The sequence below is a fragment of the Bufo bufo genome, chromosome 8, assembly GCF_905171765.1.
Source record: "Bufo bufo chromosome 8, aBufBuf1.1, whole genome shotgun sequence".
Taxonomy (NCBI): domain Eukaryota; kingdom Metazoa; phylum Chordata; class Amphibia; order Anura; family Bufonidae; genus Bufo; species Bufo bufo.
Genome location: NC_053396.1, coordinates 177,115,314 through 177,259,492, shown reverse-complemented (window position 1 = coordinate 177,259,492; position 144,179 = coordinate 177,115,314). Strand labels below are relative to the sequence as shown.

Sequence of the window (144,179 nt, the reverse complement as noted above, 5' to 3'; positions counted from 1 at the left end):
GAATGCTCTCTGCAACATCTGGACATAGCCAGCGGCCGTTTGACACCCTGCACTTCCTGAAGCTCAATTGTTCCACTGAAGGAAAAAGCACCCCAGACCATTATGGCGCCCCCTCCACTGTGGCATGTAGAAAACATCTCAGGTGGGATCTACTTGTCATGCCAGTAACGTTGGAAACCATCAGGACCATCAAGGTAAAAAAAAATCTCATCAGAGAATAAAACTTTCTTCCACCTTTGAATGTCCCATGTTTGGTGCTCTCTTGCAAAGTCCAAACGAGCAGTTCTGTGGCGTTCAAGGAGACGAGGTCTTTGAAGATGTTTTTGAAGCCATTCAGTCTCAGATGCCGTCTGATGGTTATGGGGCTGCAGTCAGCACCAGTAAGGGCCTTAATTTGGGTCGAGGATCGTCCAGTGTCCTGACGGACAGCCAATTGGATCCCCTGGCTCAGTGCTGATGAAATTTTTTGGGGTCTTCCACTTGACTTTTTTGTTCCATAACCCTTCAGGATCATTTAAAGAGGACCTTTCACTACAATAAAAACCTTTTTTTTTTGCTTACTTATAATCCCCACACTGCGATTTATGCCTACATAATCAAATTAATCATTTTGGTCCTGTAGATTTTGTTTAAAACATGCTTTTAAAATATGAAAATTACCATGCTACCAGCAAGTAGGGCGGCTACTTGCTGGTAGCAGCCGCATCCTCCGATCCTAAAGACGCCCCCTCCGCATTGTGATTGACAGGGCCAGGGAACGGAATCGTTCTCTGCTGGCTTTGCCTGTTAGCATTCAAAATCTGGCGCCTGCGCCGCGGCCGTACCTGTCTTCATTCGGCGCAGGCGCACTGAGAGGCGGTCGCTTGCTCGGCCGCTCCATCCTCAATGCGCCTGCGCCGATGACGTCACATCTACACCCGGCGGAGGATGCGGATCGGAGGATGCGGCTGCTACCAGCAAGTAGCCGCCCTACTTGCTGGTAGCAAGGTAATTTGCATATTTTAAAAGCATGTTTTAAACAAAATCTACAGGACCAAAATGATTAATTTGATTATGTAGGCATAAATCGCAGTGTGGGGATTATAAGTAAGCAAAAAAAAAAAAAAGGTTTAGTGGGGTGACAGAAGCCCTTTAAGAAATTCCAAATGACTGTCTTACTGCGTCCCACCTCAGCAGCGATGGCGTGCTGTGAGAGACCCTGCTTATGCAGTTCAACAACCCGACCACGTTCAAAAAGGGAGAGTTTTTTTGCCTTTGCCATCACGTGTGACTACCTGACAGAAAATGACAATGAATCCACATCTTTGCACAGATTTGGCCTTTTAAAGGCATGTGGTCCTAAAATTTGGATCAGCTGAAAAACAGCCTGTTTTAGTTTAATCGTTATTTTCAATTAATTGAATGCTCAAAATTTTTGGGGTTTCACTCTCATTTCTTCTTGTTGCATGTTGAAGCTCTACTTGGAACCTTGTTAAGATCCAACAATGTAAAATATGATTTTTTGCCATTTTTCAAGTGGTCTTAAACTTTTGATCAGGACTGTACTTTCACTGTATATAATGTCATTGTATAATACTGTTAAGGGGGCCCTGACAATAAAACCTCAGTCCCCCTCATGTAGCAGCTGCTTCCACTATAGCTACACCCATGGACGCAAGGTTCATGAAAAGGAAGATGCCCAGGAGAGGCTAGATGGTCCTATCAGGGATCCTGCTAACCGTGACTTTGCGGAAGAAAAAGCATGGCTTGATTGGGGATTAGAAGTATGGAAAACTCTGTACTCCTGTATTCCTGTAAATTGGGAGTTAGGACTGTGCTACAAAGTCCTGAGATATCGTAGGCCTAGGGTAAGAACTCAGTCAAGCTAAGGACCCCGGTTCAGAATCTCTGCAGCCCACAATGGGGCAACTGCTGGTCTGCCAGCTAATGCCGTTTATGACAAATGGTCAAGAAAAAACACACTTATCACCACGGAATGCGACTGTTGCAAGGAGGGTTTTTATTCAGCGGTATTGAAGTAGTCTCCTAGAAGGGAATCAGGCAGACTGTCGAAGAAGACCTGGAAGAGGGGACCTATGAAGCAGACAGAGCCAGATACACAAATTATGCCCCGACCGATTCAAAGATGGGAAACGGAAGCGAGTGAATGGTATCCTAGGATTAGATAGTAAATACAGTATCAAAGGGGCGTGGCCTGCACGCTGATGGCGCTGGCCGCATAACTTGCCAGCTCTGCTCCTGACATCCATGAAGCGGCTCACATAAGACACCCAAGGGAATTTTGAACACCCGGTGGAGATACAAAGACTCCTGAGATGGGCAAGCTAAGAAAAAGGCAGGCGCCAAAGAAGCTCACAGAGTTTTTTGCCAGACCGGCGACATCCAGCCCAGCTCATTCCGGTTCACCGTCGTCACAGCTTATGGCGGCGATCTCCCGGCTTCATCATCCGGTTCTTCTTTAGCTCCAGTGGATCCCACACCCACGGGCTCACCTTCCCTCCCTCTAACGGAAGGCGCCATGCTGGAATCTCTCCTCCCTCAAAGACGAAATTACAGCCATGCTGAAAGAGTTTCGGCACGAACTCCAGAGTCTAGGTGAGCGTACCACCCATGTGGAAGGTAAAATGGCGGTGTTTGCCACGTCTCACAATGCTCTGATCGATGCTCATGAGGTGCTTGAAGATGACATAGCAGCGCTCAAGAACAAGCTACAAGACCTAGGACCGCCACAGACGGAACAACTGAGTCAGTCGAGCCTGAGGCTTTGGAGACACTTCTTAAAGGCTTAATAAAAGACGCCAATCCTTCAGTGTCAGACATGGATTTAATTATTGATCGCATTCACCGTATCCCTAAACCTTAAGGGTTAGACCCTTCGCTACCACACAACATTGTGGCGCGCATCCATTTCTACCACATAAAAAACTGGTTCCTGAGGGCCTTAAGGCAAAACTCTGCCCCGTCAGCTTCTTCCAAAGGCATCTCTGTGTTTCCTGACCTGTCTGCCGCCACCTTGGCTAAGAGAAGGGAGTAAATTCAAGTCACCAAAATACTTTGAGAGCAACATATTCACTACCGGTGGGGCTTTCCTGTCAAGCTTCTGATTCTGCAGGAAGGAAGGAAAACAATATGTCTGCAGCTCCCCTCAGGAGGCGCCACTCAATTTGCACAAATGGGGTCTACTACCTGATTTACCCCAACCGGGCAAGACGTCTGGACCTAAACCTGACAAGCTGACTCCTGATTGGGAGACTGTGTGAGTCTCTTGAACTTTCCCTACAGTTTGTTTGGATGTCTGGAGGACAGTATGTGTAAGTGACTTCCATCTGCTATACCTCCCCCCATCCGGGCTGCTTCTTTCTGACCTGGAGGTGATCTCTTTCCCTCTAAGCAGACATCCTAATATGTTTGAAATGTTAGATCTGGACTTTTTGTTTCTCTTTTTTTGGTCTTCTTTTTTTTATGTTTATCCTTTTTAGCAGGTGTCCTCGGACTTCATTTACCAAAACGTTATTGTATTCACTGCTATATATGTTACCAGGATGCTTTACAGACATGCAGGTGCTGGTGCATAATATATTACCTATCATCTCACCATGGGGTTAAAGTTTTATTCCAATAATATGAGAGGCCTGAACTCTCCGTTTAGGCACTCTCAGCTTTGGTCTGATATCATGCAGTCCAGATGTGATACAGGAATCTCATTTATTGGAATCGGATCTGCATAGATGCGTACATCACTGCTTTCCATTTATTTTTCATTCCCCATCTGTTAAAAAGAGGAAAGCTGGTACTTTTATTTGCATTAAATCCTCAGTGGCATTTACACTACACCAATGTATTACCGATTCTGTAGGTCAGATATATTATTCTAATATGTTCAATAGAGGGAACTCAGTATACCATTGTGTCTGTGTATGCACCCAATGTACGACAGAAAGCCTTCCTTCATAGGCTTTTTAAGAAAATCCAGAAGGTAGCGAGAGGGGCTGTGATAATGAGTGGCGACTTTAATATCCCAATTAATGCGGACTTAGACTTTCACACAAGAGCAGGCGTCAGGCGAGAAGAATTACAAAACTCGCATAAAACTACCTCGCTACATGACATTTGGAGGTACCATCACGGTGATGAGCGTGACTACACACATATCTCGTCATCCCATTCCTCACAGTCTCGCATTGACTTTTTTCTAATCTCGAGAGATCTATTGCATAAGGCAGTAGGGTCGGGCATTGGGTGCACCACATGGTACTAGATACCGGTCTCCCTAACCCACCCCCACCATCATGGAGACTTAATCCATATCTGCTTAAAAATTATAAAAGAATGGAGGAATATCGCACTCACCTACAGGAATTCTTCCGCCTCAATAAATCACCAGAGATATCTATTTCGACCTTGTGACTTTCTCATAAGGTGTGTATATATATATATATATATATATATATATACAGTACAGACTAAAAGTTTGGACACACCTTCTCATTCAAAGAGTTTTCTTTATTTTAATGACTATGAAAATTGTAGATTCACACTGAAGGCATCAAAACTATGAATTAACACATGTGGAATTATATACATAACAAACAAGTGTGAAACAACTGAAAATATGTCATATTATAGGTTCTTCAAAGTAGCCACCTTTTGCTTTGATTACTGCTCTTGGCATTCTCTTGATGAGCTTCAAGAGGTAGTCCCCTGAAATGGTTTTCACTTCACAGGTGTGCCCTGTCAGGTTTAATAAGTGGGATTTCTTGCCTTATTAATGGGGTTGGGACCATCAGTTGCGTTGAGGAGAAGTCAGGTGGATACACAGCTGATAGTCCTACTGAATAGACTGTTCGCATTGGTATTATGGCAAGAAAAAAGCAGCTAAGTAAAGAAAAACGAGTGGCCATCATTACTTTAAGAAATGAAGGTCAGTCAGTCAGCCGAAAAATTGGGAAAACTTTGAAAGTAAGGGCTATTTGACCATGAAGGAGAGTGATAAGGTGCTGCGCCAGATGACCTGGCCTCCACACTCACTGGACCTGAACCCAATCGAGATGGTTTGGGGTGAGCTGGGCCGCAGAGTGAAGGCAAAAGGGCCAACAAGTGCTAAGCATCTCTGGGAACTCCTTCAAGACTGTTGGAAGACCATTTCAGGGGACTACCTCTTGAAGCTCATCAAGAGAATGCCAAGAGTGTGCAAAGCAGTAATCAAAGCAAAAGGTGGCTACTTTGAAGAACCTAGAATATGACATATTTTCAGTTGTTTCACACTTGTTTGTTATGTCATGTTATGTCATGTGTTAATTCATAGTTTTGATGCCTTCATAGTCATGAAAATAAAGAAAACTCTTTGAATGAGAAGGTGTGTCCAAACTTTTGGTCTGTACTGTATATATCAGCATATTATAAAAGTTAGGTTTCTGGCGTAACGGGGGCATAGATAAAAGTAGGAATAGGCTAGTTAGGTTTAGCTGACATTAGCACATCGCTAATGTCAGCTAGCTCAATAGTGTTATATCTGGTGACAGAAACCCTTTAAGATCCCTCCTCCTGTATAATCATGAAAGAGTGTTGCGTTGTTTGAAAACCTCTTTTCATCACATGGGTGATAGGGCAGGGTCTTTACTCGCACACAGGCTTAAACGCAGAGCTGCAAACTCTAAAATAGAGAAAATACATTATGGTGGGTCCATGATCACACATCCGCAAGAGATAACCAATGCGTTTGCATCATATTATGCACGTCTGTATAATCTCAGGGATGATACTTCCACCCCCCAACCTACTGAGGAGGGTATAAGATCTTTCTTAGACCCACTAAACCTTCCTTCCCTCTTGGCTGAACAACTTTTGGCACTTAATAAGCCGATCTCTGTTGAAGAGATCCTTCTAGCACTTAAAGCCACACCTCTAGGCAAAGCCCCAGGCCCAGACGGCTTTATTTCCGATTACTATAAATCCTTCCAAGCGCAATTGGCTCCCTATTTGGCCACACTGTACAAAGGTTTCCTCTGCACAGGTGTAATACCCTCGGATATGCTGGTGGCCACAGTAGTCAAACTCCCAAAACCGGGAAAGCTCCCGGATAATCCCGCAAATTTCCGCCCCATATCCCTGTTGAATGCGGATCTAAAGCTGCACGCAGAAATTTTGGCTTCTCGTTTTAATACTTTTCTTCCCTCCTTAGTTGGTCCTGATCAGGTAGGATTTGTCCCTGGGAGACAGTGTAGGGATGGCACTAGACGTATGGTCAATCTTATTCAGGTGGCGGGGGGACCAGAATCCCCACGATGTTTGTATCTCTCGACGCTAAAAAAGCGTTTGATGGGTACATTAGGGGTTCCTGGAACAGGTCCTGCGGAAGTTTGGGTTTCATGTTCCCATACTCTCGCCCATAATGGGGCTGTATACCAAGCCATCTGCTAGGGTGTTGGCATCCGGTTATCTATCTGACCCCTTTCAAATGACAAATGGCACCCGACAAGGCTGTCCGCTGTGTCCACTAATTTTTGCATTAGCCATAGAACCTTTGGCCATGATCATAAGAACCTGTCCACAGATTATGGGAATCCAGGTGGGAGACTTTTGTCATGTAATCGGTCTCTATGCCGATGATGTAATCCTCACTCTGACAGAACCTGAAAACTCTTTAGCTGCCCTGTCCCGCATGGTTACCTCCTACTCACAATGTTCCTATTACAAATTAAATGAAAAGAAAACCAAGGTCTTAGATTTTCATGTCCCGGGAGACATTAGAGGGCGTCTTCAGCAGATGTACTCTTTCCAATGGGTTGATCAGTCCATTACTTACCTAGGTGTGGAACTAGCTCGCTCTGTAGCGGAGACCATGTCCATTAATTTGGGTAATCTAAAAAGGGATTACGCCAAAATGTCACAAATTCATCTGTCTTAGATTGCTCGCATTAATGCTGCTAAAATGCTATCTCCCTAAAATTCTGTACTGTCTTAGATGCCTTCCCCATCACATACCTAAGGTTCTGATTGCACGGTTTCAACAAGATTTAATGAACTCCATATGGGGTAATAAACGCCCCAGAATATCTGAGTCAACGCTGCATCCCCCAATAAGGTGTGGATGAATAGGTGTTCCTGATCTTTATAAATATTATCTAGCTAACTTGGCAGTACAGGCGCTTGAATGGTGGTCCCCGTCCTCTCCGCAACAATGGCTTCAAATTGAGGAGACCTATATCAGATGTCGGTCCCTGCCAGCTATACTTGCAGCTTACAGTCTGAAGCATTTTCAACACAATCTGCCCTTCCATCAAACTCTTCCGCATTCCAATGGATAGCCTTCCTATTGTTGCGCTGGAATATCATATCCCAAACGTTTCCCTGGCAGACTGGGTGGCCCGGGGAATTCAGCGTCTTGGGTGCCTATACGATAGATCTTTGCCAGTAGACTTAGCTTTTTTGCACAACAAGTACCTACTCCCAAATAATCTGTTTTACTAGTTTCTTCAGATAAGGCACCTGTTGGGTTCTCTACCGCCACGGCAGCACTGTCAGGAAAACAATCCTTACCTTGCCTTCTTTGCCGACCGCAACTCCCCAAGACCTAAGCTATCTTCTCTTTATGCTAGTATTTTACCCTGTGTAAGGCCTCATGCACACGACCGTGCCATTTTTTGCGGTCCGCAAAACACGGATCAACGCAAAAAACGGAAGCCGCCCGTGTGCCTTCTGCAATTTGCGGAATGGAACGGGCGGCCCATTGTAGAAATGCGGAGTGCTGTCCGCATCTTTTGCGGCCCCATTGAAGTGAATGGGTCCGCGGCTCGGATGCGGATCCGAACTACGGTTGTGTGCATGAGGCCTAACTGAGAGTAAACAGCCATTCATGCTGAGATGGGAACAAGAGTTGGGTAGGGCGTTCTCTATGTGTCAATGGAGGGAGTCTCTTTACTGGACCTTCAAAAGCTCCAAATATATCAATCACGTGGAACAGGCGAGAAAGATCCAGTTAAGATCGTACCTAACCCCTAATAGATTGGCACATTTGGTTTCCGGTTATTGCCCCCTTTGCTGGAGAGGATGCGGGGAAATTGGGACCCCACTCCATATGTGGTGGGCCTGCCCATTGGTTAGAGCCTTTTGGTCTGATATAGGGGATACTATTAAAGAAGTCACAACAGTCAATCTTTCCCTCTCTCCCGAGCTTTCAATTCTGGGTTTAGGACTATCAGAATTCACTTCTGAATTTCGTTGGTCGGTTGCCCATATACGCTGCTCGTAACATTATTGCCCGTCAGTGGAAGCTGGCACAACCTCCTTCGTTAATTGAGGTCATGCAATCAGTTAACACACATATGCACTGGGAAAAGATCTTTGCGCCCACTTTACGCTCCAAAATTCGTGCTCATAATCAGTGGTTTCCCTGGTTATCCAGCCGCTTCACTTCGGCTCTGCCTGACTGTCTCATGTAACCTGTACCATGTATTTCTTTGTATCAAATGAGATTAGTTTAGATGCTTTCAAGTTGCACCAGTGTCAACTAGCACACGCACCTTGCTGTATCATCTCCTTGGTATTCTGCCTCTAATGTTGTGCACTCTGATGGATGATATATAGTATGTTATATAATATGTGTTGTATGATACAGTCCTGATCAAAAGTTTAAGACCTCTTGAAAAATGGCAAAAAATCATATTTAGCATGGCTGGATCTTAACAAGGTTCCAAGTAGAGCTTCAACATGCAACAAGAAGAAATGAGAGTGAGACAAAACATTTTTTGAGCATTCAATTTAATGAAAACAACGAAAAAACTGAAACAGGTTGTTTTTCAGCTGATCAAAAGTTTAGGACGACACCTCCAAAAAAAAACTAAAACCCCCAAAACAGAAATCCAACTTCCAAACATGAACTCCGTAATGAGTAGCTCCGACGTTATTGTTTATCACTTCAAAAATTTGTTTCGGCATGCTTGATGCAAGCGTTTCCATGAGGTGAGTGGGAACATTTCTCCAAGTGGTGAAGACGGCCGCACAAAGGCCATCTACTGTCTGGAACTGTTGTCTATTTTTGTAAACTTCCCTTGCCATCCATCCCCAAAGGTTCTCAATTGGATTTAGATCAGGGGAACACGCAGGATGGGCCAAAAGAGTGATGTTATTCTCCTGGAAGAAGTCCCTTGTCCTGCGGGCATTGTGTACTGTAGCGTTGTCCTGTTAAAAAACCCAGTCGTTACCACACAGACGAGGGCCCTCAGTCATGAGGAATGCTCTCAGCAACATCTGGACATAACCAGCGGCCGTTTGACGCCCCTGCACTTCCTGAAGCTCCATTGTTCCACTGAAGGAAAAAGCACCCCAGACCATTATGGCGCCCCCTCCACTGTGGCGCGTAGAAAACATCTCAGGTGGGATCTGCTTGTCATGCCAGTAACGTTGGAAACCATCAAGACCATCAAGGTTACATTTTTTCTCATCAGAGAATAAAACTTTCTTCCACCTTTGAATGTCCCATGTTTGGTGCTCTCTTGCAAAGTCCAAACGAGCAGTTCTGTGGCGTTCAAGGAGACGAGGTCTTTGAAGACGTTTTTTGTTTCTGGAGCCCTTCAGTCTCAGATGCCGTCTGATGGTTATGGGGCTGCAGTCAGCACCAGTAAGGGCCTTAATTTGGGTCGAGGATCGTCCAGTGTCTTGACGGACAGCCAATTGGATCCTCCGGCTCAGTGCTGATGAAATTTTTTTGGGTCTTCCACTTGACTTTTTTGTTCCATAACCCTCAGGATCATTTAAGAAATTCCAAATGACTGTCTTACTGCGTCCCACCTCAGCAGCGATGGCGCGCTGTGAGAGACCCTGCTTATGCAGTTCGACTACCTGACCACGTTCAAAAAGGGAGAGTTTTTTTGCCTTTGCCATCACAACGTGTGACTACCTGACAGAAAATGACAATGAATCCACATCTTTGCACAGATTTGGCCTTTTAAAGGCATGTGGTCCTAAAATTTTGATCAGCTGAAAAACAGCCTGTTTCAGTTTATTTGTTGTTTTCATTAAATTGAATGCTCAAAAAATGTTTTGTCTCACTCCCATTTCTTCTTGTTGCATGTTGAAGCTCTACTTGGAACCTTGTTAAGATCCAATAATGTAAAATATTTTTTTTTGCCATTTTTCAAGTGGTGTTAAACTTTTGATCAGGACTGCTTAAGGACATTCTATCCTGCTACCTTGCTGTTATATTTCTTGTTGAAATATTAATAAAAATGTATTAAACATGAGTAAATACAGTATTAAGTATATTAGCTAATAAAGGAAAATACTCTGCAACAGCATAATTACTGTGTCATAGGAGGCGATAATAGTAATAAGACCCGCAGTTCCTACTGAGTGCAGGCATGTGACCACACATCCGGGTCAGAACCTGGTTCAAGCCACCTGGCTGGTGTGCCACCTTGACTGTGTTTTGTGGTTCGAACTCGCATATCTGCAAAACACAGGTATCGGCTATGTGCACGCCGCATCACGGTGCGTACCCGTTGACTTCAATCGGTCCATGGTCTGCATGTTGCTGCAAATATCCGTGTCTTGCGGATCCACAGTTTGCGGACCGGAAAACACTTCTGATTGTGTGAATGCAACCTTAGACAAGGAAAACACCATCCCTTGCTAGCCACAGCCATGGTGGATACATAGACTAGCATGGTACAGGGAAACGCGTCATGTCCTGGACTAAGCAGTGGTCTGGAGACTGGATACCCCGATGACTGAAACTATATAACACAATGGATGAGCTGTCGGACCATTACCTTGCATATGGAGAGGTGAAGGAGGCGGCAAGGTGTATGCAATAAAGACGTCAATGCGCAAGACTTCATCCATACAATTGAGTAGTGTGACTGATTGGCGTATGAAGCCTTTGCAAAGCCATGACAGAGGCAACGGTTAGCGGCAGACCCAGTACCCCACGTATGTAAAAGGGATTGTTTGCCGACAAAGAGGTCGTCCAGCAGTGAGTCCAAAACTGTACTGTGGCGATTGCAAGGCTGAGGCATCAACGATCGCAACAACTGCGCAGTGAAGCCATACCTATGAAAGGGGTAATGCCATTAAGAGATGCAAAAGAGAAGTGCATATGCTCAACGAACATGACCTTTATTAACTGTACGACTAGGCCACATTGAAGAGGATCTATGTGAAGAGGGCGCTCCGATAGCACAGGATCACCAAGATACAGTGAGTAAGTGGGCAGAGAGTTACCTCAATTAGTTGTGCCAGCCAAGCATAACTCTGGGAGACAGTGTATCAAAGATGACGTGATGGCCGCTGCCGGCTCCGAAAAGGTAAGTAGAGACTTCCATACAGGTACTAGGAGACAATGTAGAAACAGCTCGAGCAGAGGAGTTTGCCAAGTGAGAAATCAATGCCAGTGGTACAGGTGGTAGTAGGTAGTTGGCAACGTGTATCGTCACTGGGAGAGTGACTTTGTCAGGCCATGAAAAAGTCACTTTTTCCAGTGATGAAACGCGTTGCCAATAGAGTCAAAACTCTACCTACTACCACCCTTTACCACTGGCATTTTACCTACTGCCACCTGGCATTGATTTTTGACCTGGCAAGCTCCCTGCCTGGTGCATGACAGAACTGTGTAGGTCTGTCGGATGCCACTTCTAGGTATAGTGCAATTACTCCTCTAATAGAAGTGCGCAAAGCAGCTGTCAGATACCTTCTGCAGGAAGTAATGCAGCTGTCTGGTGCACATCAGGACGGCATAGACATGTTAGATACAGCCACATGGCAATTATTTCATCCCGTAAACGGACTAAGGCCGCTGTTTGGAACGCATCAAAACTGCGTTTGCTATCCAGTACCGCGGCAAGCGACAGTGCAAGTAGTCCATCTCATGAAGGGAGAGATAGAGCTGTCTGAGATACATCAGCACTGCTGAGGGCTGACGTTCACCATGCACCTCGCCTGATGAGGGGAGTCATCCAGCTGTCTGGCACATAACTAAATTGTGTAGGCTTATTATCTAAGGAATCTACCGACAGTACAGTTATTCTACCTAGAGAAGGGAGTAATGTGGTTGCCTGGAGCATATCAGAACGGGTTAGATTCGGCAGGTGCCACAGTGCAATTACTCCGCCTATTGAAGTGCGTAACGTGGTCGTCTGATACATATTGAGATGCATAGGCCTGTAGTAACAGTTTAAGGCCTCCTGCACACGACCGTAGGTGTCATTTGCCGTATTGACTGCATTTGCGGATCCGCAATACACGGGCACCGTTCCGTGTGCATTCCGCATCACGAATGCGGACGCATTCACTTGAACGGGTCCGCAAATCCGGAGATGAGGAACGGAACCCTACGGAAGCACTACAGAATGCTTCCTTGGGGTTTCGTCCCGTACTTCCGTTCCACAAAAAGATAGAACATGTCCTATCTTTTTGCGGAACGGCCGGATCGCGGACCCATTAAAGTGAATGGGTCCGCGATCCGCTGCGGCTGCCCCACGGTCAGTGTTCGTGCATTGCGGCCCGCAGCACGGTCACGGAGGCCTAACTAATGGGTAACGCTGATGCCTGGTGCACGCTGGTATTAAGTAGGGTTGTCAGCCTCGGCATCTAGTGATAATGCAATTACTCTGCCAAAGTAAGTGACGGAGGTAATGTGGTTGTCTCATGCACTGGCAAACTACGTAGGCTTGTAAAGGGTAGTGGCTACTGACAGCACAATTACTCCACCAATGAACAGGGTAATGCTGAAGTGCTGGTTCTAAGTAGGCTTGTCAGACACGGCATCTAGTAATACCGCAATTCCTCTGCTCTTAAATGGGGGTAATGTGGCTCTCTGGTGTACCTGAGAATTACTAAGGCCACTATGTTGCGGAACACGCATGTTTTTTTCACACGATTCCTGTGCTGCAAATCCGCAGCATTTTACAGTACCAGCAAAGTGTACGAGAGTACACACATCTCATGTACACTTTGCAGATTTTTTCTGTGCATAAATTTACCTGCATTGCGGATTTCCAAATTTATAGCATGTCAAGTAGGTTTTCGGTTTTAGCTGTGGATTTCACCCTTTTCAATGGAACGCTGAGACCTGGAAATCTAATCCGGATTAGATGCGGTTTTGGTGCGGATATGTGCGTTCACCCGCTCTCGTGTGCAGGTGGCCTTAGACTTGTCAGTGTGCGACTTGTCTACAATTTGCTGTAGCACGACTATTTTAATTTATTATTTATTTATTATACTCGCTTATATAGCGCTGACATATTCCGCAGCGCTTTACAGACATTATCATCTCTCATTGTCCCCATTGGGGCTCACAATCTAAGGTCCCTATCAGTATGACTTTGGAGTGTGAGAGGAAAGAACATACAAACTCCCTGCAAATGTCCACGGTTGGATTCCAACCCAGGACCCCAGCGCTGCAAGGCACCAGTGCTAACCACTGAGCCACCGTGCTGCTAAAACTATGAGTTGGCTGTAAAACACAGCAAATCACAAGCAAGTCGCAGGTGAGTCGTCTGTTGCATGCGACTTAAAGGGAACCTGTCACCAGTTTTATGGTGTCCTAACTAAGGGCAACATAAATAAGTGACTGATTCTCTGAGCAAAATGCTGGCTCACTTTCTTTAATTGACCCAGTCAATCTGCCAACATCTTGTATTGAAAAGCTCCAGCTGATAATGATGAGTCATGAATATTCATGAGCTCCTGACTCTCCCCGCCTACCTGCTGCTGATTGACAGTTTTTTCCCATATGAATCAGCAGCAGGTGGGCAGGGGAGTGGCTACAGCTCTGAATTAAAAAAACGCTGGACTCACTGACATCACGCTGGACTCAAATCAGCTCATTATCATGCGGCATGTGGCATCTTTGTGTGTATATTATGAGGTAACCATCTGTCACACCAGTAAGTGAATACATCTAAGGCACTTTTTAGTAGTTAATGATTGTATAGAATTAGTTAGATTATAATCAAATATCCACATGACAGGTTCCCTTTAAGCCTCATTCACACGTCAGTGTTTTGGTCAGTGACTTCAATCAGTGAGATCGGATGCACATGGCCATTGCCCGGCCGTCTCTGTATTACAGCCAGCAAACAGCGGGTCCGCAATATGCGGGCACCGGCCGTGTGCTCCCCACATCACTTGAATAGCTCTGCAATCCAGAGCTGCGGTGCGGAACAGAGGCATGGAACCCCACGGAAGCACTTATGTATGGATTGTTAACCATGAATTATGTTAATAAAATGTACTTATACTTCATGGGGTCTGGTAGTTTTTGATGGGCAACTTTATATATAGGCACAACGGGGGGTCATTATAAATACAGGGGGTACTATGGGGATGGCATAATATATGTATATTGAGGGCACTGCAGGGGTTGGGGTTTTTTACTTAAAACCCTATGAAACTGCATCCGTTTTTAATGACCGTTTTTCACAGCCATTAAAAATGGATGCAAAAACGGCTGTTAAAAACGGGTAGATGGACAGAAAATGGATGCACAAATGTAGCCTTAGTGTCTCCCCCTAGTGGCAGCAGCTAAATCCACAGTCTTCTATGTTCCCCAATGACACGAGGTAGAAATACAAATTATAGGGGAGATTTATCAAACTGGTGTAAAGTAGAGCTGGCTTAGTTGCTCATAACAACCAATCAGATTCCACCTTTTATTTTCCAATTGAGCTGTGAAAAATCAAAGGTGGAATCTGATTGGTTGCCATGGGCAACTAAGCCAGTTCTACTTTTCAATAGTGTTGGGCGAGCATGCTCTGCCAAACACTAATTTTACTCAAGCATCGCGATGCTCAGCACATCGCGGTGTTCGGCCGAACACCGAGTGTGCTCGAGCGCGATGCTCGAGTCTCCTCCCCGCACGTTTGTTGGCTGCTATTCAGCCAATAAATGTGCACGGAGGTACTGGCACTCACTGTAATGCTGTAGCCATGTTGGCTACTGGCATTACAGTGATTGGCTGGCCGGAACGCGTCATCGGGTGCTATATAACACTTGATGACACGTGTTCGGCGCAGTCTTAATCAGGGAGAGCTGTGCTGAAGAAGGGACAGATAGTGTAGGGAGCGAAATAGTAATATTTTAGTGAAAAAACTTGTTAGAGACCTAAAAGTCCTTTTAAGGACTATTGTTGTATCTGGCAGCAATATACACTCACCTAAAGAATTATTAGGAACACCTGTTCTATTTCTCATTAATGCAATTATCTAGTCAACCAATCACATGGCAGTTGCTTCAATGCATTTAGGGGGGTGGTCCTGGTCCAGACAATCTCCTGAACTCCAAACTGAATGTCAGAATGGGAAAGAAAGGGGATTTAAGCAATTTTGAGCGTGGCATGGTTGTTGGTGCCAGACGGGCCGGTCTGAGTATTTCACAATCTGCTCAGTTACTGGGATTTTCACGCACAACCATTTCTAGGGTTTACAAAGAATGGTGTGAAAAGGGAAAAACATCCAGTATGCGGCAGTCCTGTGGGCAAAAATGCCTTGTGGATGCTAGAGGTCAGAGGAGAATGGGCCGACTGGTTCAAGCTGATAGAAGAGCAACGTTGACTGAAATAACCACTCGTTACAACCGAGATATGCAGCAAAGCATTTGTGAAGCCACAACACGCACAACCTTGAGGCGGATGGGCTACAACAGCAGAAGACCCCACCGGGTACCACTCATCTCCACTACAAATAGGAAAAAGAGGCTACAATTTGCACGAGCTCACCAAAATTGGACTGTTGAAGACTGGAAAAATGTTGCCTGGTCTGATGAGTCTCGATTTCTGTTGAGACATTCAAATGGTAGAGTCCGAATTTGGCGTAAACAGAATGAGAACATGTATCCATCCTCTGATGGCTACTTCCAGCAGGATAATGCACCATGTCACAAAGCTCGAATCATTTCAAATTGGTTTCTTGAACATGACAATGAGTTCACTGTACTAAAATGGCCCCCACAGTCACCAGATCTCAACCCAATAGAGCATCTTTGGGATGTGGTGGAACGGGAGCTTCATGCCCTGGATGTGCATCCCTCAAATCTCCATCAACTGCAAGATGCTATCCTATCAATATGGGCCAACATTTCTAAAGAATGCTATCAGCACCTTGTGGAATCAATGCCACGTAGAATTAAGGCAGTTCTGAAGGCAAAAGGGGGTCCAACACCGTATTAGTATGGTGTTCCTAATAATTCTTTAGGTGAGTGTATATTATTAGCGCAAAATATATATATCCACGGCACACTCATAAGTATTTGTAAATTAGATTTATTGTTGTATCCAACACCAACTTTGTATTACATAACAAGAAGGCAGGGCCAACGTTTCGGTCCAAACAGGACCTTAATCACAGCCTATGAAGAACATAAAAATATATATATAGCATCAATGAGTTGTTGGGTCACAATAATCAAGTAAAGTATACAGAAGCAGACAGTCTACATTTATATAGAAAAACTCATGTTCAATGAGAAGCCGCTAAGTAGGGATCGGTCTAACCAGTAATAAGATAAAGAAAAAGAAAATAGAGACAACAAGTGAACTCTGGTCTAATCCATGTCAAATACCAACATAGTAACAGAAGTTGCCAACCACATAGGGGATTATATAAAGATCTACGCACCACATTCTAGATATGGTATAGAAAACATAGATGGCCAGATATCACTTGTATAGTTATGATTAATTTCAATAGAAGTAGCAGGCAGTCCATAGATGCATTATTCTATCATAAGTACAAGAAGAAAAATATTATGGAACAAAAGATCAAGCGATATCGGTATCAAATACAAATCACGGAAGATAAATCAAAATCTAACTAAGAAAATGCTCATATTGTTACCTAGTGCTGTGGAGACAATGTGCACTCGGGATTCATATTCCCTTCTCTTGGACGGAGTGCCTTTCAATTTCTTTGATTTATATTATTAGCGCAACCTGCGCTAAATTGCATGGAATTGTTAGTGCCGCTTCTGACAGTGACACAACCTCTGCTACATCTTTTATTTTACATTTGCGCAGCCTAAATATCTGTGACATTCAGCGCAATTGTTTGGCCGCTGGTGACAGCGACATTACTTGCTCTATACCTACTGTATAACGTTTCCGCATCCTAAAATTATCTGTGACATTCAGTGCACTTTTTTCGTAGACGCTGTGGATAGCGACATTATCTGTGCTACATCTCCTGTATAACGTGTGCGCATACTAAAAATATCTGAGACATTCTGTGTACTTTATTTGCGCATACACTTACAAAACCTGCGCTACTGTACATGTGACATACTTGCAAGCATATATACCATTTAATACGAAGAAGGCGAGCAGTAAGGGACAGGGAAGTGGCCGTGCTGCTGATGGTGCACGCAGAGGCCGTGGCCCTAGGTGCGGTGAAACTGTGCCTGCTGCCAGAGCACAAGAAACACACTCATCCACGATATCTAGCTTCATTTCCCAGTTTGCAGGGCGGTGCAGGACACCACTCTCGAAGTCAGACCAGTGCGACCAGGTGGTCGGTTGGATTGCAGCAGATAATGCTTCCAGTCGGTTAAGCGCCACCCTGTCTTCCACAAAGTCCAGTCTCAGTAGCCAAGAGTTTGGTCAACAGAATCCTCACCCTGATCCTCCTTCCTCCCACCATGGAGAGTCTTAGCAAACAAGTGATCCCACACTGGGATATTCCGAGGTGCTCTTTTCATCGCCATTCCTTGATTTGGGCCTCTCGACAAGCCCGCTTGAAGAGGGACATAAGGAGATCTTGTGCCCTGATTCCCAAACTCTTGAGCATTCACAGTCACAAGAAGATGATGGTGGGGAATGGCAATTAGTGTTTCACAAGGTGGATGATGATGATGAGACAAAGTGGCCAAAAGGTCAACTGCAATTAGTGTCTCAAGAGGTTCATGATGAGGATGAGACACAGTAGTCAATAACTGAGGTTGTTGTTAGGTCAACAAGTCAGGAGGATGACCAGAGTGAGGAAGTGGAAGAGGAGGTGGTGGACGATGAAGTCACTGAACCAACCTGGGAAGGTGGCAAGCCGAGCGAGGATAGCAGTACAGAGGGGGAGGGATCCGCAGCAACGCAACAGGCTGGAAGAGGCAGTGGGGTGGCAAAAGGGAGAAGGCGGGCCACACCATACAGGCCCGCAACTGTTCCCTGGAGCACCCCCTTGAGGAAATCTCCCTTGCCATGGGTTAGGTGTTCCGCAGTCTAGACCTTTTTTAAAGAAAGTGCGGACGATAAAAGAATTGTCATTTGCGCAACCTGTGCCGTACCAAAATGAGCAGGGGCGCGAACACTAGCAATCTCACCACCACCAACATGATCCGCCACATGGCATCAAAGCACCCTAATCGGTGGGCCGAACGCCTGGGTCCACAATCAGTGTCTGCGGGTCACACCACTGCCTCCTCTTCCCTTGTGTTACATGCTGGCAAATTCCCTGTCCAAGTTGCAGGCCCGGATGACTCCCGCCATGCACCTGGTCTGGACCTTCGCAAGCACCATCAGCTAGCACATCCACTTCTGTGTCCCAGCGCAGCGTACATATGTCTATACCCCAGGGCTTTGAGCGAAAGCGCAAATACCCAGGCCATAGCACTAAATGCGCACTTTTCCAAATTGCTGGCCCTGGAAATGTTGCCATTTAAGCTTGTGGACACTGAAGCTTTCCGCAGCCTGATGGCGGTGGTCGCCCCGCGTTACTCTGTCTCCAGCCACCAATATTTTTCACGGTGTGCAGTCCCAGCCTTACACCAGCAGGTGTCCCGTAACATCACCCGTGCCCTGACCAACGCAGTTATTGGGAAGGTTCACTTAACACATGAACAAGTGCTTTTGGCCAGGGACGCTACATTTCCCTGACGGCACACTGGGTGAACCTTGTGGAGGCCGGGAGTGAGTCGTACGCTGGGATGGCACAGGTGCTACCGATGCTAAGGATTGCGGGCCCAACTTCCATCAGGGTTTCCGCCACCACCTACGTTAGTGGCTGCAACCCCCCTTCTCCTCCTCCGTCTCCTCCTCCGCCTCCTCCTCCACTTCCACCTCTGAATTATCATATTGCAGCACCAGTCAGACATTAGTTGGTAGCTGGAAGCAGTGTAGCACTGCAGTGGGGAAGCATCAACAGGCCGTGCTTAAACTGATCTGCTTAGGTGGCAAAAAGCACACCGCCGCAGAGCTGTGGCAGGGGATAAAAAGACCACACTGAGCTGTGGCTCTCGCCACTTAACCTAGAACCAGGTATGGTTGTGTCTGATAATGGCCGTAACTTGGTGGCGGCTTTGGAGCTCGGCAAGCTCACACACATCCCATGCCTAGCCAATTTGTTCAATCTAGTGGTTCTCAAAACCTATCCCAATTTGCCTGAGCTACTGGTAAAGGTGCGCCGCGTGTGTGCCCATTTCCGCAAGTCATCGACAGCTTCTGCCGGTCTGGCAACGCTGCAACAGCGCTTGCAATTGCCAGCTCACTGACTGTTGTGCGACGTTAGCACGTGCTGGAACTCGACGTTCCACATGTTGGCCAGGCTTTGTGAGCAGCAGAGGGCAGTAGTGGAATACCAGCTGCAACATGGTCGTCGTCTTTCCAGTCAGCTTCCGCTCTTCACAAGCGACGAGTGGGCATGGATGTCTGAGGAACTTTGAGGAATCAACACAGATGGTGAGCGGCGATAACGCTATTATCAGCGTAACCATCCCACTTCTGTGTCTACTGAAACACTCGCTGCTCACAATTAAGGCGGACGCTTTGCATGTAGAAGAGGTGGAAATGGGGGAAGACGTTACACATGGTGATAGACAGACCACCCTAAGTTCGGCTTCTGAGCACGAATTGGTTGATGAGGAGGAGGAGGAGGAGGAGACGGTTGCCTCCGCTACAGAGGGTAGTACCCATGGAAGTTTTATTCCATCTGTTCAGCATGGATGGGTAGAAGAGGAGGAAGAGGATGAGGAGATTGAGAGTCAGTGGACAGTGAAGTCTTGCCTGTTGTGACTCTGGCATACATGGCTGACTTTATGTTAGGCTGCCTTTCCCGTGACCCTCGCGTTGTACGCATTTTGGCCAACACGGATTACTGGTTGTTCACCCTTCTCGACCCCCGCTACAAAGAAATTTCCAGCTGACAACGCTGGCGGCAGAGTCCGTAGTTTCTTGGGCAACCGAGGAGGGAAGACAAGGGGAACACACAGCAGTTCCAACAGAGGCAGGGTACCACTCTCCAAGGCCTGGGACAGTTTCATGACACCCCGCCAGCACCCTCACCCTGATGCGCAGCCTAGTGTCACAAAGAGGGAAAAATTTTAGAAGATGGTGAAGGAGTTCGTAGCAGACTGTGTCAGCATCCTCAGTGATCCCTCTGTGCCTTATAACTATTGGGTGTCCAAGCTGGACACGTGGCACGAACTGGCTCTACGCCTTGGAGGTGCTGGCCTGCCCTGCTGCCAGCGTTTTGTCAGAGCGTGTGTTTAGTGCTGCTGGGGGCATAATAACTGATAAGCTCATCCGAATGTCAACTGAAAATGCTGACCGGTTGACTCTTAGGGCTCGTTCATATGACCGTTCCGTTTTTTGCGGTCCGCGTGGCTTCCGCAATTTGCAGAACGGAACAGGAGGCCTATTAAAGAAATGCCTAGTCTTGTCCGCAAAACGGACAAGAATAGGACAGGACTCATAATTTTTGAGGGGCCAAGGAATGGAGCAATGGATGCGGACAGCACACAGAGTGCTGTCTGCATCTTTTGCGGACCCATTGAAATGAATGGTTCTGTATACGGACCGTATGCGGAACGCAGAAAACGGCCTGTTTACGGAACGCAAAGTACGTTCGTGTGAACGAGCCCTTAAAAAAATGAACAAGGCCTGGATTGCCTCTGACTTCTCTACTCCACCAGAGGAAAGCGGCTGAACAAAAAGGCACTCTAAATGTGGCTTTTATGGTGTATTGAATACACTGCATTCCCATCCACCCCTTCCACCACTAAAAAGGTTATATGGTTCAATCTCCCTTTTCTCGTCCTCCTCCTTCATATCAACATGCTTTTTAGGCTGCCCTTGCTCCTAATGTTTTAGAGGGTCAGCTCAGCAGCAGGCCCTCGCCCATAATGTTTTTGAGGGTCACCAGCAGGCCCCCGCCCATAATGTTTTAGATGGTCAGATCAGCAGCAGGCCCTCGCCCCTAATATTTTAGATGGTCAGATCAGCAGCAGACCCTCGCCCCTAATGTTTTAGATGGTCAGATCAGCAGCAGACCCTCGCCCCTAATGTTTTAGATGGTCAGATCGGCAGCAGACCCTCGCCCCTAATGTTTTAGAGGGCCAGCTCAGCGGAAGACCCTCACACCTCATGTTTTAGAGGGTCACCAGCAGGCCCTTGCTCCAATAGTTTTTGAGGGTCAACAGCAGGCCATCAATCATAATTTTTCAAGGGTGTAAGATGCCCTCCTTTATGTGTAATAAAGGGTGTATTGGAGTGCCGCTTCCTTGTAATTTTTGGCAGCCCTTTCACTTAGTGCATAGGCTTTATAAGTGTAGAAGTCCCACTACATGAACAATTGTACCACAATGTGAACGAGGCCCTCCTTTATGTGATATACAGGTTGTATCGGAGTGCCTCTTCCTTGTAATTTTTGGCAGCACTTTATATACAAGTAAATATACAGGAAAGAAGGTTTCCTAACAATTTTTGCTCTAAAATCGATTTTATCTTCGGTTTTGTGCGTATTATTGTCAGTCTGTGAAATTGGTGTACTACTCGAACAACATCGTTCCCAGCAGCAGCCTGGGAGTCCAAGATGCATCCAGACATCCTCCCCATGCTGTTCCTGAACCATTTCAGTGGTGTTTCCATCAATTTCTGACCTTTTCATGTGAACCAGACACCCTCCCCTCTTCAGAGCAGGGGGTGCTTAGTTTAATGCTCGGGTTCTCCCATTGACTTCCATTGTGCTCAGGTGCTCGGTAGAGGTGTTCTACTCGAGCACCCCAGCACTTTGGTGCTCGACCAACACTACTTTACAACAGTTTGATAAATCTCCCCCTATGTGACTAAAAAACTGGCCGAATAAGAAACCAACTTCAGCTTTGTATCAATATTGAACTTCCAGAAAACCCCTTTAAGTTATGGCGTATCCTCAGGAAAGGAGCCAATGGAGCTGTGTAGTTCAGGCACCGGGGGGCCACACTTTAACCTCTTATCATTGGGGTATCAGATTCCCCGACGATCAGCTAGTAATTGCTTATCCTGATGACAACCCCTTTAAAAAGGTTGGCTCTCTTCTGGAACCCGCTCCTATGTCCAGAACAGGGCCCCTGAAGTAAAAAAGAGAGCAGCAGCTCCGGCTCGGCTATTTCTGGCAGTCCAATGGAAGTGAATGGCGCTGTGCGGTCTCCGTTCACCACTATGGGACTTTGGAAAATATCCGAGCTTGCTTGACTTGACTTCTGAACTCCCACAGTGATGAATGGAGCTGCACATGCCAGTTGCTCTCTTTCACTTTGGGGTCCCTGTTTTGGAGATAGGAGTGGGTCCTAAAGGTGGGACTGGCACTTATCTGACATTGATGGCCTATCCTAGCAATATACCATCATTGTCTGAGATGAGACAACCCCGTCAAGCTATAAATGACCAATCAGTGCTCGAGGATGTGTCCTTCCCAATCATCTATTGATATGAATGCCACATGCAGACTGTACAGTTCTGCCCTCATGAAGTATGGAAACCCAGAAGCCTGCGTCTCCCTTCACAAATATGGCCGCCCCGTTCCGTGCCTACTGACGCACGCGTACAGAGGCGGAGTCTCCTCAGCCTACCATTATGTATGGACGTGCCCTTTACAAACATGGCGTCCCTTCAAACGGCCGCTAGCCCTGCCCTTTTCAAACATGTCGCCTGCCGCTTCAAGCGCCGGAAGAGACCAACAAGGTGACCCAAAAGCCGTCGCGGCACGTCTCTTTCTGGTGACGCCGGGTGCTGCCATTGGTGGAGATTGCGGTAGTGTGTGTGTCTGTGTTCCCGGCGGCTTCTCCCGAGATCCGGCGAGTGCAGTGACAGAGCAAAGAGCAAGATGGCGGCGCCGGGAGGGGAGATTCAGGTGAGTGAATGTATCCTGCGGCCCGAAGCCATAGTCGTCCAGGTGATGGGGCACGACCCGGCACTGCAGCCTCCATCCCCCAATTTCCTAATTCCAGCGTCAGGTGATTGCTGGGCAGTGATGTGGAGCTGGCATCTAGATGGTTAACCCAGCGCCATAGACGGGCAGTGGTGGTGGAGCCCAGTGAGCCCCAACCTGTGGCTGGGGAACTACAACTCCCAGCATCCAAAGCCTGCCTGCACGTGCTCATAAATGGTAGCCCTTAAAGGGGATGTCCTGTTAGGAGCCGGCATGGCAGCGCTCGCCCCGGGTCTGTATGCCTTCCCTCAAATTTCACAGGGCCTGATGAAATGGGTGACAGGGCTGTGCCAGCTCCTGCCGAACGGGGACCCATGTCGTCAGTGTAGCACGCGCCTCTTAAAGGGGTCCTCCAGACTAAAAAAAATCAGGCTGTGTGGGGGGTAGGTGGTCGACTCTGTACTTACCTCCCCGCTGCCCCCAACTGGATGTGGTCCTGACTCTTCCTGCATATAATGTGAATGCGGCTGAACAGCAGGGCTCAGGACCGCAGCGGTATGACGGAGGGGTAAGTACGGAGCAGGCTCTTCCCTCCATCGGTCAGTGCACGATTTCCAAGAAATACCAGAGAACCCCTTTAATAAATGACGTCCCATCTTTCTCCGGCAGCCATTTTGATAGGACTGACGGGTGAAATGTGTCCACTAATAAAGGAGGGTCTGCACCACCCGACCTTCAAACCCCTTTAACTTCAGTGAATCTCTTTTATTTTTAGGAAACTGCATAAATAGCAATTCCCTAGTACGTTCCTGTTATCGGCTTAAAGAGCGGGGGTGCCACGGGGTTGTCTCTGCTGCTGACAAACACTGGCTTAAAGGGGTTGTCCTATTGCAGCTACTTACCCCCCAATCTATGTGTAAGTAATACGTGTCTTTTTGCCGGGTATCCGTCAACTGCCTATAACGAGAACGGACCCCAGAGCAGCCCACCACTCCTTGTAACTCTGTGGCACTGACAGAGTCCGGGCTTTCTCCAGAAGACCCTTGAAGCTGAATGCAGCGGCAGCGTGCATATGTGACCCCCCCCGTATGTCTGTACTCGATGAGGAGAGAGCCGCTGCCAGACACTTCTGATAACGCCTTCGCTCCTAGGACAGGGATGCCCAACCTGTGGCCCTCCAGCTGTTGCAAAACTACAACTCTCGGTATGCCTGGACTGCCTACAGCTACTAGGGCATGCTGGGAGTTGTAGTTTTGCCGCAGGTTGAGCATCCCTGTCCTAGGGTAAAAGGATCGGGCAAAAAAAAGTCGTTGGTCTGATCCTTCTCTTTCTCGACATCATCTGTTGGGAGCCCCCACCCATTGGGTAGTCAGCCGGACCCGCCTTTCGGCCCCCAATACACTGTGTAGGGGGGCTTTTAGGGTACATTCACACGGGCAGGTTTTTGAAGGCAAAACTAGGAGTGGATTAAAAAAAAAAAAACAGAAGTAGAATCGTCCGTCTTTATGAGTCAGACATGATTTTTGCACGTGTGATTATACCCTTATGGGATGTTGCACCCACGGCAGGGGAACCCAGACTGCTAGAAATGGCGCCCTACATCCTGCCACGTCCTGCACTCGCCACGTCTGTCTGACGCCTCTTTTAGATGTCTTTGTGTCATAGGCGCGTGCCGTCCATGTTCTTCAGACCGCACAAGTAACCCAGTGATTTTTTTAATGTGCATAGTCACACGTCTGTGATTTGCCAGGGGTTCGGGGTTACTCTAAGGGAGCGCGCCCTATTTTTGTCCTTGATTATGGGTCTATCCCGCCCAAAACGCAGGCACAACATGGGTGACATCCGTGTTTCATCTGCATTTCACGGATCGTCGCTAGGAAATGCTCTTGAGCAATGTCCGTGGAATGCTGATGACACACGGATCCTTCACCGACCAGGTCGTGGACGTCCTCATGGACAGGGACGTGTGAATGAGGCCTTACTATCAGGCAGTTTCCACTATTGCCGACTCGTCTCTGCTCTCCCGTCCCATTAACCCCTGCAGACAGCGCTTTGTTAATAAAACATCTGTGCGCTGCTTGGACTTCACTCGGGAATTTTTACGGGTGAGAAAAGCTTCACTCATTAACCAGATCACTCAGTTTCACGCTTCCACGGCTGATCTGTGCCACTAATATATGTAGCAGAGGCGTGAACGTGCTCCAGGTTTGCGCAGCAGAGCAGGACCACCATTGAGGACAGAATGAGCAGACTGGACTGTACTCTGGCCGTATCCTGCAGCTGGGGTAGTTTAGTATTTTGCCATAGTAGTTCCTTCGGCCGTGCCCAAATAGCCAGGGTGGCATCGGAGTGCCACAGTCACCAGTCAGGTACCACCGCCTTGGTCGTCTCCTCGCCGTGCCCCTGCAGGTTGGATTGGCTGCATGGTGACGATGGAAGTTATTTTATTCAATCTGACCTCATCGGCAGCCGGTGAATAATCCTGACCGCGCGGTCTAGTGCTGTGCCCGACACAGGGCCCATTGTTCTGCCGCAAACATCACACAGAAGGGCAAAGGCCTATAGGGTATAAAAAGGAGGAAACAAAAAACAGCGCCACCCGTGGAAATGGGCTGTGTCTGGTATTGCAGTCTGTTCATAGAAGCCCTTAAATAGGTTTTTCCATCTCAGACAATGGGAACGGAGCGGGGAAATGAACGGAGGGCGCATGCGCAGCCGCCCTCCATTCATTTCTATGAGGCTGCCGAAAATAGCTGAGCACTTGCTTGGCTATTGCCGCCTGCCCTATAGAAATGAATGGGAGCGTGGGCCGCGCATGTGCGGTGCACTCCCATTCACTTCTATGGGAGCAGCGCATGGTGGTGGCCGGACCCCGGAAAATCCGAGGTCCTCCAGCCACAGCGCTCTCCGCTTTGTTCTCGTTGTAGGTGCAGGTCCGCACCTATCGGACAATGGGTGCATATCCTAGAGATGGGAATACCCCTTTAACCTCTCCTGACACGTATGTTTTAGTAACGAATTGCATTTCCCATGTAATAACAAATCTGCTCTTTGGACTCTGCCATGCAGTTCCTCTTTTATTCCTGCTGGAAGTCTGACTAAAGCTCCCTCTGGGGGTAACCGCTTGGCGTGTGTCCATGCACAGTCTGGCACTGGTTGGATGCATGGACAAGCCCCCGAGGGGTAGCACCCAGTTGTACTGTTACTCACAAGCTTCCAGTAGGAATACAAGAGGAACTGCATGACAAGAATAAATGCTCCAGAATTATTTACTAAGCTGACATGTTGGGCTGACAGGCGCTCCTTAAAATCAGTGCTGTCGTCTGATGAGGACCTTTAGACCGCTCCCCGGGACACAAATTGTGTTGTATTTTATTTTATTTGCGTTGCTGATACTTTTTAGACCCGTTTTATAAGAAATAGAAGGATTTCCTGATTCTCAGATAACTGGTTACCACCTCTGCCGTGGCCGCCTTAAAGGACTGTTCCAGTTGTGAGTAGAGCTCATTCACTGTGCAGTGAAACACAATATCCAGTCTGTATCGATTCTTCATGGTTTGCAGCATCTCTGCTTGCTGTCATTGAGTTGAAACGGTCATTGTTTATGTCTTGATCATGTGACAGGCGGGTGGCTAGTTACAGTACAGAGCCTGTCTGTCCATCTCGCCACCAGAACCAATAAATATCCCCTGGACATACAGTGAAGGTTTCTATTGTATGACAGCAAGCAGGCATCGGCAACATTCACAGAAATTGTCACTTTTCATTGGTGACGGTGAATCCGCTTTGGATGCTGGAAACAGAGTACTTCTTAAAGTTTGTGTGGCACACGAGCGTCTGATGGACTACAAGTACGTGCACGCCGAGGTGAGATAGCGGGGGCCCCTGCTGACTTCAGGGCGGTATTGTTATGACATCAGGTCTGGCTCTGTTATTGGGAAATCAGAAAACAGGAATCGCTGGTTTTTATTTTGATGATGTTGAAACTACCAACAAACTAGAGGCGCTGCGGGGATCCTTCATGTACCTGGAGGACTGTCCCTTTAAGAGGATGCCCAGGGTTAGAAAATTATCTTCGCTCCAAAAACAGCGCCACTCTTGTCCATAGGCTGTTTCTGGTATTGCAGTTCACAGACACAGCCAGTGAATGAGAGCGGCACTGTCTGTGGGGACGAAAGCATCTCGGACAAGGCAAAATGACTGATTGTGTAAAGGGGTTCTCCGGCCTGCAGAGATTGACCTATCCTCGTGGGGGTCCGACACGCAGACCGTATCCGTCCATATAAACTGGAAATTCTGCTGATTACTGGGTGTCCCCTTGTGATTGTCTGCGGAGGTGGCCTTAGGGTGCCATGCTGAGAGTTGTAGTGGAATCACACGTTGGAGACCATTGCCATGGAGGAATCTATACAGGGGAACTCCCATTATGTGGTCGCAGGCAGAGGTCGCAATAACGCCTGTACAAGCGTCAGACGCCTGGAAAAAGTCTAAGGCCCCTTTCACACGGGCGAGTATTCCGCGCGGGTGCAATGCGGGAGGTGAACGCATTGCACCCGCACTGAATCCCGACCCATTCATTTCTATGGGGCTGTGCACATGAGCGGTGATTTTCACGCATCACTTGTGCGTTGCGTGAAAATCGCAGCATGCTCCTCTTTGTGCGTTTTAGAAATTAACTGGGGTTGCGTAAAAATCGCAAGCATCCGCAAGCAAGTGTGGATGCGGTGCGATTTTCGCGCACGGTTGCTAGACTATCGGGATGGAGACCCGATCATTATTATTTCCCCTTATAACATGGTTATAAGGTAAAATAATAGCATTCTGAATACAGAATGCATAGTAAAACAGCGCTGGAGGGGTTAAAAAATAATAATATTATTTAACTCGCCTTAATCCACTTGATCGTGCAGCCGCCATCTCTTCTGTCTTCATCTGTGAGCAACAGGACCTTTGACGTCACTGCGTTCATCACATGGTCCATCACATGGTTCATCACCATGGTAATGGATCATGTGATGAGCGTAGTGACGTCATCAAAAGGTCCTATTGCTCACAGATGAAGACAGAAGAGATGCCGGCTGCGCGAACAAGTGGATTAAGGCGAGTTAAATTTTATTCATTTTTTTAACCCCTCCAGCGCTATTGTACTATGCATTCTGTATTCAGAATGCTATTATTTTCCCTTATAACCATGTTATAAGGGGAAATAACACCGATCCCAAGCCCGAACTTCTGTGAAGAAGTTCGGGTTTGGGTACCAAACATGCGCGATTTTTCTCACGCGAGTGCAAAACGCATTACAATGTTTTGCACTTGCGCGGAAAAATCGCGCATGTTCCCGCAATGCACCTGCACCTTTTCCCGCAACACCCGTGTGAAAGAGGCCTAAAGTGCACCAGTACTCCCTAGACTTTTCCCTGCCATTCATCAGTGGAGCGATGCTGCCTGAAACAACCAATCACAAAGCTCCTTACAGTAATGAGCTTAGTGATTGGTCAGTTTGAGCTTATGGCACACCGCTGTGAAGTGAGGAAGAAGGCGCGCGGTCGTCACTGGCGGGCTAAGTGAAATTTAATGGGGGTCCCAGATCTGAGCGCCTTGTTTTCCTCTATAATGATGAGTCTGAAGCCTCAGCCGAGCGCAGTCTCTCCTCCCTGCTGAGCGCGGTACTGAAGACGGCCTCAATAGGAGGTCTATGGGATACGTCTTCACTACCGCGCTCAGCAGTGAGGGAAAGTGGCTGAGCGCTTCTAGAAGTCAGCGAGGGTCTCAGCGCTGGACACGCCAACAGGAGACCAGCAGCAAGCAACACCAACCTCAGACTTGGGTCTGACCGCCAGCTGCAAGACAGCGAGGACACGGGAGGGAGACCCTCAGGGCAGGTCAGTCTATTGTCCCGTAGCCAGAAAAATCAAGGAGGAGCAGCTTAGATACAGCAGACTGTGATGTGTACCCGGTGCGGGGCCCAGCACAAGCCCCCTGGCTGATACACCGATGTCACAGCATGACTGACTTACAGATGCCCCTCCTCTCATTGCCAATGCAAGTCCTGGAGATAGCAGGCGGCACAGGAGGAGGCTGCATGAGGGGCAGGGTCGGGTTCACACACAGACGACAGACCGTAGTGGCCAAGGAAATGTATCGCTGTCCCACTATATACTGTACACTATTAAACTGTGTGCACTATAGTCCAGGACACTATCACACTGTATACCGTATACTGTCTCACTGTACACTATAACAGTATATACAGTACATGATCACACTATGTAAAGTATAATAGTATAACCGTACACAATCGCACTACACACAGTACATTACCACACTGTGCTACCCTAAGCCTACCACCCTGACCCTGCAGAGCTCTGTGCCACCCTAAGCCTACATAGCCCCATACTGTGCCACCCTGACCCTGCAGAGCTCTGTGCCACCCTAAGCCTACATAGCCCCATACTGTGCCACCCTGACCCTGCAGAGCTCTGTGCCACCCTAAGCCTACATAGCCCCATACTGTGCCACCCTGACCCGGCAGAGCTCTTTGTGCCACCCTAAGACTTCATAGCCTCATACTGTGCCAACCTGACCCTGCAGAGCTCTTTGCCACCCTAATACTACATGGCATTAGCATCCAATCTAAGACCGCTGCAGAGGGGAAGCTCTCATGTGCGCGGTGGGTGCTTTGTACCAAGTTGCCCCTAAACTTAATTTCCGCTGAGTGTAACGGTGTCCCCAGCTTTAGGCGTTGGAGGAATGACTGTAATAAGGAGTCTACTGTTCACATCTATAAAGACAAGAACTGGTGGCACTGTTTAGGTGGCAGTGGTCTTATGTTTAGTGTATGATGTCGGCTAAATTTAAAATGGTCTAAATGTGCTATTTATGCATGTAAGATAGTTCTAGATACTAGTAATGGTTTCCCTGCATAAATAGCAGCCCCTTAATGTTACATAGGCCTTCGTATTAACTATTTGAATTACTGTAACTTTCGTACTGCTCATCGGCTCAAAATACTCCTCAAAAATGGTAAGAGGAGCGAGTATTTTTACTCTTCCAGAAAAAATGTAGCGCTACCTCTTGTTGCAGGAGACCTTCGCCTGGAAAGTCACTATAAATTTCCCCAGTCGTCTCCATGACAGCCAATCCTGAGACTGACTTCCTCTGATGGGACAGGACAAAACACAGAGAAGTTAAATACCCCAGCCCTTCCCCCTCATCGCCAGTATTTTTTCCTGTCCTGGTAGGGAAGGAAGACCGGAGAGGTGCTGGGAGCTCTATGGAGTTCCTGGCAGTATCGTTCTTTGCGCATCTTCTATACAGACCAGAGGTCGGTTCCGGCGGCTCGGCTTTCCCTCCTCCTGAAAAGGTCTGTGCCCAGGCCCCTGCTGGTGTTGTTGGTGGCCCCGGCGAAGTTCCCTCCTGCGGCGGTCCAGGTGGGCTGTATGCGGAGTGGTATGGCCTTCCCTCCAGCCGCCGGGTGATGGCGTCAGATGCCGCGGGGGCGTGGCTTAGCGTTATGACGTCACGCCGGCGCTCGTCCCGGTATATGCCCAGTGGAATAAAAAGGGTAAAATGCCGGCTGAGGATGGTGCCCAGCGTTTTCACCCCTGCTTCTGCCTCTGGCGATTTTGGTGGACTGCTGAACATGCGTGCCCCTACCACACCTGGCTCAGGATCGGAGCCTCCTTCTACCCAGGGTCCAGTGAGTATCCTGTGTCAGGCACCCTCCTTTGTGATGTTTGCCCTGTGGTGGCTGACCCTTCTCTCCCTTATATGTTTCAGGGAGAAAAGGAGTCTTCCTCCTCGGTTAAGGTTAGGACCAGGAAGTGCGGCGTGTGTTTTAAACGTCTGCCCTCTTTTGGTTCTAAACCGCTGTGCAAGGAATGTTGTGAACTCCGAGTCCTCTGGCCTGTTAGAAGACATCAAGGCCATGGTTAGAGAAGAGGTTCAATCTGCCCTGGCATCCAAAAAAAGAGATGTCTCAGTGCTTTCCTGCCCCTACAGGGGCCAACATGTAGAGAGAGCCCTCCTTCCTGGAGGGTAGTAAGCTTTATTCTTTTACAGGAATCTCCTGCTGGCCTCCCACGGCAGGGGCTAAGGCTGGCCAGCTTGGAGCAACGAGGACCCTCGTCTTAGCTTATGCTGAGGCTTGCGGTCCTTTCCTACCTCAGACTTCCTTCCCTCTTCTGGGTAATAGTCGGGGGTGCCGGCTTCACAAGGCGCCTCGCGCGCGGCGCTTGGCGTCCTTCCTTACAGGTGACCGGCAGCAGGAGTGGTGCGGCGCATGAAGCACATTAAGGGCGGGCGGGGCGGCGCACGTACCTTTTTTCTACAAGCTGGCGCGGCGCAGGCTTACGCTGTCAGTCGGGGCGCTGCTTGATGACGTCAGACGCTTGGACAGAATTTAAAAAGAGCGCGGTGTCAGCCTTTGACTGCTGCACCGCGATGTCTGAAGCACCTACTCCTCGCCAGGAAGGCTCTGACCCTTCGGCCATCAGTACAGTGAGTCCCCTCTGGGGGGAAATTGTATTTTTAATTTCACTTCTGTTACAATTCTGAATACGGTATATCTGGTTGCTTCCTCCAGGGCAGCAAAGAATCTAAAACTAAAGCAAAGCTCTCAAAGTGCTGTGCATGCTCAAGAAGGTTACCTGAAAATTACAAAAAGAGGCTGTGCAAGCCTTGCACTGCCGAAATATGGAAGGAAGAGCAACCAGATATTCTGTCCGAAATGAAAACTTTTATTACGGACGAAATCAGATCTTCTTTGGCCACTATGTCTGTTCCTGCTAGTGTCCCTAACCCTCCCAAGAAACGCAAACTGTCGGTCGTCTCCTCATCTGAGGGCGAGGATGTAGAGGAAGCTTCCGTCACATCCAGACAGATTCCTGCTGAGGACCCCTTGTCCGAGGGGGAAATTTTGGAGGAGGACAAAAAATATTTTTTTATCCACAGACGAGATGGAAGATTTACTCAGAGCAGTCAGGTCCACAATGGGAATCGAGGATACCCCTAGACCCCGGACCGTTCAAGATGAAATGTTTGGCGGCCTTAGATCCAAGACTTCCATCGTCTTCCCTATAAACGAGAATATACGGGAAATGATAATGGAGGAGTGGGCAGATCCTGAGAAGAGATTAGGTGTCCCCAAGGAGTTCAGGAACCGACTCTGCTTTGACCCAGCAGAAAGCAAAATATATAATCAGACCCCCAAAGTCGACATACAGGTTGCGAAGGTTGTAAAGAAAACCGCTCTTCCTTTTGAGGATTCCTCCCAATTGGGTGATCCAATGGCGGATGCCTCCGCGGAATCCATCCGCTTCTCAGCCAAAGACGCTGCTCTCTCTAACGCATCCAGGCGAGCATTATGGATGAAAGCATGGTCAGGGGACAAGGCATCCAAAGCCAAACTCTGTTCTATCCCATTTTCTGGGGAGTTTGTCTTTGGGCCCACTCTAGATAAAATTCTAGAGGGAGCGGCGGATAAGAAAAAGGGATTTCCGGAGGACAAGGAGTCTACAAAGAAGCCCTTTCGTCAGTTCCAGCCCCAGCAAAGATCCTACAGGGGGAAAGGAAAAACGGGCAGATGGAGCTATCCCAAATCCCTGGGTTCTAAACGTAGTCTCTCAAGGCTACAAAATAGAATTCACATCAATCCCTCCAAGAAGATTCTGCATCTCATCCCAGAACAAAACAGAGCTTCCAAAAATATGGCAGGGCGTCCGAGACCTCTTAGATCTAGGGGTAATTCAGAGGGTCCCGCAACTAGAACAAAGGAAAGGCTTCTACTCCACCCTCTTCCTAGTAAAGAAACCAGACCAATCCCTGCGAACCATCATAAACCTAAAACCTCTAAACAGATCCATCTTATACAGGAAATTCAGGATGGAAACCATCACATCCACTATTCCCCTAATACAGAAAGGAGCGTTTATGTCGTCAATCGACCTCAAAGACACATACTACCATATCCCTATCCATCATCTTTCTCAAAAGTACTTAAGATTCTCCCTAAAAGGGCCGGACGGCTTGATCCACCATTTTCAGTATGTCGCCCTCCCTTTCGGCATCTCCTCGGCCCCCAGGGTCTTCACAAAGGTGGTAGTGGAAATGGTGGCCTATCTTGGTCAGGAAGGCATAACAATTATCCCATACCTAGACGACTTCCTTATTCTTGGCAATACAGAAGCCGAAAATCTGTCTGCAACTCGGAGATTCTCAGAGTTCCTAGAAAGTCTGGGTTGGATCATAAATATAAAAAAATCCACGCTGATCTCATCCAGAAGAATAAGATTCCTAGGCGTAGAACTGGACTCAGCCCTGTTAAAGACCTTTCTCCCCCAGGACAAAACAGTAGCATTAATAGAGAAGATCCGAATATTTCAGAGTTCTCACAGATGCTCCATCAGACGGTCCATGAGTCTTCTCGGAAGTCTAACTGCCTGCATCCCCCTCGGTTGCCTGGTGCCAAAGCCACACAAGGGTAATCCAGAATTGGATCCTAAGTGTATGGGATGGAAGACAGATAAACCTAGACAAAGATGTATGGATTCCTCAGTCCGTAAAATCAGATCTAAACTGGTGGAAAGAAAGAAGACTGCTTGGAGGTCTACAGTGGCGAAACTACCCGGCCGTTCAGGTAATAACAGACGCAAGTCTCGAAGGCTGGGGAGCAAAAATAGGAGACCACCTTCTTCAGGGTACTTGGCCAGAAGACATAAGAAAAAGATCCTCCAAATACAGAGAGCTGTACGCTGTCCTCGAAGCTTTAATAAAAGGAGAGGACCTACTGAGGGGTCATCATTTAAAAATTCTATCCGACAATACCACAGCTGTGGCATACCTACGACACCAAGGAGGGACAAGGTCACGCCTGTTGGGTGCTGTAGCAATGAGAATCTTCTCCTGGGCAGAAGAGAACACCCTGTCGCTCTCCGCCATCCATTTAAAGGGCTGCGAAAACACAGTAGCAGACTACCTGAGCAGGGAAAAAATAGATCCAGGGGAATGGTCCCTGAACCGAAAGATCTTCCAGAGGATCTCAAAAAGATGGGGTCATCCGGAAGTAGACTTATTCGCTTCAAGAAAGAATACGCAGGTAGAATGCTTTTGCTCCCTAAACCAGGAGGACGGTCCGTGGGCAATAGACGCCCTATCAATTCAGTGGAGTTGGAGACTAGCTTATGCATTTCCCCCGATACCACTATTACCGTGAGTCATCCAGAAGCTTCTAGGAGAACCAACTACTCTCATCCTAATAGCCCCCCTATGGCCAAAGAGGAGCTGGTTCTCTGCTCTAAAACAGCTATCGCTGGAGGATCCCTGGGAAATTCCTTTTCAGAGAGACATCTTAGTCCAGGGCCCACTTCTGCATCCAGACCCAGGAATCTTCAGACTGGCAGCCTGGATCCTGAGAGCGAAACCTTAAAGAACAGAGGCCTGTCAGATAAGGTGATTCTCATGCTCAAGGCCAGTAGAAAAAAAGTGACATCTTCCATCTATTTAAAGATATGGAAAAGATACTGTTCTTGGTTAGGAATTGATCACCCGGACACCTCCTCTCCCCCCATAAACAAGATTCTGGACTTCCTCCAGAGCGGACTGGAATTAGGTCTGAGACCTAGTACTCTGAAAGTACAAATATCAGCCCTCAGTACCTTCTACGACTGCAGCTTAGCCAATCACAGATGGGTCAGGAGATTTATTAGAGCAGCTTCAAGGTTAAGACCCACCCTTAAATCTAGAGCTCCAACTTGGGACTTGAACATTGTCCTAGAAGGCCTAACAAAGCCTCCGTTCGTACCGTTATCAGAGATCTCCTTAAAACACCTTTCTCTAAAGACTGCTTTCCTGATAGCAATTACTTCAGGCCCTATCCTGCAGGGAACCATATCTCCAAATTTGTAATGATCACATCCGCCTAACGCTCGACCCTGGTTTCCTCCCTAAAGTAGTCTCCTCCTTCCACCAGGAACAGGAAATTTTTCTACCTTCTATCACTAGGTCCGAAGTTGCAGGGTTTGATGATAACATGTATCTCTTAGATGTTAAGGATACAGTAATTCAATACCTGGAGGCTACCAGGGCTCTTAGGATAGATGATAATCTACTAGTTCAATTCTCGGGAAAAAATAAAGGGAAGAAGCTAGCCAAATCCTCCATAGCTAGATGGATCAGGTCCACCATCGAGTGTTGCAACAGGATACAGGGCAAGCCCAGTCCCGGCAATATTAAAGCCCACTCCACTAGGGCCACTGCCTCTTCTTGGGCTGAAAAAAGAGGCGTCTCACTAGACCAGATTTGTAGGGCTGCAACCTGGGCTAGCACAAACACCTTTGTAAGACACTATCGCCTTAATCTTCCGGACTCGAATGAGTCTCTTTTTGGTCGGAAGATTATACAGGCCATATCCCCACCCATGTAGTCATTTGATACATCTCAATGTGGGCCGTCATGGTGGATGAAATGGAAAAACCGCAATTAGACTTACCGGTAATTCCGTTTCCTTGAATCCACCATGACGGCCCACATTGAGATTGACCCTTGACCTCTGTAGGGGCAGGAACACATAGAGTTTAAATTCCCCCCACCCCTCCACCTCCTCAGTGCTTTACAAATTATCCGAAAGGTGGAAAAGAGTAAAAGATATTGATTCATACCCTTAAACTCGTATTCTAATATATATATATATATATATATATATATATATATATATATATAAAATATATATTAGAATACGAGTTTAAGGGTATGAATCAATATCTTTTACTCTTTTCCACCTTTCGGATAATTTGTAAAGCACTGAGGAGGTGGAGGGGTGGGGGGAATTTAAACTCTCTATGTGTTCCTGCCCCTACAGAGGTCAAGGGTCAATCTCAATGTGGGCCGTCATGGTGGATTCAAGGAAACGGAATTACCGGTAAGTCTAATTGCGGTTTTTTCGGAATAGACCACAACATCAGGATTCCAAAACAGATAAAGGGGAATCAGGAAGGTGGAGCTATACAAAAGGGGGAAAGGAAGGAATTACCTTTTCAATCCCAATAAGGGGGATCCTTCCTCCTCCAAACAATGACGCCATCCAGTTGGAGGAAGACTCCGCTCTTTTATACACACACCTGGGAGCAGATTATCACAGACCCCTTTATTGTCAAAATTATAAGAGAGGGTTACGTGATAGAATTGTAATCTCTTCCTCCACAAATATTCACCTTAACCCGGCTCCCCTTATCTCAAATTTCCGTTCTCTCCGACGGCATAAGAGAGTTATTATGCTTGGGAGCAGTGGAATGCGTTCCCAACCGAGAGATGGGAAGGGGAAATTCAGGGCTATAATAAACCTGAAGCCACTAAACAAATGTATCACTTATCGCAGATTCAAGATGGAGACAGTAAGATCCACCGTGAATCTCATCAAGAAGGGGGCTATGATGGCCACAATAGACCTCAAGGATGCTTACTTCCACATCCCAATCCACCCAAAATCAAGGAAATATCTAATTCGCAGTTCAGCTGGAGGGAAAGATCCATCATTACCAGTTCAATTGCCTTCCTTTCGGAATATCTTCTGCCCCTCGCATCTTCTCCAAAGTCATGACAGAAGTAGTGGCCTCCCTAAGCCAGAAAGGAATACTAATAATTCCATACTTGGACGACCTTTTAATTATAGCAGAAAATGCGGATCTCCTTCATTCCCATCTTCAGGCCCTGAGCTGCATAGTCAACTGGGAAAAGTCCAACCTCCTTCCTTCTAGATTCCATCCTACAGAAATCCTTTCTACCTCTTCCAAAAGTCCAGGACCTGAAGCTCAGAATCCAACAATTGAAGAGTCCCATTTGTTCCATCAGAGAAGGCATGAAGATGCTAGGACGCCTCTCATGCTGCGTTCCTGCGGTTGCCTGGGCACAATATTGCATGAGACCTCTACAGGACCTTATCCTCCGGAATTGGAACAGGTCATAATTCACCCTGGACCAGAAAATAGCATTGAACAGGGAGGTAAGAAGCTTTTTACAGTGGTGGCTAAGAGACAAGAATCTACAGACTGGGTTCTTCTGGAATCAGGAAGAAGTTTTCTCGCTGACGACAGACGCCGGTTCCTGGGGCTTGGGCGCTCTTACAGCCACAAGCTCCTTTCAGGGGACTTGGCCCAAACCTCTGAGGAGGCTGTCTTCCAATTACAGGGAACTTCAGGTGATATGGGAAGGTCTAAAAGCATCACAGACCCAGTCACGAAACTGTCATGTACTGGTCCACTCGGACAACTCCACAGCAGTGGCTTTCATCCGTCATCAGGGAGGAACAAGGCACAGTCATCTTCAGGGTCTCTCAAGACAGATATTCTCGTGGGCAGAGAAGAATTTAAAGGGCTTCTGTCACCCCCCAAAACACATTTTTTATTTTTGGGCTTGTTAAAATCCTTATTGAACGACTATTCCCTACATAGGGCTCTTACCTTGGTCTGTGGCTTCGTTTAATTAAAAATCGATCTTTTAAAATATGCAAATGACTTCACTACCAGCAAGTAGGGCGTCTACTTGCTGGTAGCTTCTGCATCCTCCTTTTAAAAAAACGCCCCCTCCTCCTGTTGATTGACAGGGCCAGCGAGCGCTCTTCTCCTCAGCACTGCCTCAGTGTAGGGTGTTTTTTTAAAAGGAGGATGCGGCGGCTACTAGCAAGTAGACGCCCTACTTGCTGGTAGTGAAGTCATTTGCATATTTTAAAAGATCGATTTTTAATGAAACGAAGCCACAGACCAAGGTAAGAGCCCTATATAGGGAATAGTCGTTCAATAAGGATTTTAACAAGCCCAAAAATGAAAAATGTGTTTTAGGGGTGACAGAAGCCCTTTAAGATCGCTTTCAGCAGTGTACCTAAAAGGCTCTCTCAACCTAAGAGCAGATTTTCTCAGTCGACAGATTGGATCCAGGCGAGTGGTCTCTTTCTCAAACTGCCTTTCAGAGGATCCAGTTTCATTGGGGCAGCCCGCATCTGGATCTGTTCGCCTCAAACAAAAATCACAAGGTGCCCCATTACTTCTCCCTGAATCCAAGGGATCCCTGTGTAGCGGTAGACGCCTTCGTCCAGAATTGGACGTTGGGCCTCTGTTATGCTTTTCCACCAATTCCGATGATCCCGAAGGTTCTACAGAAATTCCAGACCGAGGGATGTACCCTGATCCTGGTGGTTCCCTTCTGGCCCAGAAGAGGCTGGTTTGGTCTCCTGTGATCCCTCAGTCGGGAAGATCCAATCCTGTTTTCCCCAATGGAAGACCTCCTAACGCAGGGTCCAATCTACCAATCCGAACCCCAAGCTTCTCAAACTGTCAGCTTGGTTACTGAACAATCCATCCTCCTAGGTAGAGGTCTATCCCAGAGGGCGGTGGATCACTTAATGCTCAGCAGAAAGTCCAATACCTCTATAGCATATCTTAAGGTCTGGAAGAAGTTTTCCTTGTGGAGTGGTGACCGGTTTAACCAGTCTTTCCCCAATATTCCTGTCATTCTGGATTTTCTCCAGGATGGGTTGGATATGGATCTCTCCCCAAACAGGCTAAGAGTACAGGTGTCTGCCCTGGGTGCCCTCTATAATACTAGTCTTTGAGGTTCTTTGACGCTTTCAGGAATCTAGAAATCCAGACAGGTTGAAGCCTAGAATTAAGAATATGGTGGCTCCATGAAACCTAAATACAGTTCTTTTAGGGTTGTCAAATTCTCTGTTCAAACCCCTTATTACCCTGTCTATCAAATGGCTTACTCTCAAAACCATTTTCTTAGTAGCAATATCCTCTGCTAGGAGAGTATGTGAGCTCCAGGCCCTGTCCATCCAGGAACCTTTCCTTAGGGTCTTAGAAGATGAGCTAATTTTTAAACTAGACCCTAATTTCCTACCTAAGATACCAAGATATAGTCATTCCCTCATTCTGTGCCAATCCTAGGAATGAACAAGAAGAGAAATTTCATAATCTAGACGTGAGAAGGGCCGTTCTTAATTATATTGAAGTTACTAAAGAATGGAGGATTGACAAGAACCTGTTTTATACAGTTTTTTTTTTTTTTTGGCCCTAACGAAGGCAAAAAAAAGCTGCTAAGAGCTCTATTTTGCGTTGGATAAGAAGTGCAATTACAGATGCATATTCTGCCTCCGGTAAAAAAAAAAACCTCCCCCTTCTCTTAGAGCCCATTCAGTGAGAGCAGTGTCCACCTCCTGGGCCGAAAGGGCCTCTGCCTCCCTAGAACAGATTTGCAGGGCGGCCACTTGGAAGAGGGCCCATACCTTTACCAAACATTATAGGCTGGACGTTTTCGCCAATGAGGATATGGCCTTTGGACGCAAGGTCCTGGGTGCTGTAGTCCCTCCCTGAGTTGTTCACTTTGTTAGTTCTCACAATGTGCTGTCATGGAGACGACTGGGGAAATGAGTATTACACTCACCGGTAATCCAGTTTCCTGGAAGTCTCCATGACAGTACACGATTATCCCGCCCATTTTATTATTTTCAAAATTCTTAAGCTCTACCCCTTATCCTGGTTTCTGTTAAAATGCACTGGCGTTGAGCGGAAGGGGTGGGGTTTTTAACCTCAGATTATTTTTTTTTTTTCCTGTCCCATCAGAGGTAGTCAGTCTCAGGATGTGCTGTCATGTAGAGACTTCCAGGGAACCGGATTACCGGTGAGTGTAATACTCATGTCTTCCATCTTTTGTACATTTTTCATTCGTTCCTGGTCACGCCCGGTTGCCATTACACTTAGAAGCTCTGCTCTTTCTGTAACTGCTGCGTCCCCTGCACTTTGACAGGACCAGGCAGTGAAGATGTCATTACACCTGGCCCTGTCAGTGCAGAGGGTGCAGCAGTTGCAGAGAGAGCTGAGCCTCTAGGTGTAATGACAACGCCCCCGTTGCTCCTAGAGGTCCATTTGCATATATTAAGTTTAATTTTTCTCAGCAATGCCGGCAAATATATGAACATGGGACCAACACTGATGCCTTCAGCTGCCAAGTGCACATGTAACAGGTCAGCCAGTGTCATAGGTACAAAACTGCTGACAGATGGGGTCCTTGTGCTCCCTCCCAGTTGTAACAAAGCCTATACTTGTCTGCAGTAAGGATAAGAATAGGACATGTTCTATTATTTTTATTTTTTTACGGGACCACGGAACGGACATACAGATATTACAGTACACGTCGTGCTTTCCACATTTTTTGTGGCTCCATTGAAAATGAACGGGTTCGCATCTGATCTGCAAACATGCAGGACCAAAAATACAGTTGTGTGAATGGGGCCTAATGGGGTCTTTTTTCACGCTGGATGTCAGATGGGGTAGGAGAGTGTGCGGGGCCTGGGCTACCCCTGTACCTACCTCTGCTCTTACTAATAAGTATTATGGATTATCAGATTGATGTCGTATTAAGATATATTTAGCGGTACGGCTTATAATGTGTAGTAGGCATACGAGGAGAACCCTTCTGTATGTATTTCCCTTCTCGGCGTCAGTCCTTTAGGGACCTTTTTCCTTTTAGGTGCCGGCTGTTCTTGCTGAAGTATTGCAGCATACAGCCCCTTAACCCCTTCACCACTGGAGCTCAGTGCTGCTGCTGCACAGCACCTAATCAAACAAATGTCATTTTAAGGGTGGATTTATTTCAGCGGACGCACCCCTGCAGGAGTACAAAGCAATTATTATTATTTTTTATTTTTTTTATTTTTTACCGTTGCCAAGCGTGCATGTGTATGGGGGGTGGAGAGGAGCGGCTGACGGCTGACCATTATTGACGGTGTATGGACGCTTTCTGCTGTGGAATCCGTGTGGAAAACGCCTCATTGTTGATGTTGGTGGGAATCCGCTCCGTAATTAATTGGGGTGGAAGCAGCACCTGAAATTCCTTATGAAACGAATGCCAAAAAATCCATGTCCGGAATCGTATTTGAAATCGCACGGATTTTGGAGGCAGACATTTAGTGACTGACTGATTCCGGTTGGGACAAGTTCTCCCACACTGCTAGGTCCGCCATACTTCACGAGAATGGGGACCCCTGAAATGGACAGAGGGGCAGGTTGGGCACTGGTGCCCTATTCATCTCTACGGCAAGAACTGTGCTCAACCGCTTCCGGAACTCCCCTAGAGATGAATGGAGCGCAGGGCACCCCCATAACCTGCCACGGGACGCCCATTATTGTGATAGTTGGGGGTCCACACTAATCTAATAGTTATCCCCTATCCTGTACCACCATCCGCCTATGTTATCCCCTATCTTTAACGCTGTGAACATACACTTGCCTCTCTACATTCTGTTCTACTTGCCATCCCTCATCTTGCTTGACCAGATTCCTGAATATCTGCTGTTTTTATCACAGGCCAGCCTCAATGGCTCTGTCGGGACTGAAGCAGCCATCGCTCCTGACCAACAGAATGCACCGCAGCAGCCGCCACCCCCCAACGCATGGCAGGTGATTAAAGGGGTCCTCTTCAGGTAAGTGCTCTCTTCATACCTGCCATTAAGGCTCCTTCACACAGCATTATTTACTGGCATTTTAAAATTTGTGGGAAAAAATGCCTGATTTTAAAACTCCTGCTTTTTTTTATTTATTTATTTTTTTGCAGCAACTATGTTTAATAGCCTTTTTTATATAGTATAATTTTTCCATTCATTTGTTTCCTGTGGAAAAATTGTTGAAAATACCATATCTGGACTGTGCTTTGTTTGTGCGCATTGTAGATGGTGCTTTTTATATTGCTCTAAACTTGGAAGTAATTCCGGCCACAAAGCTAAACTGCTGTTAAAAAATTCTGTGTGCAAAACCATCTTAAAGGGGTTTTCTCATCTCAGACAATGGGGGCATATTGCTAGGATATGCCACCGCTGGGACCCACACCTATATCGAGAAAGGAGCCCCGAAAGTGAAGTAGAGCGCGCTGCGGGGATTAGCGTTTGGTGGTGGACGGACCCTGGGAAATCTGGGGTCCTCCAGCCACAGCGCTCCCTGCTCCGTTCTCGATTTAGGTGTGGGTTCCTTCGGTGGGACCCGCACCTATCAGACAATGGGGGCATATCCTAGCGATGTGCCCCCATTGTCTAAGATGGGACAACCCCTTTAAAGTAGCATTCCTACAAAAAACTATTATTCTCTGACCTGTTAGAAAGGTACATGATGTAATCTGTAGTGAAGGTAATCTTCTTACCAGTGTCTGTATTTGTGAGTTATAACCTCCCTTCTGATCCTCAGCTGTGTCATGTGACCAGCACTCTCATCTCCAACTGACACAGGACAGTAAGTCAGCTACTTCTCTAGTCCTTCCTGTGAGACTGACCGTGACGCTCCCATAGGAATACGTAGAGAAACTGGCTTCCAGTCCACACATAAGATGCTGTGTTATTTGGAGAGTCAAAATGCTGGTCACATGACACAGCTGAGGATCAGAAGGGAGGTTATAACTAACAAATACACAGCGCCACATTGTACAGTGGCCATGTTTGGTATTGCAGCTTCTCACTTGAATGGGACTGAACTCTACAAGGTCTTCTCGGCTGAGGTGTAGGGAGTCAGACCCCACCGATCTGATATTGACCACCCACACTAAATTCCTGGAGAACCCCTTTAATGGCAATAGTGGCAAAGTGTGGCATCAGGAATGCATGCTGTGAGTGTCCAAACCATTGAGGCCTCCTTCTGTAGTAACAGGATATAACAAACCCCCCCCCCCATCATGCCTAAATGACTGGTTTGATATTGGTGCTATATTTTAGTATTACCACCCCCTTCTGTACAATGATCTTCAAGGATCTGCCCCCTGTCAGAACTCTCTATATGACAGTATTAATGATTCTTTGGGATCTGGCTGGAAGCAAGCACTGCGTTCAGACTAGCGCCTCCCTAGGGCTCATTGCCCAAGAGATCACCTAGATTAGAAAAAATGTGCCAGATGACTTTTCCCAATTAGTAGTAGAAATGCACTTTGAGTACAGTGCAGGCTTCATGTCGGACCCTCAGGTGGTATGAGGTGGTGGGTTGTCCACTGGCGTAGACCTAATGAGGCATGTTATAGAGGACCCTGTGTTTCCTCCAATATGAAATCTATAAGAGCGTATGCACACGATGTGTATTACATGCAGAAAATCCACAGCATGGTACAGTAGCAACTAAGTTTGTGAAATTTTCAAAAATCTCATCCACATGGTGCAGAAATTGAGCTGCTGTGCTGTTTTGGAAGCATGTCAATTGTTTGTGCAGATTACACCCTTTGCAATACACCGGGTAAGATCCAGGGCAAATCCGCATCAAAATCCGCAAGTAGCACATGTGTTTTTTGGTGCGGAATCCGCATATACTGCACGGCTGTGTTCAGATACCCTTACTGCATATACCGGTCAGAGTACACCTTGGTGCATTACCATGTGTGACCAGTAGGTGGAAGCATTTTCAGTATAAATGCTTGTTCTCGCTGAACAAAAAGAGCATAGAGCATCCTGCACCCAAAGTGGTGAATGGTTTAATATAATTATATAATACTAAGGTGTAAGTTGTAATAGCTTCGAAACTAAAGGAAAGGTTCATGGTACATACACGAAACAGTGTCAAAGCTTAAAAGGGTGTTCCAAGATTTATATATTGAAGACCTGTCCTCTGGATAGGTCCTCAGTATCTGATCGGTGGGGGTCTGACACCCTGGACCCCTGCCGATCAGCTGAGAAGACAGTGGCTCTCGTGGTGGCACCACGGCCTTCTCTCAGCTTTTCCTAGGCCATTGACAACACATTCATGTGGCCTAGGAGCAGCTCAGTTCAAGTGAATGGTGCTGAGCGCGCTACTAAGCACAGCCGCTATACAACGTACAGCGATGTGCTTGGCGAGCTGCAAGAGGAGAGCCGGTGCCTTCTCAAAACAGCTGATCGGCGGGGGTCCCTAGTGTCGGACCCCCACCGATCAGATACTGATCTATCCTGAGGATAGGTCATCAGTAAAAAATAAAAAATCTCAGAAAACCCTCTTAAGTGACAGGAATGTGTTTTGACAGATTCTCTCATATTTTTTTCTTTTACAGGATCTTTATCATATGGGCCATCAGCAGCTGGTTCCGCAGAGGCTCCGCTCCCCAGGACCAAACCACATCTGCTGGGATTCCACGACCCCCCAGCCGCAACCTTTTCCCTAAAGAGACATTAATGGTATGATTTTATATAGTTTATATTCTACTGCAGGGAGCGGCACCAGTACTACAGTGTACTGCGCTACTACTGCAGGGAGCGGCACCAGAACTACAGTGTACTGCGCTACTACTGCAGGGAGCGGCACCAGTACTACAGTGTACTGCGCTACTACTGCAGGGAGCGGCACCAGTACTACAGTGTACTGCGCTACTACTGCAGGGAGCGGCACCAGTACTACAATCTACTACGCTACTACTGCAGGGAGCGGCACCAGTACTACAATGTACTGCGCTACTACTTCAGGGAGCAGCATCACCACTACAGTGTACCGCTCTACTACTGCAGGGAGCGGCACCAGTACTACAATCTACTATGCTACTACTGCAGGGAGCGGCACCAGTACTACAGTGTACTGCGCTACTACTTCAGGGAGCAGCATCACCACTACTACAGTGTACCGCTTTACTACTGCAGGGAGCGGCACCAGTACTACAATCTACTACGCTGCTACTACAGGGAGCGGCACCAGTACTACAGTGTACTGCGCTACTACTGCAGGGAGCGGCACTAGTACTACAATCTACTACGCTACTACTGCAGGGAGCGGCACCAGTACTACAGTGTACTGTGCTGCTACAGAAGGGAGCGGCACCACTACTACAGTGTACCGCTTTATTACTGCAGGGAGCAGCATCACCACTACAGTGTACCGCTTTACTACTGCAGGGAGCGGCACCACCACCACTACAGTGTACCGCTTTACTACTGCAGGGAGCGGCACCACCACCACTACAGTGTACTGCACTACTACTGCAGGGAGCGGCACCAGTACTACAGTGTACTGTGCTGCTACAGAAGGGAGCGGCACCACTACTACAGTGTACCGCTTTACTACTGCAGGGAGCGGCACCACCACCACTACAGTGTACCGCTTTACTACTGCAGGGAGCGGCACCACCACCACTACAGTGTACTGCACTACTACTGCAGGGAGCGGCACCAGTACTACAGTGTACCGCTCTACTACTGCAGGGAGCGGCACCAGTACTACAGTGTACCGCTCTACTACTGCAGGGAGCGGCACCACTACTACAGTGTACCGCTTTACTACTGCAGGGAGCGGCACCACCACTACAGTGTACCGCTCTACTACTGCAGGGAGCGGCACCACTACTACAGTGTACCGCTCTACTACTGCAGGGAGCGGCACCACTACTACAGTGTACCGCTCTACTACAGAAGGGAGCGGCACCACTACTACAGTGTACCGCTCTACTACTGCAGGGAGCGGCACCACCACTACAGTGTACCGCTCTACTACTGCAGGGAGCGGCACCACCACTACAGTGTACCGCTTTACTACTGCAGGGAGCGGCACCACCACTACAGTGTACCGCCCTGCTACTGCAGGGAGCGGCACCACCACTACAGTGTACCGCCCTGCTACTGCAGGGAGCGGCACCACCACTACAGTGTACCGCTCTGCTACTGCAGGGAGCGGCACCACCACTACTACAGTGTACCGCTCTGCTACTGCAGGGAGCGGCACCACTACTACAGTGTACCGCCCTGCTACTGCAGGGAGCGGCACCACCACTACAGTGTACCGCTCTGCTACTGCAGGGAGCGGCACCAGTACTACAGTGTACCGCTCTACTACTGCAGGGAGCGGCACCAGTACTACAGTGTACCGCTCTACTACTGCAGGGAGCGGCACCACTACTACAGTGTACCGCTCTACTACTGCAGGGAGCGGCACCACTACTACAGTGTACCGCTCTACTACTGCAGGGAGCGGCACCACCACTACAGTGTACCGCTCTACTACTGCAGGGAGCGGCACCACCACTACAGTGTACCGCTCTACTACTGCAGGGAGCGGCACCACCACTACAGTGTACCGCTCTACTACTGCAGGGAGCGGCACCAGTACTACAGTGTACCGCTCTACTACTGCAGGGAGCGGCACCACCACTACAGTGTACCGCTCTACTACTGCAGGGAGCGGCACCACCACTACAGTGTACCGCTCTACTACTGCAGGGAGCGGCACCACCACTACAGTGTACCGCTCTACTACTGCAGGGAGCGGCACCACCACTACAGTGTACCGCTCTACTACTGCAGGGAGCGGCACCACCACTACAGTGTACCGCTCTACTACTGCAGGGAGCGGCACCACTACTACAGTGTACCGCTCTACTACTGCAGGGAGCGGCACCACTACTACATTGTACTGGCGATTCTACAGCAGCACCATCCTGAGGATAGGTCATCTGTAAAAAAATCTTTTAAAAACCCTTTTGAAGTGGTTGTCTCTTGACTCCTTTTTTAAAATTGCATTATACACTGCTCGTTTCCAGGAGTTACGACCACCCTGCAATCCAGCAACGGTGGTCGTGCTTGCACACTATAGGAAAAAGCAGCGGCCTCCCCGGTGGCCAGGACTGTGGGAGCTCACAGTCATGCATACACAGTAGCTCCCATCCCGGCCACCTCATATCTGTGCTACAGCGGTGGTCGTAACCCGTGAATATAAGCAGTGTATAATGTGATGGAAAAATGAATGAAGCCAGCAATGGAGGCAATATGGACAATCACAATACATTAGTAAGTGCCTTTTAGTAACTTTCTCTACATGATAAATGCCATTTGCGGAAGTGAGACAACCCCTTTAAATGCACCACAACATCTTGCAACATTTAATAACTTGGTGCAAATTTTGGCAACACAGGTTCCTGCAAAAACTGTCTTTACAACTTCTCCTGATGATATATCTCCCCCATTGTGTTTTCGGCAGGACCTCTATGTGTTCCTTTCAGAGAAGGAACATTTCACAGATTTTAACACCTCTACTGCCCTGTTCTGGGAGCAGCGAGATCTGGTGTATGGGGACTGGAGCAGCGGTGAAAATGGAGATGGCTGCTATGAACACTACTCCGAAATCAATATTCCAGAGGTAAGGAATTTTTGTTGCACTTACCGAATATGTAAGCTTCATTGGGTCCTGACTAAATCTACATTGCAGCTTTTGGATATTTCCCAAAACCCTCCACTGGTTACTCTTAAAAGGGCTGTATGAGAAGAAGGTGGTGGTCAGATCCGCCGCCTCTTTTGACCATAGACAGTGTGTGTTGTAACAGCTACACCCCTTGGATTGAGCTGAATCGCAATACTGCTCACAACCATGGGAGAAGAGTGGCGCTGTTTCTAGATGGAATTTACTTTTTGTTTAAGCTTCATTAAAAGGTGTTCTCCTGGATTAATATTTTCCTCAGGATCGGACATAAGTATCAGATAGGAAGGGGTCTACACGGCTGCATCCGTTTTGTAGTGGGCGACGCTTGTTACCTCTGTGCTGTTTACATTCACTTCGGTGGAAGCAGCGGTGCAGTAACCAGCCCCGTCCACTACACGATGGACCGAGATGTGTAGTTCAGGCTCTGGAGCTACTCCTGATCTGTCCTACCATCAATATAAAAATCTCAGAAAACCACCTAAAACTGATGACCTAACACCCGGATTGGTCATTGGTATCCGATTGGTGGGGGTCTGACACCCAGGACCCCCGCCAATCAACTGTTCGAGAAGGTGCCATTGCTCACAGTAGCGTCACTGCCTTCGCTCAGCTTACCAAGCACAGCTCCTTTTGGTATCGCACTCAGGCCCATTCACTTTTATGGGGCTCAGCTGCACCTAGATCATATGACCATGACGTCACTGGCCTAGGAAAAGCCGGGAGGAGGCCACGGCTCCACTCCCTTCTCAAACAGCTGATCAGCGGGGGTCCCGGGTGTCGGACACCCACTGATCAGATACTGATGACCTACCCAGAGGCTAGGTCATCAGTTCAAAAATTTCGGAGGACCTCTTTAAGCTAATTTGAGTCTGCAGATTTTTAACCTCTTACAAATGACCCAGTCTGGCTTTCACTTAAGTAATGCAAAGAACATAAGGAATGCGTTGTGTAATCGCCCGGCTGTTATAGGCCTGTGCCCCTTGTATCACGGGTTGAAGCAGAGGCTCCAGCTGTGCATTAATACGCTTCTCTTAGGAACGTGCATTGTAAGCACATTCTAAGCAATATGAAGCCCTAACCAGATACGTGAGTACCCCTGCCGCATATGCGGAGACTGCCAGTGGAGTCCAAGTCCCTGATGGTGAAGGGCAGGTCACAGCCCTCGCAGCGAGGATGAAGAGCGGGTCCAGCCTTGCTTTTGGACATCTGAAATATAGAATCATTTATCGCTTCCTAGTTCTATAATGCCAGCGCAATACACTGCGAAGAACGGGCAACTTTTATCAAAACTGTCTAATAGAAAAACTGGCCTTGGTGCCCATAGCAACAAATCATCGTGCCTAATCCTATTGTGCCCCCCTGAGATAAGTGGCACCAAACATGTCTGGCAGCTGCTTATCCTGACTAGCATGTCAGGGCTGTAGAAAAGCTGGACGACAACTTGTGGCATCTGAATCTTACATAGTGTTCGTCATCCACCAGTACTAGTTTTTAACTTTTTTTAATTTGACCATTAGTATTGTTGATGACCACACTCCATGGGTGCAGGGCAGCGTCCCGCCTCCTCTTGACCAATATAAGTAGAGCACAGTCATGACAAAATGTATTTTTTATTTAAAGGTGATGTCTATATGTTTACCTCCAATACATCTAGAACTGTTTTGTGTCTTCCATGGCTATACAGACCTGTTCATCTCCATGGTAACAGACTACAAACAAACCCTGTGTAGTCTGATCCTGTAGTATTCCTCTCTTGTATCTGTCCACTGCTGATATACCAGTTGTGTGTTAGAAATAAGTAGGGAGCAAACAGAAGGGAGTATGACTGCAGTATCAGACTATACATGGATTGTTGTCTGTTACCATGGAGACGCATTCGTTTGCATAGCAACTGCAGACATGAAATCGTATGGCATTCTTAATGAAGAATACATGCAGAGTTGCTGCTTTTTAAGATGGCAGCAAATAGTCTGTAGGCCAGATTCAAACAAAGCCTTATGGTTTGGGAACAAATTAAAGGAAGGTTGGCATCTTGTATAGCATCAACTGCTACCATAATGGCAGACCATGCAACTGCTATGGGGCCCAGGGCAAGAGGGGGCCCAGTCTTAGTTGGGATCATCTCCTCCTCTTCTACTGGGGGTGAAAACTTGGTCAGGACTCTGCCCTCTAAAGGAACAACTTTTAGCAATTGAGGCAGTGGAAAAATGGCCCAAGGGTCATTGAAAGGGGTTTAGATGTAAACCCTTCTGTCCTGTGTGGGGGGGGGGGCATGGTTTGATCCGTGCTATGGGGCCCTTCTATATGTACGCCACTGATCATCACCAACCTGTGTTGGAGGAGAGATATCCCAATGCTCAAACTAATGCTTAATGTACGCGACCGTGTGCTGGCCGTGCCCATTCTGCGGTCCGCAGTGTATGGGCACCGACCCTGTGCCCGCCGTCTGACCCATTCACTTGAATGGGGTCTGCGATCCGCATCAGACTATCCACATGTGCATGAGGCCTATCCACGGTTGTGTGCATGAGGCCTAACAGTGGTGCAATTGCCCATGACAATCATTTACCTTCCACCTGTCGTTTTCCAAAGGGTGGGTGCCAAGGGCAACTAATCCACTTAGTTTTGATAACTTATGTTGATTTTTGTTGAATGTTTTGTGATAACGGAATTGTATTTGGTTATAGGCAGTCCAGAACAACGGCTCCTTCTACATCCATGTATACCTGACTAAGAGTGGCTTCCACCCAGATCCCACCCGGAAGAGTGTACATCGGCGGCTGGCCACAGTCTACACATCCCGTAGTAAGGATTCATTTTTCTGTCTCGCTCGTCTTGTTCCGTCCCTTTCCCGGTCTGTACATTTCTCTGTTCAACCCTTTCTTGACTGATTTTTCTGGACGCTCACGAGCCCTCTCTCTCTTTCAGTGCTTAATAAATTCAAACGCAAACGATTCCTCAAGACCAAGAACCTCTTGACGGGAGAAACCGAAGTTGATCCGGAGATAATTAAGGTGGGCGGCACTCAGATGGCGGTCTCTTTGTGGCTTTTATGGAGAGACACTTACTCTGTCTTCTTGTTTCAGAGAGCCGAGGATTTTGGTCCTATAGAGATCATCTCTCACTGGCATCCAAATTTGACCATTAATATTGTTGATGACCACACTCCATGGGTGCAGGGCAGCGTCCCGCCTCCTCTTGACCAATGTAAGTAGAGTACAGTCATCTCCCATTGACTTTAATGGCGAGTGCCCACTGGTCCCGTATGCCCCCCGTAATCTAGTTAAGATAATGGTGGCCATCCTGTCTATAATAGCTTGGGTACGCTACATGCACAAAAAAACAGTTTTGTCTCCTCCGCAGATGTGAAGTTTGATGCCGCCAGCGGTGATTACTATCCTATAGTGTACTTCAATGACTACTGGAACCTACAGAAGGACTACATGCCGGTGAACATCAGCGTAACCAGCTTGCCCTTACGGCTGACGTTTTGTCCTCTGTCCTTGTGGCGGTGGCAGCTTTATGCAGCTCAGAGCTCACGTAGCCCCTGGAGCTTCCTTGGAGAAGACTTGTATGAGCAGTCCGATGAGGAGCAGGATTCCATTAAGGTGAGTATCCTTTCTCTGTTAAGTTCCCTGCAACCAAAAATAAGATGTGCATCACTGCAAGGTCCCTGATCTTAAAGTGATAGTCTGGAATACGGAAATTTGCAGAGGAAGTACAGTCAGGGTTGTCCAGTTGCTGCCCAAAGCTATCTCTACAGGAGCGTCCATCGTATGATCTGCATGTGTGACAGAGGACTTCCTATGGTTGCCTTTGCAACTGGACCACTCAATATGGGAACTCCGCCGGGGCAGTTTAGGGCATACCATGGTTTACTCAGGTACCCGAATACTGCATTTCCCGCCTGCAGATTTCCACAATCGAGCAGTGTTCATGAATATCCTTTTGTACTCGTTTTTTTGCTATAAGTGGCAGATTTGATTTTTATTTTTTCTCCCTACTCATTCATTTTCAGGGCTTTCTGTCCCTTTAACTGTTTAAGGACCAGGTCCCTAAAGTCCATGCCATATTATATTTTCAGATCCGGATTTAAGCAGTTTACTGATGATTGGTCCCCTGCAGCCATAAGCTGCTCTGGTCCTTAAAGAGGACCTTTCACCGATTCTTACCCTATGAACTAACTATACAGATATGTAGAGCGGCGCCCGGGGATCTCACTGCACTTACTATTATCCCCGGGCGCCGCTCCGTTCTCCCGCTATGCCCTCCGGTATCTCCGCTCACTAAGTTATAGTAGGCGGAGATACCAGTCCCTAAGTTATGGTAGGCGGAGTCTGCCCTAGCGCTGGCCAATCGCAGCGCAGAGCTCACAGCCTGGGAGGTTATTTTCTCCCAGGCTGTGAGCTCTGCAATGCGATTGGCCAGCGCTAGGGCAGACTCCGCCTACCATAACTTAGGGAACGGAAATACCGGAGGACATAGCAGGAGAACGGAGCGGCGCCCGGGGATAATAGTAAGTGCAGTGAGATCCCCGGGTGCCGCTCCACATGTCTGTATAGTTAGTTCATAGGGTAAGATTCGGTGAAAGGTCCTCTTTAAGGATACCTGCACAAAGGCGCAGGTAATCGGGCAGAAGATCTGCACGACTTTCCGTGTGGTTTGGATGCCATTTCTAATAGCGGTATTTTCTGCAGATTTGAAGCAGCATATCTCACCCTTCATTAGAAAACGACAAATGTAATTGACATGCTGCGGATTTCTAAATCCGAGCGGTGTACATAAGATTTGTTCAATCTCATACACTTTGCTGGTACTGTACCACGATGCGGCTTTTCCGCGCACAAAAACAATTCATATTCTGCAGCATGTGTAGGTACCCTAAATGGAAGACAACAGGGATTTTCACCACTTCCCTGTCTTTTCTGTTGTCTCATACACACCAGTCAATAAGCGCTATATAGAATAGGGACAGCAGCGCTTGCCTCTACTGGTCCCAGTGGTCCTGTAACTGGTCGCATGATTGCAGGGATGCCGATGCCAGGAGGCTGATCCTGGGTCTAACAGTGACGACTGTTGCTGTAACTTGTCAGATTTCCCCTGTAACTGGAGCTGGAGTGCCTTAGACAGACAGGGTGTAAAAAAAAATAAAAAATTAAAAGCAATACACAAAAAATAACTAGGGATGAGCGAACCTGGTAAAGTTCGGGACCCGGACACTTAACCTGAACCCGGACGCCATTAAAATCAATGGGGACCCGAACTTCACTTTATTATTTTCCGTTATAACGGAAAATAATAGCATTCTTAAGACAGAAGACTAAATAAAATGGCCATTGAGGGTTAAAAATAATAAAAACTCACCTCATCCACTTGATCGCGCAGCCGGTATCCTCTTCTTTCTTCAGGACCTGCTAAATGAAGATAGAAGATCCTTCTATCTTCATTCAGCAGGACCTGCGATGATGTCACCGTGCCATCAAGTGGATGAGGTGAGTTTTTTTTTGTTTGTTTTTTAACCCCTCAATGGCCATTTTATTTAGCATTCTGTATTAATGCTAATTTTTTTCCGTTATAATGGAAAATAATAAAAACACCGAAACCAAACTTCAGTTAAAAAGTTCAGGTCCGGGTACCCGAACTCGCAAAGTTCGGTACGAACCTGAACTTTGCAGTTCGGGTTCACTCAACCCTAAAAATAACCCATCCTAAAAAAAAAATGAAAAAAAGTTCCCAGTTATAATTGCGGTTGTACTGTCTTATGTGAACCCCTATCCGACACCATAGTATAACTTCTGAGAGCATCTTTCCATTTCTCTTCCGTAAAAGACTGAAGTTCTTTTTCCCATTTTCCTCTAGCAAGTATTGTAATCCGTTTTTTTTCCATCAAAATCCCGTATCTTTTTGCGGCTATTCCTCTTTGTTCTCCTCCGTTGGTAAATTTATCTATTCTATCTGATGGTTCCTTTCTGTATTGATCTACATGCACCGCTGTCGTCAAAGCATTCTTAAGCTGGAAATATTTATAGATATCCTTTTGGGGGATCCCAAACTCCCTAACCAGTGTATTGAAATCCTTCAGCTTCTCTTCCTCAAAGACTTGACCTAAATATTTCATCCCCTTTTTTCCCCCCAGTCTATATAAATCCTAATCAATTGCACTTCCTTTAAATTAAAATTTTTCCAAATAGGTGTGTGCTGCAAAAAACCTTTTAATCTCTAATATTTTTTTAACTTCCACCCATATGTACTCCATTGAATTCAATATTCTATTTCCTATAATATTTTTCCCTAGTGTACCTGACTCCAATACCTCGAAGTGATTCCATTCCACTCTCCAACCCAATTTCTAAAAATTAAAATTGTTGGAAGTCCAACAAAGAAGGTTGGAACCATTAAACTAATGTGTGTGAAAAATGGTTTAAAATGTGTCCGGTCCTGAAGACTGAAATTATTCTAGTTGTGCTCTGGTTAAAAGGAAAATCTACCATCTGCAGTAATCCTCTGTCTTTTTCCAGGTGGCCCTTATAGAGACAAACCCCTACCTCCTAGCCCTGACCATCACAGTGTCCATCGTACACAGTATCTTTGAGTTTCTGGCTTTTAAGAATGGTACGTGACCTTATCCGAGGAGACGCGGCCTTCATCTTCCCACTTGTAGCCTGACTTCATGTGTTTCCCTCAGATATCCAGTTCTGGAACAGCCGTCAGTCTCTGGAGGGTCTTTCTGTCCGGTCTGTCATCTTCGGTGTATTTCAGTCCCTTGTGGTCTTGCTTTATATCCTGGACAACGAAACCAACTTTGTGGTGCAGGTCAGCGTGGGCATTGGTTTGCTGATTGATTTCTGGAAGATTACTAAAGTCATGGATGTCAAGGTAAGACGTCACTTCTATGGTTTATAGTCAATGTACAGCAGATGCATGGACTGTCCCATAATTCACAGGTCTGTTTTAAAGGACGGTCATTATCACAGTACCACTGATTCCCGTCAGACCTCTGTATAAACTAGGCCTCAGGGTCATTGGAAACAAAATTCCAGAACGTCGCATGGTTGAGTTATCCAATCACTGCACACTGTTCCCCAGCAAGGTTTCAGATCTTGGGTTTTCCGAGATTTTCCTACTCGTGGCCTTTTCTCAGGATACGTCCTCAGTATCTGGTCGGTGGGGGTCCAACACCCGGGACCCCTGCCGATCGGATGTTTGAGAAGGCACTGGCGTTCCGGTGAGCGTCGTGGTCTTCGCTTTTCCTAGGCCAGCGACGACACATTCATCGGTCACATGGCCTGGGAGCAGCTCAGCCCCATAGAAGTGAATGGGGCTGGCTGAGCACAGTACCAAGCACAACCGCTGTACAATGTACAGCGCTGTGCTATGGCAGCAGCAGCCTTCTCAAAGCAGCTGATTGGCGGGGGTCCCGGGTGTCTGAGCCCTACTGATCAGATACTGATGACCTATCCAGAGGTCAACAGTAAAAAAATAAATAAAAAAAAATACTGGAAACTCCTTTTAAGCCTTAGGACTCGTTCACCTATAAGGGATCCCTCAGGGGGTTATTACAGTTGCAGGATCATAAAGTCCAGCTTGTAGTCAAGTGACCATTGTATAGACACAACTATAGACGATCTCTTCCTTTTACTGCCATAAGGCCTGATTGTTTCTATAGTAAGGTCACTATACCATTCAAGTGTCCTCCCCTGGGTTTTCTGTTTCATTCCCTTCACGCAATTTTTGTGCTTCAATATTATGACCTTAGTCCACTGTATGCTGTGTGCAAATGGCCCTTTAACATTTTAACCCTTTGCTTTTCTTATGCAGTTGGACAGAGAGAATAAAGTGGCTGGTATCTTCCCCAGAGTGACCGTGAAGGATAAGTCCACGTATGTAGAGTCGGCCACAAAGGTGTATGACGATGTAAGTGGTGGTTTCTTTTGGTTTATCTTTATGTGGTGTTTTTTTTATTATAAAGAAGACTCGGACGGCAAGGGGTTGTCCAGCTTGGAAACCTGTTTTCATAAATCCTATGTTAAAAAAAGGAGATTTTTTGTGAAACTCACCTGTAAAATCTTTTTCTCGTCTTTTCCATTGGGGGACACAGACCATGGGTATAGCTTAGGCCATTACTAGGAGGAGACACTATGCAAATAAGAAAAAACAGCTCCTCCTCCACTGGCTATACCCCCATGATCCAACAGGAGGACCTCAGTGCGTGCAAAAGCAGTAGGAGAAGGAGACCAAAGAACAACAGAACCTAGGAATACCGCCGTTAACCATAAGGTCCCAATAGAATAGAACCAACCCCTCCTGTAACAGACAAGAATGGGTGGGAGCTGTGTCCCCAATGGAAAAGACGAGAAAAAGATTTTACAGGCGAGTTTCACAAAAAATCTCCTTTTCTCGCCCATTCCATTGGGGGAAACAGACAATGGGACGTCCTAGAGCAGGGTGGGAAGACCAGCACCTCCAGAGGGAAAACGTCTAACGGTTAAACAGGAACCACAGCCTGCAATACCTTGCGCCCTAGCCGACACCAAAGAGTGCAGCTGGTAGAACTTTGTAAAGGTATGTAAGGACGACCTTACAAAGTTGTGATGTAGAGGCTCGATTGCGCCTAGCCCAGGAGGCCCCCAGTGACCTTTGAGGCCGCCAGACCCTTACGAGGCCCCTCGGGAACCACAAAAAGGGAGTCCGAGCGGTGAAATGGGGCAGTAACCGACAGGTACACCCGTAAAGCACGGACAACATCCAGAGAATGGAGAGCGCGCTCCTTGGGGTTCGCCGGAGCGGGGCAAAAGGATGGCAGGACTATGTCCTCATTAAGGTGGAAGGCAGAAACCACCTTGGGCAAAAAGGAAGGGACAGGGCGCAGTACCACCTTGTCCTTGTGGAAGACCAAAAAGGGCTCTTTAGAGGAAAGGGCGGCCAGCTCCGATACCCTCCTGATAGGGGGGGGGGGGGCGAGGAGGTGGATGATCCTGTACCATGGCAAGAGTCACAGGAGCCTGTAACCGATAGTGGCAAGCAGCAGACCTTACAGGATCCCAGTGGGACCTGAGGTGTGGCTTTAGATTTTTGGGGGGCCCCAGGTCTTGGCAAAATGGCGGCAATTCCGGAGTCAGGGCCTCCTACAGCTTTGCGGAACACTATCTGACCTACCGTGACCTGTGAGGAGCTGGAGTAGCAGTCAAGCGTGGAGAGGAGCTGAGGCAAAGCGGAAGCGCCGGAGCTGACGCGATAGGCTCCACCCCCAGTCACTTCACAGATCGCGCAAAAAAAACTTGCGGTAAAAATCGCCATGAAAAAAGGCAGACCCCGGCTCTGAAAATGGCGCCCACCGACAGAGTGCAGGGGACAAGAAGGAATCCCTCCTCCCTCTCAACCAGCCGGCCCTCCAAGATCCCCAGGTAAGCCCTAAAGAACCGTGTCAGTGTGAGCACGGGGGGAAGGGGAGCTTGCAGGAGAGCCGGTGTACTTATCTTAGTCCTGCAGCCTTCACCCTCTGTTCCGGACCAGCAGGGGGTCACCTCTTCAGTCGTCTGGCACAAGGAGTGGCAGTGCACTGGATAGAGGGCAGGACTAGGTGACCCCGGATTTGGTAGGCCACCGGAGCTGCAGGTAGAGCCCGGTTCCACTTATCTTCTGGGGGGAAAGGGAGGTAGCCGGGGACGGCCATGCGACCCCGGCGCTCACTCCACTGAGAGACCAGGGACAACCCTGCAGGAGTGTCACCTCCTTATCCGACACTAAGCTAAAACGGAGGTCCTCCTGTTGGATCATGGGGGTATAGCCAGTGGGGGAGGAGCTGTTCTTTCTTATTTGCATAGTGTCTCCTCCTAGTAATGGCCTAAGCTATACCCATGGAATGGGCGAGAGACAATATTTAACGGGAAACAAATGATAAAACGATTAGTGTTACGAATTAGTGTTTGTGAATTTGTAACAGCCCCTATCCCACACTGTTAGCATCATAAAAGAAAAAAACCTAGCGATATGCCCCCATTGTCTGAGATGAGACAACCCTGTAATGTACCATAACTTCCCGGACTTCAGCGGGTTTACGCTGTGTGTACTGTAATAGTACGTCACAGCGATGGCTCAGGAGCTGTGCCTGCACCACCTGTCGTGGGCGTGCTGGCTGTATTATAAAGCTGGCACTGAGATAACAGAGTGTAGATGCCCCTTGCTGCCATGAACACTCTGCCATTTGGAGGACAGAGGGACTTCCCTCCCCATCTAACCGCTTGGATGTCGCGATCGCTTTTGACCATGGCACCTGAGGGGTTAAACTGAGCTGCTGAGCCCCGAGGACCATTTTAATTAAATGCTTATGGTAGGTATGTGTTATAGTGGCTTGATGGGAACTAGCAAAATGTACCATTGGGGACGCATCGAAGATAAAGGCCTCAATCACGTCACATATTTCTTGTATATATTCACTTTGTTTGGAAAAACGTATTGAGCCTGGTGCTGTGACTGCACTCTAATGTGATCATGGGTATTAATGGCTTTTACGATTCCTGTGTTCAGATGGCGTTCCGATACCTGTCCTGGCTCCTCTTCCCATTGCTGGGATGCTATGCAGTATACAGCTTGCTGTACATGGAGCACAAGAGCTGGTATTCCTGGGTACTGAGCATGTTATATGGCTTCCTACTCACATTTGGTAAGTAACGGGGAGATTGCTTGGAAACTGCTGTCCTGTAAGGCTACTTTCACACCTGCGTTAGGAGCGGATCCGTCTGGTATCTGCACAGACGGATCCGCACCTATAATGCAAACGCTGGTATCCGTTCAGAACGGATCTGTTTGCATTACCATGAAAAAAAATAAAAATTCTATTTTTTTTTTATTCATGATAATGCAAACGGATCTGTTTTGACTTACACTGACAGTCAATGGGAGTGGCGGATCTGTTTTCAATTGCACCATATTGTGTCAGTGAAAACGGATCTGTCCCCATTGATTTACATTGTGTGTCAGGACGGATCAGTTTGTCTCCGCATCGTCAGGCGGACACCAAAACGCTGCAAGCCTCCAGGGCGGAATGGAGGCAAACTGATGCATTCTGAGCAGATCCTTATCCATTCAGAATGCATTGGGGCTGAACTGATCCGTTTTGGGCCGCTTGTGAGAGCCCTGATCGGATCTCACAAGCGGACCCAGAAACGCCAGTGTGAAAGTAGCCTTAACTGGTCCCTTTTTTGTCACTGAACATCATGGCCAGAAAAGATACATAAACAGCAACACCATTTACAGTTTATTAATTTTAATTTTTTTTCAGGATTTATCACGATGACTCCTCAGCTGTTCATTAACTATAAAATGAAGTCAGTTGCCCACCTCCCATGGAGGATGTTGACCTACAAAGCCCTGAACACCTTCATCGATGACCTGTTTGCTTTTGTCATCAAGATGCCCATGATGTATAGGATCGGGTGTCTGCGAGATGGTAAGACCTCCGTTATCTTCTGTATAGGCTGTCACTATATGCATAGAGGGGGCACGCTGATCAGGACCTCCTTTTGCAAGCACGAGTTGCCCTCTCTGTTAGATCCAGACTGTCCATGTATTAGACAGACATTCAAATTAATGTCCACCGTGTAGTACTACATTTCCCCTGCAGCGCCAAGGGAAACATGCCTAGCCTCCCCAGATATAACATCTGAGAGTCGGGGTATTCAGACGCCATCCCGCAGGTCCAGCTGCTTTTTATCCCTTTACGCAATCTATTAAAGAACCACCAGACCGCATGCTAAATGAATTCACTTTATTAACAAATAGAATAACATAGAATAATGCATACAAAGAAAATACTGCAGGGAAAGGCGGCATCCACAGGGGAATTGGGTGTAAGTTACAATGCCCACATATAATGCCCATGTGTAAACAGTTTAAAGTGCAAAGAATACCCATACAATACATTACCCATACTGTGCTTCCTAAGGGATGGCGCAGTCCTGGAGGAGGTAATGTTTTTTTTCCTGCCGTAATTGTGAGGTATTCTTTGCACTTTAAACTGTTTACACATGGGCATTGTAGCTTACACCCATTTCCCCTGTGGATGCCGCCTTTCCCTGCAGTATTTTCTTTGTATGCATTATTCTATGTTGTTCTATTTGTTAATAAAGTGAATTCATTTAGCATGCGGTCTGGTGGTTCTTTATTGGATTGCGTTTATTATTTTACGCAATTTTATACTATATGGTGCCTGTATGTACGAGCATTGGTGCTCATTATATATGTAGCTTTGTTGGTTTACATTATTGGGAGATTTTTATCCCTTTTAGTCTATGGGCCCTCTGACTGTCACATTTGGTGAGGTTGGGGGTCTTTTTTTTTTTCTCTTGTTAAAGGGTTCGGAAAATGATCCTTTGCATGTCAAATCAGCACATATTTTTGGTGTCATCACTTTTGTTGAATATGTGAAGGTACGTGCATGTAGACGGAAGCGACGTGCGACCTCTGTCTATCCTAAAGGTTTGTGCATCTCGGGCTCTGCTCAGGTCAGACTTTTTGCCGCAGACTTTTTTTTTACAAAACATTACACATGATGCTAAATTGCATGAGGGGCGCGCCAGTGGTATTTTCACAATGTGGAATATAGAAGAGTATTATTTTATAATTAAGTGTTTTATTGGATAAATGGACCTGCCAGCGAATGGTTAACGGGTCTCTTGGTCACCTTCCATGAACTTCCTCACGGAGTAGGTCAATGACGGGCCTCTGTGGTGGTATGTCCCTATGCCGCACATCGCTGCTGGGTGACCCCTTCCATTTGTAAGTTGACAGGGTCAGGAAGACCTGTAAAAAGAATGGCTCAGCGGGGAAAAAAGGGGAGTATACGTGGATTTTATTTTCCACTGATATTCCAGGCAGGGATCGAGCTCAACGAGAATAAAAAGCTATTCAACCCCATTAATGGCTGGTGAAATGAAATTGTTGGGTTTAAACTAGATACTGGCCCAGATGTACTCATTTCTCTGCTCCACCTCGTAAAGATAGGCTTGACAAGGGAACAGCGCCTAAAATTAACCATTTCGTGTCGCATTTCTGGTGTAAAAATCTGTCTCAAAGTAAGCCAATAGTTGGTAGAGTCAGAGAAAAGTGTCCGTCCCTGCACCACATGGATCATCCAGCCTGAGCCCCTGTGATAGATCTGGTGCCATCTACCAACGATCACTGAGAGGTCTTATTGGGGGTCCATTCACACGTCTGCATCCGTTCTGTAATTTTGCGTAACAGGTGCGGACCCGTTCATTTTCAATGGGGCGGGAATGTGCTGTCCGCATTTGCGGGATACGCACTTCCGTTTCGCAAAAAAAAAAGAACATGTCCTATTCTTGCCCCAATTGCGGACTAGAAAAATTGGATTTTTTGTACTCACCGTAAAATCCTTTTCTCGTAGTAGGCATTGGGGGACACAGCACCATGGGTATATGTCCAACTACCACTAGGAGGCGACACTAGACATAAAAAGTGTTGGCTCCTCCCCGTTGGGCTATACCCTCTCCACAGACACTAGGAAGCTCAGTTTGTACCAAAAGCAGTAGGAGAGAGAAGAAAGGCAAGGAACCAACAACTCCCGTACCGGGAAAGATCAAGAGACCAGCCCGGAGAAGCGGAAGTAAAACAACATAGGGTGGGATCTGTGTCCCCCAATGCCTACTACGAGAAAAGGATTTTACGGTGAGTACAAAAAATCCAATTTTCTCGTGCATGGCATTGGGGGACACAGCACCATGGGACGTCCCAAAGCAGTCCCCGAGGGTGGGAAAAGGACAGCCATGCCACCGGTTGGGCATACAGGTGCGGGAGAACCATGTGACCCAACAGGGGGAAAGCACAGAATAGGCAAGAAGCCTCATAATAAGGTAGAAACCCCAATGAAGCAACAGCGAAGACTGCCCGCACCCCAGGACAAATGCCTGGGAGAAGGACCCAAATGCAAGAAGGCGGCAAAAGGGAAACACCGAGCTCAGCCAAGGCTGGAGAGAGAAAGTAGGACAGCACCACGTAGTGGAGCTACCCAACATTCTAATTGACTCAGGCAAAAGCACAAACACCCTGAGGTCAACCCCTGACAGGCCAGGGGAACAAGGGAACATGGACTCATAGAAGGCCAAACGAGTGAGGGAAGCCATAGCAAGACTCACATGTGAAGGGAGCAGGTCTCCCCTCAGCGCAAAACAGGTGATGAAGATAAGCACCCTATTGAAAGGAAAAAACCCCAAAGACGATAACGGAAACTGACAACCCTTGTAAAGGGAAGGGGTTGTTGTAAGTAAATGCTAGGAAAAGAGAAAAGATGAGGCCGGCATCACAAAATCAGGAGACGAGGAACGAGCCCCTGAAAACAAAATATCGCTGAGAAGCGCAAGACCAAAGAAACTCTGGCCAAAAGAAGTATCAGGGAAAAAAGGGGACCAGATGCAGGCCCCGGAAATCTCAGCAGGGACACCCCTGGAGTGAGAGAAGCCATAGCAAGGCTCACATGAAGTGAGCAGGACTCCCCCCACCGCAAGGCAGGTGATGAAGATAAGCGCCCTATTGAAAGATTGAAACCCCAAAGGCGCCAAGGGAAACCGCCAACCCTTGGAAAGGGAGGGGGTTGCAAGTAAAGGCCAGGAAAAAAGATAAGATAAGACCTGCATCCCACAACCAGGAGACGAGGAACGAGCCTCTGAAAACAAAATATCGCTGAAAAGCGCAAGACCAGAGAACTCCGGCCAAATGAAGTATCATGGAGATGCAGGCCCAGGAAATCTCAGCAGGGACACACTGGACTGAGAGGCGTGGGAGGAGAAGGAGAGTACTCCCAACAATCTAAGGAGGAAGATTCTACAAACAACGATCATACAGAATCTGCGTGGTCCATGAACGGGGACAGGGACTCCAGAAAGGAGTACCCGGTATGGGCTCACAAGGAACCAGGAACTGAACCACTAGAGGACAACGAAAGGCAGAATAACCAAGAAAAAAATTAAAAGAACCGCTACATGGGAAGGGATTGGTCATGGACAACTAACCATTCTGAGAATAGCGGCTAGCAATCTATATACATTGTCCCGGAGAGGACAAGTACAGCGGCTTGGATTGTACCACAAAATCGACAAACACCCATACGCATAAGGAATGGCGAAGTCGTTATAAAGAAACTGGGAGCGACTACACGAAATGTAGAAACCAGCTGCGACCGACACACAGAAGACTCCCAGGGGGAGAAAGTACCAGACAGGCGCAGACAATAGCAAGGTCCAAGGGAACTGCCCTCTGTCATATAGTACAACTAAGCAGAGAATATAAGGGAACACCCGGGACCCAGAAGGAACTACGGAACCCTGTCCGATGCCAGAGCAATCAGCAGAAAAATTCACCTACCAGGCAGGTGTGTGGCGCTCAGTGTTTCCGTCCCTGACCATTTGGAAGGACGTCCAACGAGGAAAAAACGGTGACCCCAGAAGGATTCCGTGTGGCGGAGGACATCCAGTGATGGCCGAAAACCGCTGCAGCGGCCGGAGCTCACCAAGCTCGTACCCCAACAAGGAAAAAGATCCAGTGGAGATGACTGTACTCCACCAGGAGTGGTCCGCCCTGTAACAGAAAACAACGCGGGTACTCCTTATGAAATGGGGTAACGCGGAGTGCCGCAGACAGAAGTACTTTATAGGGATGACAAGAGCAACCCTAGCACGAAAGCCAACAACCACCTGGCCATGGTGTAGGGAGCATGGTTGTATGTGGACCACCCACCAGATCAGAACAGATCAGCCATATACTGGGTACACCAGAAGTAGCAGTAGACCGACAAGGTGGAGGTGGGGGTTGGGCTGGCCCACTCCTGCCAGATATGGTTACCGTGTACATGCTGAACCAGGATGGCCTATTGTAGACAGTGCCTTGAGAAAACACAAGAAGACCATAGAGCACGACAGTAGATGTCTGGAGTATAGAATAGAGTCCAAGGAAGAAAGCACCCCGTAATACAGAAACTGTATGGGCCACAGATTGCACCCTAGGGCCCAGCACGTGGGCTAAAAATACACGCCTAAAAACCGAGCTAAAGTGGCAGCATGTTGCACACTAAGAGTGGAAACAAAGCCACAGCATCCGGAAATGCAACCGCATTTGGAGGGTACAGGTCTACAACCTGGTAAAGTAGCATATGGCTGTGTAGTGCAGAGATACAACCAGACAGGTGCAATGGGTACAGCAACTGGAGATGGTAGAGGTACTAGATTTAAAATTAGAGCAATGTGGCCGCTTGGTGCCCCCTAGGACCAGAGAAGTCCAGCGGCTACCGCGTTAGCAATGCTACCTATATTCCGCTCGGGAGGGGGAAAATAGGGCACACGGTACCACAAAGAACGACAGGTGTACACCACAATTAAGTAAGTGCAATGGCAACTGAAGGAGGCCCTCTATTTCCCCAGAGGGAAACAGGGCCGCATAGTACTCCCTAGAGCAAGACAGGTGTAACGGTTGCAGGAATCTACCTAAGAAGAGAGTAAGATGGCTGTTTGGTGCACACTATGATGAGGTAGGTGCAATGGCCACGGCAATTGGAGGAGGCCTCAATATCTCGTCCGGTAAGGGAGAGAAAATGCCACATGGTAAACCATAAAGCCAGACAGGAGTAACGGCTACAGCATCCGGAGATGGTGCAGGTACTCTACCTATGAAGGGATCGAGGTGGCAACTTGGTGCCCACTAGACCCAGAGAGGGGCAATTCTATGGCAATTGAAAGTGGCCTCTATATCTCGCCCGTAGGGAGAAATGTTGCCGCATGGAACACAATAGAACCCGCCAGGGGTATTGGCTACAGCATCTGGAGATGGTGCAGGTACTCTACCTATGAAGGGAGCAAGGTGGCTGGAAACAGACAGGGGCAATTGCTACGGCAATTGAAGGCGGCCTGTATATCTCACCCGGCAGGGGGAAATAGTGCCACGTGGAACACCATAGAGCCAACCAGGGGTAATGGCTACAGCATCTGGAGTAAGTGTAGGAACTAATCGCCACGGCAATAAAAGCCTGCCTGTATTCTCTGATACAGGCTACTACAAAAGAACCTTTAGAGGCCGGGGAGGGTTACCAACCCTACAAGAGGCGTTTGCCTGATTTATCAGCTTGCCTGGAACATAGCCCCTGGTGAGGGGAACCAGGAAGGTCTGTCGTGTACAGCCTACGAGGGCGCACGTACCAGAGACACCACGTAGGTGTCCCAGTTGCTAAGCACGGAGACGGCTGGCTTACCAGTGCGGTAATTACCTGTGCAGGTAGGAGAGCGCCATCCGAAAGTCCACTAGAGGGACACCGAAACCTGGGTAGGGTAGGTTCCTCCGTGCACGTTTGTCTTGACCTCACAGAGGGTTTCTGTATGGTGGAAGACCGCCTGATGCTCTGTTCCGAGAGAATCGGTGCAGAGGTGTCCCCAGAGGCAACTGACAGAGAAGGCTTCGTCACCAGCCTCAGGCCTGTCCTGGGGGGACCCAAGGATGCCGAGGAGGGGTGGAAGCTAGTTAAGACCACCAGAGGTTGGTCCGTGGGCTACTCCTTGCGTGACCCTGTATCGACGTGAGCCTAGGGGGGAGAGGAGACCGCAATTCGTGGGTAGCGCTCCAGCGACTCCGCCGGGGATTGGGCGAGTCAGGCCAGGTTCCCATGGTTCGACAAGGAGGGAGCCCATTCAGGGGGGACCTACACAAAAGGGTGGAAAAGGGGGGGACGACGACAAGGCGACCACATGGAAACCTCCGTAAGACAACGGACGCACGTGAAATACGTGGCGATCCGATGAGGAGGCTGGGAGAGGAAGCCCTCATAGAGCAGCAGGGCTGACCTAACTGTCCCCGGAGCCACTGTTCCAAGAGGTGCAGCAGCAGCAATAGATCAGGTGGCAGGGCTGCAGGAGAATGCAGCAATTGAGAGGAAGGAGAGGGGGGGGGGGGGGGGGGGGAGCCTGCAGAGCAAATTAGCCAGAGGCTGCCTACCCGACCCCAGGAGCTGTGTCAGCGCGCCCCATGCAGGAGAAGATGGACCCGGTGAAGAGAAAGAAGCCGGCAGCCGGAGGAAGAACCGCCCCTCTGACAGAGCAGGGCAGCTGGAGCCGGATTGGGTAAGGAGCAGAGGCCCCTCCCACGGAGGGAGGGAGAATGAGAGAGCCCGGGAAGCCAGGAGTGGGCGGAGAGAAGGCTCCGCCCCACGAGACGCTGGATTGGGCAAGGAGCAGAGGCCCCTCCCAGGCTCCTCCCACGGAGGGAGGGAGAATGAGAGAGCCCGGGAAACCAGGAGTGGGCGGAGAGAAGGCTCCGCCCCACGTGACCTGCGGCCTAGTCGGCCGAAAAGCCGGGGCCTAGATTAGGGAAGTGCAGCCGGAAAACGGACGCTTGCGATCGCGGGGGCGTCCTGAAGCCGGGAGGAACACAGGGCCGAGGGGAATTGAGGAAGCCCTCAGGAAAAACACCCGAAAATGACCCCCATTAATGCTGCGGCTTCTATGAAAGTGCCGGACCCTGAAGAGACAGGGGCCTCTCTGCAGGTATTTTGGCCCCCAAATAACCCCCCCTTCATGGGGATAGAGGAGATAAAGTGGGTGGACCACCCAGCAAAGTGCCCCAGACCCTAAGAGGCCATGGGAGGGAGTTGGGGAAGGAGGGAGGGAGAAGGGGACTACAGGGCCCCCACAATGGATCCGGATCTCTACTTACCTTCCGATGTCTTCAGGCGCAGCAATGACCACCCCCTCGGCGGACTCAACACGGGAGCCGTGGGTCTACCGGAATTCCACTGCGGAAGCAGTTACAAGTGGGGACTGGGTGGCTGCCAGGTACCTGAGTACGCGCCCGCAGGGGGGCAACTAAAGTGGAACACGATGGAGCCACCCCTGCCGCAGGCTGAAACCTGCAGAGAAAGAAAAAATGATTGAAGAAAAAATAAAATAAAAAAGTAGCAGGATGACCTGCACAAAAAAGCAGGTCAGGTCTGCCTCCTATGGACACTAGAACAAGACTGAGCTTCCTAGTGTCTGTGGAGAGGGTATAGCCCAACGGGGAGGAGCCAACACTTTTTATGTCTAGTGTCGCCTCCTAGTGGTAGTTGGACATATACCCATGGTGCTGTGTCCCCCAATGCCATGCACGAGAAAGGCATTTTTTAATGAGAGTGCCGGCGATGTGCGGTCTGCAAAATGCGGAACGCACATTGCAGGTGTCCGTGTTTTGCAGATCCGTAAAACACATACGGACGTGTGAATGGACCCTAAAAGTGGAAAAATACAGGCACAGGGCAATGAACCAAAGGGGAAGGGAGTGGTGTCACATAATACAATATTATATTAACTCAAAGGTCACTGGCCTATCGCAGGTGGAGATTGTCCGCTCAGATTAGCAGATCCAGGCAACTCGCATTGAATGTTGGAACGTTTCCTGGTTTCAGTGCCACATGGACATTGTGATTCCCAAATAGTTAGTCCAGACCTAATCTCCAGATTTCTGTTTCCGTTGGTGTAATGATAAATGGCAAGGGCAGGCAACCTCCGGCGCTCCAGCTGTTGTGAAACTACAACTCCCAGCATGCATACTTCCTCTGCTCTTCTCAGAAGGCTCTTAGAAATGAATGGAGCATGCTGGGAATTGTAGTTTCACAACAGCTGCAGTGCCGAAAGTTGCTCCCTAAGTCCACCACTTTGCAGGGCTTCTGCCCCAAACAGGTTGACCCTGGGGTCCTCTAGCCTTTTTGAACTCGGGAGCTAATCCCCATCACGTCCCAGTTGTGTTTGCTGGCAGACGTACTAGCTCGGCTCAATCACTGGGATTACTAGAATCCGGGTTCAGGATGAAATGTGTAGCTGGTGGTCAGACTTCATGGTGTAGACCCCTATGCTGTGTAGTTTCATTTGTCCCCCTTTTCTTTCCAGATGTGGTCTTCTTCATCTACTTGTATCAGCGCTGGATTTATAGAGTGGACCCCAAGCGGATGAATGAATTTGGAACCAGTGGGGAGACTCCCGCTCCTCTCCCTGTTCAGGATCAGCCAGCACTCACTTACCCCGACCCTGAGGACACATCCCCACCAAAACCAGCAGAAGACAAAAAGAAAGACTGATTATTTTATTTTTCTTGTTCCCATTCTACATGAACTGTTAAACCCCCACAGGGGGGGTAAATCAGCTGCTGTTTTATATATAAATCCCCTCTGTCCCCCTGACCCCCTTTGTTGAGACGGCGCCCCCCCCCCCCCCCCCCCCCATCTGTTAATATGTATATGGGACTGGTGAAGTTTGTCTTTCTCTGCCCGCCCTTTCAGTCATCCCGTCCGTCTTTCTGTCCGGTCTGTTCTCTCTCTCGCCCCTCGGTCTCTCCCACTCAAGCTCCTTCCTCTCTTCTAGAATTCCATTGTGCTGTGTCTTTCCTTCTGCCTCTCAGTCATGACTCCTCCATGGGATCAACGTGCTCCAATTGGGTTTAATAAATATGGCCGCTCTCTATCCTACTGCAGTTTGTGCGGCAGCGTAGCTCAAGATGTTTCACGCTTGTTTTACACCAAAGGAGCTATAGTGGATGATAAAGCTGCAGGTTATGGGGTCAGGGTCCGTCTCTGGCCTGTTATCTGCCCCCATGTGGTATATTAACTACATTCGGGGGGTCCTGTTAAAGCTCAAGTCTAAAGAGCATTTCCCCCAAAATAAAAGATCGCCAGACGTCCCACTTTGTGCAATGAAAATGTTGCCGTGATTGATAGAGATATAGTTTTCCTAAAACCCTGAATGACCAAGTTATCCGGATTTAACCCTTGTTTGAGCGGCCATATTGGTTGTTACCCCTGCTTTCTAGGGATTTCCAGCTCTTGGGCTTTTGTATTTGTATTTCCTTCTTTTAGGGGAAATGCTCATCACCATTAGAAATTCAGATACATAATATACTCGGACAGTAAGGGCGGGCTCACACGTGGCATAAAAATACGTGGTGCATTTTCAGTGCAAAATTTCACATGGTATTGAAGTCTTAAGATGAAATTCCACGCTCTGAATTCACAACATGTGGAAAATGCTGGAAAAAGCATCTCTGCAGCGGGGAAATTTAAAGGGGTTATCCAGCCCCTATGACACCCGAATGCCCGGGCCTCTCGTCTACATTATACTTAGCCGGCACCCGCGTCCCTGGCGGCTGCAGCATCTCCCAGTTGCGCAGATCAAAACATCCAGCGACAGGAGGAGCAGCCAATAGCAGGCCGCGATGGGGATGAGCCTCCCTAACGTCATCCGCAATGCTAGGGAGGCTGGCAGCTGCCTTATTTCCGTGGGAAGCCATGCAGCCGACAGTTTAAAGCCGCGACTGTGCCAAGAAAGGGCATGTCTAGAGATTAATACTGTATGGAGATCCGTCTCCGTACAGTATTAAAATGTACGGGCTCCGATGAGCCAAAGTCAGTTATTTGCGAGTGACTTTGTTGAATAATCAATTCCTGAAGTTATTCAACAAAGTCTTGCGCCACTTTGCAAATAACTAACTTTGGCTCATCGGAGCCCATACATTTTAAGTTTTGAACAAAGCGACTTCGGATGTAACATCCGAAGCTCGCTTTGCTCATCTTTAGACATGTCCTTTTTTTTTGTCGCGGTGTCCGTTGGCTGTTTAGCTCCATTCAGTGGAGTCGGCAGCATTGAAAGAAAGGAAAAAAAAAAAAAAAACTGGCACAAACCGTGGTGGTTTCTGATGCAGATTTTGATGGTGTGAACATAGCCTTGGGTATACAGGGTGTAGGTCGCCACAACAGATTTTTATGAAACAAAAAAAAGGCACGTGTGAATTCACCCTAAAGCAGGGATCGGCAACCTTCGGCATGCCAGCTGCTATGAAACTACAACTCCCAGCGTGCAATCGTACTCTGGTATACTTGTAACTCCCACAGCAGTAGAAGGAGCATTCTGGGAGTTGTAGTTTCAGAACAGCTGGAGTGCTGGAGGTTCAAAGTGGGTCCTTGTCCTACTAGACAATAGAACGGCTTCTCTGATCCTTTCATTGCCTGTTTTACTGACAACTTTCCCGCTGTAAAAAGATGGAGGAAGCCCATGTATCTTTCCTGTTGTAAAATATGGTTTTCCGCGGTGTTCAGGTTTTACCGGTAATCTCTTTTGTATTAGGTTCTGGACAGCGCTGCTGTAGAGGCGTAACATGCAGAGGTACACAGCTGTTTTAATTGGACACAATTGTTTTATTTTGTTTTTTGGGTGGGTTGTTAACTTTGAACGCTGCTGGCCTATTTTTCACCTGGTGGTACTCCCATCATCTGAGGTCTCTATTACCCTGAGAGTACGAGTTGCCTCTGTAATAACCCTGGTAATCCGCAATAGCAGAGAACACGATTGCTTTGGTACTTGTCTGTGTCGTTGCCCCTCGATTTAGATTTGTAATTCTGTTCTGATCAAGGATTTAATTTAGCTTTGTCATGTTTGGATCCAGAGGTCCGAATCCCCTCCATAAACATTAAAGAAGTAGTTCACCCCGAGGACCTTTTCTACAGACCCGCACTAGTACGCCTACTTACATGATCCCCGCTGCTGGTTTCTGGCTCCATTCCTGCCTACTCTGCAGGTTCGGCGTCTCCCCTAGTCGTCATCCTGTTTGACCCGGGTCACGTGACTGCTGCCAGACATGGGTGCAGTCATGTGACCCACATCAAACAGGATGCTGACGAGGGGAGACCCGGGACCTGCATAGCTAGTGAGGCAGCCATGGAGCCAGCAGCGAGGATCAGGCAAGTATAATTACCATCACGGGTCCGGCCACCCTGGAGGGTCTGTAGAAAAGGTCCCCCTTTTTAAAAAAAAATTCTGTCTGCCTGCTGCCACCACTAGAGAGAGATTACTGCATACAGTTTATACCTTGAACACGAAGTATGCAGTAAGCTCGCTCTTGCAGCTATCTATGCAGGAGATTTGGAGCTCTGTGTAAGGAAAAACGAGCTCTGACCTCTATAAAAATATCTTATGGAATGAATCAGCATCGTGTTTTCTGGCTGTTATTTTCTAGAGATAAGGGCTGCTCCCCTCTCTCTAAGTGTGTATGGGACAGTTGGTAGGAATAGCTGATAACCTAAAAGTTAATGATATACTTCAATTTGAATTTTTTAAAATTTGCGGTGCCAGCTTGTTGTGCCCCAGACGCCCTCTCACAGTACTAGAATCCTCCAAATAACAGAACGTACCATCAGGTGAAGGAAAACCACAAAAATAGGCTCTCCAAAAAGTGAACAACCCCTTAAAGGGAATCCGTCACCGTGATTCTGGGCTATCTGCTGTAATACATGAGTAGTACTATAAATACGGAGTCCAGGATCGCCATCTCGTATTTTCCTACTGCTCCCCCCCCCCACACTGTCAGCTCTCAAAGCTGTGCTGAAATGCGCATGAACAGCAGTCTGGTCAATATATTTCAGCGCAGCTTTAAACACGGACAGTGAGGGAACGGAGGGCAGTAGGGAAGTGAAACCTAGCGATCTGGACCTCAGATCTGCAGAACTACTCGTGTGTTACTGCAGATAAGGGTCCAAACTCGCGGTATCAGATTCCCTTAAATATTTAAAATGAACTGGAACGGACAAGCTGAAATAATATTAAAAATGTCCTTAGAACTGATTCCAATGACGTCGCACAGGTTATATCATATCATATGCTGTGTTTTTAGTATTATTATAATTTTTTTTAACCTGGACATGTTTGATTCATTTGTGAAATGTTTATAGAGAAAATGTCAGATTTGATGTCACACTGGGTTTGTGGACTTTGAAGCCAACACATAATATATTTGGCAACTGTGTATATGTGCTATTTGTCACAGTATATGTATGCTGGGTTCTTGACTTAAAGGGCTGTTCCAGTTCTAGGTCATTAATTTCAGATCTATGGGGGTCCGACCCCCTGTCGATCAGCTGTTTGAAGGGGCTGCGTCCTCTACATTGTAGTGGTGCAGGGTAATTACAGCTTTTCGTCCCATTCACTTGAGTGAGAGAGGCTGGAATTACTGTACACTGTGGAGGGCGAGCAGGTAAAGACTGACGAGGACGCACGGGGGCCAGACCTCCACAGATCTGAAATTGAGGAAAGGTCAATTTAATGAAACCGGGATACCCCTTTAATCTTTGTGCTACATCTTAAATGATATGTGCTGCTGTTTTGTAGGGTTACTTGAAATAAGGTGCCGTATAAAGCAGCAGTAAACTTTGTATGAGGGAGGAAGTGGCATTTTTCTTACCACTCCAGCAGCCTGTAAGTTCCTGTTTCTCTGCTTTTTCAGAAGGAACCTCCTCAGCCCTCCCAAAAAAAAAAAGAGCGACCCAACCCAAAAAATTAACCGGGAGAAATGTCAATAGGAACATATATGCTGCGGTGTTTCTAGGGTCAACCGCACTCATGGCGGGAAAAACCCTACACATTATTTACTCTGCAGAATGTAAATTCTGGACCATTTTCAGTCTCCTAGGATAACATGGGTTGGGGAGAGTCTTGCTGATGTGGATTTTCTGACGGAAAATTCCGCCACGTGTAAGGGCCCCCTGACCAATCTCTTCTATACACTGTGCAGAAATCTAGGTTTGGTGCCCATTTTTTAATTTGCTTCCTGTCAGTGATTCTAACTGCAGATTTAAAGGGGTTTTCCAAGACTTAAATATTGATGACCTATCCTCTGATTGGTGGGGGGCCTGACACTTGGGACCCCCGCCAATCAGCTTGTTTGAGAAGGTGCCAACGCTCGCAGTAGCGCCACAGTCTTCTTGCCAGTGCTGACACGTTTGTTTTTCATGTGGCCTCGGGGCACCTCAGTCCCATTGAAGTGAATGGAGCTGAGCTGCAATACCAAGTCCAGCCTCTATACAATGTACAGCGCTGTTCTTGGTAAGCATGGAAAAGGCTGTGGCTCTCACAGGAGCCCCGGTGCATTCTCAAAACAGTTGATCAATACGGGTTCCGGGGCGTCGGAACCCCACCAATCAGATACTGATGACCTTTCCAGAGGATCGTTCTGGAATGTATTAGATAACACTGACCGCATCATAGAAGCAATATGTGCTGGAAGATCCGGACAAGTGCTGCCCTGTGAGTCCAAAGCGTGACACTCGCTCGTCTGAAACCAGAGGAAACCCACGCAAACACAGGGAGAACATAAAAAAACTCCATGCAAATGTTGCCCTTGGTCGCATTTGAACCTATCAGTGAAAAATGCATTGCCGGATTCCTTCCGTTTGTCAGCAAAGCCCCATTCACTTCTATGGAGCCAGAGTTGTGTGAAAAATGCAGAATATAGAACATGCTACGATTTTTCCTGAACGCAGAAATGATGCATGAAAAACCAAGCGCGTGTGCACAGACCCATTCATACGAATGGGTCAGGATTCAGTGCGAGTGCTATGCGTTCACGTCGCGCTTTGCACCCATACGGAAAACTCACTCGTGTGAAAGAGGCCTGAGGCTACTTTCACAATGGCAGTGTATGGGGCTATTCACACCACAGTTTTATTTAACAGCCAGTGAAAAGTGGATGTCAAAAAAATAGAACATCTTGTTTTTACGGACCAACAGCCCCCATACAATTAAAGGGGAATGTCCGTTTCTTAGAAAGGCATCAGTAAAAAAAAAAAAAAAATACCTTTTTCCATTTTAGCAGTTGTGTGAATGTAGCCTAAGGGTGTAGCTGCATTTTATTTTATTTATTTTTTAATCTTATGTTTCCCGTTGAGTTTCTTTGGACCAAGACTCCCATGGTCAGATGTCACGTTAGCCAATAGAAAATGATAAAACTCCTTACAAACCTTGGGGCAGATTTCTGATAACTAGCCACAATTAGGTGCGGCATCCAGCACTGATATCCGGCAAAGAATGTGTTGTTTCTTTTTAATGCTAAAAAGGCGTAAAAGATGATTAAATGTGACGGGCACTGCTCTCGCCCCTGGCATGTATTTATGATAAATTAGGCCCAATGTGTTTTATGTAGTAGCGTTTTAAGTCCGTTTCCTAGCAGTCTGGTCTCTTAGTGAGTCTTTTTATTTTTCCAAATGCAGCATGCTCTGGGTGCCATGTTTTTTTCCTTGTCATTTTCTCGGACTTCTTTAGAAGTAGAAAAAAAAAAAGGAAAAAGTGTGACTAAGGCTACTTTCACACTAGCGTCGGGGTTCCGCTTGTGAGTTCCGTTTGAAGACTCACAAGCGGCCCCGAAGGCATCCGTCCAGCTACCAATGCATTCTGAGTGGAGGCGGATCCGCTCAGAATGCATCAGTCTGGCGGCGTTCAACCTCCGCTCCGCTCAGCAGGCGGACACCTGAACGCTGCTTGCAGTGTTCGGGTGTCCACCTGGCCGTGAGGAGGCAAGCGGATCCGTCCAGACTTACAATGTAAGTCAATGGGGACGGATCCGTTTGAAGTTGACACAGTATGGCTCAATTTTCAAACGGATCCGTCCCCCATTGACTTTCAATGTAAAGTCTGGACGGATCCGTCTGAGCAACTTTCACACTTAGAATATTTTTTAAACTATAATGCAGACTGATCCGTTCTGAACGGATCCAAACATCTGCATTATAGGAGCGGATCCGTCTGTGCAGACATCAGACGGACCCTCTCTGAACGAAAGTGTGAAAGTAGCCTAAAACGCTACTTTCTAAAAAAAAATGACTAAAGAAATAAAGCATGGAATCTAATGGGCAACGTGCTGCTGTATGCCTATAGCATATACACTCACCTAAAGAATTATTAGGAACACCATACTAATACGGTGTTGGACCCCCTTTTGCCTTCAGAACTGCCTTAATTCTATGTGGCATTGATTCAACAAGGTGCTGATAGCATTCTTTAGAAATGTTGGCCCATATTGATAGGATAGCATCTTGCAGTTGATGGAGATTTGAGGGATGCACATCCAGGGCACGAAGCTCCCGTTCCACCACATCCCAAAGATGCTCTATTGGGTTGAGATCTGGTGACTGTGGGGCCATTTTAGTACAGTGAACTCATTGTCATGTTCAAGAAACCAATTTGAAATGATTCGAGCTTTGTGACATGGTGCATTATCCTGCTGGAAGTAGCCATCAGTTGATGGATACATGTTCTCATTCTGTTTACGCCAAATTCGGACTCTACCATTTGAATGTCTCAACAGAAATCGAGACTCATCAGACCAGGCAACATTTTTCCAGTCTTCGACAGTCCAATTTTGGTGAGCTCGTGCAAATTGAAGCCTCTTTTTCCTATTTGTAGTGGAGATGAGTGGTACCCGGTGGGGTCTTCTGCTGTTGTAGCCCATCCGCCTCAAGGTTGTGCGTGTTGTGACTTCACAAATGCTTTGCTGCATACCTCGGTTGTAACGAGTGGTTATTTCAGTCAACGTTGCTCTTCTATCAGCTTGAATCAGTCGGCCCATTCTCCTCTGACCTCTAGCATCCACATTTTTGCCCACAGGACTGCCGCATACTGGATGTTTTTCCCTTTTCACACCATTCTTTGTAAACCCTAGAAATGGTTGTGCGTGAAAATCCCAGTAACTGAGCAGATTGTGAAATACTCAGACCGGCCCGTCTGGCACCAACAACCATGCCACGCTCAAAATTGCTTAAATCACCTTTCTTTCCCATTCTGACATTCAGTTTGGAGTTCAGGAGATTGTCTTGACCAGGACCACCCCCCTAAATGCATTGAAGCAACTGCCATGTGATTGGTTGACTAGATAATTGCATTAATGAGAAATAGAACAGGTGTTCCTAATAATTCTTTAGGTGAGTGTGTGTGTGTGTGTATATATATATATATATATATATATATATATATATATATATAATACATAAACCTCCAAACGTACACACTAACATTGCATGTTGTGAGAAGGGTGGCGGAGTTTTGTGTTCAGAATATCCACAGGAAATTTGCACAAAAACGCACATTAATCCGCACTATTTATGGTGGTTTGTTGTGCATTTCTATGCTGATTTTATGTCATTTAATTCTGTGTTATACACCATTTTTTAGCGTATTTAGTTCACAGATTATGTCACAAAGAGGTTTTTAACAAAAAAAAAAAAATCTGTGAGTTTACCCCGCTTTTGTGAAGTGGTGGAAAAAGGAGGGGAGGGGGCGTGGGATGGGTGGGGAACCACCTGTCCCGTTTAAATCATCATTCTCCATGTCAGTTTATGGCGCGGAAAATCTACGCCAGCAAGGGAGCTGGCGTAGAGTAAAAGATGGCGCACGGCCTGCGACAGCTTGTGCTGAAGTTATGTAGAGGCCTGCGCCAGGCAGCACACACAGATTTAGACCGGCGCATCAATCGCTGGTCTTAATAAATGTCCCCCTTTCTGCTCATCAAACAGTGAAGCCGGCAGTGTTCAGCTAAGAAAACACAGAATGGCGCACCATTGGGTAATGGCGTACGTGCAGATTAAAAAGGTCTCAAATGAGGAGGCTCCCCTTGTGTGGTTGTGCTATACATAGGCACAACTCTAGGGAAAGCGCATCAGGGGTTACTTCGATCCCCCTTTTTAGAAGGATGGTGTGCTGCCAGGGATGCAGGTGCTTCAAATCAGGGATGCCTGGGGTCCCTCAGAAGATAAGTCGATAAACGGAGAAAGTATCCCACGGCGCAAGAAACCGTCCGATAGTTTGAATCAAATTCAGAGCTTTTATTCAGCAAGTGGTACAACGCGTTTCGGGGGCTGCAAGTAATTTGTACCTGATGAAGGGGACTACAGCCCCCGAAACGCATTGTACCACTTGCTGAATAAAAGCTCTGAATTCCTTTCTGTTTGTCATCAATATCCGATCTGTGGGGGTCTAAATCCTGGCACTAATACTCAGTGCTCCTAGACACCCAGATTTTGTCTGCCTTCTATTGATAGGAACATGTTGTTGTTTTTTGTGCAAACAATGCAGGTGCTCAAAAAAAACAACAACCACACACTAGGAGGCATTTGTTATGCTCCTGTATAGCAGGAACTGGTGTAAAAAAAACACTGCGCCTAGAATTGGGCACAAGTCGCGTTTCTACACTGTCCTCCCCACTTTCTAGAAAGGGAGCGTGGTGTGGATGGCGCTGGCACGTGTACCATCATTTACACCAGTGCTGGAGAAGATTTCATTCTAGATGCACGGACTGCTGGAGGATGTGTCCGCGCTTCATCATAAATGAAGCACATCTTCTGGTGGCGCAGGGGCTATCAAAGGACCGGTTTTTAATAAATGTCCCCCAGTGTGTCTTACCATTAGTGTCTTCTTTATGGTGTTTTTCCCCTATCCAGAAGATGTCAAAACGCCAAGAGCACCAGCATGCTGTATTTTTTTCATAAGCTAGAATGAGTTTAAAAAAAAAACCCTAACGAACAAAAACACCAGTAGCAAAATGTGTGTTCTGCATTTCCTATAGACAGTCCGCTAACATCTGGCGGTGGCATGTTTACCGCAAAAAACTGCAGGCGCAAGAAAACCGCTAGCATAAACCTATATCGGAGAACAGACAAATACGGCGGAATTTGCCACAGATTTTACCCTTTGCAAAAAGTTTAAGGGAACACAGTCCGTTCAAGCGAGTCGTGGTCGGCCTGGGAGATATGGCAGACACATGGACTGTGTTTCCTGAACCGGCCATAGCCGTGCGCTAAATAGACATGCTGTGGATTTAAAGGATTCACTGGGTTTTGGTAAAACTTCTCAGATACGGTAGAGACGCATCAAAACTTTTGATGGGTGGGGGTCTGAGCGCTGAGACCCTCACCGATCGATAAAGAAGTGCTTGCTCTCTCTCTTCATTGCAGGAGACGTATCAATTCCATCTCCTGCCGTGCGAAGGGTGCGCTATGTCAGCACTTCTCTCCTTGTTCTAGCAATTAGACCCCCACCCAACAAAGGTTTCCCCAAAACTCAGTGACTCTTTAAGGCTAGGTCTACACGACGACATTTGTCGCACAACAGTTTTTATAATGATAGTCTATGGTGTCGCACTGCGATATGCTGTGACGCGACAGTCGCAAAAAATCCATTCGAAATTGATTTTTCTGCAACTGTTGCGTCGCAGCGCGACGCCATAGACTATCATTATAAAAATTATCGCGCAACAGTGGTGTGACAAAATGTTGCGCGACAAGTGTTACAGTGTAGTTGTGCGCTATCTGTCGCACGACACATGTCGTCGTGTAGACCTAGCCTAAAATCCCCACCATAGGTTACTTATCGCTGTGGATTTTTACACGGCGCGTGGATGAGATTTCTTTAAAGGGAACCTGTCACAGGGATTTTGTGTATAGAGCTGAGGACATGGGTTGCTAGATGGCCGCTAGCACATCCGCAATACCCAGTCCCCATAGCTCTGTGTGCTTTTATTGTGTAAAAAAAAACCATTTGATACATATGCAAATTAACCTGAGATGAGTCCTGTCCCTGACTCATCTCATGTACAGGACTCATCTCAGGTTCATTTGCATATGTATAACATAGTTTTTTTTTACACAATAAAAGCACACAGAGCTATGGGGACTGGGTATTACGGATGTGCTAGCGGCCATCTAGCAACCCATGTCCTCAGCTCTATACACAAAATCCCGGTGACAGGTTCCCTTTAAATCTCCTCCCCTTTCTGCTGGTGGAAAACGCTGTGGATTTCCTGGCCATGCTTTCCCAGGGACAGCTTCTACGCCTGGAAAATTCTAAAGTGGGTTTCCAGTTTGATCCACTGTGTGGTAGACAAAGATGGACTGGCCATAGACCCTACAGGGAAATGTAATTAATGCTGGGAGCATCCGCTTCTGCTGGGGCGGTATTTTGTGCAGGCTCCGCCTTCTGTCAATTTGGACCCACCTACAAAATGGGGCCATTTAAGGTTCCTAGTCCGCCCTGGTGTTAGCCCTCAGTGGGGAATTTGCCACTTACCGTGGCGGGATCCAGATCTGCACTGTATGAACGGCAACACCGATTCTCAATGCCCTCTGTGACTTCTGCACCAAAATCAGCATGAAAACATCACTGTGTGAACGTCCCCTTACGGAACCTGCACCCAGGACCACCCAGAGTTTGGTGAGAATTTCCTCTGCTTTTCCGTCCCAAAATCTGCATTGTGTTGCTTGCGGATTTTGATGCGGTTTTGCTCCGAGCTCACCCTGTGCAGTGCAAAGTATCAAATCTGCACAAAACCACTGACGTGCTGCAGATTTCCAAATCTGAAAAAAAGCAAAGTGCACCTGAGATTTGTGTACTCTCCGCATGCTGGTTTATTATTTTTTTGCATCAAATAAAATGTAATCCACGTGTGCATGTACCCTTAGGGTACTTTCACACTAGCGGTTTTGTGTTCTGGTATTGAGTTCCGTCACAGGAGCTCAAAACCGGAAAAAAACTGAGCAGTTTTAGGCTACGTGCACACGAACGTTGTTTGTTTCTGGTCGTTTTTTTTTGCGCATAGGATGCATACCCATTTATTTCAATGGGTCCGCAAAAAATGCGGACAGCACACCGTGTGCTGTCCGCATCAGTATGTCTGTTCCGTAGGCCCGCAAAAAAAATAGAAAATGTCCTATTCTTGTCCGTTTTAGGCATTGTTACAATGGATCCACACAAAAAAACAGATGGCATACGGATGTCATTTGCGGACCACAAAACACATACGGTCGTGTGCATGTAGCCTTATCCTAATGCATTTTGAATGGAAAGCAATCCGTTCAGGATGCATCAATTCAGTCCCTCTTACGTTTTTTGGACGGAGAAAATACCACAGCATGCTGCAGTTTTATCTCTGGCCAAAAATACTGAACACTTTCCGGAATGCCGGATCCGGCATTAATTTACATTGAAGTGTGTTAGTGCCGGATCCGGCATGAAGTGTTCTGGCAAAACGGATCCGGCTTTCCAGTCTGTGCATGCGCAGACCTTTAAAAATGGAGAGACGGATCTGCATCCGGTGACAAATGCCATCAGTTTGTGTCTGGATTTCCTGCCGGAATCCTCTGCCGCAAGTGTGAAAGTACCCTTAACCACCTCAGCCCCCAGTGCTTAAACACCCTGAAAGACCAGGCCACTTTTTACACTTCTGACCTACACTACTTTCACCATTTATTGCTCGGTCATGCAACTTACCACCCAAATGAATTTTACCTCCTTTTCTTCTCACTAATAGAGCTTTCATTTGGTGGTATTTCATTGCTGCTGACATTTTTACTTTTTTTGTTATTAATCGAAATTTAACGATTTTTTTGCAAAAAAATGACATTTTTCACTTTCAGTTGTAAAATTTTGCAAAAAAAATGACATCCATATATAAATTTTGCTCTAAATTTATTGTTCTACATGTCTTTGATAAAAAAAAAATGTTTGGGTAAAAAAAAAATGGTTTGGGTAAAAGTTATAGCGTTTACAAACTATGGTACAAAAATGTGAATTTCCGCTTTTTGAAGCAGCTCTGACTTTCTGAGCACCTGTCATGTTTCCTGAGGTTCTACAATGCCCAGACAGTACAAACACCCCACAAATGACCCCATTTCGGAAAGTACACACCCTAAGGTATTCGCTGATGGGCATAGTGAGTTCATAGAACTTTTTATTTTTTGTCACAAGTTAGCGGAAAATGATGATTTTTTATTTTTATTTTTTTTTTCTTACAAAGTCTCATATTCCACTAACTTGTGACAAAAAATAAAAACTTCCATGAACTCACTATGCCCATCACGAAATACCTTGGGGTCTCTTCTTTCCAAAATGGGGTCACTTGTGGGGTAGTTATACTGCCCTGGCATTCTAGGGGCCCAAATGTGTGGTAAGGAGTTTGAAATCAAATTCTGTAAAAACTGACCAGTGAAATCCGAAAGGTGCTCTTTGGAATGTGGGCCCCTTTGCCCACCTAGGCTGCAAAAAAGTGTCACACATCTGGTATCTCCGTATTCAGTAGAAGTTGGGGAATGTGTTTTGGGGTGTCATTTTACATATACCCATGCTGGGTGAGATAAATATCTTGGTCAAATGCCAACTTTGTATAAAAAAATGGGAAAAGTTGTCTTTTGCCAAGATATTTCTCTCACCCAGCATGGGTATATGTAAAATGACACCGCAAAACACATTCCCCAACTTCTCCTGAATACGGAGATACCAGATGTGTGACACTTTTTTGCAGCCTAGGTGGGCAAAGGGGCCCATATTCCAAAGAGCACCTTTCGGATTTCACTCGTCATTTTTTACAGAATTTGATTTCAAACTCCTTACCACACATTTGGGCCCCTAGAATGCCAGGGCAGTATAACTACCCCACAAGTGACCCCATTTTGGAAAGAAGAGACCCCAAGGTATTCGCTGATGGGCATAGTGAGTTCATGGAAGTTTTTATTTTTTGTCACAAGTTAGTGGAATATGAGACTTTGTATGAAAAAAAAAAAAAAAAAAAAAAATCATCATTTTCCACTAACTTGTGACAAAAAATAAAAAATTCTAGGAACTCGCCATGCCCCTCACGGAATACCTTGGGGTGTCTTCTTTCCAAAATGGGGTCACTTGTGGGGTAGTTATACTGCCCTGGCATTTTCCAGGGGCCCTAATGTGTGGTAAGTAGGTAAATGACCAGTGAAATCCGAAAGGTGCTCTTTGGAATATGGGCCCCTTTGCCCACCTAGGCTGCAAAAAAGTGTCACACATCTGGTATCTCCGTACTCGGGAGAAGTTGGGGAATGTGTTTTGGGGTGTCTTTTTACATATACCCATGCTGGGTGAGAGAAATATCTTGGCAAAAGACAACTTTTCCCATTTTTTTATACAAAGTTGGCATTTGACCAAGATATTTCTCTCACCCAGCATGGGTATATGTAAAATGACACCCCAAAACACATTCCCCACCTTCTCCTGAGTACGGAGATACCAGATGTGTGACACTTTTTTGCAGCCTAGGTGGGCAAAGGGGCCCATATTCCAAAGAGCACCTTTCGGATTTCACTCGTCATTTTTTACAGAATTTGATTTCAAACTCCTTACCACACATTTGGGCCCCTAAAATACCAGGGCATTATACCTACCCCACAAGTGACCCCATTTTGGAAAGAATAGACCCCAAGGTATTCGCTGATGGGCATAGTGAGTTCATGGAAGTTTTTATTTTTTGTCACAAGTTAGTGGAATATGAGACTTTGTATGAAAAAAAAAAAAAAAAAAAAATCATCATTTTCCACTAACTTGTGACAAAAAATAAAAAATTCTAGGAACTCGCCATGCCCCTCACGGAATACCTTGGGGTGTCTTCTTTCCAAAATGGGGTCACTTGTGGGGTAGTTATACTGCCCTGGCATTTTCCAGGGGCCCTAATGTGTGGTAAGTAGGTAAATGACCAGTGAAATCAGAAAGGTGCTCTTTGGAATATGGGCCCCTTTGCCCACCTAGGCTGCAAAAAAGTGTCACACATCTGGTATCTCCGTACTCGGGAGAAGTTGGGGAATGTGTTTTGGGGTGTCTTTTTACATATACCCATGCTGGGTGAGAGAAATATCTTGGCAAAAGACAACTTTTCCCATTTTTTTATACAAAGTTGGCATTTGACCAAGATATTTATCTCACCCAGCATGGGTATATGTAAAATGACACCCCAAAACACATTCCCCAACTTCTCCTGAGTACGGCGATACCAGATGTGTGACACTTTTTTGCAGCCTAGATGCGCAAAGGGGCCCAAATTCCTTTTAGGAGGGCATTTTTAGACATTTGGATACCAGACTTCTTCTCACGCTTTGGGGCCCCTAGAATGCCAGGGCAGTATAAATACCCCACATGTGACCCCATTTTGGAAAGAAGACACCCCAAGGTATTCAATGAGGGGCATGGCGAGTTCATAGAAATTTTTTTTTTTTGGCACAAGTTAGCGGAAATTGATATTTTTTATTTTTTTCTCACAAAGTCTCCCGTTCCGCTAACTTGGGACAAAAATTTCAATCTTTCATGGACTCAATATGCCCCTCACTGAATACCTGGGGGTGTCTTCTTTCCGAAATGGGGTCACATGTGGGGTATTTATACTGCCCTGGCATTCTAGGGGCCCTAAAGCGTGAGAAGAAGTCTGGAATATAAATGTCTAAAAAATTTTACGCATTTGGATTCCGTGAGGGGTATGGTGAGTTCATGTCAAATTTTATTTTTTGTCACAAGTTAGTGGAATATGAGACTTTGTAAGAAAAAAAAATAATAATTCCGCTAACTTGGGCCAAAAAAATGTCTGAATGGAGCCTTACAGGGGGGTGATCAATGACAGGGGGGGTGATCAATGACAGGGGGGGTGATCAATGACAGGGGGGGTGATCAATGACAGGGGGGGTGATCAATGACAGGGGGGGTGATCAATGACAGGGGTGGTGATCAATGACAGGGGGGTGATCAGGGAGTCTATATGGGGTGATAACCACAGTCATTGATCACGCCCGTGTAAGGCTTCATTCAGACGTCCGGATGCGTTTTGCGGATCCGATCCATCTATCAGTGGATCCGTAAAAATCATGCGGACGTCTGAATGGAGCTTTACAGGGGGGTGATCAATGACAGGGGGGTAATCAATGACAGGGGGGTGATCAGGGAGTCTATATGGGGTGATCACCACAGTCATTGATCATGCCCCTGTAAGGCTTCATTCAGACGTCCGGATGCGTTTTGCGGATCCGATCCATCTATCAGTGGATCCGTAAAAATCATGCGGACATCTGAATGGAGCTTTACAGGGGGGTGATCAATGACAGGGGGGTAATCAATGACAGGGGGGTGATCAGGGAGTCTATATGGGGTGATCACCACAGTCATTGATCATGCCCCTGTAAGGCTTCATTCAGACGTCCGGATGCGTTTTGCGGATCCGATCCATCTATCAGTGGATCCGTAAAAATCATGCGGACGTCTGAATGGAGCTTTACAGGGGGGTAATCAATGACAGGGGGGTGATCAATGACAGGGGGGTGATCAGGGAGTCTATATGGGGTGATAACCACAGTCATTGATCATGCCCCTGTAAGGCTTCATTCAGACGTCCGGATGCGTTTTGCGGATCCGATCCATCTATCAGTGGATCCGTAAAAATCATGCGGACATCTGAATGGAGCTTTACAGGGGGGTGATCAGGGAGTCTATATGGGGTGATCACCACAGTCATTGATCATGCCCCTGTAAGGCTTCATTCAGACGTCCGGATGCGTTTTGCGGATCCGATCCATCTATCAGTGGATCCGTAAAAATCATGCGGACGTCTGAATGGAGCTTTACAGGGGGGTAATCAATGACAGGGGGGTGATCAATGACAGGGGGGTGATCAGGGAGTCTATATGGGGTGATAACCACAGTCATTGATCATGCCCCTGTAAGGCTTCATTCAGACGTCCGGATGCGTTTTGCGGATCCGATCCATCTATCAGTGGATCCGTAAAAATCATGCGGACATCTGAATGGAGCTTTACAGGGGGTTGATCAATGACAGGGGGGTAATCAATGACAGGGGGGTGATCAGGGAGTCTATATGGGGTGATCAGGGGTGATCAGGGGCTAATAAGGGGTTAATAAGTGACGGGGGGGGGGGTGTAGTGTAGTGTAGTGGTGCTTGGTGGGACTTTACTGAGCTACCTGTGTCCTCTGGTGGTCGATCCAAACAAATGGGACCACCAGAGGACCAGGTAGCAGGTATATTAGACGCTGTTATCAAAACAGCGTCTAATATACCTGTTAGGGGTTAAAAAAAACACATCTCCAGCCTGCCAGCGAACGATCGCCGCTGGCAGGCTGGAGATCAACTCTCTTACCTTCCGTTCCTGTGAGCGCGCGCGCCTGTGTGCGCGCGTTCACAGGAAATCTCGCGTCTCGCGAGAGGACGCGTATATGCGTCCAGGAGGAATGAATCAACCACCTCCAGGACGCGTCTGTGCGTACAGCGGTCCGGAGGTGGTTAAAGGGGTTGTGTTTTTTTTTTTTTTTTTTGTGGTGGTGGTGTGTTGTTAAGGACTCGACCGGAAGAACGGGTGCAGACCTATTCATTTCAATGGGGCACAAAAGTTGTGCGCTGTCTGCAACCGTTGTTCCGTTACGTGGCCCTGAAAAAAAATATAGAGCATGTCCTATTCTTATCTGTTTTGCGGACAAGAATAGGCACTTCCATAATAGGCCGCACAAGGGCAGCATGCGTGTACTGCAGACTGCAAAACTCGTCAGTCATTTGAATAAGCCCTAATGTAAATTGTCGCCCCAGATAAATTACCCCTCACTTTTCCAGCCCCCTCTGATCCAGCTGTATAGCGGCTCCTGCCTTTTTTCTGAGCTGCAGCCAATCGGCGGTCTCAGCTGTTCACCACTGAGGCCAGTAATTGGCTGCAGCCCCGGAAGCACTTTTATCAATGTATTTTCTTCACAGGGTGGGTTCACACTAGCATCAGGGATTCCGTTATAGAAGTCTATGGGAATCAAAACGGATCCGTCTGGGTCCCGTTATCCTGTCAACAGGACTTTGTTTAATGTCTTGCGTAACGGGACCCAGACGGATCCGTTTTGATTCCCATAGACTTCTATTAGGGAGGAAAGCAAATGAAATGCCTTTTAGGCCTCATGCACACGACCGTTGTGTGCATCCGTGGCCGTTGTGCCGAAAAATCGGAAAATGCACCGTTTTGCATCTGTGATCCGTGTTTCCTGTCCGTCAAAAAAATATGACCTGTCCTATTTTTTGACGGACAATGGTTCACGGACCCATTCAAGTCAATAGGTCCGTGAAAGAACACGGATGCACACAAGATTGGCGTCCGTGTCCGTAGGCTACTTTCATACAGACGGATTCGATGATCCGTCTGCATAAAAGCTTTTTCAGAGATCCGACAGTATATTCTAACACAGAGGCGTTCCCATAGTGATGGGGACGCTTCTAGTTAGAATATACTACGAACTATGTACATGACTGCCCCCTGCTGCCTGGCAGCACCCGATCTCTTACAGGGGGCTGTGATCCGCACAATTAACCTCTCAGGTACTGCACCTGAGGGGTTAATTGTGCATATCATAGCCCCCTGTAAGAGATCAGGGGCTGCCAGGCAGCAGGGGGCATACCCCCCTCCCTCCCCAGTTTGAATATCATTGGTGGCCAGTGTGCGCCCCCCCCCCCCCATTGTAATATCACCCCCGCCCCCCCTATTGTAATATCATTGGTGGCCAGTGTGCGGCCTCCGTCGCCCCCCCTCTATTGTAATTTCATTGGTGGCCAGTGTGCGGCCTCCCCTCATCATACTTGGCTGCTGCGCTGTCTGTGACGGGCTGGGAGCTCCTCCTACTGGTAAGTGACAGGTCTGTGTGGCGCATTGCTTAATGATCTGTCACTTACCAGTAGGAGGAGCTCCCAGCCGGACACAGACAGCGCAGCAGCCAGCAGGTAAGTATGATGCTTCTAATATTGTAATATTGCTAAGTAACCATGGCAACCAGGCCTGCAGTAGCGTCCTGGTTGCCATGGTTACCGATCGGAGCCCCAGAGCGATTAAACTGGGACTCCGATCGGAATCTCCGCTGCCACCAATGATCGGGGAGGCCGCACACTGGCCACCAATTAAATTACAATAGAGGGGGGGCCGCACACTGGCCACCAATGATATTCAAACTGGGGAGGGAGGGGGGTCTGCTGCCTGGCAGCCCCTGATCTCTTACAGGGGGCTATGATATGCACAATTAACCCCTTCAGGTGCGGCACCTGAAGGGTTAATTATGCGTATCACAGCCCCCTGTAAGAGATCGGGTGCTGCCAGGCAGCAGTCATGTACATAGTTCGTAGTATATTCTAACTAGAAGCGTCCCCATCACCATGGGAACGCCTCTGTGTTAGAATATACTGTCGGATCTGAGTTTCACGATGTAACTCAAATCCGATGGTATATTCTAACATAGAGGCGTTCCCATGGTGATGGGGACGCTTCAAGTTAAAATATACCATCGGATTGGAGAAAACTCCGATCCGATGGTATATTAACTCCTAACTTTACATTGAAAGTCAATGGTGGACGGATCCGTTTGAAATTGCACCATATTGTGTCAACGTCAAACGGATCCGTCCCCATTGACTTGCATTGTAATTCAGGACGGATCCGTTTGGCTCCGCACGGCCAGGCGGACACCAAAACAACTTTTTTTTTCATGTCTGTGGATCCTCCAAAAATCAATGAAGACCCACGGATGAAAAAACGGTCACGGAAAAAACTGAACCCCTTTTTGCGGACCGCAAAAAAATACGGTCGTGTGCATGAGGCCTTAAAGGTTTCCGTTTTGTATTCCGTCATAATACAAGCCTATGGGCAGAAGAACGGATCCGTCCTTCCGTTGTTATAACGGAATCCCTAACGCTAGTGTGAAGCCACCCTTACCAGGGCTCACGCTATTTGCATTAACTGAAAATAATAATAATGTGGACAACCTCTACATATACGCCCCATATCTCTGGGCAGCTCTGCTTGAGGACCCCTGGGTGCCAACCCTTGTGGTAGCTGTAATGCCAGCTGCGAGGCGTCTATCTTCCGCCCGGTACAGGAGACATGGGCGCCGCCAGCCGTGTACTCCGCGCCGTACACACAGCCACCCTTATCCCACGTGGTGCCAAATACGGGAAGTCACGTGCTCTCCGGCATTCAGCGGGGGATTTCCTGGCCACGCCTCACCCGCCCCTTTCAATGACGACACCGGGATCCTCCACCAATCAGCGCGTAGCCTACAGAACGGGGGAATTCCAGGCTTCGGAGAGGAAGAAATCCAGCGAAGTTTAGATCTGCGGAGCAGTGAGGGCTCAGCCCGTGACCGCACGTATCCGGCAGCATGAGGGATCAGGGCAGGACAGGTAGGTGTGTGCGGTATGTGTGTTATACGGGGAGGACAGGCAATACGCGGGCATTGTAGTGCAAAAGAGGAACTACAAGTCTCAGCATACCCTGCCATGCACTGGATGGTGCCTTCTGCAGGCGTGATGACGTCATCCCCCGTCAGACTACTAGATGACGTGTCTGGTCACATGACTCCTGATGTCAGTGTAATGGCATTCATTTGTTTTTGTTAGAGTGCGACAGTCAAGTGACAGTGAGATTTAAACAGGTTTTAATAGTTTCCGCAAGAAAAAAAAACTAAAAGTGATGCAGTTTTCCAATATACTTCCTGTTTCAATTACTCCTTGTTAAGATATCTGCTTGCTGTCATTGAGTAAGAACCTTCATTGTTTACTTCAGTGACGTCATGTCAGGTGCGTGGTTTCCTGCACTACAGTTAGGGCCCCATTCACACAGCGGATTCCGCAGCAGGTTTTTACCGCTGTTTTTTTTATTTAAATGCCGCGGATCTGCTCGCGGTTTAGCCCCATTAAATGGCGCAGACTGTGAGCAGACGCCTGCCATGGTCTGCAGTAGCGGACACCGCTGTAAACCACGCTCCTATGAACTGCCGCGGTGCGAATCTGCGCCAGAAGCCGCCATATGATGGAGCCTGTGCAGTTGTGTGTCCATCAGATGACCAGGACAGATTAAGAAGCCCTCCCCTCCCCCGGAAGTAAGCAATAAAAGTTCCTATTGAATGACAGCAAGCAGAGATCTTGTAAACTGTGAGAAATTGATGCAGAAAATATAATGCAAAGTTGTACATGGTTTCATTAGACAATGACATTTACTTTGTGAAAGCAGAATAACCCTTTAATGGCTGCCTCACTGTGGTCGTGACTGCTGCAGAACCTCTTTTGCACGCCTCTCTTCTCGGTGTCCCCCTAGGCTCATAGACGTGTTCGCCCCAGCATGCAGCGCTTGTGACATTTCATTAGTGCGTCCCTATGGGGATGGGGGGGGTCATAAAACCTGTCTGCAAAATATGACAGGTGACAGATGTTGTGCCTTTCCGATCCTCCGACCCCATGTGGCAGTATTCAGAGGCCACCGCCCAGTCATTGGTCGGCAGCCTATTCCCAGCCGATGATGGGGCGGCTGTGATTTCCAGTATCTCGGCGGGAAATGCAGGGGCGTTGCTAGGTTAAAACATTCGGGGCCTGGGCCCCTGACGTTTTGTCCCAGGCCCCGAATGTCCTGCCTGCCAGATAGATCCAACTGTAATGCCACCCTCAGGACGCAATACAATGGAATCTAATGCCCTGCAAGAGATGAAGGACCTGGGATGATGACATCACAGTCCATGTGATCAGTTCTAAATGCAGTAGCTGAAAAGGACCTGCGATGATGTCACCATCATGTGACCAGTGCAGGAGAGGACGGCAGTGAAGAGAAGTCCTGGGAAGAAGGTGAGGTCTGCTACCTGAGGAGAGGTAAGTGAAGGGAGGGGCAGAGCAATGCTGGGAGTTGTAGTTATTTAACTGGGACTGTATGTTAGGGCTGAAGTTATTTACGATGGACTGTGGGGTGGAGTGATTTTATTTACACGGGACTGAATATTGAGGGGTGATGTTATTTACATGGGACTGTATGTTGAAGGTGGCTGGGGAGGGGGTGATGTTATTCACGTGAGACTGTATATTGGAGGGGGCTGGAGAGATGGTGGGATGGTATTTACATGGCACTCTATGGCGGAGGAGGGAAATAATATTATTTACATGGGACTGTATGGTGGAGGGGTTGAGGAATTGTAATTTCTGAGGACAGTAAACAGAGGAATATAACTACAGGGGGCACTACAGGGGGCATTATAAATACTGGGGCCCTTCAAGACGAGCATTATAACAGTAGGGGGCAATATAAATACTGGGGGGCACTGTGTGGACATTATAACAGAAGGGGGCATTATAAATACTGGGGCCCTTCAAGGCGAGCATTATAACAGTAGGGGGTATTATAAATACTGGGGGGCACTGTGTGGACATTATAACAGTAGGGGGCAATATAAATACTGGGGGCACTGTGTGGGCATTATAACAGTAGGTGGCAATATAAATACTGGGGGCAATGTGTGGGCATTATAACAGTAGGGGGCAATATAAATACTGGGGTGCTTCCGGGTGAGCATTATAACAGTTGGGGGTATTATAAATACTGGGGGCACTGTGGGGACATTTTAAATCCAGGGGACATTGAGCGTTCTTATTACTACTGGGGGCTCTATAGGAGGGACTTATAGATCCACATTATTTCTATTAAGAGCATGGTGGGGGTATTACTACTGAGGGGTCTGTAGAGAGCTTTATTACCACTTGGATAACAATAGGGGGGCCTTATTTCTACTAGGGGCTCTGTAAGGACATTATTAATACTGGAGGGCTCTTCTACTAATGGAGGCGCTCTTGGGGAGCGTTATCACTGTAGGGGGCAGTATTACTAATGAAAGAATTCTAGAAGGGAATTACTATTGGTGGGACTATGAGGAGTACTGTTACTATGGGGGGGCACTCATTTTTCTTCAGGATAGTATTTGGGGGTAGAGAAAAGTGAGGACACTAAGATGTCCGTGTGTCACACTCTGTAGAGACGAGGCGGCTGAGAGAAGTGTCCGGACCGAATGGAGAAGATGATGACAGAGAAGATCTACATCAGAGGAGACGTCACCTGGGAGACACTGGGTGTGAGAGGTATAGCAAGTACAGGAAAATGTCTTCAGTGCTAGTGTTTGCAGGGGGAGGGGGGCGATTGGTTGACTTCGAGAATTGGGCAATATATTTATTGGGGCTTTGGCCCCAGGATCTTTTGAGACCCTAGCAACGCCCCTGGGGAAATGACCACTGACTGATATGGGTGGACTACAGGTCCTAGAAAGATGATCAAAATTAAGGTTATTCAGTTTAGAAAAAAGACGACTGAGGGGAGATCTAATAACTATGTATAAATATATCAGGGGTCAGTACAGAGATCTCTCCCATCATCTATTTATCCCCAGGACTGTGACGAGGGGACATCCTCTGCGTCTGGAGCAGGTGTAGGCAACCTCCGGCACGCCAGCTGGGCCCAGACAAAATCTAGCAACTTCTGTCGAAGCCGATCAGAACACTATACACTCTACTGAATCGTAATGGCATTGCATAAATATTAACACCCCGATCTGTACTGATCGTCAGGATGCTTCTGTTTAGGAGCGGGAAGGGTCCTGTAAGCGGTGCAGAACTCGCTGCGGCTCCTTCCCCTAAATACAGGGCTTTTTTTTGGGCATTTTTGGGCTCCAAAAATGTATTACACATTTTCAGCTACAGTTTTTCTCCTACAGGGTTAACGGTTCAGCCTAGCTGCAGAGTGTGTACGAATAAAGACCAATGGAAAACATGATTTTTAGCCCATAATGAGAAAAATGCATTTATGGTGTGCACAGCCTTCAGTGATGGATTTTCTGCAGCTTTATTGATCTGTTATCAGGTCCCCACTGTTTGTAAGCTGCAGATTTGTATTTTGTAAAAAAAAAAATGACAAGTTTTATTCATATTTAATTAATTGAGTTATTTCTTGATATTTATTTAGTAACACTTCTAACAGTGTAAAGATGCATCAGACACATTTTTCATTATTTTATTCATTTATTTATTTATCTATTGATATTTATTTATTAATATTTCTAACAGTTTAAAGATGCATCAGACAAAATAAAAGAAAATAAATCCAGCCCCCCCCCCCCCCCTCTGACATACACTGCTCAAAAAAATAAAGGGAACACTTAAACAACACAATGTAACTCCAAGTCAATCACACTTCTGTGAAATCAAACTGTTCACTTAGGAAGCAACACTGAGTGACAATCAATTTCACATGCTGTTGTGCAAATGGGATAGACAACAGGTGGAAATTATAGGCAATTAGCAAGACACCCCCAATAAAGGAGTGGTTCTGCAGGTGGTGACCACAGACCACTTCTCAGTTCCTATGCTTCCTGGCTGATGTTTTGGTCACTTTTGAATGCTGGCGGTGCTTTCACTCTAGTGGTAGCATAAGACGGAGTCTACAACCCACACAAGTGGCTCAGGTAGTGCAGCTTATCCAGGATGGCACATCAATGCGAGCTGTGGCAAGAAGGTTTGCTGTGTCTGTCAGCGTAGTGTCCAGAGCATGGAGGCGCTACCAGGAGACAGGCCAGTACATCAGGAGACGTGGAGGAGGCCGTAGGAGGGCAACAACCCAGCAGCAGGACCGCTACCTCCGCCTTTGTGCAAGGAGGAACAGGAGGAGCACTGCCAGAGTCCTGCAAAATGACCTCCAGCAGGCCACAAATGTGCATGTGTCTGCTCAAACGGTCAGAAACAGAATCCATGAGGGTGATATGAGGGCCCAACGTCCACAGGTAGGGGTTGTGCTTACAGCCCAACACTGTGCAGGGCGTTTGGCATTTGCCAGAGAAAACCAAGATTGGCAAATTCTCCACTGGCGCCCTGTGCTCTTCACAGATGAAAGCAGGTTCACACTGAGCACATGTGACAGACGTGACAGAGTCTGGAGACGCTGTGGAGAACGTTCTGCTGCCTGGAACATCCTCCAGCATGACCGGTTTGGCATTGGGTCAGTAATGGTGTGGGGTGGCATTTCTTTGGAGGGCCGCACAGCCCTCCATGTGCTCGCCAGAGGTAGCCTGACTGCCATTAGGTACCGAGATGAGATCCTGAGACCCCTTGTGAGACCATATGCTGGTGCGGTTGGCCCTGGGTTCCTCCTAATGCAGGTTGGCCCTGGGTTCCTCCTAATGCAAGACAATGCTAGACCTCATGTGACTGGAGTGTGTCAGCAGTTCCTGCAAGACGAAGGCATTGATGCTATGGACTGGCCCGCCCGTTCCCCAGACCTGAATCCAATTGAGCACATCTGGGACATCATGTCTCGCTCTATCCACCAACGTCACGTTGCACCACAGACTGTCCAGGAGTTGGCAGATGCTTTAGTCCAGGTCTGGGAGGAGATCCCTCAGGAGACCGTCCGCCACCTCATCAGGAGCATGCACAGGCGATGTAGGGAGGTCATACAGGCACGTGGAGGCCACACACACTACTGAGCCTCATTTTGACTTGTTTTAAGGACATTACATCAAAGTTGGATCATTCTGTAGTGTGTTTTTCCACTTTAATTTTGAGTGTGACTCCAAATCCAGACCTCCATGGGTTGAAAAATTTGATTTCCATTTTTTAATTTTTGTGTGATTTTGTTGTCAGCACATTCAACTATGTAAAGAACAAAGTATTTCAGAAGAATATTTAATTAATTCAGATCTAGGATGTGTTATTTTTGTGTTCCCTTTATTTTTTTTTGAGCAGTGTATAATGGTAGAACCTGTGTCTACGTCCCATCTCTCTTTATTCGTTACCACTTTGCTGCTGTTCTTTCTTGCAGTTGATAGATTGAAGGATTCTCCCTGTAAGGTCTCCTGCACACGAACGTGTGCTTCCCGTGGCCGTATTGCGCACCGCATTTGCGGATCCGCAATACACGGGCACCGTTCCGTGTGCACTCCGCATCACAGATGCGGACCCATTCACTTTAATGGGTCCGCAAATCCGGAGTTGCGGAATGGTGCGGAACGGAAGCACGGAACCCTACGGGAGCACTACGGAGTGCTTCCGTGGGGCTTCGTCCCGTACTTCCGTTTCCGCAAAAAGATAGAACATGTCCTATCTTTTTGCAGAACGGCCATATCGCGGACCCATTAAAGTGAATGGGTCCACGATCCACTGCGGCTGCCCCACGGACGGTGTTCATGCATTGCTGGCCGCAGCACAACCACGGGGCGCACAAGTTCGGGTGCAGGAGGCCTAAATGTCAGTTGAAATTGTGTCTTTGTGGTCACGACCAAGATTCACTTTAGGTGTCACCCGAGAAGCAGCTGTTTCCTTGCAGCAGATCTTTCTTGACTTTACATTAAGTCCAATGAAGTGCTCAAACATTACATGTGTCCCGGCATAGTGTCCGTCAAAAAGTACAACTCGCCCCCGCAAAAAGAAAAAATCCCTAACGAGAACGTATCCTTGATAAGATGTGCATCTGAGGGACCCCCATACGGCTCCCCTGAGCAGTCGGGGAGGCTCTGCATACCACTGGTATTAGTCAGCTGTACAGGCGGACGCGCAGCTCTCCGTAGTGATTCTTCCTGGTAGGCAGGCAGCGTTCCAGCAAACGACAGCGTCTGGGGCCGATTAAATTCGTCTGTATTCGCAGTGTGGGGGGAACGCTCCCATGAAGATACACAGTACTGGGGGATTTAAAGGGGTTTTCTGAGAGTACATTATTAAGGACCTGTCATCAATATCAGATCAGTGGTGGTCCAACACCTGGAACCCCTACCGATTTAGCTGTTTGGAGAGGCCGCTGTGCTGCGGTATACCAAGCACAGCGCCATACGTTGTATATTGGTTGTGCTAGGTATTGCAAGTCAGGCTTATTCACTTGAATGGCGCTGAGTTACTCCTAGGACGCGTGACGCCGCTGGTCTAGGATGATGCTGCTTCATACAGCAAATCGGCCGCGGTGACGGGAGTCAGACCTAGCCCGGGGATAGGTCACCAGTATTGTACGGAAAGCCCCTTTAGGGGATATTCACATGCTGCAGATTTCTTGCTGAAATTTCTGCTGCTAAAAATCAGAATCATTCATCTGAATGGGGTCGTAGGTCCGGCATCTACGTGGATTGACATGGACGTGGCTTCCATGGTGAATTTTCGGATGCGATAAAACTGTCCGTAATTTTTAAGATCCATTGATCTAATAACAGAGCAGGGAAGTCGTCTGGTAGAATGGCGATATTCGTGCCAGAAATCTGACAGAACCTATTACAGTGAATGGGATCAGTCGGCCGCCAGTGGTGCTCCAGCTTATACCGAATTTGGAAATTCTGTTCCATTCCTATGTGAACCTAGCCTTAGTCACACTGGTTCCAATCAATACTCACTGCAGTTATTCTCCTTTCATTTTAGGTTCTAATGGTCTTTCACAAACCCATTCCCCAACACTAGGTGAGTACCTCTATGGTAGTATGTATACGCATTAGTATTTATGTGTGCTGACATGACCTGCAAGGTATTGTTTGATTTAGACCCTAGGTACTCAGCCTGGAGTACATGTATCCTGGGAGGTATACGCCATGTCTCTAGTGGGTATCTGGCGGTACTATGAAGTAATTCACTTGAATATGGGGCACCCGATTAGGGTGTGCTCAGCGGATAGCATGAGATCTTGAGAGGTGCAGTGTGTTCAGCTATAGAAGATGGTAGAAATCTGATGACCACAGACTAGGCCCTGCGGTATTGTAGTACGGTATTATATAACGGTATTATAGTTAAAGGGGTTATCCCAAGATACAGTCTTATACACTTGATAGGGGACAAGTATCTAATCAATGGGGGTCTGACTGTTAGAACCCAAACTGGTCATGAGAAGGGGGTCCTGGGCGACCTGAATGAATGGAGCGGCGGTCGAGCGCATGTTGTTCCGTCATTTGCACGAGACTGAGGGAAACGGCTGTACTCCGCTATCTCCGGCATGATTGACCAAAAACATTCTTTTGGGTGAACTCAGGACCTGACTTCCCGTGATCACATTGTGTTCCAGCAGTCAGACCACCAACCGGATACTTATCCCCCTATCCTATGATCAGCTGAGGTTGGGGTCCTGTCTTAGTGAAGAGGGTTGCCTAAGCCGGACATCATTACCGTGCCCACCGAGCCGTCCAGTCGGTGATTCTAAGAAGCGGTTTCCTTCTTTGGTTAGACATTAAATATGATTTATAAACTTACAAAACCCGACCCGGCCAAATCAGTGTGGCTGAGGGGGACAGAACGCTGGCTATATGAGACCTGCTGATGACTGACAGATGACACGTCAGGGACGGCCATGATGAACAGCTTAAGCTATGTGATACTGTAAGAACCCAAACATAACAACCTGTTGAGAAAGCAATCGTGTGCCTTTCCCAAATTAGCTGGGAGTTACCCACAGAGGACAGAGAAGTGCTTCTGAGCCAGAAATGATCGCAACCTGGACAGAAATGACATTTACATCATGTATATGGTGGGTACTGTCCGTTACAGCGCAGTCCTAGGCGACTTTCACACTGTAGAGTCGTGGCCAAAAGTTTTGAGAATTACATTAATATTGGAAATTGGAAAAGTTGCTGCTTAAGTTTTTATAATAGCAATTTGCATATACTCCAGAATGTTATGAAGGGTGATCAGATGAATTGCATAGTCCTTCTTTGCCATGAAAATTAACTTAATCCCCAAAAAACCTTTCCACTGCATTTCATTGCTGTCATTAAAGGACCTGCTGAGATCATTTCAGTAATCGTCTTGTTAACTCAGGTGAGAATGTTGACGAGCACAAGGCTGGAGATCATTATGTCAGGCTGATTGGGTTAAAATGGCAGACTTGACATGTTAAAAAGGAGGGTGATGCTTGAAATCATTGTTCTTCCATTGTTAACCATGGTGACCTGCAAAGAAACGCGTGCAGCCATCATTGCGTTGCATAAAAATGGCTTCACAGTCAAGGATATTGTGGCTACTGAGATTGCACCTTAATCAACAATTTATAGGATCTTCAAGAACTTCAAAGAAAGAGGTTCAATTCGTGTTAAGAAGGCTTCAAGGCATCCAAGAAAGTCCAGCAAGCACCAGGATCGTCTCCTAAAGAGGATTCAGCTGCGGGATCGGAGTGCCACCAGTGCAGAGCTTGCTCAGGAATGGCAGGAGTCAGGTGTGAGCGCATCTGCACGCACAGTGAGGCGAAGACTGCTGTCCATTCACCATACTTTCTGCAGAAGATCAATCTGTCCCTGATGTTTTTTTTGGAGAGAAGTGGCTTCTTTGCTGCCCTTCTTGACACCAGGCCATCTTCCAAAAGTCTTCGCCTCACTGTGCGTGCAGATGCGCTCACACCTGCCTGCTGCCATTTCTGAGCAAGCTCTGCACTGGTGGCACTCCGATCCCGCAGCTGAATCCTCTTTAGGAGACGATCCTGGCGCTTGCTGGACTTTCTTGGACGCCCTGAAGCCTTCTTAACAAGAACTGAACCTCTTTCCTTGAAGTTCTTGATGATCCTATAAATTGCTGATTGAGGTGCAATCTTAGTAGCCACAATATCCTTGCCTGTGAAGCCATTTTTATGCAACGCAATGGTCGCTGCACGTGTTTCTTTGCAGGTCACCATGGTTAACAATGGACTGGGGCAAAGTCATATTCTCCGATGAAGCCTCTTTCCGATTGCTTGGGGCATCTGGAAAAAGGCTTGTCCGGAGAAGAAAAGGTGAGCGCTACCATTAGTCCTGTGTCATGCCAACAGTAAAGCATTCTTAGACCATTCATATGTGGGGTTGCTTCTCATCCAAGGGAGTGGGCTCACTCACAATTTTGCCCAAAAACACAGCCATGAATAAAGAATGGTACCAAAACACCCTCCAACAGCAACTTCTTCCAATAATCCAACAACAGTTTGGTGAAGAACAATGCATTTTCCAGCACGATGGAGCATCGTGCCATAAGGCAAAAGTGATAACTAAGTGGCTCGGGGACCAAAACGTTGACATTTTGGGTCCATGGCCTGGAAACTCCCCAGATCTTAATCCCATTGAGAACTTGTGGTCAATCCTCAAGAGGCGGGTGGACAAACAAAAACCCACTAATTCTGACAAACTCCAAGAAGTGATTATGAAAGAATGGGTTGCTATCAGTCAGGAATTGGCCCAGAAGTTGATTGAGAGCATGCCCAGTCGAATTGCAGAGGTCCTGAAAAAGAAGGGCCAACACTGCAAATACTGACTCTTTGCATAAATGTCATGTAATTGTCGATAAAAGCCTTTGAAACGTATGAAGTGCGTGTAATTATATTTCACTACATCACAGAAACAACTGAAACAAAGATCTAAAAGCAGTTTAGCAGCAAACTTTGTGAAAACTAATATTTGTGTCATTCTCAAAACTTTTGGCCACGACTGTATGTCTATGCAGTGATCCTCATCATAAGTAAGCAAAGGAACCCTCCAGAAGTATAGCTCGGGCGGACGCAAAATGCGGTGTGAAAGTTGTGATGATGGGAAACCCAGGGCTGAGACCCTCACAATGGTCTGCTGGCTTCTATGCTCCCTTGGCTCTCTTGTCAGCTACCCTTGTCAAGCATTATGGGCCATAGACCATATGCTGTCCATAGGAGAGCCTACGGGAGCCAACGGGATGTAGTCCGAAGCAGACCACCATGGACCCTTCTTTCTAGCTGGAAACCCAATCACAGGTGCCGACACGTTTCTATGAAATTACAGTGACAAATTAAAGAATCCCTCGACATTGCTGTCCAGTTGGTGGCCCAAATGTAATGTTCCTCATCATATCCGACAGCCGTGCCAATTATTATTATTTTTTATGTCCTTATTCCTCCAGGTCATGGTTTATCAGCAGTAATAAGTCAGAGCAACTGGACTTGTATTTTGACTTGAAGACGTTTCGCTTCAAGGAATCTTCGGCATTAAATACTGGAGACTCGTGGTGACTAGAGTATTTAATGCCGGAGATTCCTTGTACACATCATTTTCATTAAGAAAACCAGCTGTACGACTAGCAAAATGTTATCAAGAAAAAATACAAGAACAGTTGCTCTGACTTATTACTGCTGATTAGGGATGAGCGGACTTGTGTTTCAAGTTCGGCGTACAAGGCTCGGGTTCGGATTATCTAAGAATTCCGTTTTGGATTCCGCTACCACGGACCATAAATTATGGTCCGTGGTAGCGGAATCCATAACGGAATTCTTAGATAACCCGAACCTTGTACGCCGAACTTGAAACACAAGTCCGCTCATCTCTACTGCTGATATATTGTATGGCAGTACTTATATAAAAGGGTTTTCCAGTATTTTGAAATTGATGGCCTAGGATAGGTCATCAATATCACAACGGCAAGGGTCTGACTCCTAGCACCCCCGCCAAACAGCTGTTTGAGGAGAGCTTCAGTGAGCGCCGCAGCCTCTTCCTTGGTCAGTGGTCACCTGGACAATCCCTTTAATATATAGTCAGTGCAGGCCCCAAGCTTATTTGGACTCATAGGCAATAGAGTAATAATTCCTCACAGTTTTAAAAAATATCTGCTTGCTGTCAGTGACTGAAAACATTTGCATTCAGTGGTTGAGAACCTGTGTTGATTATGGCTGGCCTGGCTCTGATACCAGACATCTCATATTAGCCAACCTAACTCCTATGATAGTCTCTGGACCTCCATTACCAGAATTAGATGCCAATCAGAGCCTGGATGAATGGAAAGGAAGCGTTGGCGTGAGATATCTATAGTCAGAAATAATAAGGACAAAATAAAAGATACAGCCATTAGTCACAGAACCTGGTTTGAACTTAAATGGTGACCACAGAGAACATCTTTCTCTGGAGGACCCAGCATGTTTCCCATTACATGGACTGCCCATTCAGTGGACACTGTGTCATGCTTTATTTCCCCTGTGGGGGTGCTGCAGTGGAATTGAACAGCTGGAGATTACAGCTAATCGCTGGTGGTTCCAGCAGAGGGACAACCTGTATTCAACTTATTTTTGGTGGGATTATCGAAGGAGAACAACCCCTATGGTGGCCACCAAGAGTTCTGTTGAGCTCTCTAGATGGATTTGGAAAGGAATTATTTCCACTATTTTTGTATTTATTCCTGTGATACTGTTGTAAAATGGACGCAGAATAATTACTCGTAAATCCTATATGATGTTGGTCACCTTGAACTTTGGCGTTTCCATGGCACGTTTCATTACAACCCATCACATCTGACCATGCATTGCACAGATTTAGGTCACCAGCCAGCACCTGCACTTCAGGGGTACTTTCCTACTTTCCAGAGGATTGATTTGTGTCACCAGCTCCAGTTACATAATTAAGGGGATTTCTGCACTTCCATCTAAACAACCTCGATATATCTTCATATGTTCTTCACTGGTAACATAGCTAGACAAGGCCAGAAAGGGGATGTACTGTGTATTGGATCTGTAAAGGTCTTTGACATTTGGGTGGTGTTGCCTATTAATTGTGTGACAGCACGTTATTGGTTTTCAGTCTTTCTTAAAGGGGTTTTCAGAGAGTACAACAATATTGATGACCTATCCTCAGGATAGGTCATCGATATCAGATCGGTGGGGGTTCGGCTGTCAGAACTCTCAGCTGTTTGAAATGGACCCTCGGACAAGCTCTTAAAGGGGTTGTCCAAGTTATATTTATTGATGACCTATCCCCAGGATAGGTCATCAATATCAGATCGGCTGGGGCCCTATACAAGTGTATAGGAGCGATCCGTACCATTGAAATGAATGGGACGGCTTGGGTGTAATTAAACCTGCTCACTGCTGCAGATGCAACGGTGAGCAGGTAAACAATGAAGAGGAGGCAGCGCTGGTACGGCGCGCGCCTTCTCTTCAAACAGCTGATCGGCGGGGGTTCCTGCTGTCGGACCCCAGCCGATCTAATATTGATGACCTATCCTGAGGATAGGTCATCAATAAATATAACTTGGACAACCCCTTTAAGCCTTCTTAAGCATACCAAGCACAGTGCTGTACATTGTATAGTGGCTGTGCTTGGTATTGCAGCCCAGGCCCATTCATTTGAATGGGACTGAGCTGCACATAGGGCAGTGGTGGCGAACCTATGGCACGGGTGCCAGAGGCGGCACTCAGAGCCCTCTCTGTGGGCACCCACACCCTGGAAACAGTCCATGGCGTACCAGTATGCCTTAGACTGTTCCTGCCCTCATCACCGCAGGGCGCTTTATGAACCGCACTGAATGTAGGCGGCTATTATAGCTAAATGATAAAGCACATGGGAGATATACTGTACTGGACTGTAGTATTCGAGTTAAATTGGCACTCTGCAATAAATAAGTGGGTCTGGGTTGCAGTTTGGGCACTCGGTCTCTAAGGGCATGTGACTGATAACAGTGATGTCACTGGCTTAGAAAGAGGCCGCAGCACTCACCGGAGCGCTGCAGCCTCTTCTTACAGCTGATCAGTGGGGGTGCCGGAAGTTAGACCCTCACCGATCAGTTATTGGTGGCCTATCCTGAGGCTAAATCATCAATATTGTACTTCCAGAAAACCCATGCACACAACCGTATGTTTTTTGCGGTCCGCAAAACACGAATCCACAAAATAAAAAAGGGTGATGTCCATGTAGCATCCGTTTTTTTTTTTGCGGATCCATTGTAACAATGCCTGTCCTTGTCCGCAAAACGGACCAGAATAGGACATGTTCTATTATTTTTTTTTGCGAAACAGACATGCGGACATACGGCACACTGAGTCATTTCATTTTTTTTCAAGCCCCATTGAAATGAATGGTTCCGTATACGGACCTGTAAAAAAACGGAACATAAGCAGGAAAAAAATACGTTCATGTGCGTGAGCCCTAAGGGCTCATGCACACAAACATATTTTCTGTCTGTGTCCATTCCAGGTTTTTTCTTGCGGACCGTATGCGAAACCGTTCATTTCATTGGGTCCGCAATAAAAACGGAAGTTACTCCGTGTGCCTTCCGTTTACGTAAGTCCGTTCCGCAAAACGATAAAACATGTCCTATTATTGTCCGCATTACAGACAAGGATAGGACTGTTCTATTAGGGGCCAGCTGTTCCGTTCCGCAAAATATGGAATCCACTCGGACGTCATCCGTATTTTTTTTGCGGATCCGTGTTTTTTTGCGGACCACAAAATACATACAGTCGTGTGCATGAGCCCTAATGGTGATCTGTGAACACTTATGGGATGACTGTTGCTAATTTCTGAAATAGAATATCCGTATGTCATGCATATGAGATAATGGAAAGTTGGGTTGAGATGTGTACACGCTGTACTGTTCAATCAACTGTCTGACTTTTCTCTGGATAGGTCATCAGTATCTGATCGCTGGTGGTCCGACATCCGGGGCCCCTGACGATTAGCTGTTTGAGAAGGCACCTGGTGCTCGCAGTAGCGTCGCAGCTTCTCCCTTCTCACCAAGCACAGCGCCGTACATTGTATAGCGGCTGTACTTCGTTTCGCAGCTCAGCCCCATTCACGTCTATGGGAAGGAGCTGCTCCTAGGCCATGTGACCGATGAACATGACGTCACATGGCCTAGGGAAAGCTGAGAGAAGGCCACACCGCTACTGCGAGCGCCGGTGCCTTCTCAAACAGCTGATTGGCGGAGGTCCCAGGTGTTAGACCCCCACCAGAGTATAGGTTATCAGTGAAAATATCTCAGAAAACCCCTTTAAATTTGGTGAAATAAAATTACACTGACCAGTTATCTTGATTTAAAGCATTGTTTCACCCATATTAGAAATATGCTTTTAAGGGATTTTACAAACCTCGAAAAGTGGGCCCCCAGGTACTTGATGTCATGGTTGGTTGGTCTTTTAATACTTTTCATGCATAGGGGTTGTACAGGATCACAAAAACATGGCTCCTTTCTTTCAGAAACAGCTCCACACATGGGTTGTGCCTGGTATTGCAGTCCAACTCCACTGACCTGAATAAACCTGAGCTGAAATACCACACACTACCTGTAAAAGTTGTAGCTCTGTTTTCTGAAGACAGTTTTGTTTTTCTAATTTTGCCCCCCCCCCTCTTTAAATCAAGTCCCTTATGTCTGAATGATGGCAGAGAGGTCAACTTAAAGGGGATGGCCCATCTTGCACTTTGGTGGCATGCCACTAGGATATACCGCCAATGTCTGATAGGTGCAGCCACCTATCCCACCCTCCGTATAAGTCCCGAAAGCAAACAAGGGCGCACTGCACAGGTGCAGCCACTCTCCATTCACTTCTATGAGAGTGCAGTAAATTAGCCGTGTTTTGGCTCTTGTGCGTTGCGCTCTCCATTCACTTCTACTGGACTCCCGGGCGTCCTCGGTCGTCTCTTTTGGGAACTCTCATAGAAGTGAATGGAGAGGATTCTGCCCATGCGCGGTGTGCTTTCCGTAACTTTCAGGGCCCTGTTCTGGAGGTGGGAGCATATTCCCAGAGGTATCGACCCGCACCTATCGGACATTAGTGGCATATCGCTAGGATATGCCACTAAAGTGTGAGATGGGCTATCCCCTCTAATGGAGAAATGCATTCCTTATGTGTTACCGAAAAAACTGGCACCCTCAAAATATCGTACCTCATCAAGGTTGCTAGGTTAGGACTAAGTAATAATCTTGGAAACATGATACCCCCTGGAAAGGTAATCCTGACTACTCCTGACTTAATGGAAAAGTAAAACCTTCGTTATGTTTCCAGGGATGACAGATGCTCTCAGACATGTGCGGCTCTGGACTAGAGTCAGAAAAAAGGGGAATTCTCATCTTTTCTAGGGAGGACACAAGTTCTTGAGAAATATCTTGTCACCAAATTGTGAATTTTGCATCGCTCTCAGTTCTCGCTAAAATAAGGGAATAGAAAGTAAAGACATTTTTTTTGTCTCATTACGAAGGGTATTCCCAGCTTAAACATTTGTAATGGGTTTACAGGATGTGCCATAGACGCCTGAAAGGTGCCACCTCTGACACCGAGAACCTTTCCCTATAGAGTTCTTTGAAGAGGTGGCCACTTGCTCAGGTCTTTTTATAACTCCTGTAGGCTTCAGTGGAGAGGGATGCATCGTAACCTTTTCATTGAATATTATCAGGAAGAACCAGTTTGCTTGCACCCATCAGCCATAACATTAAAACAGGTGAAGTGAATAACATTGCCTATCTTGTGGCAATGCCAAAGTATTGGAAGCAGGAAAAATGGGAAAGTATAAGGATCTGAGGAAGTTTGGCAAGGGCCGACTTAATCAGAGGATCTTCAGAACATCAGGACTTGTGGGATGTTCTTGGTATGTTGTGATTACTACCTACCAAAAGTGGTCCAAGGAAGGACAGCTGGTGAACTTGCAACCAGGTCATACTCTTAGCAACCCAGGTTGATATACAGTACAAGTCTTTAGGCTGGAGAGCTTTTTTGGCTATCCTTGTAGACTATGCCTGCACAAATGACCGTAAAGGAATCGCCCCACACAGCATCTATATTTTTAGGGTTCAATGTTGACTTTCCTCACCACAGTATCAGAGGTTTCCATATACCCGGACATCTAGTGTCAGACTGGGGTTCCTTGGGCCCACAAGATGGAATTACTCTCAGGGCCCAACCCTTATATCATCAATAGAGTCTAATTGCTTCACAACCTAAGACATAGACCCTAGTGGCTAGTGATTGGCTCCAAGGGCAGCTCCAAATGCAATTTTTCTCCTGGACCTTTGGGGCCTATTATGGCTTCATTGCCCGGGCCCAGTCTGGTACTCTCGTGGGCCAGTCCAAGGGGACGTCGCTTCATACTGGGTGCCCGGCTGCAGCCATCTCCGTCTGGTGCCCATCGCCGCCCTCCCTTTCAATAGTGCCGCCTTCCTCAGCCCCGCCTCCGCAATCGTCCGGTCCCTCTGCCAGATCCCGCGCGTGCGCACTAGGCATAACCTGAGGGACCGGATGATTGCGGAAGCGGGGCTGAGGTGAGGAAGGCGGCGATTTCTAGTGGGAAGGCGGCGCTGGGCACCAGACGGAGATGGCTGCAATCGGGCACCCAGTATGAAGCGACGTCCCCTTTGACGCCTTAGGTAGGTGAATGACAGGTTATAAAAACCTGTTTTATATGCTAATAGAGCCACAGGCACATTTAATAAGGTTAGTTTCGGATTCAGGGTATTAGTAGGGACCTGGCCATATGTTTAGGTTATAGGTCTCAAATCTCATGACAGAATCCCTTTAAAGGAGATGTCAATCATTGACAAGGTCAGGAGAAATGTAGCGGTGTGTGTGTCAACACCTTATCAAGGGGGATCCATTGACACATTCACAGCAGGCAAGGAGAACACCAATCTGATAAAGTATAAGGATGTCAAAAAGATGGATACATGACTACTATACTTTATATGTGTCGCAAATGGCGAGATATAAATGTATTCATACTGAGGCCTCATCCATATATCATCTACAGTGGATATAAAAAGTCTACACACCCCTGTTAAAATGTCAGGTTTCTGTGCTGTAAAAAAATGAGACAAAGATAAATCATTTCAGAACTTTTTCCACCTTTAATGTGACCTATAAACTGTACAACTCAATTGAAAAACAAACTGAAATCTTTTAGGTAGAGGGAAGAAAAAATATAAAAATAAAATTATATGGTTGCATAAGTGTAAGTTTTATTACAGCACTCAGTCTTTTTGGGTATGAGTCTATCAGCATGGCACATTTTGACTTGGCAAGATTTGCCCACTCTTCTTTGCAAAAACACTCCAAATCTGTCAGATTGCGAGGGCATCTCCTGGGCACAGCCCTCTTCAGATCACCCCACAGATTTTCAATCAGATTCAGGTCTGGGCTCTGGCTGGGCCATTCCAAAACTTTAATCTTCTTCTGGTGAAGCCATTCCTTTGTTGATTTGGGTCATTATCATGCTGAAAGATGAAGTTCCTCTTCATGTTCAGCTTTCTAGCAGAAGCCTGAAGGTTTTTGTGCCAATATTGACTGGTATTTGGAACTGTTCATATTCCCTCTAGCTTACCTAAGGCCCCAGTTGCAGCTGAAGAAAAACAGCCCCTTGGCATGATGCTGCCACCACCATGCTTCACTGTGGGGATGGGGTTCTTTTGGTGATGTGCAGTGTTGTTTTTGGGCCAAACATATCTTTTGGAATTATGGCCAAAAAGTTCAACCTTGGTTTCATCAGACCATAATACCTTTTCCCACATGCTTTTGGGAGACTTCAGATGTGTTTTTGCAAAATGTAGCCTGGCTTGGATGTTTTTCTTCGTAAGGAAAGGCTTTCGTCTTGCCACTCTACCCCATAGCCCAGACATATGAAGAATACGGGAGATTGTTGTCACATGTACCACACAGCCAGTACTTGCCAGATATTCCTGCACCTCCTTTTAATGTTGCTGTAGGCCTCTTGGTCGCCTCCCAGACCAGTTTTCTTCTCATCTTTTCATCAATTTTGGAGGGACGTCCAGTTCTTGGTAATGTCACTGTTGCCATATTTTCTCCACTTGATGATGACTGTCTTCACTGTGTTCTTTTGTACCCTTCTCCTGACTGATACCTTTTAACAATGAAATCCCTCTGATGCTTTGGGAGCTCTCTGTGGACCATGGCGACTAAGAAAATTTCAGGAAAGACCAACTAGAGCAGCTGAACTTTATTTGGGGTTAATCAGAGGCACTTTACATGATGGCAGGTGTATGCTGACTCCTATTTAACATGATTTTGAATGTAATTGCTTAATTGTGAACACAGCTACATCCCCAACCATATTATTTGAGTTTTTTGTTTTGTTTTCTTCCCTCCACCTAAAAGATTTCAGTTTGTTTTTCAATTGAGTGGTACAGTTTATAGGTCACATTAAAGGTGGAAAAAGTTCTGAAATGATTTATTTTTGTCTAATTTTTTTACATCACAGAAACCTGACATTTTAACAGGGGTGTGTAGACTTTTTATATCCACTGTAAATATCAAAGCGGTCCTATTCTGCACGGGACCACTAAGAACATGGCCCGCATCATTAAATAAAACCGGCATAGGATATAAATTCATTGAGCCCCAGTGGTTTCACTGTTTGGTTGGTGAACGTCCACTGGGCCTCCTTACGCAGGAGGAGACGTTCTGATGTGTTTTATGCCCTGAAAACTGATGCAATTTGGCATGTCCTGATGACATGAGGCCACATGCTGGGCTATAGGAGTGTCAGCTTTATTTTCGATGTGGCGTAAATGCTCGCCTCTCCGTCGTCTGAATTCTCGCTATGTTTTTCCCACGTGTTGTAGGCTGCATGTGCATGTTGCAACATATACGACTCCAAGAGTTTTACAGTTTATAAAGGATCTGATCTTGTAGCTCCTCTTATTGACACTGCTGGTGATGGTGTTCCCCTTTTTAATCGCCTTACACGCCACACACCCGCTGCACTTGAATGTCCCAGACAGCCATGTGGAAGATACTGGAGTAGAGAACGCACTATGCACTAACTTATCCCTGAGGTTGCCCCCATGTCGATAAGTAATAAGGGGATATTCCCCAACAAGATGGCCTATGTCAGGGTCTGATCTTGATATACCCCAGTGATCTTTCAAAACTGTACGTATTTCTTCATGTGCCTCATCAAAGGTACCAATGATCCTGATTTTAGAATCCTCGTTTGTGCGACTCTTGGGATGCAAGAGGTTTTCTCTATCACAGGCCGCTGCATGATGAAATGCCTGCCTCAGGGGTACATTCGGATAACCCCTCTGGCCTGTAGTTCCATTGCAGCTGTTTTGAAATCCGTCCACTCTGAGCAGTTTCGTCTGGCTCGTAGGTACTACCCTTTCGGAATACCAAGTTTTATTGGCAGCGGGTGGCTACTTTCCCACCTAAGAAGTGTGTTGGTGGCCGTGGGTTTCCTAAACATTTTAGTCTTAATCTTCCTGTCCGGACCCACACTGATAGATAGATAGATAGATAGATTTAAGAATGTTAATTTGACCTCATCTATCTCGCTGGTGAAAAACAAGCCTAAATTATTTGCATTGAGAGACGACACAAAGTTCATCAAATAAAGCAGATTTATTGGATAATGGAAAGTGATGCTTTTCCAATATACCATGTTTTCCGTGTTACAAGACGCAACTAGGTTTTAGAGGAGGAAAATAAGAAAAAATATTTTCAATCAAACCTCAGAACAGACTCCCAATCTTCATCAGGCCCCAAATTAGACCCTCAATCTTCATCAGATTCCCAGATCAGACCCCCACGTCAGACCTCAAATTAGACCCCCACATCGGACCCCCATATCAGATCAGACCCCCATGTCAGACCTCAAATCAGACCCCCACTTCAGACCTCAGATCAGACCCCCATGTCAGACCTCAAATCAGCTCCCCCATCAGATCTCCCCCCCCCCCATGTCTTGCTCTGATCATACCACAACATCAGACCTTGCATCAGATCCTTATGTCAGACCTCAGATCAGACCCTCAAGTCAGACCCCCACATCAGACCCCCATATCAGATCAGACCCCCATGTCAGACCTCAAATCAGACCTCAGATCAGACCCCCATGTCAGACCTCAAATCAGACCTCAGATCAGACCCCCATGTCAGACCTCAAATCATCTCCCCCATCAGATCACCCCCCCCCATGTCAGACTCTGATCAGACCACAACATCAGACCTCACATCAGATCCCTATGTCAGACCTCAGACCAGACCGCCACCAGAGATAAAATACATTAACTCACCTCTCCTGCTCCACCGCCACTCTGTAAATCCGAGGTTCTCTCCTGCACTCACTGCTCCTTGCCCTTATGCATGCACTACTTCTTGACACTGTACGCAGTCAGGATAGTGCAGTGCCCAGAGGAAGACCAGGGAGCAGTGAGTACAGTGATACAGTCACTGCTCTACGGGCATCCTGCATACTAATCAGCACTTCCATAATGAAGTGCCCACTAGTATTCGGGAGAGTGTGTCTTATAAAGCGGAAAATACAGTACTTTCTGTAGCATTTTATTACAGTTTTTATTATTTGCCCTCTGATAACTGCACATCATAATGTCAGGACGGGGGCCACCATTACTGTTGGATGGCGGTAGGTGCACTCCCATCTGTGTCCATCCATCAGAGACTTGTCCCCTTCTTTGATTATGTTGTTTAGGGCATAACATGGGCATTATGAGTTATAAGGTGTTGAATGCAGGCAAGCAACATGGGACAAAATGGCATTCCCCAGCCAGGTGATGTGACCCCTAAGCTTATATCATGACCTATGTTATAGCATTGGGTGCATTTGTTTTTCTCCCCTTTTATAGAAGAAGTCATGGATTACATTAATGCTGATTCTGGACCCACATGGGCACGTGAACCCAGCATCCTCAGCACAGTCACTGTTGCCCCATGGACATCCCCAGTGGAACCTGCCACCCAAAACTGGGCCGCATGCCAGGGCGCTCCAGCACCAAAATTAATTATTACAGAACAGCCGAAACAGCGAGGGATGCGGTTCCGGTACAAGTGTGAGGGGAGGTCAGCGGGCAGTATCCTGGGAGAAAGCAGCACGGAACACAGCAAGACGCTTCCGGCCATTGCGGTAAGGATATTTGTTCCTGGGTCTTATTTGACTTTATTTGCTGACATTTCTTGTAGATTGTGCAAACTGTTCATGGACATCCACACGGGCTGGAAAAAAGGTCACGGAGTATTTACTACAAAATCTGCATTCCCTACTGATCTTGTCATGGTAAAAATCAATAGACTTAAAATCCACAGGTCAATTTTCTTGCAGAATTTTTTTTTTTCCCCCCGAGGCATGTGGATAAGATTTTTTTAACATCTCATCTACTTTGCCGCAGATGCGTTTGGTTGCAAATTTGAATATTTCAAAATTGCATCTCAGCAAATTATTATAGCTGTGTGCTCCCAGGCCGTGAGTGACTGCCTCTCCATTGAAATGAATGGAAACCCTACAGGGTGACTACTTGGGCTACGTTCACACTCTCGGCAAAGTTAATCGAACAGGCTGTTCCAGCAGAAAACAGCCTACCGGGGTTCTCCGCAGCTGGCATAGCCAGATAGTGCCGCGTGCTCCCTGGGTCTCATTGACTATAATGGGATCTGGCGACTACCCAGAATAAATGCCGGGACTCGGCTGCACAAATACTGCTGCGTGCAGCGATTTTTGTCCAGCAGAATCCCAGCATTCTTACCAGGAAGGGTCCAGATCCACGCCAGATCCTCCTATAGTCAATGGGATCTGGTGTGCGCGCGGCACTGTCCGGCTATGCCGGATCCGGAGTACCTTAGCAGGCTGTTCTCCGCGAGTGTGAAAGCGGCTAGAGGGCAGCGCAGGGATCTCTGCACACTATGAGACCACACTAATGGCTGGTTATAGCGGCTGGCATTCAGCAAGTTACTGAAAGAAGAGCAGCTCAGGAGCACAAACTGCTGCTTTAAAAAGTGAAACACTATGCAAACTAAGAGGAACATTCACGCGTGCATGTAGATTTTGTGGCAGATCTTCTTAAATTAGGGTTACATGACCCCATGGTCCTTGGCTCAGCGCTTGTGCAGAGTGATGACATGTACATGTGCTGAAGAGCCATGTTTGGAGGATAGTGGCAAGTGAGGGCAGCAGCAGCAGCTGGAGAATCGCAGGCCTATAGCATGAAGGGTAACCTGTGATTTTGTTTGGTAATCCCCTAAATAGGATGTCGTCCTAGCCAATGTAAATGCATCAACGATGGCAGCACTCCCAGTCCCCATGCCCTGCATTCATCCTCTGCGGTGGTTGCCAGCTGCTGCTCACTTGGCAATATGCCCCAGCCTGGCAGTTTTATGGCGCAGGATGTTGTTGTAATGGAGGTGGCTGTGATGTGCAGTCTAGGCTCCTATTTGATAAGTACACAGGTGTGCCGTGTCTTGTGTGCATTGCTGGAATATTAATTGTATTTATGGCTTTACCTCCCATGGAAAGTACCTGAGGTTCCCGATCCTCCCGGCCTTGTCTTACCGGTTACCTGTCTTGTCTCTTCTAGCTAATCAACTGCGAGGGAATTAATAATGTTGAAGTCAGCGTCTGCCTCCTTTGGAAAGACCCTCCGTATCGTATCCACCCACACTGCCTGGTGGGTAAGGATTGCCATGATGGGATCTGTGAGATTACGCTGCATCCTGATGAAGGACAAATCCATCATAGGTGAGCGAACACGCAGGCGGGTTCGTGAAATAATGCTCTGGCGGCAGAGTGATGCTTATGTTTAAGGGGGTGGACTCCCTCACTAAGGCCCCATTCACACGATCGTATAGGCCGCCGTGCCCGCGTTGCGGACCGCAAACAGTGGGTCTGCAAAATACGGGTTTCGGCTGTGTGAACTTTACATTGTAAGTATTTGAACGGATCGACTTCGGATCCTTGATCCGAAGGTCAATTCGCTCAAGCCTAGCTATAACATCAAAAGTTTGGTGAAAGTCCCACTGACTTGAATGGGTCCACGATCCGCAACCTACGCCAAAATATAGGACATGTCCCATCTCTTGCGGAGTGAAGAGGGAGTAGATAAGCTGCAATATCACCTATTGTGTTATATTATACCTTTCTTTCTTTCTTTCTCTTTCTTTCATCTCTCTAGTCATTGTAATCCTGCCTGTAATGATAAGCAGATAACTGCAGTAAAGTGATATGTACAGAGCAAGAAGTGGCGCCTATTATTATTCTTAGTAGCCAATGTGAAAACTGCAGGATTTTTATTTTATTTTTTTACTATAAATATTGACATGGACAATTAAAAAGTAACCCAGCAAAAATTCTTAAAAAATCTGTTTGACATAAAAACATGATTTAAACAATAGGTCATTTTCTGATGACACATTCCCTTTAACCCTACGGTACTTTGTGTACACTTTCTGCGTTGTGTTTGGAGCCAAGTCATATTTTTTTCTAAATCTTTCTTCCTCCAGCTTTAGCAATCTGGGCATCCAGTGTGTTCGGAAGAGGGAAATTGAGACATCTGTCAAGGCCAGACTAAATTTGGGCATAGATCCATACAGTGGTGAGTCCCAGTGTGTGATCTTCCATTTTTATAGAGCCTCGGCTGCCATTGTTCTACGAGGACGCGGCCTGGCTAGTAATCCCGCGCGTTGCTGTGTGATGTACACTGTACGCATGGATCCAAACCACCCGTCTCCATCTTCTCAATGTCTAGCCGCTGATCTATATCTATAATTGATTGCTAGTGAACATCATGGCTTCCATATACACTTACTGTCCTCCCCTCCATAGCTGGCATGTGGCGGCACCATGAAGAGGTGGATCTGAATGTGGTCAGGCTCTGCTTCCAAGCCTGGTATACCACGGGGGACGGGCAGCGTATACCTATCGACCCTGTGCTGTCAGAGCCGGTGTATGATAAAAGTAAGCATCCCGCTAAGTCATCGGCCGCCCCATTGTCGTCTTGTATCAGCGCTAAACTGTTCCATCCGTCTTCACCCCCCCCCCAGAATCCACCAACACGTCGGAACTGAAGATCTGCCGGATGAATAAAGATCACGGCCGTTGTGACGGTGGAGAGGAGATTTATATCCTGTGTGACAAGGTGCAGAAAGGTGAGACATCGGCACACAGGATCCTGGGAGATCCATTTGTTGTCGGGGTCTATAGCTCTGCTTCATGACAATGAATGTACAGGTCCGGAGTAAATCGGGTTGGTGACCCTCTGTTATGTTAGATATACGTGTAATGAGGCTGTGATCTCAGGATTTGTCCCTATGACACTGGCTGACCTGTTACATGTGCGCTTGGCAGCTGAAGACATCTGTGTTGGTCCCATGTCCTATGTGCCCGCATTACTGAGAAAGATGATGTTTTATTATATGCAAATGAACCTCTAGGAGCAACGGGGGCGTTGTCGTTACACCTAGAGGTTCAGCTGTCACTGCAATGCCGTGCCCTCTCTACTTTGACAGGACCAGGCAGGGAAAACATCATCACACCTGGCCCTGTCAATCAAAGTGCAGAGGACGCAGCAGTTGCAGAGAGAGCTGAGCCTCTAGGTGTAACGACAACGCCCCCGTTGCTCCTAGAGGCTCATTTGCATATATTAAAACATCATTTTTCTCAGCAATGCGGGCACATATGAACATGGGACCAACACAGATGTCTTCAGCTGCCAAGCGCACATGTAACGGGTCAACCAGTTTCATAGGTACAAAACTGCTGACAGATGCCCTTTAATTTACACAAATGGCTCAGACCTCTTTGTGATTCCTCCAAATGGAAATCTTAGGCCTCTTTCACACTTGCGTTGTTGGGATCCGGCATGCACTTCCGTTGCCGGAGGTGCCTGCCGGATCCGTAACAACGCAAGTGTACTGAAAGCATTTGAAGACGGAACCGTCTTCCAAATGCTTTCAGTGTTACTATGGCACCCAGGACGCTATTAAAGTCCTGGCTGCCATAGTAGGAGCGGAGAGCGGGGGAGCGGTATACTTACAGTCCGTGCGGCTCCCCGGGCGCTCCAGAATGACGTCAGAGCGCCCCATGCGCATGGATGACGTGATCCATGTGATCACGTGATCCATGCGCTTGGGGCGCCCTGACGTCACTCTGGAGCGCCCGGGGACCCGCACGGACGGTAAGTACACTGCTCCCCACTACACTTTACCATGGCTGCCAGGACTTTAGCGTCCCGGCAGCCATGGTAACTATTCAGAAAAAGCTAAATGTCGGATGCGGCAATGCGCCGAAACGACGTTTAGCTTAAGGCCGGATCCGGATCAATGCCTTTCAATGGGCATTGATCCCGGATCCGGCCTTGCGGCAAGTCTTCAGGATTTTTGGCCGGAGCAAAAAGCGCAGCATGCTGCGGTATTTTCTCCGGCCAAAAAACGTTCCGTACCGGAACTGAAGACATCCTGATGCATCCTGAACGGATTACTCTCCATTCAGAATGCATTAGGATAATCCTGATCAGTATTCTTCCGGCATAGAGCCCCGACGACGGAACTCTATGCCGGAAGACAATAACGCAAGTGTGAAAGAGCCCTAAAGCAGATGTTGGGGAAAAAGATCAGGCATGTTGAAATGTAACATGTCCTTTGTTCTCAAGGGTGATAAGACCCCTTCAGAGCAGTCTGGTAGCAGCTTCTCTCTAGGCTCTTGGCCTAGAACTGAGCATGTATGTGTGTGGGGATGTCGGGAGGGATAGCTGTCAGCCAACAGGTGTGTGGCCACCTTGAAGAGGAACTGTCACCTCTCCTGACATGTCTGTTTTAGTTTAGTTTGCATTCCCCATGTAATAACAATTCTTACGGCTCTATGATGTGCTATTCCTTTATTATTCCTGCTAGTAGTTATAAATCAATTGCCAGCAACGTGCAGTGAAGGTCCAGATGGGTGTTACCAGTTGGGGTGGATGTCCCTGCACCGTATGACACCGGCAGCTCTGATTGGATAATGTCAGACTGTGTAGGGACACACCCCCAACTTCTAACACCCATCTGGACCTTCATTGCAAACTGATAACAATTCATGCATAACTTCTAGCAGGAATAATACAGGAATGGCATATCATAGAGTCATAAGAATACATACTCCTAATTACATGGGGAATGCAAGTTGTTACTAGAACACACATGGCAGGAGAGGTGACAGGTCCTCTTTAACAAAATATTCTAAGCAAAGGGGCCATTCCAATTAATATATGTTTTCTTGTCCTTAGGCAATGTTCAACTTCAGGGGCATTTTTTTAAATTTATGATTCCATTTGACTCATTTTGGGCTAAAAAAATTTTTTTTCTTTATTAAAAATGTTTGGCTGTTTATGAGCTACAAGGGTTAAAAATCAGTTTGCAAGCTGTCACTTTTTTTTATTTTTTTATCCCATCATCTGATGGCTCATGTGTAGCTCTTATCTCTGATCTCCTGACTACATAAAACGTGTATTTAAGTCATATCATAATGAGCAATTATGAGGTCAGGAGAACAGAGATAAGGGCTACACATGATCCGGAGGAGGCCTCACTTGGATAACCGCGTGTAGTGGGTTACTGCAGGAGGAGGTCACATGGAGCAGGTAGGTACTCCATCAGATGGATGCAGACATCCGAGGTGTCCAGACGGCCAGGTACTAGAGTAGCCTCTGTAAGAAACTAACCCTAGTGCCTCCCTACTTGACCTATCCTGGCCCTGGTGACCTAACACGGGGTCCGTGCCCCGCAAGGGGTGGCCCCGTCTGGAACCTGGCCCTGATACGGAGACCCTAGGTAACCCTGTCAAAGGGTGGCTAGGGGCGTGATGCTAGGTATCAAGGCCGGAAGAAATTCTGAGTTAAAACAGGTCTCAAGGACCCTAAATAAAGTAAACACACGAGATGTGTGTATGATATGTCAGCGTGTCCCGACGCGTTTCTTAGTATAACATATCTTCAGTGCATTTAAATTTAAACCAGAGGCCCCAAAAGTCATCAGGGGACACGGGGCTTAAGGCTCCTGTCAGTCTATATAATGCCACTGTAATAAGTAACCCAGTGAAGCAAACATATGGGGGTATTTATTCAAAGGAAGTAACTCCACATAGAAAGAGACTCTTGACAGTGTGAGGCATGTAAATGGTATACCTGAAAAAAGAAGAACATAGACAAAAAGACAATACAATTGAATAACTAAGTCTAAGTACCCATGCTGCCTACAGAGTGGTAGATGTGAGTAAGTACTCACATAACTGCTGGAGTGGTGTCGGCCAATGTCCAGAGTTGGCGGCATGGAGATTCGCCACGTCCGTCCTAAGTTGCACGCCTAGCTAGTATGCATTGGCGCGCTGTATTTCAGTAGAGAAGAGGGGAAAGATGCCGGTCAGTGCGCCTGCGCCGAGTATGACGTCGTCCCACGTGACCGGACCATGTCACATGATCGGGCCAAACGGGGGAGCGGCGTTCCCACAGGGCGCATGCGTCAAAAGACACGGCGAGATCGGGTTAAGCCTGGGGGGAGGCACTCATTGTGACGCAACTGCGTCGGCACACCTACCAGGCCGCCCGATGGGCGCAGCTAAGAGGGGGGGGAGTGAACTTAGGTCCCTCATACCGCCCCAAAAGCAAGGCGCCGATTGTAGCATAACCTACAGATAAGGGGGGTGGAGCTGAACAAGGACAGTAAGTTTATGACCTAGTGGCTACTACACCGATCGTCCCCCAAAGGGGAGATACTCACCCCTTAATTATGTGACAAAGTGGGACATTTTGGTGGGCTAACGTCCTAACTGACCTGGAAAAAAGAAGAAATGGGCTGCCAAACAAGAGGACATAATATCGCAAGCAGATAGGACAACATGAATGGAACAGTGCACAGGATTGGCATGCCTGACAGATGCCACGTATAGTAGAGGAAAATCATATATAGCAGCCAAAGTTAAGCTGTTCGTTAAGGCCATGGGGGTGGGATGTATTGAGTTTAAAGATCCACCAGCATTCGCGCTGTAGGATCCGTCTATCCCAATCACCCCCACGAGATGGCTTATTCACTCGTTCAATTCCCATAAACTTTATGGCAGAGGTCCGGCCACCGTGTAGAGAAAGGACATGTCGGGCTACCGGCGTGTCCCTTCCTCTACGGATATCTCCCAAGTGCTCGCCCATCCTTTTGCGCAGTTCCCTCCGGGTCTTACCCACATAACGTTGGCCACACTCACAGCTGAGTAGGTATATAACTCCTACGCTGCGACAGTTGATGAACTGTTTGATCGTGTGGGCAATATCCGGAGGGTTCGCCGCAAAGGATTTGCCCTTGACCAACCATTCACAGAAACTACAGTGGCCGCACTTGTAGCAGCCCGTGGTGTTTTTGTCCAGCCATGTCCCTTGGGTTACAGCGGGACCAAAATGGCTGTGTACTAATTTGTCTCTTAGGTTGGTCCCCCTTCTGAATGTTATAGAGGGGTGCGGGCTCCCCTCGGGTTATAGACGGGGCCACCCCTTGCGGGGCACGGACCCCGTGTTAGGTCACCAGGGCCAGGATAGGTCAAGTAGGGAGGCACTAGGGTTAGTTTCTTACAGAGGCTACTCTAGTACCTGGCCGTCTGGACACCTCGGATGTCTGCATCCATCTGATGGAGTACCTACCTGCTCCATGTGACCTCCTCCTGCAGTAACCCACTACACGCGGTTATCCAAGTGAGGCCTCCTTTAGATCTGGTAAGACCTTTCCATTTCTGAATTACCTGACTTCCTACCGTCTTACCCTAGACACTAGGAATCACATGCGTCCTCCATCTTGGGCCCTCGTGTTGTTTATCACAGGCCTAGGGAGGACGGCACCTGGACGTGTGCCTAACCATATACACTTGGCACTTTTCTCCAGGGGCATTGTCTGTCTTTTTTTGTATTTTTGTTTGTAAGGGGTCTTTTACTCCCTCCTGGGAGAACAGACACATTAAAAGTTATATTTTAAATTGTTACTGCTCCCCTTCGTTTCATATACTTTACTCCCTGAGCGGTACCCAGGTGTACTGCCTCCGCAGCTACATATCCTGGGAAGACACTTATTTTGCTACACATGATCCCTCAGCTGACGAGGGATCAAAGAAAACAGAAAGTGATAGTTTGCAGACAGACTGATTTTTAACACCTGTCTCTCAGAAACGACAAACCTTTTTAATAAAGACCAATTGAAAACATGATTTTTAGCCCAAAATGAGTAAAATGCAATCATACTTTTAAAAAAATGCCCCGTAGGTGTTCATAGCCATTAAGCCTTGTATGTTCAGTTGACAGTTGCCTCCTTTCTTCACTTAGAGGACATCCAGGTTATGTTCTTGGACGGTAAATGGGAAGCACGTGCCGATTTCTCGCAGGCTGATGTACACAGACAGATCGCCATCGTCCTGAAGACGCCTCCTTACCATGATCTGCAGATAAGAGACCCAGCTCCTGTCCAAGTGTGTCTCCAGAGGATCACAGACGGGATCCGCAGCGAGGGGATGATCTTCACATACATGCCGCGTAGCAGCGGTAAGCGCATGCCAAAAGGATATCTGGTCATCAGAGATCCAGAATTGTTATTACATGGGGAATACATGTAGCTATTAAAACAGGCATGTCAGGAGCGGTGACAGGTCCTCTCTAAGTGTATAAACAGTATGCAGCAGTCACCACTAGAGGGGGCTTAGGAGCCTACTGCATACACCACTAAGTTCAGTGCATACACAGTATACAGCAGACAACAGGAGAGGGAGCTTTGAATCTCACTGCATACTATTGTGTCATCTCAGACTTTGATGGCATATCACTAGGATTTGGCGTTAAAGTTGGATAGGTGCGGGTCCTGCCTCTGGGACCTGCGCCTATCTCCAGAACGCATGCCCGGCATGCTCTTCATTAATCCTATGGGAGTTACAAAAATAGCCAAACGAGCACGCTTGGCTATTTTTAGCTTTTCCCTATAAATGATTGGAAGGCGGCCATGCATGTGCCATGTGCGACTGCTCTCCATTCATTTTCAGCATCCTGTTCTGGAGATGGGTGCGGGCTCCAGAGGTGAGACCCGCATCTATCTGACATTGGTGGCATATCCTAGCGATATGCCACCAGTGTCGGACACAACCCCTTTAATATTGGGTTTAGCGTGTAAACAGTATGCAGACGGCTCCCTCTAGTGGCAACTGCAGGCAACCAGAATGTTATGTTTTAAAGTGGTTAATAGGCTGAGGATGGTGCCAAAGTAAAAAAAAATATAAAAATCTCCCATGGTATGAATGCTCTGGATCCAGCCATGAGTTACTGTCTCCTCTGGACCGGTAGCGTGACATCCCATGTACATGCACACCACCGGCGCTGGCCAGTCAGTAGCCCCAGGGCTGATCTCTGTCACATGCTGCTCCCGCGCAGGTCACAGACTTCTACCAGTCTTATGCATCTTCCCATAGTCTTGGTAATCTTTTCCCACAGATTCCTTTGGATTACGCAAGAGGCGGCCCTGTCTCTCTTCTCCCTTTGAAGATCTTAATGGCCTGGGTAAGTACCATGATCCTTTGCAAGATCAAAGTTTTGAACTGCACGGAGAGTGACGATATTGTCTGAATTTTTCTTTTTTTTTTTGCAGATCCGCACGGGATTGAAAGTAAAAGGAAGAAAGCCATACCTGACTTCCGGGAACACTGCAACACCATTTCAGGTACAGTCCTTATGTACCGCCATATAGACACGCTCAACGTACTGATGTCCTTCGTGCAATATAATGCTTCTTATGCGGTGACAAGGCTCACTAAGGTCAATGATTCAGGAGAGATGTCCCAGACCAGGGATGCTCAACCTTCGGCTCTCCAGCTGTTGCAAAACTACAACTCCCAGCATGCCCTAATAGCTGTATGCTGTCCAGGCATGCTGGGAGTTGTAGTTTTGCAGCAGGTGGGGCATCCCTGTCCTAGACGAGCACTATGCCATGGTCACCATCAGCACAGCAAGGGTCCGGTACTTCTACTACTGCTCTGGTTCTCAACCCAGGGCCCAAAAATGTTCTGCAATGTATGGGCAGCATGTTTTTTAATACTAGTTACAGGAAAGCTCCGCGGTCAGACAGATCTTGTCTAATTATGGGCCATTCTCATACTCTTGAGCTGAGAGTGAACAATACTTTAAAAAGCACTGAAGGGGTTATACTCACAGCTACCAGCAGAGGGCAGCATAACTAAAAATACCTCTGGTGTTTACAGAGTCCAAAAATATTGGTGTTGGGGGGGACAGAACCCAATCTGTGAATCTCTTGTTAGATACAGGACATTTTCGAGGCCTGATTTAAGCAGTTCCACCTACATTGGGGATTGGCACATGATATTGTTTTTCACTTTGCACAATCCTTATTTGTAAGAAGAGTCCTCCTCCTGGGACCCCCAGCGATCATCTGTGGGCGGAACCTGGAGCGCCACCACAGGGAAAATGAATTATTACACAGTGCCCGCTAGCATCCGTGGGCCGTCTGTGTAATGTAGGGCAGAACAGGTCCTCGGGATGTGACACTGCAGTTGAGGGTTGAGTAAATGTAGTTATTTTGTTCTAAAGGCTTATTCGTTGTTCACACCCGTATTTCCACCAGGATGTATTTGCACATGGAGTGCAATATAGGTCAACGCATTGGACCCATATATTTTTTTTATCCACAAGTGTGAGAATTAGATTGTAAGCTCTTGCGTTAGGCCTCTTTCACACGGGCGTCCCGGATTATTTGCTGCTGATGCGTCGCGCTTGCCTTGCGGGAAACCCGCGCGCGTAGGCACGCAATTGCAGTCAGTTTTGACTGCGATTGCGTTTCCGATGTTCAGTTTTTTCCACGCGAGTGCAATGCGTTTTGCACGCGCGTGAGAAAAAACTGAATGTGGTACCTAGACCCGAACCCGGACTTCTTCACTGAAGTTTGGGTTTTGTGTTCTATTAATTTTATTATTTTCCCTTATAACATGGTTATAAAGGAAAATAATAGCATTCCTAATACAGAATGCTTACAAAAATGTGGCTTTAGGGGGTTAAAAAAAATAATGAACTCACCTCATCCTCTTGATCGCCCAGCCGGCGTCGTCTTCTTTCTTCTTCTTTCAGGACCTGCAAAAGGACCTTTGATGAAGTGGTGAGCGCGATTACGTCATCAAAGGTCCTTTTGCAGGTCCTGAAAGAAGAAGAAAGAAGACGATGCCGGCTGCGCGATCAAGTGGATGAGGTGAGTTAATTTTTTATTTTATTTTTAACCCCTCAAGGCACATTTTACTAAGCATTCTGTATTAAGAATGCTATTATTTTCCCTTATAACTATGTTAAAAGGGAAAATAATACAGTGATTAGACTTTAATGGGGTTGCTCATCCCTAGCAACCATGCGTAAAAATCGCACCGCATCCGCGGATGCTTGCGATTTCCACGCAGCCCCATTCATTACTATGGGGCCTGCGTTGCGTGAAAAACGCACAATATAGAGCATGCTGCGATTCTCACGCAACGCACAAGTGATGCGTGAAAACCACCGCTCATGTGCACAGCCCCATTGAAGTGAATGGTTCTGGATTCAGTGCGGGTGCAATGCGTTCACCTCATACATTGCGCCCGCGCGGAAAAACTTGCCCGCGTTCAGTTTTTTCCGTGCGAGTGCAATGCGTCTTGATGCGTTTTTCATGCGCGTGATAAAAAAAACTGGTGGTTTACAAACAAACATCTCCTAGCAACCATCAGTGAAGAACGCATCACATCCGCACTTGCTTCCGGATGCAATGCGTTTTTTCACTGAAGCCCCATTCACTTTTTTGGGGCCAGGGCTGCGTGAAAAACGCAGAATATAGAACATGCTGCGTTTTTCACGCAACAAAAAACGCTCATGTACACAGGCCCATTGAAATGAATGGGTCCGGATTCAGTGCGGGTGCTGTGCGTTCACATCACGCATTGCACCTGTGGGGAAAACTCGCTCGTGTGAAAGGGGCCTTAGTCCTGTATTTCTCTTGACAGACTGTGCTCGAAGACTAGTACACAGAAAGGTCAGTTGTCCAGCATTGGTCCAATGAGTGTGGCAGGCCAAAATGCGTAAGCTTCTCAGTTTGCACAATGTTTGCTGGACTAAAAGAAGTCAAGAAATATATAACTATAAAAAAATATAATGTTTTATATTGAAGTAGTGTAACCAGAGTTGTGGTTGGTATAGTTAACTCACAAGGGTACTTACTCTGTGTGAGGACAAATACCACCACCAAAATACATGTATAATACACACAGAGTGAGTGGAAGATGATAAAATGTGGCTCCCCCTAGTGGTTCCTGCAGGTACACAGTTTTATAATATGCTATGTGAGGTAAAGCAGAGGATTTGTCGGGTGTAAATATGTTATAAATACATCGCTCATTCTGAACACCATATTTTTCACAGCATATATTGCACTTTTTCCAACATAGAACTTTGGGAAATTGGGCTTAGGCCTCTTTCACACTTGCGTTGTTGGGATCCGGCATGCACTTCCGTTGCCGGAGGTGCCTGCCGGATCCGTAACAACGCAAGTGTACTGAAAGCATTTGAAGACGGAACCGTCTTCCAAATGCTTTCAGTGTTACTATGGCACCCAGGACGCTATTAAAGTCCTGGTTGCCATAGTAGTAGTGGGGAGCGGGGGAGCAGTATACTTACAGTCCGTGCGGCTCCCCGGGCGCTCCAGAATGACGTCAGAGCGCCCCATGCGCATGGATGACGTGATCCATGTGATCACGTGATCCATGCGCTTGGGGCGCCCTGACGTCACTCTGGAGCGCCCGGGGAGCCGCACGGACGGTAAGTATGCTGCTCCCCGCTACACTTACCATGGCTGTCAGGACTTTAGCGTCCCGGTAGCCATGGTAACTATTCAGAAAAAGCTAAACGTCGGGTCCGGCAATGCGCCGAAACGACGTTTAGCTTAAGGCCGGATCCGGATCAATGCCTTTCAATGGGCATTGATCCCGGATCCGGCCTTGCGGCAAGTCTTCAGGATTTTTGGCCGGAGCAAAAAGCGCAGCATGCTGCGGTATTTTCTCCGGCCAAAAAACGTTCCGTACCGGAACTGAAGACATCCTGATGCATCCTGAACGGATTACTCTCCATTCAGAATGCATTAGGATAATCCTGATCAGTATTCTTCCGGCATAGAGTCCCGACGACGGAACTCTATGCCGGAAGACAATAACGCAAGTGTGAAAGAGCCCTTAGTTTATTTTTATTTTTTGATAGGGCATCTGTCAGCAGATTTGTACCTATGACACTGGCTGACCTGTTACATGTGCACTTGGCAGCTGAAGGCATCTGTGTTGGTCCCATGTTCATATGTGTCCGCATTGCTGAGAAAAATGATGTTTCTCATCCGTCTCATTGGGGGACACAGGCTTTGACCATAGGTATAGCTGTTGGCGCTAGTAGGCGAACACTAAGCACACAAAGTGTAAGCTCCTTCCTCTTCAGCTATACCTTTCCTGCAGTGACCAAGCTAATCAGTTTTTAGCTTAGTGTCTGTAGGAGGCAGACCTCCCTGCGTTGCAGGTCTGCTGATTTTTTTGTTTTCTTCTTTACTTTTTTAGCGGGAAACTTCAGGCAGTCCGTAGAACTCCGCTGCAAGACGGGCAACTCCCAGCGCCCTCCGTTCGGGTGGGCGGTTGGCTTCATGTGTTTCGGCATGTTTGGCTTGCTCACATCTCCAATGCGTGGGTGAGGGAGGTCATTGCAGAGGGCTACAAGCTGGATTTCAAATCCTCCCCTCCGTCCCGTTTTTGTCGGTCGTCTCCTCCGGGCTCTCCCTCAGCCGCAGATTCATTTTTTTCTGGCAATTCGCACGCTGCTGCAGCAAGGTGTGATTGTTCCGGTTCCTGTGCAAGACCGTTTTCAGGGGTTTTACTCCAATCTCTTTGTGATTCCCAATAAAGACGGGACGGTCCGTCCCATTCTGGACCTCAATGCTCTCAAGCGTTTCCTTCGCGTCCGCAGATTCCGGATGGAGTCACTGAGGTTGGTCATTGCGTCCATGGAACCAGGGGAGTACCTGTCCTCGATAGACATCAAGGACGCTTATCTTCATGTGCCCATATGCGTCAGTCATCAGAGGTTTCTCCCGTTCACAGTGGGTCAATTTCACTACCGGTTTGTAGCCCTCTCGTTCTTCCTGGCCACGGCTCCCAGGGTCTTTATGAAGGTTCTGGCAGCATTCATGGCCCTGCTCCATGCCAGGGGGATCGTGGCGATCCCTTACTTAGACGACATCCTGGTGAAGGGTCCCTTGTTCCAGGGGACGGCGGACAGCTTGAGCATTGTTCTAGACACCCTGGAGCGCTTTGGATGGATCCTGAACAGGCAGAAGTCTTGTCTTTATCCATCGCAGCGGTTCACTTATCTGGGCATGGTGTTCTTGCCTCCGGAAAAACTATCCGCTCTCCATCTTCAGATTCTCCCCTTGTTGCGGCCAGCTCTGGTTCCCATTCGTCACTGCATGCGGGCGCTGGGGTACATGGTCTCTGCCTTCGAAGCAGTTCCCTATGCTCAATTCCATACCAGAACGCTTCGGCGAGCCATTCTGTCCAGCTGGGATCGCTCCCCAGCCTCCTTGGATTGGCCAATGCGTCTACTTGCCCCAGTGCGCCGGGCCCTCAGATGGTGGATGGTCTCTCCGATAACAACGGACGCAAGCCTCAAGGGTTGGGGGGAAAGTGTTGGAAAATATCTCTGTTCAAGCGCTATGGCCACGCGAGGAGCGCTCCCTTCCAATCAGTGTTCTGGAGTTGAGGGTGATTCGGCTCTCTCTGCGACATTGGGCCGACCATCTGAGGGGTTGTCCGGTGCGGGTTCAGTCTGACAACTCCACGGCGGTGGCATACATCAATCACCAGGGCGGCACCCGGAGCCCGGCAGTCATGGCAGAGACGGCGCTGATTCTCAGCTGGGCCGAGAAACATGTTCCGGCACTGTCTGCAGTTCACATACCCGGCGTCAACAACTGGATCGCAGACTTCCTCAGTCGGGAGCGTCTTGATCCCGGCAAGTGGGCTCTTCACCCGCAGGTCTTTCAGGCCATCTGCGAGAGGTAGGGTCGGCCGGATGTGGATCTCATGGCCTCACGGTTCAACAACAAGGTCGAGGACTTATTCGCGTGGTCCAGGGACCCCATGGCCCTGGCATGCGACGTGCTGATGCCATGGAGTCGGTTAACGTTTCCTTACGTGTTCCCGCCTCTTCCTCTCATTCTGCGTCTTCTCAGGAAGATCAGGTCCGAGGGACTGCCCGTCATTCTCGTGGCCCTAGATTGGCCGCGCAGGGTGTGGCACATGTCCCTAGTCGCCCTTCTCGCCGACTAACCTTGGCGCCTTCCTCTCCGGGAGGACCTGCTGTCGCAGGGGCCGATCTTCCACCCGAATTTAGGGTCGCTACATTTAACGGCATGGCTGTTGAAGCCGCCGTACTGAAGACTCTGGGTTTTTCGGATGCGGTGGTCCAGACTATGATTTGGGCCAGGAAGCCGTCGTCTTCCAGAATCTACCACCAGACCTGGAAGTCCTACTTTAGTTGGTGCGAGCAGCCACAACTGTCTCCCGTTCGTTTTTCTTTGCCGCGACTTTTGGCTTTCCTGCAGTCGGGCATGGACTTGGGGCTGGCTCTCAGCTCCCTCAAAGGTCAAGTGTCGGCTCTCTCCATTCTTTTTCAGTGGAATTTAGCTTCCCTTTTGGCAGTTCGGACTTTTCTGCAGGGGGTGGCGCATGCTGCACCCCCTTTCCGTTGTAACGGGGTTCCGAAGGTGCACTCGGTCCCGCAGACCCCCAGACCTGATGCTTAGCTTTGGGAATGAGGATCTGTGTTTGACCCCATTCCCAGGGCGGCTTTACTAGCTGGGTGGCTCCCTGCTCCTAAGTCTGCCTTGAGCGCCGAGCTGATCACTCGGTGCTCAACTGGTTGGTCTGTCGGTCATGTGACGCTGGCCACGTCACATGACCCTCACTCCCCACTATAAATACAGGCAGCCTGCTAGTCACAGGTTACCTGTTAATTTCTAGGTTCCTGGCTATTTGTTGGACTACTGAATACTCACCTGATTCCGTTCCCTGACTATCCTTTGCCTGCTCCTCCTGTACTGCGCATCCGTCCTGGCATTGTGACCTCGGCTCCCACCTGACTACTCTCTTAGGACTCCTCTTGTACTTCTCTGCTCTCCTGGTATTTGACCCCGGCTTCTCCTGACCATTCTTAACCCTTTGTACTGCGTAGCTCTCTTGGTTCTGACCCGGTCCGTTCATGTTCCGTATTTTGTCTTGTCTGTCTTCCCTGCACGTATCCTAAGTTAGGGACTGTCGTCCAGTTGTCCCCTGTCATCAGGACTCGTGAGGCAAGTAGGCAGGGCCAGGGGTGAGGGTGGAGTGCAGTGGTCACTATCCCTCCCCCTGTGTGTGTGTGGACGTGACCATTACATCCGTCCTCCATTTGATCCTTGGGATCTTAATCTAGTGCGCAACGCTCTCCAGTCTTCACCGTTTGAGCCTTTGCAGCAGGTGTCGCTGTGCTTCCTATCTGTACAGTGTCGGTACTTGCGGCTCTGTCATGTCGGTCGCCCTTCCTCTTCCTCCATCAGGATAAGGTGGTCCTTCGCCCTGTGCAGTCCTTCCTGCCGAAGGTAGTGTCGGAATTCCATCTAAATGAGGAGATTATTCTCTCTTCATTTTGTCCGGGCCAGTCTCATCCTCGGGAGCAGGCGCTCCATACCCTGAGTTTGGTATGAGCTGTTCGGATTTATCTGTCCCAGACTGCATCTTTCCGGCAAACGGATTCCCTGTTCGTGATTCCACAGGGACCGAGACGAGGGCTGGCAGCGTCAAAGACTTCCATTTCCCGGTGGATTTGTTTGGCTATTGTGGAAGCGTACCTTGTTAAAGACCGGGCCCCGCCTTTCCGGGTTACTGCTCATTTGGCTCGGGCATTGGGGGCCTCTTGGGTGGTGCATCACGGGGCTTCAGCCCTCCAGTTGTGGAGGCGGCTACTTGGTCGTCTTTGCATACTTTTTCCAAGTTTTATAGAGTGCACACCTTTGCGTCTGCTGACGCGTCTCTAGTCCCTGCAGGAAGGGATCTAGCTGAAGAGGGAGGAGCTTACACTTTGTGTGCTTAGTGTTCGCCTCCTAGCGGCAATAGCTATACCCATGGTCAATGCCTGTGTCCCCCAATGAACGGAAGAGAAACGGGTTTTACGGTAAGTACAAAAATCTAGTTTTTCATACATGCAAATGCAAATGAACCTCTAGGGGCAACGGGGGCATGGCCGTTACACATAGAGACTCTGCTCTCTCTGCAACTGCTGCACCCTCTGCACTTTGTTTGATAGGGCCAGGCAGTGTACAAGTTATCACTCCTGTCTGACCCTGTCAAAGTGCAGAGGACGCTGCAGTTGCAGAGAGAGCGGGGCCTCTAGGTGTAACGGCAATGCCCCTATTGCTCCTAGAGGCTCATTTGCATATATTAAAACATAATTTTTCTCAGCAATGTGCGCACATTTGAACATGGGACCAACACAGATGCCTTCAACTGCCAAGAGCACATGCAGCAGGTCAGCCAGTTTGATAGGTACAGATCTGCTGACAGATGCCCTTTAATTGAAAGATTATTTCAAGAATAATAACAAAAAGATAGAAATCTCACTGGTGAGCCCATATTAAGCTCTGCCATGGGCTCATCTTTGTATGCCCCTGGCCTAGAAACATATTAAAGAGGAATTTTTAGCCTTAAAACACAAAGAAGTTCAAAGTCGGAGCCTTCATAATCTAGAAAGTGGGGCATTTAGGGACCTGGGTACTGCTGCCTCTAAGCCAAGTGATACAGAACCTGGTCTAGAATTTAAAGGTTATTGTCTACATCCCTGGTGGTCTAGGGCAGTGAATTGGGTAAGCTAACTATGGCTGGTGGCCTATGACAGTAAACATGTTGGTGTTTAGCATCCTTTGTGATCTAGGGCAGTGAAAGTCCTAATGGCAATATTACTGTGGTCTTGGGCAGTGAAGGGGTTCAAGGTTAGATTTCTTGGTGGTCTAGGGTATTGAGGGGTTAATGTCAGTATACCTGGTGGTCTGTGGCAGCTAAGTGGATAGGAATCCTTGGTGGTCTAGGGCAGAGAGAGTTTTTCATGTTAATATTCCTGGCAGTCTAGGGAAGCGCTGCGTGTTCCTTCGATATGATCATGCAGACGATTCAGTACAGCTCTGCCCAATCTTTTATGGGAGAGCTCAGGGAGTATGACCAGATCTTCCCTGAGTGAGGGTGACATCAGAGCTGTGCAGCTGCATAGTGGTTGGAGGTCCACTATAAGTCCCAGAGAGCCCCTTTAAACTCTGCAGGAGATAACTTACAATACTTTTCTTGAATTGACAGATAGCATGTTAAAGCCAGTATAACTGGATATATTACCTGCAGCATATGTTTAATATTTCTTATTTATATTGTATCCTGATTTTTGTGCATTTTTCAAGATTTCAGCCCTGGACCATTTTGTGGCCTTGATTATTTGCCTCTCATGCACCAAATGGGCGCCGGTGAACCTACACACCATGAAATTGAAGATACTGATGAAAACTTTGCTGCACTGATTTCATGGATACCCGGGGAAATTGATGATTTACCAGAAGACATGGCCTTTGAGAACTTTCTGCCTGTTACGGAGGCTGAAGAAACAGCCAGTGTGGTGGGTCTCAGCCTTGCCCTCACTGGCCGACAGTTGTCAGATTGTGCCTACCCAGAAGACTCAAGAATGGGTGGTTGCTGACCTCATGAATGGATTTCATTATCCTGCACTTCACTTTGAGAACCCAATGGGATCCCATCTGACACCGCGCTTTTGACTCCATGGTGAGAAAAGCACCTTACAAACGTTTGTTGTTGTTGTGGACACATCCTAAATGGAGAGAAGATCACTGAACGACACCACATTGGACTTAGAATAATATTTTTTTGAGTCGTAACGTAAATGTAGAACTTAATCGCCTATCCGCTAACCAAGACGAGTAGGAACAGCATTAACACCCCACTACATTTCCTCCACTATGTAAAAAAAATTAGATGGTTTGACAAGTATAAACCACTATAAAAGGCTAGTGGGGCAGACGTCCATGGTAGGTGACTATAAATGGAGTGTGGTCAGGGAGGACGGTGGGGGTGCACTTTATTCACAGTTACTTCACGCTATCTAACAATATGGCTGCAGAGTGGTCACCACTAGGGTGGTGGATAAAAAAAATTTCATATTGGGAAGAGGGTTTTTGTATTGGAAATCATGTTTGTGATATACGGTAAGTAGCCATTAAAAATGTAAAAAAGCAGCAAAGTCAAAGCACTAAGATTTAATGTAGATATTAATAAAGATCATATTTTTAAAAACATCTTGTGTTACACGTGTGTGGTCTGAGGTTAGTCACCTAGCAGAGAAAAGGCCACGAGTGATGAACATATTGTCCTGGAGGTTGCTGCATATATTGTAGTCCTATAGTTGGTTATGGGTTTAGTCTTTTCAAGTTCTATAAGTTACCTAAGCGTCCATTAGCTAGCGAAGAACTTCATCTTCATGATCCCGATACATTTAATTGCAGGAGTTGACCAAGACTAAATCGTTACTTAACGTATGTGGAGAGCGACAACAAGAGTGATGGGCACAAGAAGGTCCACAGGCCAAAGCACACATCCCGGGGCTTGCAAACTCTGGTTGTATGGTCAACTCTCTTATGCCATGGCTCTTAAATAGAATTTTGGCCTGGCCTAAGATGGTCTTGTATTCCTCCATGTCAGAACAATGAACGTGGAGAGAGGCCACACCGTGGTCTGGAGCAAGGGCCCATACGTGAAGTTCATGATGTCCGTTATGGCCGCAGAGCGAGTCTAGGTCCAGCTTTAGGCTCTGTAATTTAGCAGATGGAGGAACAGCTTGGAGAAGAATGCTGCCATTTTGAACAATGTCTGAGTAGACCGAAGCAATGATGATTACTATAGAGACCAAGGAGAGAGCGGGGTCTAGGTAGTGCACGGCTGGGTGACTGAACAGGTGGAGCAGCAAGCTGCTGGCGAGAAGGAGTGATGAAGGTGCAAGAGAACAGAGCATGCGCAGGACCAGATACCACCTGGGCTGATGTTGCTGTAGTCCCGGTAGACACAGACCTGGTGTTAAAGAGGAAATAGATGTCATATGGATGAATGGTAGCGATTGACAACACAAAAACATGTACATAATGCAGAATGTGTACTGGGGCTCGCCACCTATTACTATGTGCCTTCTATAATACTGTCTGTTTCTGTGCAAGAGGGGCCTTTGTACTCCCTTAATCCGCAGGGCCCAGGTGCAGAGGTAACACCTCCTATAGCTAACCCACCCCTGGAAATGCTTTACATATTTTCTCAAACTTTTCTGTGCTTTTCTGAAAAAAAAGTTGATGGATGCAGAACCTCGCCTTTGCTTTACGACTCAGGCATTGACTATAAGGGTGAAATTTCTGCACCAAAAAATACGTTCCATACATCTGAATAAGGTTGAATGTCTATATTTGCCACTTGTCTGTTCACCTTGTTTACCACCAGTGGTCCTAATCCAAGGTGTAACAAATCTACGTAGCAGAACATGTGGGATTTTAAGGGGTGTGAGTATACTGGACCCCTGTAATGCACATGATACATTTTCACCAATGTATAATTGCTCCAAACAAGCTGAACATCCCCTCAAGAAAATGAATTCTAAAAGTGTGAGCACTTTTGAACATGACCGGTATGCGCAGTCAGATTGCCCATTTCACAATTACACTTAGGCCAAGTTCACACTTCAGTTATTTGATCAGTTATTTCCATCAGTTATAATGAGACTAAACCAGGTTCAGGTCAAAAACACAGAACAGGTGCAGATCTTTCCATTATACCCGATCTCTGAGTAGGCTTCCCTACGGGTTTTGGCTCACAATAACTGATGGAAATAACTGATCAAATAACTGAAGTGTGAACTCAGCCTTACTAGTCTCTTTGGTACCCTTAATGCAGGGATCAGCAACCCTTGGCACTCCAGCTGTTGGGAAACTACAACTCCCAGCATGTTCCTTCTACTTGTGTGGGAGTTTAGAGAAAAGCTGGAGTGCCGGAGGTTGCTGACCCCTGCCCCCTTAATGCCTTGCTGTTTTTAGGGCCAACATTCTTTACTGATTTAAAAATAAAAAAAATAAATAGAGTTGCCCTTAGTGTTTTACAGTCTGCAGGATTTTCTGCATGACCCTGACACAAATAATCCATCAGAAAACACGGGGTGAATCTGCTGACCTCTTCCATCTTTGGCCCCTGGCAAGATGAGGGTGCAGGGCTTAAAGTGGTAGTCTCATCTCAGACAATGTCTTATAGACGCCGGTCCCACCTCTGGGACCCTCACCTATCTCCTAAACGGAGCCCCGCAAAGTGGTGGCTGGAGGACTCCGGTCCGGCCACCACCAAGCGCTCTCCCCTTAGAAGTAAATAGGAGCGCACCGCGCATGATCGGCCACCGCTCCCATTTATTTCTATAGGCCAGATGGAAATGGCCGAGCTATTTTCGGTGGCCCCATAGAAATGAATGGAGGGAGGCTGCGCATGCGCAGTGCGCCCTCCCCCACTTTCGGGGCTCCGTTCTTGATATAGGTGCAGGTTCCAGCAGTGGGACCCACACCTATCAGACAATGGGGGCATATTGTAGCGATATGCCCCATTGTCTGAGATGAGAAAACCCCTTTAATTTTCGTTTTGTCCCACAAACAGAGCACGGCAGGGAGGCTCTTGCTCTAGCCACGTGTTTTACAGCCAGACACAGGACAGTACGAAGGAGGAGGGGGAACATAGCTGATTCCCTCAGTTTTATTTGTAATATGAGACCAAGGAGCACCAAGGCTACAGAGAAGGTAAAAAGTGCTGGGCGTTTTTTTTTTTTTTTATTTATTTATTTATTTTGTATTTTCTTTAGTGTTCCTTTTAATATACAGTACAGACCAAAAATTTGGACACACCTTCTCATTCAAAGAGTTTTCTTTATTTTCATGACTATGAAGGCATCAAAACTATGAATTAACACATGTGGAATTATATACATAACAAACAAGTGTGAAACAACTGAAAATATGTCATATTCTAGGTTCTTCAAAGTAGCCACCTTTTGCTTTGATTACTGCTTTGCACACTCTTGGCATTCTCTTGATGAGCTTCAAGAGGTAGTCCCCTGAAATGGTCTTCCAACAGTCTTGAAGGAGTTCCCAGAGATGCTTAGCACTTGTTGGCCCTTTTGCCTTCACTCTGTGGTCCAGCTCACCCCAAACCATCTCGATTGGGTTCAGGTCCGGTGACTGTGGAGGCCAGGTCATCTGGCGCAGCACCCCATCACTCTCCTTCATGGTCAAATAGCCCTTACTTTCAAAGTTTTCCCAATTTTTCGGCTGACTGACTGACCTTAATTTCTTAAAGTAATGATGGCCACTCGTTTTTCTTTACTTAGCTGCTTTTTTCTTGCCATAATACAAATTCTAACAGTCTATTCAGTAGGACTATCAGCTGTGTATCCACCTGTCTTCTCCTCAACGCAACTGATGGTCCCAACCCCATTTATAAGGCAAGAAATCCCACTTATTAAACCTGACAGGGCACACCTGTGAAGTGAAAACCATTTCAGGGGACTACCTCTTGAAGCTCATCAAGAGAATGCCAAGAGTGTGCAAAGCAGTAATCAAAGCAAAAGGTGGCCTACTTTGAAGAACCTAGAATATGACATATTTTCAGTTGTTTCACACTTGTTTGTTATATATATAATTCCACATGTGTTAATTCATAGTTTTGATGCCTTCTTAGTCATGAAAATAAAGAAAACTCTTTGAATGAGAAGGTGTGTCCAAACTTTTGGTCTGTACTGTATCTTTATAGCAGTCACAGCCCCAGTTTTTTTTCCTGATGCAGAGTTCCAAATAAGACACTAATATGTTGTCACACTGGATTTTGCAAATCTGCCTACAAAATTCAGAGCACAATGCGTTTTTTTCTACGTGTTTTTAATGGGTATTTATGTCAATACAAAACTGCATCTTCAGACCGTGGTTTGTGGCGTGGATCCGTGCAGACATGTATGTAGTGTTTTTTTTGCCACTTCCCATTCATTTCAATAAGAAATTCAGTGCAGATTCTGCCCCAAGATAGGGCACGCTGTTTCCTTCTTTTTTTTTTCTTTTCTTTTTTTAGCATGACAAAAAAGCAAGTGCTGATTCTGTGGCTTTTTTTGGAGCCGATTTTTGAGACGGAAACACGCCAAAATCAGCGCCAAAAAAGCCCAGTGTGAACTGGCCCTTAGACGTAAAGGAAAAATGATAAAATTCTGTCCACCTGCAGTCACTACTACAGGATGCTTATTATTGAGTTCAATACATAAAAGCTCCCTCTAGTGGTGGCTAGATTCAGAGATTTATGGCAGTTTTACAGCTCGGTATCAGAAAGATAAGGCTCTGACTGCTATAAAGATATATTTTTGGGAAATCAGCACAGAATGTTTGACCTAATTAGATTAAAATGTTCAAGGGTGGCTATTTACATTAAGTAGGGATCTATTTGCCCTGCATATGAGATCATATTAAGTCTCCCAAAACCCAATGTTACATTCCCTGCTATAAGCAAATGTACCAAATGTGTTTTGTGCTTTGCCAACCCATTTAACAGACCCCAGAACCAGTCTAACCTTGAAACGCTCCAGTAGCAGCCATATAAATGACATTGAACAGCAGCCCGAGGACTCCAGCCACAAAGACGAGAGCGGGACGGTGAGAGTGGTGCGGATGCACGAGATGTCCGAGTGACCCTAGGGTGAGAGACAGACAAAGGGAGGAAAGAAAGAGTGGGGAGAGTAGCGAGAAGAAAGTGGAGAGCCGGGCCTTGGCATACGGGAGTAAGGTAGGTACGTGGGTAAGGATGAGACTAGGACAAAGGGCAATGACGAGCGAGAGCGTGTGAGCGGAGTCAGTCAGAGTGAGCAGAGAATCGGACAGCCGGCTAAGTATAATCTGCGTTAGAAAGACAGCCAACGAGACTGCGAAGAGCAAAGCGTGTGACACCATTGTGACAACTACATAGAAAGTGGTGAAAACATGGGGAGGAAGAATAAAAAAAAATACAGTCATGAAAAGAGAATCCTAAATATATTACCAGATTATAAATGGGTCAGTCCGATAACAAAAACTAGTAAGGCCATGTGCACACCGGACATCTGTTCTTGTCAAAACCTGTTCATTTACAGAGATAAGCGGCACTACATAAGGCACCACTTATCTCTTCCTGCAGAAGACTGTTACAGATCACTTTTAAAGGAATTTTCTTATTACTCAATCAACGTTGGCCATATTTCTCCCTCTTACTCATCATAAAGAGGTTCTGCAGCAGCTGGCGAGTGTATTATAGGCAATAATGTACACGACTATAAATGATAAAGAACATTATAAGTCACCCCTGAGTTTTGTGACCTGTGTACATGTTTATGGCCACAGAGCTTGTAATATTAGAATTGACATCATCCATGTATCAGGCACTTTGCAGGATGAGGCCACATCATACCCTTGTCTGCTCTACCTCATGGTACAGGTGACAGCGGAGGCTAGAGGTGACATTTTTAGATTTTTTATATCTGTTTATTCTTTTGAAAAATCCATTAACCCCTGCCTGCCACAGTGATTTTTGCTCAGTTTTTTTTTTTTCCCATTCGTATGAGGGGTTGTACTTTCGAGTAGCACCATTTCATATTCCATATGATATAGTGGGAAGCTGCAAAAAAATTATTAACGGGGTGGAACTGGAGAAAAAAAACAACTGCACCATTGTTTTCCAGATTTTGTTTTTACAGCACTCACTTGTGCCATAAAAATGACACATGACTTTATTCTGTGGATCAGTTATACCAGATTTAGGACACATTCACACGACCATGTCCGTTTGGGGAATCCCAACCGCGGATCTGCAAAACACAGGCGCTGCCTTGTGTGCACCCTGCATCGCTGTGCAGACGCATTGACTTCAATAGGTCTGCGATTCTCATGTTGCGGACAAGCACTTCTGTGTGTTTCCGGGTTCGTGCCATGTCCTATCTTTGGCCGCATCTTGCGGAAGGTGGGACCCATTGATATCAATGGGTCGACAACATGATATGGGGTGCACACAGGCAGTACTTCTGTTTTTGTAGATCCCCGGTTTGCAGTCAAGTTTTAATACTGTTTTTTAAAAAAAACTTTGAAAAAAAAATTCTTTGCATCTCCATATTCTGACACACACACCTTTAGATTTCTGTCTACGGAGCTATGTACTGAATTTTTTTATTTATTTTTATGGGGCGAGCTTTTTATTGATACTATCTTGGAATATGTATGACTCCTTTTTAGTAAAAAAAAAATTTGGGAAGTAGAAAAAAAACTAAGCATGTGCTTCCAATTCAGTGAGCAGGACAGAGAAATTAGAAAAAGAGGAAACAGCAGGTGGCGCTATACAGATAGGTTCCATTGAATAACTTAGTGGCTATAATACATTTTTAATTACATCCAATTGCAAAAGTATTCAGGTGCTGGTTTGGAAACTGTAGAATATTTTTCGTAGGACAACCCCTTTAAAGTTTCTGCACAACCCCTTTTTAAAGGGGTTCTCCAGGCCTTTACCTAAAATGGGTCTTTCAGCTAACCTGTGGAGAGAATAATGTTCATGCAGCTGAACAGAAAGAAATATTAGCGCATCCATTCGGAACGTCGGAGCAAGAGTCAGCAGCCAGACCGGCGGTCATGTGATCATCAGACGGGATTGTAAAATCATCAGATCGGTGGAGCAACGGAAGGGTATTCTCTCCACAGCTTAGCTGAAAGACCCATTTTAGGTACAAGCCTGGAGAACCCCTTTAATAGGAACCTTATAATGTCAGGCCTGGGATCCATCGCGTGTGGCCATGCCCCTTTTTGAAAACTCCTTCCCTTTCCACTTAGGGCGCACACCCTTTGGCCTCTTTCACACAAGTGTATTAAAATCCGTCAGTATTCTGGCTCTGGAATACGCACGGATTCCTGATGATATAGCATCAGTATTGCTTCAGGATTCACTTGCCTATTGTTTCCTCCCTGCATTTTCGATGCACTCCCATAGACTGTAATATGCGTATTTGGAAACAAATCCGTACAAAACTCTGACATGCTGCGGATTTCAAAATTCTGACGGAAATGATACGTCCATGTGAATAGCTCTATTCATTAAGATTAGCAGTGGATTCCGGTACATAAAATCCAGCCCATATACGGACTGCAAATATGTTTGTGTGAAATAGGCCAATGTGATGCATCATGACCACTCAGGGCGGACTATAATGAAGCCACATTCGGACAGCACATACAATTAGTGTTCATTGAGGACTGCTTTCCTGAAGAAAAGCCCTCCGTGCACTGTGGAGGAGAGTCGACAACTTTTCCGGAAACCTTTTTTTTCCAAGAACCTCTGGAACACTACGGGAGAGTTGGGAAGTGTGGGTTAAATGTCCATGATCAGAGTTATCTCCAATCATGGTTACTGTCAGTGGAAGTCTGATGTGTAAAAACAGCAGGCAGGCGCCAGCTACATGTACAGCAGATATTGGGAAGGGGTTAAAGTTATTTATCAAAACTGGCCTTGTTGCCCAAAGCAACCAATGAAAATTCAGCTTTCATTTCTTAAACTGTTCTGGTAAAATGGAAGTAGCTCTGTGATTGGTTCTTATGGGCAAGAGTCATTTCTTCCTGGTAGTTTTCAATAAATGAGGCCTAGTGAGCTGGTTTATGAAAATGTTCTAAAAGAAAAAACAAAACATTTTGTTGCCCATAGCAACCAATCATTTCACAGCTTTAATTTTGTATTCTGCTCATGTAAAATGAAACCTGCTCTATGATTGGTTGCTACAGGCAACCAAGACAGGGCCTCATCTATTGAAGAGAAACCACTTCTGTTGCCCATAACAACCAATCACAGTTCAGCTTTCATTCTGTATTCTGCTCATCTAAAATGAAACCTCTTCTCTGATTGGTTGCTCCAGGCAACCAAGACAGGGCCTCATTTGTTGAAGGGAAAAGAATCCGCCTTTTTTGCTCAAGGCAACCAATCACAGAGCAGCTTTCATTTAGTATTCTGCTCATGTAAAATGAAACCTGCTCTATTAATTGGTTGCTACAGGCAACCAAGACAGGGCCTCATCTATTGAAGAGAAACCACTTCTGTTGCCCATAACAACCAATCACAGTTCAGCTTCCATTCTGTATTCTGCTCATCTAAAATGAAACCTCTTCTCTGATTGGTTGCTTCAGGCAACCAAGACAGGGCCTCATTTGTTGAAGGGAAAAGAATCCACCTTTTTTGCTCAAGGCAACCAATCACAGAGCAGCTTTCATTTTGTATTCTGCTCATTCAAAATGAAACCTGCTCTGTGATTCGTTGCTCCGGGCAACCAAGACAGGGCCTCATTTGTTGTAGGGAAAAGAAACCGCCCTTGTTGCGCATGGCAACCAATCACAGAGCAGCTTTCATTTTGTATTCTGCTCATGTAAAATGAAACCTGCTCTATTGATTGGTTGCTACAGGCAACCAAGACAGGGCCTCATCTATTGAAACTATTGTAGAGAAAAGAAACCACTCTTGTAGCCCATAGCAACCAATCACAGACCAGCTTTCATTTTGTATTCTGCTCATGTAAAATTAAACCTGCTCTGTGATTGGTTGCTCCAGGCAACCAAGACAGGGCCTCATTTGTTGAAGGGAAAAGAAACTGCCCTTGTTGCGCATGGCAACCAATCACAGAGCAGCTTTCATTTTTCAAGAGCAGAATACAAAAAAAAAGTATCTGCTGCGATTGGTTGCTATGGTTTAAAAAAAAATGATATTCAGCTTCTACATGTGAAGAAACATGTCCCTGTTCACTTACAGCAAACAAACAGAGACCTTGACTGCGAGGTGGAATTTAAACAAAAGTATATTAGAAAGTTGCAAAACGTTTCCTTGACCGTAGTCTCAATGTCATAAATGGCAAATCTGCAGAGAAGGGGGAGGGGAGGTGGTTGTACGACTGCACTGCCAGGAACATTTGCCTTTTGGGAATCTGGGAAAGTTGGGTGAATGCATTTGACCCAAAACATATGTGACTGGATGCATATGTAACGTGGCACTGAGACATAGAAGCAGTCATTCAGATTTCATTGATACCATGTAAATTGCAGGTAAGTAGCGGTGTCTCAAGCCCCGTCCCATATATTCCACTGCTGCCCTCAGCCTCCCCTCCCGGCGCTGCCAGTGGCTGGCGAATGCCTGTTTGAGGGGATGCAACAGGTTCGAAAAGCAGAGCTTCACTAATCACTTGTGAAACTTGCAGGGCATGCTGCAACAAGTAGTACTCCGAACAGCGGGAGAGCAACTGGTTGCTAGGGTCTCTGTCCAAAGAATGGAAGGACAGGCAAGCACATTCCTGAGTCTGCAGCAAGAGGGGAGATGAGAGGGGGCTTTACGGCGGCAGCTGATCCCTGCTTCTCATGGCTGTCACGTTGGTGGAAGTTTTCGCCTCGTTTCTCCCATTCACTGCTGGCTCCCAGGGCTGCGGAGAATCCTTCTCCATCCCCTTCCCTTGCAGTCACTTACCTTTCTCGCCTTCGTCCGCTTTCTGCTTCTTCTTTGTGTCTGCGTCGGCCCCCTCCATGGATCATGTGCTGGTCACACTCCCTCTTTCGTGTTAGGTCCCCTGGAGACTGTCAGCGGGGCTCCTCCACCCCTTGCTCCCTGCAGCACCACTTCTCCCACCTTGGGTCTTCCCTCCCAGCACCCGTCTCTCTCTGCCATTGTGGTATTGCCCCCTCTTATCAGCCCCTTTCTCTCCCCCCCCCCCCCCTCCCTGTCCATCCAATCCCTCCTTGCTCAGCTGACACCGGACTACAATGGCCACTTATATACAGCTATAGGGAGAGGAAGGCAGATAAGAACATCCAGTGGCAGGGTGCCAAAAGTTAAAATGAACCGTGTCACCCTGCACTGGCAATAAAGTCTCATAATCTGTGTCTCCATTACTGATAAATGTCCAGCATGTGCGATTCTTGAGTGTTCAGCTGTCCGAAGTCCAGGGATTTCCACACATCAGCGTTTTTTTCATACTCTATGTATATCTGAACATAGCAACGTAAAGATCTATTTAAAGGGAGTGTCTCACTTCAGCAAAAGGCATTTATCATATAGAGAAAGTTAATACAAGGCACTTACTAATGTATTGTGATCTTCCATATTGTCTCCGTTGCTGGCTGGATTCATTTTTCCATCACGTTATACACTGCTCGTATCCAGGGGTTATGACCACCCTTTAATTCAACAGTGGTGGTCGTGCTTGCACACTATAGGAAAAAGCACAAGCCTATGTGGACTCCCATGCTCCTGGCCACCAGGGAGGCCAGCACTTTTTTTTCTGTAGTGTACAAGCATGGCCACCGCTGCTGAATTGCAGGATGGTCGTAACCATGGAAACAAGCAGAGTATAATGTGATGAAAAAAATAAATCCAGCCAGCAAAGGAGGCAATATGCACAATCACAATACATTAGTAAGTGCCTTGTGTTAGCTTTCTCTACATGATAAATGCCACTTGTTGAAGTGAGACAAGCCCTTTAAGGCATCATGCACACAGCCGTGACCATATTTCGGTTGCAAACAACGGATCCGCAAAATACAGATACCTTTCGTGTGCATTCCGTATTAGGCCTCATGCACACGACCGTTGTGTGTTTTGCGGTCTGCAAAACGCGGATGGCGTCCGTAAGCGTAACGGCGCCGACAGCCATTAATATAACTGCCTATTTTTGTCCGGAAAACTGACAAGAAAAGGACAGGTTATATTGTTTTTGGGGACCACGGAACGGAGCAACTGATGCGGAAAGCACACGGAGTGCTGTCCGCATCTTTTGCGGCCCCATTGAAGTGAATGGGTCCGCACCCGAGCCGCAAATACTGCGTCTCGGATGCGGACCAAAACAACGGTCGTGTGCATGAGGCCTTATTCTCACTCCTCTTAATAGACAGAACTATTCTGCGCCGCACTACAGACATGTTCTGGAATTTGCAGAGCTGCAAAATGTATGGATGTATAAATGGGTCAGTGTGCTCTCCGCAAAAAATTTGGTTCGATACATATGCAAATTAACCTGAGATGAGTCCTGTATGTGAGATCAGTCAGGGACAGGACTCCTCTCAGGTTAATTTGCATATGTATCAAATCGTGTTTTTTTTACACAATAAAAGCACACAGAGCTATGGGGACTGGATATTGAGGATGTGCTAGCGACCATCTAGCAACCCATGTCCTCAGCTCTATACACAAAATCCCGGTGACAGGTTCCCTTTAATTGTTTCAGAAATGACAAGGAATTTGCAAATTATTGGAAATCTGGCAACTGGATATATAGCAACGTACAGGTACGCTAATAACCCCTAACGAGGGAATGCAACTGCGCCCACCAAACTGTCCCATCAGGGGGCTGGAAAATATCACGCCACATGTAACCCCAATATGACAACATGATGCCTTATCCACAACCCCAATTTTTACAAAATAAAAATGAATATTTCTAGGGATTCTGTAAGTTCAATTTTAGCCCCCTTGGTTTGTACTTTTGAGTGGGGGGGCTATTTATTGGTACCCATTGAGCCCACTAGTTGATTTGGACAGGAATCGTGCAAATGCTCTGATCCGCTGACAGGCTCACTTTACAAGGCCTTTCCAATTTACACCAAAATGGTTCTCCACCTAGGGCCTCATGCACCCGACAGCATTTTTCCCCCCACATCCGATGTGCATTTTTTGCGGATTGAATGCGGACCTGTTTATTTGAATGGGGCAGCAATAAATGCGGACAGCATACCACGTGCTCTCCGCATCCGTATGTTCTCATGTCCTATTCTTGTCTGTTTTGCGGACAAGAATAGGCATTTTAACAATGAGACCCGGGGAAAATGAGGGATGCACACTGCCGGTGTCTACGGTTTGCAGACCGCAAAATACATACGGTCGTGTGCATGAGGCCTAAATGTGATTGACAATACACTGTGACAGGATGCAGAAAAGCATAGCTGCTGCCAAGTTCGTTTTCAATACTTTGCTGTCGTCAGCACAATGTTAATTCAGGCTTGAGCTGAACATCTGTCTGACAATCTGGTTGTTAGGGATATAATGCCTAGCAACCACAGTCTTTCAACTGAAGTTTATATCAGTGTGTCAGATTACTCAGGTCTTTGTCTCAAGGCCAAATTATCACTAAAGGCTCATTCACATGACCGTATAAATGGGTCTGCATCCGTTCCATGATTTTGCGGAACGGGTGAGGACCCATTCATTTCAATGGGGCCGCAAAAGATGCGGATAGCAAACTGTGTGCTGTCCGCATCCGTTGTTCAGTTCCGCGGCTGCGCAAACAATATAGAGCCTGTGCTATTCTTGTCCGCAATAATAGGCATTTCTATAATGGGCCGCCCGTTCCGTTACACAAATTGTGGAACGCACACGGACGGCATATGTGTTTTGGTATTTGGCTGGGCCAGTCTGACCCAGTGAGAACCCCATTTGGAGATATATAACACATAACACACAGATATAGTATTCCCTCCTGCAATGGCCACATTTCATAAATGTGAGCAGTAATATAATCACTATGCAGAGCTAGAAATACTACGACAGGTTATACATTGTGAGGATTAAGGTGCCCCATACTGTGAGATTATAGGGGCATTTTATGTCACCTTGGAGCTTTGTGCTTCTGGTATTAAAAGCAGACATACTCCTCCTGCAAGTTTTAAAGGGGTTGTCCACTTTTTATTAAAGGGGTTGTCCGGGTACCTCCATTTTCACCCAGGCAGCCCCCCTGATGTTGGCATCGGAGCATCTCATGCTCCGATGCGCTCCCTTGCCCTGCGCTAGATCGCGCAGGGCACAGGCTCTTTTGTTTACAATAATACACTGCCGGGTGGAAGCTTCCGCCCGGCAGTGTGTTCGGTGACGTCACCGGCTCTGATGGGCGTGCTTTAGCGCTGCCCTAGCCGTTTAACTGGCTAGGGTAGCGCTAAAGCCCGCCCATCAGAGCCGGTGACGTCACCGGGCTTCCTGGTAGCCCCATGGAGAGCCCCAGTACATCACCGAAACTCTTGAAAATGCCTTTGCCCTGCGCGATTTAGGAGAGCATCGGAGCATGAACTGCTCCGATGCACAAGTCAGGGGGACTGCCTGGGTGATAATGGAGGTATGTGCGGGTTCAACTCTGAACCCGGACAACCTTTTTAAGTGATGTCTATCCTCAATAAGCCATCTAGTTCATCAGCGGAGGTGTGGGGTGTTGGACCTCCCCACCGATGAGCTAGTGATAGCCTATTGAGATAGACCATCACTTATTAAAAGTTGGACAACCCCTTCAATATTTTGTAGACTATAGCATAAGTCACACACCCCAAGTCACCGCAAAATGTGCAAAGACATGCAAACATTCTAAACATGGGTTATTCTGAATTGCATTTACATGAAAATACGAGGTACACTTTTGATCAAAATTGTGATGGCACCTACCAACGACACGGTGGCTTCTTTAGATGGGAACCTACACTATCAGGCCTGCCTCTCCTGGGTCTAGGCCTACAGAATGAATTCAGGGCAAATGTAGGATCTAGCTATAGTATGCCCTAACTAAAAGCCTTGGACAGATGGGTAGGAGTGCGCGGTCCAAATGAAGGCACTCACTCCTCCAAATGTGAAATGCAAAAAAAAAAAATTAAAGTCATGGTCCTATTACACGGACTGATACCCTGCCAAATTATCTGCAGAGGGGTACCTGCAATAGAGGCAGACCACGCGACTGTTATGGGGCCTTGGGGGAGGGGGGGCATGCAGTGCTTGCTCTTCTCTTCCCCTGTGTGCAAACACTTCATTTTCATGCAGCTGTCACTAGGAGGAGCACAATGCAAAGAAATTATTACAGCTTCCATTCTAGTTGTATTAATTCCTATTCACTGAGCTCCCCCTAGTGGTGGCTGTGGTCAGCCAGCTTTGTAATAGAAGAGAAGCTGGAGATTTATCGATGTTATTTTTGCCAGTTTTCTGGTGTAAATACATTGAGAAATATGGTGCATATATTTGAAGCACCTGTTTCACTTTTTCCGACATAGAAATCAGATAAAGTGGGTGAGGACAAAGGCAACTTTGTCTTATTACAATTAGATTTAATTAAAATTTCTTCCACTTGATAAAAAAAAAAATGGAACATTGCGCATGTTCTGCATTGCCTCAGTGTGATTGACACACGTACACTCAAAAAATAGGCGCAGGGGCCCCATACTAAGTTTTGCTATGGGGCCCTATGAGATGTGTACATCCTAGATTATTGGAGATGAGAATTTGTAGAAATGTTTGTCTCCGATAATTGGTCTGTGTAAGGGCTACAAATTCAGTTTTTTTTATGGCGTTTAAGCCGAAAACGGAAGTAGATTCAAACAGGAAAAGTCGTTACTGGCCTGTATACTTTCTTTCCTTTTTATGATCAGATTTTTGCTTCAAAAACGGCATTAAAAAACCTGCACATATGGCATCACCTTAAAGGGTTTCTGTCACCCCATTAAACCGTTTTTTTTTTTTTTCTTTACTAATATTCCCTATAGTGCGATCTCATGATACATAAGCAAATTAATCATTTTGGTTCAGTAGAATTTGCTAAAAATCGATTTTTAAAATATGCTAATTACCTTGCTACCAGCAAGTAGGGCGGCTACTTGCTGGTAGCAGCCGCATCCTCCGATGGTAATGACGCCCCCTCGGCATGCTGATTGACAGGGCCAGGGAAGGGAATCGTTCTCTGCTGGCGCTGTTAGAATTTGAAATCTCGCGCCTGCGCCGTACCTGTCTTCAATCGGCGCAGGCGCACTGAGAGGCGGCCGCTCTCTCGACCGCTCCATCCTCAATGCGCCTGCGTCGATGACGTCATCAAGTACACCCGGAAGAGATTTATTATTAATAATCGTTGGTGGTATAGTGTTAATAACTGTCATTTTTATAAAATTATTTATTCCCATTTCATTGGTGGTTTTTGTGGCAGCATGCTTATTATGTACATACTTACCTGATTCGAGCATCCAGCGACGTCACCAGACTCTCCGCCTCCTTCCAGCGATGCCGGCGTCTTCTCTTCCGGGTGTACTTGATGACGTCATCGACGCAGGCGCATTGAGGATGGAGCGGTCGAGCGAGCGGCCGCCTCTCAGTGCGCCTGCGCCGATTGAAGACAGGTACGGCGCAGGCGCGAGATTTCAAATTCTAACAGCGCCAGCAGAGAACGATTCCCTTCCCTGGCCCTGTCAATCAGCATGCCGAGGGGGCGTCATTACCATCGGAGGATGCGGCTGCTACCAGCAAGTAGCCGCCCTACTTGCTGGTAGCAAGGTAATTAGCATATTTTAAAAATCGATTTTTAGCAAATTCTACTGAACCAAAATGATTAATTTGCTTATGTATCATGAGATCGCACTATAGGGATTATTAGTAAAGAAAAAAAAACTAAACGGTTTAATGGGGTGACAGAAACCCTTTAAGGCCACCTGCACAAGATCCAAACAAATTTTCGTGCGGATTTATGTGCGTTTCTATGGAGTGCTTCCGTGGGTTTTCTGTTGCGGTGCGGACTGTCAACTGGTAACACCCACCTGGACCTTCATTACAACCTGCTGGCAATTCATTCATAACTTCTAGCAGAAATAATATTGGAACGGCATATCATAAATTCATAGGAATAGATGCTCCAGAATTGTTATTACTTGGGGAATGCAAGTAGTTACTAAAGTAGAAAAAGAATCTTTAACCACCTCAGCCCCCATAGCTTAAACACCCTTAATGACCAGGCCACTTTTTACACTTCTGACCTACAGTACTTTCACCGTTTATTGCTCGGTCATGCAACTTACCACCCAAATGAATTTTACCTCCTTTTCTTCTCACTAATAGAGCTTTCATTTGGTGGTATTTCATTGCTACTGACATTTTTACTTTTTTTGTTATTAATCGAAATTTAACGATTTTTTTGCCAAAAAATGAAATTTTTCAGTTTCAGTTGTAAAATTTTGCAAAAAAAAATGAAATCCATATATAAATTTTTCTCTAAATTTATTGTTCTACATGTCTTTGATAAAAAAAAAATTTTGGGGTAAAAAAAAAATGGTTTGGGTAAAAGTTATAGCGTTTACAAACTATGGTACAAAAATGTGAATTTCCGCTTTTTGAAGCAGCTCTGACTTTCTGAGCACCTGTCATGTTTCCTGAGGTTCTACAATGGCCAGACAGTACAAACACCCCACAAATGACCCCATTTTGGAAAGTAGACACCCTAAGGTATCACCAGTATAAATACCCCACATGTGACCCCATTTTGGAAAGAAGACACCCCAAGGTATTCAATGAGGGGCATGGCGAGTTCATAGAATTTTTTTTTTTTGGCACAAGTTAGCGGAAATTGATTTTTATTTTTTTTTTCTCACAAAGTCTCCCTTTCCGCTAACTTGGGACAAAAATTTCAATCTTTCATGGACTCAATATGCCCCTCACGGAATACCTTGGGGTGTCTTCTTTCCGAAATGGGGTCACATGTGGGGTATTTATACTGCCCTGGCATTCTAGGGGCCCTAAAGCGTGAGAAGAAGTCTGGAATATAAATGTCTAAAAATTTTTACGCATTTGGATTCCGTGAGGGGTATGGTGAGTTCATGTGAGATTTTATTTTTTGACACAAGTTAGTGGAATATGAGACTTTGTAAGGAAAAAAAAAAATATTCCGCTAACTTGGGCCAATAAAATGTCTGAATGGAGCCTTACAGGGGGGTGATCAATGACAGGGGGGTGATCAATGACAGGGGGGTGATCAGGGAGTCTATATGGGGTGATCACCCCCCTGTCATTGATCACCC

At 47.0% G+C, this 144,179-nt stretch overlaps 3 protein-coding genes and 1 long non-coding RNA gene across 6 annotated transcripts; 2 read left to right on the top strand and 2 right to left on the bottom strand.

Annotated features, from left to right (window-relative positions):
• The first annotated feature begins 22,944 nt into the window (after positions 1-22,944).
• Positions 22,945-68,339, top strand: CLPTM1 (CLPTM1 regulator of GABA type A receptor forward trafficking). Its single transcript, XM_040442414.1, has 14 exons — positions 22,945-23,084; positions 41,456-41,571; positions 44,142-44,265; positions 47,048-47,206; positions 49,954-50,071; positions 50,195-50,280; positions 50,353-50,473; positions 50,630-50,874; positions 53,785-53,878; positions 53,952-54,142; positions 55,085-55,180; positions 57,794-57,929; positions 58,548-58,715; positions 67,183-68,339. The coding sequence occupies exons 1-14, from the start codon at positions 23,058-23,060 to the stop codon at positions 67,368-67,370; spliced, it is 1,869 nt and encodes a 622-aa protein (XP_040298348.1). The 5' UTR covers positions 22,945-23,057; the 3' UTR covers positions 67,371-68,339.
• A 7,323-nt stretch (positions 68,340-75,662) lies between these two features.
• LOC121009355 lies at positions 75,663-88,155 on the bottom strand. The gene is made up of 3 exons (XR_005780743.1): positions 88,145-88,155; positions 76,201-76,206; positions 75,663-75,848 (listed from the first exon to the last, which is right to left on the bottom strand). It is a non-coding gene; the product is annotated as an uncharacterized LOC121009355 (long non-coding RNA).
• Positions 86,972-127,584, top strand: RELB (RELB proto-oncogene, NF-kB subunit). 3 transcript variants are annotated; one of them, XM_040442409.1, is made up of 11 exons: positions 86,972-87,094; positions 94,112-94,150; positions 108,014-108,291; positions 109,736-109,896; positions 110,658-110,749; positions 110,980-111,111; positions 111,198-111,302; positions 116,486-116,701; positions 117,638-117,703; positions 117,792-117,863; positions 126,681-127,584. In XM_040442409.1, the coding sequence occupies exons 1-11, from the start codon at positions 87,073-87,075 to the stop codon at positions 126,971-126,973; spliced, it is 1,476 nt and encodes a 491-aa protein (XP_040298343.1). In that variant the 5' UTR covers positions 86,972-87,072; the 3' UTR covers positions 126,974-127,584. The 3 variants fall into 3 exon arrangements, with proteins under 3 accessions (XP_040298343.1, XP_040298344.1, XP_040298345.1); XM_040442411.1 differs by having other exon boundaries at positions 87,001-87,098; XM_040442410.1 differs by lacking the exon at positions 94,112-94,150 and having other exon boundaries at positions 86,983-87,094.
• Positions 127,585-127,677: 93 nt separating this feature from the next.
• On the bottom strand, positions 127,678-137,048 carry LOC121009354 (zinc transporter 1-like). The gene is made up of 3 exons (XM_040442412.1): positions 136,852-137,048; positions 131,915-132,298; positions 127,678-128,355 (listed from the first exon to the last, which is right to left on the bottom strand). Exons 1-3 carry the CDS (start codon positions 136,907-136,909, stop codon positions 127,784-127,786), a joined length of 1,014 nt encoding a protein of 337 aa, XP_040298346.1. The 5' UTR covers positions 136,910-137,048; the 3' UTR covers positions 127,678-127,783.
• Positions 137,049-144,179: the final 7,131 nt, after the last annotated feature.

Bases quoted from the DNA above. Each gene is read 5' to 3' on its own strand.
- LOC121009354 (XM_040442412.1), bottom strand. From the start codon at position 136,909: ATGGAGGGGGCCGACGCAGACACAAAGAAGAAGCAGAAAGCGGACGAA. The intron at 132,299-136,851 runs GTAAGTGACTGC...CTTTCTATGTAG, and splicing joins AGCGGACGAAGGCGAGAAAG to TTGTCACAATGGTGTCACAC. The intron at 128,356-131,914 runs GTTAGACTGGTT...CTTTAACACCAG, and splicing joins TGCTACTGGAGCGTTTCAAG to GTCTGTGTCTACCGGGACTA.
- RELB (XM_040442409.1), top strand. From the start codon at position 87,073: ATGAGGGATCAGGGCAGGACAG. The intron at 94,151-108,013 runs GTGAGTACCTCT...CCCCTTTTATAG, and splicing joins AACCCATTCCCCAACACTAG to AAGAAGTCATGGATTACATT. The intron at 111,112-111,197 runs GTAAGCATCCCG...CCCCCCCCCCAG, and splicing joins AGAGCCGGTGTATGATAAAA to AATCCACCAACACGTCGGAA.
- CLPTM1 (XM_040442414.1), top strand. From the start codon at position 23,058: ATGGCGGCGCCGGGAGGGGAGATTCAG. The intron at 53,879-53,951 runs GTACGTGACCTT...TGTTTCCCTCAG, and splicing joins GTTTCTGGCTTTTAAGAATG to ATATCCAGTTCTGGAACAGC. The intron at 58,716-67,182 runs GTAAGACCTCCG...TTTTCTTTCCAG, and splicing joins GATCGGGTGTCTGCGAGATG to ATGTGGTCTTCTTCATCTAC.